This window comes from Macaca fascicularis, chromosome 1, assembly GCF_037993035.2.
Source record: "Macaca fascicularis isolate 582-1 chromosome 1, T2T-MFA8v1.1".
NCBI classification, from domain to species: domain Eukaryota; kingdom Metazoa; phylum Chordata; class Mammalia; order Primates; family Cercopithecidae; genus Macaca; species Macaca fascicularis.
The window spans coordinates 112,935,989-113,079,483 of NC_088375.1; the positions used below are offsets into that span (position 1 = coordinate 112,935,989).

At 41.2% G+C, this 143,495-nt stretch overlaps 5 protein-coding genes and 1 long non-coding RNA gene across 36 annotated transcripts in view; 3 read left to right on the forward strand and 3 right to left on the reverse strand.

The window, feature by feature from the left end:
- Positions 1–5,020: 5,020 nt before the first annotated feature.
- Positions 5,021–60,187, reverse strand: CHD1L (chromodomain helicase DNA binding protein 1 like). 15 transcript variants are annotated; one of them, XM_045380149.2, is made up of 23 exons: positions 60,088–60,187; positions 48,177–48,289; positions 45,942–46,048; positions 44,996–45,110; positions 44,356–44,387; positions 40,658–40,739; positions 36,556–36,718; positions 35,044–35,199; positions 33,591–33,683; positions 32,220–32,316; positions 29,789–29,862; positions 28,497–28,607; positions 25,373–25,487; positions 24,597–24,750; positions 20,658–20,823; positions 16,280–16,428; positions 15,282–15,445; positions 14,260–14,465; positions 13,020–13,118; positions 9,225–9,295; positions 7,045–7,159; positions 6,277–6,385; positions 5,021–5,351 (listed from the first exon to the last, which is right to left on the reverse strand). In XM_045380149.2, the coding sequence occupies exons 2-23, from the start codon at positions 48,198–48,200 to the stop codon at positions 5,273–5,275; spliced, it is 2,481 nt and encodes an 826-aa protein (XP_045236084.2). In that variant the 5' UTR covers positions 48,201–48,289; positions 60,088–60,187; the 3' UTR covers positions 5,021–5,272. The 15 variants fall into 15 exon arrangements, 13 of the variants coding, with proteins under 13 accessions (XP_045236084.2, XP_045236033.2, XP_073853170.1 ...); XM_045380098.2 differs by lacking the exon at positions 60,088–60,187 and adding an exon at positions 59,860–60,010; XM_073997069.1 differs by lacking the exon at positions 60,088–60,187 and adding an exon at positions 59,860–60,010 and having other exon boundaries at positions 29,681–29,862.
- On the forward strand, positions 59,641–116,222 carry FMO5 (flavin containing dimethylaniline monoxygenase 5). Of its 9 annotated transcripts, none has more exons than XR_012415646.1 (10): positions 79,679–79,873; positions 79,974–80,149; positions 90,128–90,316; positions 92,585–92,747; positions 93,507–93,649; positions 97,592–97,791; positions 100,257–100,340; positions 101,882–102,234; positions 109,583–109,655; positions 112,797–113,771. XR_012415646.1 is itself a non-coding variant. In XM_045380513.3 (9 exons), the coding sequence occupies exons 2-9, from the start codon at positions 80,015–80,017 to the stop codon at positions 113,140–113,142; spliced, it is 1,602 nt and encodes a 533-aa protein (XP_045236448.1). In that variant the 5' UTR covers positions 59,641–59,877; positions 79,974–80,014; the 3' UTR covers positions 113,143–113,771. The 9 variants fall into 9 exon arrangements, 6 of the variants coding, with proteins under 6 accessions (XP_045236448.1, XP_045236494.1, XP_045236336.1 ...); XR_012415647.1 differs by having other exon boundaries at positions 79,679–79,753; XM_045380513.3 differs by lacking the exons at positions 79,679–79,873; positions 100,257–100,340 and adding an exon at positions 59,641–59,877.
- LOC135971454 (endogenous retrovirus group K member 21 Gag polyprotein-like) lies at positions 69,887–74,066 on the reverse strand. Of its 5 annotated transcripts, none has more exons than XM_065546981.1 (3): positions 72,505–73,310; positions 70,989–71,150; positions 69,887–70,196 (listed from the first exon to the last, which is right to left on the reverse strand). In XM_065546981.1, exons 1-3 carry the CDS (start codon positions 73,251–73,253, stop codon positions 70,160–70,162), a joined length of 948 nt encoding a protein of 315 aa, XP_065403053.1. In that variant the 5' UTR covers positions 73,254–73,310; the 3' UTR covers positions 69,887–70,159. The 5 variants fall into 5 exon arrangements, with proteins under 5 accessions (XP_065403053.1, XP_065403051.1, XP_073853254.1 ...); XM_065546979.2 differs by having other exon boundaries at positions 70,152–70,340; positions 72,505–73,315; XM_073997153.1 differs by lacking the exons at positions 69,887–70,196; positions 72,505–73,310 and adding exons at positions 70,207–70,434; positions 73,924–74,066.
- On the reverse strand, positions 73,277–73,917 carry LOC135971458 (endogenous retrovirus group K member 8 Gag polyprotein-like). Its single transcript, XM_065546996.1, has one exon. It carries the CDS (start codon positions 73,886–73,888, stop codon positions 73,292–73,294), a length of 597 nt encoding a protein of 198 aa, XP_065403068.1. The 5' UTR covers positions 73,889–73,917; the 3' UTR covers positions 73,277–73,291.
- LOC141407272 (uncharacterized) lies at positions 80,857–82,998 on the forward strand. The gene is made up of 2 exons (XR_012415698.1): positions 80,857–81,831; positions 82,145–82,998. It is a non-coding gene; the product is annotated as an uncharacterized lncRNA (long non-coding RNA).
- An 11,451-nt stretch (positions 116,223–127,673) lies between the features above and the next one.
- PRKAB2 (protein kinase AMP-activated non-catalytic subunit beta 2) overlaps positions 127,674–143,495 on the forward strand; it is a 19,234-nt gene continuing 3,412 nt past the window's right edge. Inside the window, exons 1-9 of one of the 5 annotated variants that reach the window (XM_005542080.4) lie at positions 127,674–127,719; positions 127,980–128,158; positions 132,871–133,037; positions 133,853–133,946; positions 134,172–134,292; positions 139,147–139,280; positions 139,929–139,997; positions 140,896–140,932; positions 142,073–143,495. The exon at positions 142,073–143,495 is cut by the window's right edge and continues 3,412 nt beyond it. In XM_005542080.4, coding sequence (XP_005542137.1) covers positions 128,003–128,158; positions 132,871–133,037; positions 133,853–133,946; positions 134,172–134,292; positions 139,147–139,280; positions 139,929–139,997; positions 140,896–140,932; positions 142,073–142,077 — 783 coding nt within the window. In that variant the 5' untranslated portion in view covers positions 127,674–127,719; positions 127,980–128,002 and the 3' untranslated portion in view covers positions 142,078–143,495. Of the gene's footprint in view, positions 128,159–132,870; positions 133,038–133,852; positions 133,947–134,171; positions 134,293–139,146; positions 139,281–139,928; positions 139,998–140,895; positions 140,974–142,072 lie in introns of those variants that run through there. The other 4 variants (XM_005542078.4, XM_073997157.1, XM_073997161.1 and 1 more) reach the window with 4 other exon arrangements.

Here is a 143,495-nt window from a genome sequence, read left to right on the forward strand (position 1 = left end):
TGTCTTGTTCCAGATCTTAGCATAAAGGGTTTCAACTTTTCCCCATTCGGTATGATGTTAGCTATGGGTTTGTCATATATGGTCTTTATTGTTTTGAGGTACAATCCTTCTACACATAATTTGTTTAGAGTTTTTATCATAAAGGAATTTTGAATTTTGTCAAATGCCTTTTCTACATCTATTGAAATGATTATAAGGCTTTTGTCATTCTGTTAACACTGTGTATCATTTATTGATTTGTGTGAATGGAACCACCCTCAAATTCCTGGGATGAATTGCACTTGATCATGATGGATGACCTTTTTCATGGGTTGTTGAATTTGGTTTGCTGAATTTTGTTGTTGTTGAAGAATTTTACGTCTATGTTCATCAGGGATACTGGCCTGTAGTTCTCTTTTTTTTTGTTATATCCTTGTTTGGTTTTGGTATGTTTGACTTTTGGTATTGGGATAATGCTGACCTTGTAGGATAAGTTTGGAAGTATTCCATTTTCTTAATTTTTTGGTACTAATTCTTTATAAATGTTTGTTAGAATTCAGGAGTGAAGCCATCTGTTCCTGGGCTTTTCTTTCCTGGGAGGCTTATTATTACTGGTTTAATCTCCTTGTTCTTTATTGGTCTGTTCAGTTTTTTTTGTTTTTGTTTTTTTTTTTTTTTTTTTGAGACAGTGTCTTGCTCTGTTGCCCAGGCTGGAGTGTTCTGGTGTGATCATAGCTCACTGCAGCCTCAAACTCCTGGGCTCAAGCAGTCCTCCCTCAGCCTCCTGAGTAGCTGGCACCACAGGTGCGAACCACCACACCCAACTAATTTTTCATTTTATTTTTAGTAGAAACAGGGTCTTACTCTGTTGTCCAGGCCAGTCTCTCACTTCTAGGCTCAAGTGATCCACCCACCTCAAAAATGCTCAGATTACAGGTGTGAACCACTACACCTGGCCTCTATTCAGATTTTTTGTTTCTTTATAATTCAGTTTTGGTAGATTGGATGTGTCCAAGAATTTGCCTATTTCTTCATTGGCATATAATTATTCATAATAGTTTATGATCTTTTTTTTTTTTTTTTGAGATTGAGTTTTGCTCTGTTGCCCAGGTTGGAGTACAGTGGTGCAATCTCGGCTCACTGCAACCTCTGCCTCCCAGGTTCAAGCAATTCTTCTGCCTCAGCCTCCCAAGTAGCTGGGATTACAGGCGCCGACCTCTATTTTTAGTGGAGATGGGGTTTCAGCATGTTGGCCAGGCTGTTCTTGAACTCATGACCTCAAGCGGATCTGCCTGCCTCAGCCTCCCAAAGGGTTGGGACTATAGGCATGAGCCACCACACCCAGCCTGATGCCTTATATTTCTGTAGAATCAGTTGCAACGTCTCCTTCATCTCTGATTTGGAGTCTTTTTTCTTAGTCCAGCTAAAGATTTATCTTTTCAAAAACCAACTCTTCATCTTGTTGATCTTTTGTAATTTTATTTTATTTTTTTGAGATGGAGTCTTGCTCTGTCACCCAGGCAATCTTGGCTCACTGCAAGCTCCACCTCCTGGGTTCAAGCCATTCTCCTGCCTCAGCCTCCCAAGTAGCTGAGACTACAGGCACCTGCCACCACGCCTGGCTAATTTTTTGTATTTTTAGTAGAGACAGGGTTTCACTGTGTTAGTCAGGATGGTCTCAATCTCCTGACCTCGTGATCCACCTGCCTTGGCCTCCCAAAGTGCTGGGATTACAGGCATGAGCCACCGCACCCAGCCAATCTTTTGTAATTTTTTAAGTCTCTATTCCATTTATTTCTGCTCTGATCTTTATTATTTCCTTTCTTCTACTAATTTTTTTTTAGTTTGTTCTTTTTTCTAGTTCCTTGAGTTATAATACATTGCTGGAGATCTTCCTTCTTTTGTGATTAGGCACTTACTGCTATAAACGTCCCACTAAGAACTGCTTTTGCTGTATTCCATGGGTTTTAGTGTGTGTTCTTCATTTGTCTCAAGAAATTCATTCCTCTTTATTTCATTCCAGCCTGGGAAACAGAGTGAGACTCTATCTCAAAAAAAAAGGTGGGGGAGGGGGCAGGCGTGGTGGCTCATGCCTGTAATCCCAGCAGTTTGGGAGGCCAAGGCGGGTGGATCACGAGGTCAAGATATAGAGACTATCCTGACCAACATGGTAAAACCCTGTCTATACTAAAAATACAGAAATTAGCTGGGGATGATGGCATGCGCCTGTAGTCCCAGCTACTTGGAAGGCTGAGGCAGGACAATTGCTGGAGCCTGGGAGGCAGAGGTTGCAGTGAGCCGAGATCGCACCACTGCACTCCAGCCTGGTGACAGAGTGAGACTCCATCTCAAAAAAATTAAGGGGGCAACTGCTAGTCTGACACCATGAAAATAACGTTTTTTTCCATATTCTCATTTTAAGATTTAAACTATAATTAAGATTAATTAGTTTATTATAGTCCCCAAATTGATAGCTAGTTATTTCCATAAAATTTCAACTCAACAAAGATTTGAGTGTCAGCTTACTGGTTTGAAATTTTTCTAAGTATAGGCTCATATTTTCTTGACTTTTAATACATTTTTCTTTACCTTGTAACAAGCCTACAACTTCTTTTATTTTTTTTGCCCCCAAAAAACTATTTCCTATTAAGTTAATTAACCCTTTAAAAATATAGCTTGAATCAGTCCTTTTTTCTCAAAGACCTCACTGTCTAGGCGAGGGTTAAGTAAATACACTGATGAGAACATAGGGAGCTATGTAAGTGCTATAAACCCAGCTATCATTGGTAGCCCTGTGAGATTACAATTTAGTGGGAATGTAGAAAATGCCTTTTTCTGGGTTATTAAAGACTAAATTTGATAGGGGATGATGGATGCTGGGAAAATAATTTAGAGGAGTAAGGCAGTCGAGGAAGAGGCATCAGCATAAGGAGACACACCAGCATGAGCCCAAGTGAGAAACTGCAGATGTCTTTTGGAAACAAGAAGGCAGACTGTGGTGAAAAGTAAGTAATGCTAGAGTGAGTTTACAGTCAGCCCTCTGTATCCGTGGCATCTACATCTATGGATTAAACCAACTGTGGATGAAAAATATTTTTTAAAAATTACATCTGTGTTGACCATTTACAGACTGTTTTCCTTGTCATTATTTCCTAAACAATATAGTATGACAACTATTTACATAGCATTTGCATCTTATTAGGTATTATAAGTAATCTAGAGATGATTTAAAGTATACAGGGGGATGTGAGGTTATATGCAAATACTATGCCATTTTGTATTTAGGATTTGAGCATCCCCAGATCTTGGTATCCATGGGAGGTCCTGGAACCAATCCGCCATGGATACTGAGGGACAACTGCTTCAGTTAGTCAATGGGAAAACAGAAAACACAGACGTAGAAATAGTTTAGGGCTCAAAAATGGCTGATCCAAGCTGTATTTTTAAAGGGTTAATTAATACAGTTTTTATGGGGCAAAAAATGAAGTTGTAGGCTTGTTATAAGACAAATGTATTAAAAGTCAAGAAAATACGAGCCTATACTTATAGAAGAATTTCAGCAGACTTAAGGTCCTCACTGTCTCAATAAGTGGGATTTTTATACTCATGGTTAGGATGCACAAAAGCTGATGTTTAGTCTACAAAAGCTCAACGGTGAATAAAATCTGGTATCATCCTCCTGGCTCCATCCTCAGAGGGGACAGTGAGATGGCATCAAGATATGGTGTGGAAGAAAGAGAACAAGCCCTTGGGGTAAATAGAATAGATAGCTGCTCTCATTCTACGTTCCCAGAGAATGATACCCCTTTGATAGAAAGAATGGATTATAAAAAATAGGGCAGATTTCTGAATATGTAGTAGGACAGTGTTTTTGACTCTGAAGAATTAAGAGAGGTGGGCAAGCAAATCAGGGCACTGCCACTGAGAAGTGACCCCATACTGAAGGGACAATGTGCTACTTGGGTTTTCTGATCTTCCTCCATATTGTTTATGCCCAGCTTACCAAAAGACCAAGGTTCATGGGTCAGGGACTACATCCAGAGAAAAATCCCACATGACTGGAGCATGGTAGACAGAATAGGGGGAGTTCTAATCTTGCTTCCAGTTGTAGGCAAGACTTAAGATAAAAATCTTAAAGATTTGTATCTTTGTAAAGATACAAATCTTAAGATAAAATCTTAAAGTTGTTATAATAATCTACATGTTAAGGATGGTGGAAAGAGTAGTGGATAGGAGGCAGTTAAAATCGATGCAAGTTTTGGGAGAAAAAAATTTAAGGAATGCTGAATTTTCGATGAAACAGGTCTTCAGCATGATGCTATATTACCTAAGGGTGAATATGTGAGAAGAGAGTCAGAATAGGAAAATGCAGGTACCACCTTCCTTAGAAGACCATGGTCCTGGCTCTGAGTCCAAAAGCCAGGGTTCCCCACATCAAAGCCCAGGACTGAGACTTCTCATCAGGTCTCCATAGCACTCTAGGTGTTGATGGCCTCAAGTCAGCAGAAATGATGCTGGGTGAGGATACTCAGCCAAGACTGAGACACACCCAAGTGTGAAAAGCCACGACTTAACAGTCTTCCCTCCATGACTCCTTCTCTGTTGGTTCTTGGGTCTCCTACCCTCCCCAGTATCATCAGTCATGCTGTGATGGGATTGCACCCTTTTCACAATTCCCTTATTCCTTGAAGCTGAATTGGATTTGGTGGCTAGGAGAAAAAAGATCCTATGGTTTTTCTGAAGTGACATTTGACAAGCTCTAGATCAATGTATTTTTTCCAGATCTTGATGTTGTGCAGTGCAAAAAGGAGAAAGAGGTACACTATTTGTCTGGATAAAGAATCTCACTTCTCAGTCTCTCTTCCTGGGTCCTTTCTTTTTGAAGGCATGAACTGGCTGAAGGTGCTTCCGGCTCCCAGAGTCACTCTGTTCTGTGACCTTTCATGTCTCCTTAATCCATAGGGCCTTTCCCTCTATAAAGTAATCATTCTGGTAGAGGAGAAGAAAACTAAATATAGGGGGAAAGAAAGCAATAAAACCATTAGGAATAGATAATTTATTATTATGCAACTAGCAAGCTGGGGTCAAAGGGCTTTCCCAAAAAAGTTGTGTTTCTCTATATTATAGGTGCCAAAATAGAACAAAACATCCAGGAGAACCACACTGAAACTCAGAAAAGAGACAATTTTTGAGGCCCACCAGATCCTGATTCCATTTTGAAATATTCTATTGCAGTAGCTCTGGGTAAATATTAGCTGGTTGCTAAAGACAGGATCTGAGGCTGGGCCAATTGTTAAGCCACCAGCTGTCTTGAGGAGGAAGATGAGGACTGTGAATGAAGGACACTAGACTTGCTTCTAGGAAAATAATATCTGATAAGGATGGTCAAGGAAGATACCTGTCATCACTTTAAAACTAACTTTACCAAAACGACTAGTTCTCTAGTAATCACTGAAATAACTGTTCTAGAAGTAGTATGCTTTAATTCTCTTTCACGATATCATAAATACTTTCAATATTGTTAGTACTTATTGCTACTATTGTTTTCGGGGTACTAAAACTCTTTACATACTGCTCGAATTGTGCAAGCACATAAAAGCTGGCTTCTCTACTAAGTTTTTATAGTGATTTAAGTATCTTGAAGACCATCACTGAGTGAATTTCAGTCAAATATCTAAGTAAAAAGATGGAGTTTCTGTGTGATTATAGCATTTGGGGGTCAATTCTGCTTTCTCTAGTAATTTTGGGACTCAGTAAAATAGTTCAAAATATGCTAACTTATATAGCAAGGAGGTTACTAGAAGAAAACACTAGTCTAACTAAAGTAGATCATGACTTCATGGTTAAAATAAATGTCATACTGCCTTTTAATAATACATCAAAAAAGTTCAGGAATACTATTGTATTCACTTATTTGTTTGCTTAACTGTTCATTAAAATGAACAGTGTGAAGTTCTTAGAATTACGCCTTGTTCCACAGACCTGAAGGATCTCTAGAGAAGTCATGTGACTCAATATGTTACCAAATTAACAATTGCTCAATTAATTCTCCCCTTCATGTATCTTTTAATTTATCTGCTAGCATCCAGCAATGCTTGGATGTGTTGATCTTGTTGGGTATACATATTTGATATACACAAGTTAGAAAGCGCTTCTTACTTTGTCTCACTGAAGAGGGGGAGAGTAAAGACTGTGGCAAGAAGAAACTTGGCCTTGGATTAAGTAGTGACACCAGAAAATGAACACATTTTCCCTCTTGGTTTGGGAGAACACACAATTAAGATCACAAAAGGATACATGTAAGTCGGGATGCCTCTTGCAGCCAGATGTTTCCGAATAAGTCGCTCAGTACCATACCAGTTAAAACCTTTCGTGGCATGTCCAATACGTGGAAGATGAACACTTGCTATTATGAAGAGAAGAACAGATGTCTTCACTCATCAAAAATTGATTGATGGGTATAAAATATACATGGGAGAAAATAATTATTGACTATCTCACTCAAAGCATGTAATTACAATGTCAAAAATATTCTGCGGGAAGAATTGTAATAAGAAAAATTAAATTATTCTGTTGAACACAAGGACCCACATGTTCTAGAAATACATACAATGGAAACAGATTATGATTGGTGGAGGCAAAATTAAAATAAGCAAAGATTCTCTAACAAGCCAATCAATTCAATAAGCTCTGAGACACACTAGGTTTGGAAACAAAACTAAACTCAATTTTTGTTGAAGAACTGTCTGTTACTGGGAACTGTGATTAAATAAATAGCATTTACCAACTACATATGACCAAGTTGCTTCATGTCTAGTCCTCTGCCTCCTCATCTGTAAAATCATGATAAAAATACCCAGGGAATGGAGATGGCCTACAGAGATAACCAACATTAAAAGTGTTTTGGAAAGGATGGCTATCTGACTACAAGATGGTGGGGTGATCACTTCTGTGGTTTGCCTTTACCATGCATATTAAGTGGGGTCTTGAAAAGTCCTATCAAAAGTCATATCACATGCCCAGAAACAAATTCATCTACTCTTGAGCACAGGAGGAAGAGCTTACCTTTCTTCTTCTTTGCTGCTAAAAATATCTTCTTCAGGCCCTCTTCTAGTGCTGCCATCTTAATGCCAGACAGGACATTGGAGCGATCACGATGCTGAGCCACAATCAAGGCCAACTGGAAAAAACCTCCATCAGATGACCAACCCGACATGAGACAGCCACACCATCAACCAAGTGACCGCCCCTGGAGGCGGCACAGCCCTTGATGGGTCACTGGGCCTTGGCTCCGTCTCTTTCAGATGCTGTGTCTGAACAGCAATGTCCTAACTGTGTGTGTGACTTCACATGCCATCATAATTCTCACTTGGTGGTCACTTTATACAGGCTTTTCTTCTTCTTTTTAAAGTATGTTAAAACCAGAGAATGAGTCCAAAACATATACTTTCCAAAAGTTCTCAAGGGTAAAAAAAAAAAAAAAAAAGAATTTTTCCGAATTGTAGGCATGGAAAAGATCTTAGAGGCTCCTGCATCCCAGCCCTTTGATGCCTGAGTCAGCTCTACAACCCCCAGGACAAGCAGTCATTCCATCTCTGTTTGAACAATTCCCATGAGGACAAAATGCCAAGTATCTCTCAACCATCCTAACCTAAGTGGGCAGAGCTGGAGAGTGTCAAGGGAGCTTCCGGGATAACATCATCACAGTCATATCATAGACATGGCACTCTACTCACTGTAAACAGTTTTCCTGAATCACTGGATTCTGAGTTTCTCATGCACAGACACTTTACTTTTCTCCTTTTTTAGCATTTTAGAAGTTACTGAAGGAATGACTCTACAGGAACCACTTTGCTGTTAGTTCACTGTGTAGTTTGGATGTGTGTCCCCCTCCAAATCTCATATTGGGATGTAATTCCCAGTGTTGGAGGTGGGGCCAAGTGGGAGGTATTGGATCATAGGGTGGATCCCTCATGGATGGCTTAGTGCCATACCCTTGGTGATGAGTTCCCACTCTGGTAGTTCACATGAGATCTAGTTATGTAAAGCAGTGTGGCACCTTCTCCCACTCTCTCTTGATCCTGCTCTTGCCGTGTGTGATACACTAGCTCCCCCTTTGCCTTCAACCATGACTGTGAGCTTCCTGAAGCCTCCACCAGGAGCAGATGTCAGTACCACGCTTCCTGTACAGCATCAGAACCATGAGCAAATGAATCTCTTTTCTTTATAAATTACCCAGTCTCAGGGAATTCTTTTATCACAATGCAAAAACAGCCTAACACAGTCACACAGACAGCAACTTCAAGAGGATGAGTCTCTCTTTTGGCCTGGTTTTGAAATCTCTTCTTAATTCTGGCTTAAAATTTGAATGTGAATTCAGGCCTTGGAGAAAGCCAGTTAGGTGGGGTAAATCAAACTCACTATAGGCATCCCAAGATGCCTAAGATGCAAAAGGATTCTGAGGTGGGCACAGGATACATGTATTAGTTCCTCTCCCCTGCTTTATTATGGCTGACTAGAAAACACAATCTTTCACAGAAATTTTCACATAATAAGAAATGAAACCCTCAGAGTTCTGAGTCATGCCTTCTTACTCACGCAGTAAATGTTTATGGAGCATTTCTTACGAGCTAGTACTATGTAGGGTACTGAAGATAAAAACACAAATAGAAACCCTGTACTTAGTTGGGGTCTACTGTCTGGACAGTGCTCCGGGGACGGATGGATGGAAGCCTGGGGACACGGAAAGTGCAGTGAAGGCTACAGCCCAATCTGCTTGTTATGGGCTGAACTGTGTCCCCACCAAATTCATACATTGAAGCCCTAACCTGTGGTACCTCATGTTGACTGTATTTAGAGACGGGGTCTTTAAAGGGGCAGTGAAGTTAAAACAAGGGTTTAGGGTGGGGCCTGATCCACTGTGAGTGCTATCCTTATAAGAAAGGAAATCTGGACACACAGACACCAGGGCTGTGCATGCACAGCAAGACAACCGCCATCTGCAACCCAAGGAGAGAATCCTTGGGAGAAACCAAACCTGCCGACACCTTGATCTTGGACTTTCAGCCTCCAGAATTGTGAGGAAATACATTTCTGCTGTTTAAGCTACCTAGTCTGTGGCTTTTTGTTATGGCAGCCCTAATAAACTAATACACTAGTAGAGAGGCCAATGGGGGCAGGGGACACTTCAAGAGAAGTTGATGTGAGTCCACTTTTAGTTCTGAAAAGAGATGAGTTTTACTTACCAAATCTTGCCCTTTGTTTCTTGATTCTTTATCATCAACAGGAAATAAAAGGACACCTCCCAAACTCAAGTCTGAGGTAAAACAGAAAGGAGAAACATAAAGAACACCAAGTTCACTAAGGAATGAATCCTCCTTGTATCTCGCCTTCTTCAAATTCAGTTGAGTTTCAGGACCCACCTTCCTACATAGCCCTTTCTCACTTTCCTGGCCTCAGTAAACCTCTTAGCTGGGTACTCACCTGCTTCACTCCTGAATTTTTATGATCTCCTAATTTAATGCTCCTCAAACGTTAACAACAAAGTACCCCTATAGACATCAGAAAGTGAATACAAAACCCAGAGGTAGCTGGGGGGCTTTGGGGAGGGAGCATTATGAGCTTGAAACTCCTTTGGTAGTTTTGTGCTTGTCTTAAATCATTCAAATTATTACATTCTACTTTATCTGTATCTGTTTGTATATTTTCCTACTCTATCCAAATCAAATAAAACTGATAGTGAAGAAAAATGCGCTAATTTAATTCTATGGCTTTACATAAGCTGATGTGAAAGCAGTTAGAATCAAAATAGAGATACTTGTGTTAAAAACTCTAACAAATATGGCTGGGCACAGTGACTCACGACTATAATCCCAGTGCTCTGGGAGGCTGAGGTGGGAGGACTGCTGGAAGCCAGGGGTTCCAGACTAACCTGGACAACAAGGCAAGACCCAGTCTCTACAAAAAATAAGAAAAAATTAGTTAGGTTTGGTGTTGTGAACCTGTAGTCTTAGCTACTTAAGAGGCTGAGGCGGGAGGATCTCTTGAGCAAAGGAGTTCAAGGCTGCGATGAGCTATGATCACGCCAATGCACTCCAGCTTGGGTGACAGGGTAAGACCTTATCTCAAAAAATAAAACAAAACTCTGACAAATACAGCCAGGGAAGGCCATGAAGGGAAGGTTGTAATGCACGAATGTCTGAATACAAGAACTATCACAACAGATTTTACAAAAACCACAACCTTGAACAAGGGCTTTGGCAACCTTACATAAAAATATACTTCTGCAAAGACATCTGCTCATCAACTTCCTGCCCAACCACGGCCTGGTGCCACCCTTGTTACTAATCCTTGTAGCCAAGGATAACTGATTCAAAAAAAGTATGTAATCTTCCTCATTTCTCCTTAAAAACCTCAGGCTGGGTGCAGTGGCTTATGTGCGTAATCCTAGCATTTGGAGAGGCTGAGAGAGGTGGATCACTTGAGCTCTGGAGTTCAAGGCCAGCCTGGGCAACATGGCAAAACCCTGTCTCTACCAAAAATTCAGAAGAGTGGCCAGGTGTGGTGGTGTGCGCCTGTGGGACAAGCTACTTGGGAGGCTGAAGCAGGAGGATCGCCTGAGCCTGGGAGGTGGAAATTGCAGTGAGCCAAGATCGTGCCACTGCACTCCAGACAGTGAGACTCCATCTCAAAAACAAAAACAAAACAAAACAACAAAAACCCTTTGTTCATTTTATTTTACAGACACTGTCTATTGGTTAGGTTGATAGCAGTTTGAACGTGTTGTTCAGTCATTCTAAAATACTGGTGGTGCTACGCCATCCTTTTGATCAAATCCCCCAAAAACGACCAGCCATTACCCATTCCATTAGATAAGGTTCTGCTCAGAATGGCATCTCCCTGGACAAATCATATAAGGTCTTCAGGCCCAAGCCTCCGGCGAAAACAAAACTCTCCTCTATTCTTCCGCCTCAACCCTCCACTCTGGCCTGCCTGGCCTGTACGCCATCCGCCACACAAAGGAACGGGGTAACTGCCGGGGTCCTTCAATATCCACACACGAGGAATACTAGGTGTGGTAATGAGCAGTTGGGAACCCTCTTGCCATTTCACTCCACCTACTCAAATTCGACCCACCTTTCCAGGCCCAGGACCTCCATGAAGCCTTCCCTGGGAATTCTAGTCTACAGTTTCATCTACTTTGCTGCACCCTGCTTCAATCCTTCTCCAGAGAAAACTGCACACTCCCATCTCCATTTCCTTACTGAGCACTCAGGCCTTAAGTCCGAGCTCCCCACTCAAAGTGCTCCAAGGTGAGCAACCTTGGGTCAAATCCATGGCCTTTTCCCAATTCATCCTCACTTCAGTGTCTGACACCATGAATTTATCTGCCTTCTTGACATACTTTCCTCCCTTGTACCTCAAAATACTGCACAAGTTCCCTAATTTTCTGACAATTCCTTCTGTCAGAAATTCCATCTTCTTGTCTCAAGTCCTAAGTGGAGGTGTTTTCCAGGTCTGTTCTACGCCTCTCATTTCTCCATCCTCTCTCCCACATGGTTTCAAACACAGACTCTAAACAGGGACTCCTCAATCTGCACCTCCAGGTCTGACCTTTCCTGGGTTTTGCTTTGCCAGCTGCCCAATTAGCATCTAGATCTGGATTGACTATTTCAACACACATTAACCCTTCTTTCAGTAACTTGTTTTACTAGAAAAAGTAGTCATACTAAGTTCTTATATCCCTTTCCACCATAGAGAACTGGCAAGAATTAGGAAAAAACAATCTCTAAGGAATCTGGAGGGCCCTTCTCTATCATACGAGGTCCTTCAATCTCCAGAAAATAACCACAACAATAATTTTATTCCTCTTGCCACTTTGTTATTTCTGGGTGTAAAAGGAGGTGCCTTTTTCCCTTCTCCATGCCAAGGGACAACATTGTTCAGGCTTCTAAGTTCCCCTGGCACCAAACAGCTTTATTTCTGTCTCCAGGGAGCGTTATACCTCAGGTTGTGCTGACTTCGTAAAACCTCTTCATTCCCCTCAGCACCAAACCAAAGCTCTTGTCAGTATTTTAATGGTATGTCTGATTTCTCTCCCACAGGTCTTTTTCTTGAGACAGTCTTGCTCAGTCACCCAGGCCGGAGTGCAATGGCATATCTCAGCTCATTGCAACCTCCACCTCCCAGGTTCAAGTGATTCTTCTGCCTCAGCCTACTCCTGAGTAGCCGGGATTACAGGCATGTGCCACCACGCCTGGCTAATTCTGTATTTTTTTGGTAGAGACAGGGTTTTGCCATGTTGGAGAGGCTGGTTTTGAATTCCTTGCCTCGTCTCAGCCTTCCAAAGGGCTGAGATTACAGGTGTGAGCCACCACACCCAGCTTCCCATAGATCTTTGATGTTTCCATGACATATTCCTTCATCTTTATTCCAATACTTTTTTTTTTATGAGACAGGGTCTCACTCTCACTCAGGCTGTAGTACAGTGGTGCAATCACAGTTCACTGCAACTTCAACCTCTTAGGCTCAAGTGATCCTCCCACCTTGGCCTCCCGAGTAGCTGCGACTACAGGTGTGCACCACCACATCCAGCCAATTTTTTAATTTTTGGTAGAGACAGGATCTCACTATGTTGCCCAAGCTGGTCTCAAACTCCTGGCCTCAAGCAATCCTCCTGCCTCAGCCTCCCAAAGTCTGGGATTACAGGCATGGGCCACTGTGTCCAGCCCATTCCAAGACTTTAACATGTATGCAGGGATTGACATTTTTCAGAATACACACATTCATTATGCTCACTACAGTTCCATGAAGTAAGCAGAACAAGTATTATTCACAAATCACAGATGAGGAAACAGGTACAGAAAAGGTAAGGGAAAGTCTTGAAGTCACAGAACAAGTAGCTAATTTATGACAGAATTCAGTTCCCAATCAGTTATTCTGATTCCTTATCCAGTGCTATGTAACCCTCACGATACAGTCTTAGGTGTCCTCTCCTCTCTTATTCCACCCGTAACCTTTCCCTCTGCTTTGCTTCTTACCTTTCATTTTCCCCGCCAGCTCATATATTTTTCTTGGCTCAGCAGATCGTTTTTCCAGAGCTGTAAATAAACCACCTCTGCCCCAGTGGCCAGAGTCATCTGATTGAAGAAAGAGAAGATTTTCATCTATGGGAGGTAAAGTCCAGTCCCCAATTTAGAAAAACAAAGGCACACAAAAGGGACTTGTGGAAGAATGATTTTTCAAAGGGAAGAAACAAAATATCTTATCTCTCCTAGGAATATCACAGGTTGGACTTTCCAAATATGTTTGTGTTTTCTGGAAGATATAGCTGGGGCCATCATAATAGGAAAGCATCTCAAAAATTAGTGTTCTCAATGAGCAAAATCTCTGTGGTGCATCTGTGATTCCTGGGAGATGACTGCGGAAGGACAGAGAGTAGACGGAACATTACAGAGAGAGTAGAAGCAATGGTTATGCAACAGCACACAGGCAAGGTTATAAAACAGCACACAGGAAAGGTTAAATGACTTATTCAAGCTGGTACTAACAAAGCTGCTTAGTATCTTAGCATTTATAGGCATTCATTCACACTACAAACGTTGGGTAGCATGTATTACATGTAAGGCATTGTTCTAGGCACCAGAGTCACAGCAGCAAACAAGAAAAAACCCCTGCTTCCATGAAGTGTATTTTTAATGCAATGCAACAGTCAAATAAACAAATATGTAGGTAATATGTCAGGTGGGACAGGTGTGATAAAGGAAAATATGGGAGAAGGGACAGAGAATAACAGAGGGAGGATGGGGCCTGTTTTATATGGGGTAATCACAGAAGACCGCTCTGAGAAACAGACATTTGAACAACATTTGATGTGGTTATTTGGGAAGAAACGGTTTTAGGCAGATGAAGTAAAAAGTACAAAGGTCAAGCAAGGGAACGAGCTTGAAGGTTTGCTTTTTCTCAAAGGATTTGTTTGTCTTGTCAATGCTGCTTCACTTCAGCCTCTTAAAAACCGTGTGCAGAGGATAAGGCAGATATGGTCCCATTCTATGGATAAGGAAGTGGAAGTTGAGAGACTGGGTAACTAAACCAGGTAAACGAGAGCGCCAAGAGTGAAATGATTCTGGAATGTCTCCTGACTTTAAAATTCACACTCTTTTGACCGCGCAATACTACACTGGGACCACCACCCCTGGGTCAGGGTTCTGCCCCATCCTCCCCAGCTCTTGGCACCATAAGGATTGAGGCCCCATCCTCAGCCCATACCACTTCTCGTACCTACGCAGTGCACGATGAGAGCATCCTCGGCCCCAGCCTGAGGGTGGGTCACATCACCACTAACATACTTGAGGGAGGTAGCATCTGGGTCTTGGTAATCCAGCTCAGCAGAGCTCTCATCTTCCCCATTCTCAAGGTCCTCTGGCTCGCTCTCCTCAGAGGGCAGGCAGAAGGACTGATAATGGTTGGATTCCCACCAGGCCATCCTTTAGTAGGCCAGAAAGAAAAGGAAATTAACCCAGACAATCACAATTTCCCTTGGAGCACATTTTATAGTGCTGTTCACAAACAATATCTGCCAAGTAGAAATGCAATTAGAAACTCACTCGGATTGAAGTTTTCTACTTATTTGTAAATAAACAAGTCTTACTGATTAGGCTAACTGCTTCCTGACTACAGTTCAATAATGAGCACTCACTGAATGTTCCTGTTTTTAAGAACATGACTAAAAGAGATTGTTCAAGTAAACTACTCGTTGTCAGACAGCTACAATAAAATCTTAAAATTTTCTGGTTTTGGCCAGGCAGAGGTAGCTCATGCCTGTAATCCCAGCACTTTGGAGGCCAAGGCAGAAAGATAGCTTGGGCCCAGGATCTTGAGACCAGCCTGGGCAACACAGTGAAACTCTGTCTCTACAAATAAAAAAAAAAAATTAGCCAGGCATGGTGGCACACACCTGTGTTCCCAGCTACTAGGGAGGTTATAGTGGGGAGATCACTGAGCATGGGAGATTGAGGCTGCAGTGAGCTGTGACCATACCACCGTACTCCAGGCTGGGTGACAGAGCAAGAACCCATCTCAAAAAAAAAAATTTCTGGTTTCAATGGAATGCATCTTCCCTGCCTTACGCACTGAGACTTTTCACTTACATAGAGGAAATGTTTTTAAAAAGTATTCTGTTACCAATAGGAACCAGCTTAAAAGAAATTTTCTGTATTTTTAAAGTGATGTTCAGCTATGGTCTCACTATACAATAGTGACTCCTTCAACTGTGGTCCCCAGCTTGGTTAATGCAGACATACTTTTTCTTATGTTCAGCCTCTTCCTTTTGCCTCTTCTTCTCCTCTACCAGTCTCCTTCTCTTGGCAGCAGCTTCTTGTCTTTTCTTCTGTCTGTCCTCCAGCTCTTCTGGACTCAGGACCTGCTTCCTTTTGGTGGATCCCTCCACAAGGCCTGGGATGAGAACCTAGAGGAGGAACAAGATCCATCACCAGGGTCAAGAAGATTCCTCCCTAAGTTTCATTATCTCTAATGCACACTGTACATTAGCAACATGCTTAATATTCCACAGAACACTGCATCTCCACCCACCCTGCATGGTGGGAACTGGAGCCAAAGCACTTGGAGGCACTGTTCATACTACACACTTCTCAGGCACAGTGGTCAGGATACCATGCTGTAAACTCAGCCACAGCATTGGCATGGTTGAAACAGTCATTTTGATTCATTTCATTAGGAATAAGGTACTTCAGAAAAGTAACTTTTTTCCTTGACTAAAAGCATACCCTGCAGGATGCCACTTCACCCATTTTTAATGGAAATCTTTCTGCAATGTATTATATAGCTTTTTTAAGACTATATTTCAACATCATGATTATCTTAGTGATAGCCAGCATTTAATGAACACATATGAACTGCCAAACACTGTGAACACTACATGTATCATTTATGATTGCCATCCTCTTATTGCCATAGGGTCATCATTACCAACAGCAGGATATGGTATTTTGGTATAATATAGGGATGCCTTTAGGGGTGACTTAGATGGACAATGCCGCTTTCCCCTGCATTAAATCGTACAATATATTCTCTCCTTCGTAATGTTTTTTATTCTGACTTTCTTACATAGTTTTTATACTGGGGTATAGTTATTATATTAACATTTCAACAAACACATACTTATTTCTTGACAAATCATCCTAAGAGAACAAAATAACGCCAGCATCATTTTTTGTTTTGTTTTGTTTTTTTAGAATGAGAGTTTGGAAGAACAACTTTTAAATAAATTAACAGTTCTTACACTGCCTTTATTTCGGAGTGATCGGCCCTCTTGACTAGTTTTCTCCAAAAGGGTTTTCTGAAGGTTTACCAGTTGTTCAAATGATTTTCTGTCTTCCTTACTGGGCTCTTTAGAATAATCTTTACCTTCAAATAAGTACATATGATTTTCTAACAACATAAAACACAAAGAGAGAAATGTTAGATACCAAGGAAAAATAGATTAATGCTATTCAAAACAATAACTAGAGTGGACAAGAGAACAGCCTATATTCTAAATGGGCTAAGTCTGGATGAAGGTTATTTCATTTCCCATCCCACTGACACTGAAGAATGTGGGTTCTACATGGGGATCCCATGTGTTTATTTTTCCAAGGGGAAAGCATGGCTTAAAGCCCTTTCGTTCATCCCTAGATGGTTTGTGAATCTCTGCTGGATTCCTCCGTTCATTGCTCGTTCATTCATTCCCAACTATTCCTCAGCACAAATCTCACTGACATTAAGATCATCTAATAAAATCTATACTTTTTTATTCCAAACACACTTTTAATATTCAACTTGGCAAATCTATGAGAGAATGAAGAATCACAAGAATAATCCCTTGGATTTACAATATTCTTTACAGATCTTGGCAAGCATCTTCATCCTGATCCTCACCACAATCCTGCTATAACTAATCCTACTTTTGAAAGGGAAAACTTTCTGCTCAGGCAGAAATTAAGGGACTCTGCAATTCTCACTAGAAAAGGTGGGATCTTCTGATTCTAAGGCCAGTGTGCTCTTTTCAGTATATAATTGTGTCTGTAGAAGGGTGGAGAGATAACAGGCTAGCAAATAATAATTGTGGTAATAACAATAGCAGTGAAGACAATAGTGTCATCTTGAATAGTACTTCATGCTGTCAGATCACTTTCACAACTATTATCGTGTCTGATTGTTCCAACTGTGTAAAAGAGTAAAGCAGGCATTAATAGGACCATTTTACAGATGAGAACACAAAGGCTCAATGAGGTGGAGTGATCTGCCAACATCATGAATCAAGTGATTAAGAAAAGTTAGGATCAGCCAAGACTAGCAACCACAGATAGGTAAGATAATGATTCAATAGGGAAGCATCTTTAGTAGCACATGTTACCAAATAATGTATTTTCACAACATTTGTGAAATCCGCTATAAGTATGTTTTCCCTAGAGAGTATGAAAGCAAAACATTTTCATTCTCAAGAGATCAATTGCTTCACACTTGTACCCAGATCTAACCAGCTGTAATTCTAATTGGCATTTGCTAATTAAATCAGCAGGGGGCTTTCAATGAGGCACTCTATCAACAAGTAGAAAAAAATAGAGCTGAGAAGTGTCAAATATGATCAACATATGTAGCTTCATACTGCATGTGAGTCTCAACTTCCAAACATGCTTTTTAAAAAAAAAAAACCCTGGCATTCAAGATAAAGCAACCCTGTTTTTTATTTAATTCTGACTGGGGCCACGTTAATTACCAGTCTTTCCTATCCACTTACATTCTTAGTAATCATGCTCCCTATCTTCACTCTGCCATCACAAGCCTAGACACGCATCTCTGTCCTACCAGGATAATCATTTACCACAGAGCAGACCCATACCCATTCATCAAAGAGAAAAATCCAAAGTTTAATACAACTGGGGATTTTTCCTGGCAGTTGGACTGTCTAAAAAAAGTAAAATTATTTTAGGCAGTTGGATTGACTGAGAAATATAATTATCTTTCTGGAAAAGAGTGTGACTTTATTTTGTTCTAGTAAACGTTAGGAAAATAAGCTGAAATTATCTGGATCAGTACAGAACTGAGTGTAAGTGTTGTTATTTAATATAATCAATTATGACTTAAAAATATGATCACATGCATCTATTTCTTCTCTCACTTGAAACCACCAAGTGACAGTTAAAGGAATTTTTAAAAAGATATATGAGGCAATGGTGGATGAAAAAGTTCAATAACCTTTTGGAAAATGCAAAGTAGCTGGAGGGATAATGACAGATTAAGAAGAGCCATGGAAACAAAACACAGGTGCCTAGCCAAGGGCTCATTAGGAGTCTAGAGACCCTCTCAATCTCCGAAGAGCTTAGGACTTATAAGTACAGAGTACTGCAAACGGGGGAGCTGAGAGAAGATGTACACCCCAAGGAGCAGGAGTGCTATGAGCCCTTGACTCACCCTGCCTTTTCAGTTTGAGCAACCAGATGAACTCCATTCTCACCTCTCCCAGGGAAAATACTAGAGGATTAGTCTCAGGAGAAAATGGGCTGCCCAGTGAAAAGATGTCAAATATGGATCAGGGAAGGTGCCCTCCACGTAAAAGCTGACTCGCCAACCAGGAATAAGCCCCAAGGCCCATGCCCCTGCCCATGCCAGAGCTGCCATCAGCTTTGTGGCACTTCATCAGCACATGTGATCAGACAGCCAGGGAATACCAGACAGTTGGGGAAACTATCAATGAGAACAAGAGACCCCCCAAACAAGTTTTCTTTTTTAGAAAAAGAGGTACCATGGTGACTATAGCTAATGATGACATACTGTATTCCTGAGAAATACTAGGAGGGTGGATGTTAAGTGTTCTCACCACAAACATATAACCATATGAAGTGATGTATGTTCATTAACTAGATTTAACTATTCCACAATGTACGTGTGCTTCAAGAAATCATGTTGTACATGATAAACACAATTTTATCTGCAAATTTCAATGAATAGATAAATAAGCAAATATATATATATGTGGTTTTTTTTTAAAAAAAAGAAGGAGAAGTAAAAGTCAATGCAGTGGGAAGAGAAATACTTTTTAAAAAGATATAATAAATATCCTCCCTGGAATACATATTAAAAAGCCATAATAAATGTCCCCAGAGAAGACAGTATGTCTTTGAAATGAGAACAGAGTACAATTAAAACAATAAGCAGAGAACAAGAAAGAGTTCTTGAAGAATACGAACAAGATATTTTTATAAAGAATTTTAAAGTAAAACATAAAAAAAGTCAAAAAGCAGTTTCCTGTAAAACAATGCCAGCTGCCCAAATTCCAACTTTTCCACCTATCCTACAAAAACTATACAGATCAACAAGGAGAACAAAGCCGCCCCAATCCATGCCTACTACACTAGGAGTCAGAAAATACTACACACTTCAACTTATGGAAGTAAGAGAAATGAATCCCCAAAACCAGCTGAGCCAGCTCCAAAGCCCACACTAAAGTAGACAGTCAGGCAGAGACTATGCAGAGGAGAGGGCAGGGGGGTTCCGGAAAGGTCAGAGATAAAATTTACCCGCAAAAGAGGATCACAATCCAAGTGGCAAGATAATGAGGATAGGTCTGAGACCTGGTGGATCAGAGAAGTGGCTACTAAGGAACTGAACGGAAGGGAAGGTATAAAAACACATGCAGCCAGGAATTTGGGGAGGCATTGCTTCTGGCAGGAAGAGAGAGACAACTTAGAAGTGGGGAGACATCCTTTGACAAGTTTGTGGCAAAAAGAAAGAGAAAGCAAGTGATGGAAATTCACAGTCCTATAGAAACAAAAGAGAACTGCAAAACCAGAAATCATGCCACTACCGCTACCCAACATGAAAAGGAGCTACCATCTAGTAAAGAAACAGCACTACTCTCTATTATTGAAAGAAAGCACCGGTGAATTAAGAAGCCTAGTAAGACTCCCAAACCTCTCACCCCAGTCCATATTGAATCTCTGCTGCAGCTGGTCCAGAAAAATAAGTCATTTCAAAATAACTACAAGATGCCAGGGAATGCCTTTACAAAGTTACCATGTGAAAAATTACTTCAAGTCAGAAATTTAAATCCTCAGAATAGAAAAGAAGAAAATGACAAATGCTGAGAAATCGAGAAAAGAAAATTTAAGAGAAAGGCAACCATCTCCTACATCTCATGGCGTATTGTGGAAATTAAATGGAGAAAGCACGTGACAAAGTCCACACTGTTGATGAACACAAAGTAAATGCTCAATGTTAGCTGCAATGTAACAAACAAGTAATTCTCTTGTTTAGAAGAGGAATGACTATGTGCAGAGCATCATACCAAGGATGGTAGAGGCTTCACTAATAAACAAAGAAGATGCTTGCAACCAAGGGAGGAAAGTGACAAATTCAAAGCCTTAAGATTGATACTATCACAAACATTAATACTATGATTTTGGTTCACAGTTCAGCTACAAGGGAAGAGCCACACATATTTACAGTTAGTCTGGATACAGTTCTTGTATCAAGCAAGTCTTAAACAGTGTGCCCAAGATGACAATAGGGTAGGGTAGAAAAAAGATGTCCCAGAGAGCAGCATCCAAAACTTTCCATGGGGACATGAGCTCTAGCTTGGGGTGGTTGTGCCATTTGCTCTGCTCTAATCTCCGACTTACTTCCTTCCTCTTGCTCTCTTATCCCTCCTTCTGCTGCAGGCAAGGCATCAGAGACCCACTGGCCATCTTTTGTTTCTCCCAGGATGGACTCCAGGTCTATTTCATCCATGGTATTCCCCTCAGAGGCAAGCAGTTTATCCAAACCGAATTTGAGTATCTCACTCAACTTGAATAGAGGAAACAAAAAAGTCCAGTAAGTTCTCATGAAAAGAAACATTAGGATATCAGTGATTGGCTAAGTGGATTAACGACACCAGGCACAGTCCTTCTCTAATGAACAGGCAGCCTTTCTGCTGTCCCCATCATAGATGGTAACAGCCAGGGACATTTCATAGTTGGGAGGATGGGTAAGCAGAGAGGTGATAAATGATTATCGGAGGTACTGACTTTGACAATTCTGCATAAAAACAAAAAAATATATATAAGCCTCCAATTTTTTTGAAGAATAACAGTAATTTCCTGCATTTTCTACAGCACCTCTCCCTGACTCTTTTTCATAAGCACTCCCAGCAGCCACCTGAGGTCAGAGACCCTGTTAGCTACTTTCCGACCTCTCCACTGCCAGACTCCTTAGAAAGGGAAGGTTACACTGGGAACTTTACCTCTACCATGAACTGACTCCTTTTCTTTGGCAATTCGTTTTCCTAACGCAGTGGTCTATGGAAAACACCTTGGCAAAGACCACTAACAACTTCTAACCACCAGACCCGAAGGCCTTTTCTCTGTTTGAATTTTTCTGGATGTTCCTCTGGCATTGCACTATCCTGTTGCTCTTCTCTCGTCCCTCTCTGGAGTACTGTCAGCCTATTGCCTATGGCTGTAGGAACCACACAGAAAGCATAGATCATTTTTCCTGGCTTTCACTTGCTACTTCCAACTTTGCACCTCCCTAAGTACTAACGCTGAGATCCTGACCCAAGGTGGATTCCAACCTTGGGCCCTTGTTCTCATCTTGCCCTTTTAGACTGGGTTAATTATCTCTAGATCGTCTATTTTGTGAGTAACTTGGAAATCTTAAGGTATTCTGTAATTGCTTGAAAAAACAATACACAGCTCACTTAAGTATGAATGTACCTAGATATATTTATATTTACCCTCCATATACATAACCAGGATGACTGGCTTTGGCAGCTGGTACCAAGAATAGTAGGAAATCAACTATTTATGATAAGAATTAGTCCATACTGGGACTCTTCCTTCAACCCCCTTGTACTTATGCTCACCTCCTGGCTCTCCCTTGTTATTGCTCACTTGCAATGTGTCTTAGTCATTAAGGAAATTACATGTGTTTTTATGAGAAGCTGTATATTACAGTAATTAAGGTCATGTGCTGGGAGGTTACAGAGTGCTTGGATAGGAATCCTAAATCTGAATAACCTTGGGCAAATTACTTAAGATGGGGATAAAGATAGTGTCTATCTCATCCTGCTATTATTATTTACTGAAACAACTGGAAAAGAGCACTTCAGACAACACTCAGCACACAGCATCCAGTAAGTGTTCACTATACCTGCATCTGCCTGCCTGTTTCTACTGTGTCCTCCCTGCAGGATAAAAAACCTGTTTCCTTCTTTCAGGCCTTCAGAACTCCATACCTGCTGCTTAGATTTACCAAATCAGAACCACATCTTTTACTTTTGGTTTTCTGGTATTTTTAAAAAAAAAAAATCCACCAGGCGCAGTGGCTCATGCCTGTAATCCCAGCACTTTGGGAGGCCAAGGCGGATGGATCACAAGGTCAGGAGATCAAGACCATTCTGGCCAACATGGTGAAACCCCGTCTCTACTAAAAATGCAAAAATTAGCTAGGTGTGGTGGTGCATGCCTGTAGTCCCAGCTACTCAGGAGGCTGAGGCAGAACTGCTTGAACCTGGGAGGCGGAGGTTGCAGTGAGCTGAGATCGTGCCACTGCACTCCAGCCTGGAGACAGAGCAAGACTCCACTACAAAAAAAAAAAAAAAAAAAAAATCCCCTGCTTTCCTTCTAGACAAGGGCATCGGGTTATCACCTTTGCTTCTGGCAACCACAAATAACTCATAGCATCTGCTTGGGGAAGAGATAAATCAGACATTAGAGTCAGAAAGTAACTTTCCGATACCCATGAGCTGGGCAGTAAGTCCAATAGAGTCCCTCTCAGCCAACAGTCCATGTTCCCACTAGTATGTGGCCCCATGGGGTGGAAGTATGTCTACACCTTTCACAGTGATGTGTCCACATCACAAGATACCCCGCACTGGACCTCTGGAGCTCCCTCCACTGGGAGAGTGCAAACAACCTAAGACATCCTTCCTCCTCTAACAAGAGAATGTGGGCCTTCTGAGGCTCTGTCAGTTATCCCTTCACCATGCCCAGCAGTGCCCTTCTCTCTCAAGGTTCTATGAAGAACTGTTCTGTGGAAAACTGCATTTAAGGGTATCTACAGCGTACCTCTACCTCTCTCTCAAGCTTTCATCTCACATTTGCAATTGTCTCTTAGACAATGTGAAAACAAAACGTACAGCCTGCCCTATCACCATTATGGTTAATTAAGCATGCATGTGACATAGAGTCAGCAACAAAAGGAAAGTCAGAAAAAGAAAAAAGCCACACTTACCCCCTAAGATAAAGAACAAACAAATAAATAAAACCCAGGGTTACTCTTTCTAGTTCTAGTCCCAAAATTAATAAAACCTTGAGCCTTTCCTGTAATTGCTGACTCCCTAACAAAAACAACAGGATCCCTGACTTTTGCAACACTGATATGTAGAGATATGCATTGGCCTTTGCAGATATGGTAACCATGTGAGAAAACTGCTGTTTTAAAACCCATGTTCAGACTAATTACAAACTTAGTAACTGCTTCTAATATTGTGTAATTTTTTCTCTCTTAAACACTTCTATTTTTTGATAGACTAGTCCTTTCCAAGCCTACTCTATCTTGCAAACTTTTGCAAATAAAATTCTTTCCTTTTGTCTGAGTCTGCCTCTAACAATGGTTTATGTTTATATTGTATTGTTACTGCACACTCTGACTAAAGCCTAAATTATCTTTATCTTCCTAAAACTCTGCCCTACCTCCTATTTTCCTTTCTACTCTCCTCATCATAGGGGCTTAAAACCTCACAGACATCTTTGAGTTTTCTATCTCCCTACTGTTGAGACCCACCTCTAAACAGTAGCCAGCTCCTGTCCTTCCTTCTTTTGCAATGTTTCTCACACCAGACTCTCCCACTGATGCTGCCCTTGACAGACATTTATTACTCCCTTCATACCTGCATCTTTCTAGTATCCTGGGAATTGGTCTCTTTGCATCCAGCCCCTCACCCTTAGGGCAAAAAAAAAGGATCCAGGAAATATTATGAGTTCTAATTTTAACCCAAGGGCTGCTACAGAATAACTCTAAGTCCTCTTCCAAAAGAGAGCTCTAAAATTTTCCAATCCAGTGTCTGTCTCCCATCCAGTATTCCCTTCTTTAAGCAAATTACCTCTAGTTCTTTCACCCATTTTTTTCTATGGCACAATTTTGAATTCCTGATCTCATTCGCCCTCTTGTGAGTATGAAGTAATGTAAGTCACTGATCAAAGGGTCTGGGATTAAGAAGGAAGTACAGAATTAATTGTTATTGACTACGCTGAGTTCTTTATTTTAACTAATTCTCTTAATAGCCCTCTGATGTAACCCGTGGTGTCTTTATTTTTAGAAATGCAAAAAGAGTAGATCTAAGAGGTTAAGAAAGCTGCTCAAACCCAAACAGCCAAGAAGTGATGAGGCTTGGATCTGAATTCTTAGTTCCTACAGACCCTGCACACAACCAGCACTGTGGCAGGTGTGAGGGAGGCCAAGAACAAATGTGTAGCTGGGGGAGAGTGGCTGGTGAGTGCTGGTTCTTTTCATTCACATGCTTCTCTACAAAGGGTACTGGCATATTCCAAAGTGAAGAACAATATATCATATCATACCTGGAGGTCAGCATCGGCAGACGGTTTCTGGGCTCCCAGAGTAAAATGGCCTCCTTCTATGATCATGTTGGTGAGCTGCAGTTTGGAGGCTGCTTTCCTAGACACTATTTCTTCCACAGTGTCTCGGCCAATCAGTCGAATAACTTTAACAGACCTGGACATAAGTCAAACGAGGGTATTGTGCTATAAAGGTCTGCAAAGCTGGGCAAAAGTATGCAAGGTAAATACATCTAAAAGCAAACAAAACCAAATACCATATTCAGGGTACAATGAAAGGGAGACTGGTTCATCTGGACCTGAGCACTTGTTAGAGGAACTTGCCCAAAATTCTCTCTGAACCATTTCAAGAGAGTCAAGGAAAGAATGATGGGGTAACCATGACTGAGATTCCTTATCTGTGGCCAAGCAAAATCTCTGGAAGATCAAATTATCCTCAAAGGGCAACATTTATTTTTTATTTTTTAGCTTTGCTCCATAGCCCCATAACCCCATTTTTTAACTGAGTTAGACCTGACTCAAGAAGGATGAATTAAATGACTTCTAAAGTTTCCTTCTAATCCTTTCACGGTTTGATTTTGCTCTTTCCAATAAAGTCAGTCTGGACTGATAATGTGACCCACCCAATACTACCCTAGGAGTCAGTAGCACAGACGGGCTAAAACCTGGTGGTCTCTCGGCTTCCAGTGTGGGACTGTCGCCAGGACTATATTCTTCACCTTTCTCACAACCCGGAACTGCTGCTGGGCAAGCCAAGGAAGCAGAAAAAAATCACTTACTTGTTTTGGCCAATTCGATGAGCCCTGGCAGCTGCTTGCAAGTCATTCTGAGGATTAAAGTCACTGTCAACAAAAATCACAGTATCTGCCGCTGTTAAGTTCATGCCAACTCCACCTGCAAACAATGCAAAAAGGAACATAGTCAGCAGCACACAGAAGAGGAGCTAGAAAATAAGCACAAGGCTAGAGTGGGTCAGACTGATAAACTGAAATCAGTCAAAACACTTGGCTTCGTCCTTCAAATGGACCCACACCCCCAACTCCAGAGCCTTGTTCTAGCAGTGAGAAGTGCTACCTGACCTCTTACTGCCTGAAGGGAAAATTTTTATGACTGAATGAAACAGAATGAGCAGAGCAGGGGCAAGTGGCAAAAGTGGATACTTAAGTCAGTGCCATGGAGCCACTTTTTCTCTTCTGCTTAAAAACCTTGATTGGGTTTTGATTAGAGTAGTCTGAGGAAAAGGACGCGTGCTCTTTCAGAAAACAGATCTAAATATGAGAGGTCTGCAGTGTGCACTGTCAAGAGAAGAGCGCCAAATGTCTCTTGCAAGTTACAACTAGGAAGAAAGATCTCTGATAAAAAGTTAATGAGAAGAGGGGATGATATTCTCCTCCTGAGCAGAGAGTCTTTTTTGTACTTGTTTCCACATGAATCAAAGAGAAAGTAACAAAACCAGCGGCAAGACAAGAACCCTCCACGGAACAACTCGCTGGTCTGTCTTCAGTGCTGCAGGAAGAGAGCTGAGGAGGTAAACTGAGTTACAGGAATTCATTAAGAGGACCATGAAGGTACATTGCAGCCTTCTCTTTGATTAATGTGAAAACAAGTACAAAACAGACTCCCTCTTGCCAGGGTCGTTAGAGCTTGTTGCTGAAACAAGCAAGTCTGAAAGGGCTTGTTCCATGAACCTGAATTAAGGACTAACTTTTGAGAAGGACTACTGACCATAAGCTGGATCTCCAGACAAATCAGGGAGGAATATTCTAATTGAAGTCTTCGTATCAAGTTGAAGTTGGAACAAGGAGGTAATCATGACCGATTACTGAGAGATGCTAAATTATACCTAATAATAATGATAATGTCACTTATGCTGTGCTTACTACTTGCCAGGCATTATTCTAAGCACTCTCTCTATATTAACTCCTTTAACCCTCACAACAACTCTGTCGGGAAGCTGAGTAGTTGCTACGATTATCCCCACTTTATAGATGTTGAAAGGGAGGGTAAGGGACTTCTCTGAAGTTGCAAGGCTAGAAGGTGAAAGAGCCAGGATTCATTCCCTTGCAGTCTGGGTCCAGAGCCCATGCTTTTATCCACTATACTGTAATACTTTTCAAGCGCTTATTTCATTTTAAACTGTGTTCCATAAAATTATCTTCTTGAATTCATGTTGTCTAAGTGCAGCTCTTCTTCACGGAGGGGTGAGATTTTTATAAATAAGCTACACCCACATCCATGAATAGGAGCATATTCATGAGCTATCACTGCCATCTGGTGGCAATATGATTCAATCGCAGAAATACTTCAAAGTTGGAAGGAAACCTGTTAAATACATGAAAATACCGCAAAACTACAGCAAAACTGTGATAGCAAACACAACAGTCAGTGTTTGGAAAAGGCTAATATCCAGGACAGCTTCAGCCCCCAGAAGATCTACTCTGAGTCCTCCGAGGAGATTAACTGAAAAGCAGAAATGTCTTTTTTCCTAATTTTAGACATTTCAGACATAATGCTGCTCTCTGATGATGACATCATTAAAGCATAAATAAAACTGTCTTCCTGACAGTGATGATGCACTGCCTGATTCTTTCAGTTTCTCCTGAGACTAACCCCGAGGCAACTGATCACATGAGAAAATGGCTGAGATTCTGCGTGCAGTCTATGACCTTGGAAGACTGAGGCCAAATGAATATGTTATTAATTTTATTAGTGAGATAAACACAGGTGAAATAATCTCCTTATAATCAAAAATTGTATCTAACACTTCTTTCACATACCCTTATAGTACTAGGCATTTATAAAGCTTTCTAAATAAGACTGAACTCTCTTTTTAGAAAAATATCAATCTGTCTTTAATAGTAGACACATACCCCTTTCATGTTCCTGCATGTACTCCATCCAGATTTATGTCTACAAAACTAAGATAATGAAACTAGGATCCTATGAGTTCAAAACTAAGGTCAGCTTGCTCCAGGACATGAGAATAATTTCTTATTTTATTTTTAAGATAGAGTCTCATTCTGTCACCCACGCTGGAGTGCAGTGGTGCAATCTTAGCTCGCTGCAACCTCCGCCTCCTGAATTCCAGTGATTCTCTTGCCTCAGCCTCCCTAGTGGTTAGGATTACAGGCACACACCACCACATCCAGCTAAGTTTTGTATTTTTTTTAGTAGAGACGGGGTTTCACCATGTTGGCCAGGCTGGTCTCAAACTCCCGACTTCCAGTGATCCACCCACCTCGGCCTCCCAAAGTGCTGGGATTACAGGCGTGGGCCACCGTGCTGGCCTCTTTTTTTTTCTCAGACACCACAATGACTTACAGAATCATTTCATCTCCAAGAACTGATTTCAAATTATGTAACATATTATGAAAGCACTCTGTAACTAGTAAAGCATTACATATGTCATAATATTCATGATTTAAGTCACATATGGACAATGTCATAAATAATTCTAAAAAGTTGGTAGTTTCAACATAATCACATTTTTAAACAACTAGATTTTTGTTAAGCTTTTCAACACTATTCCAGAGGAATAGTCCAGAGGAAGGACAACTAGCAGACAAATTCACGGCTGGGAAGAAGAGCTACTTCCACTGAATGTAAATGAAACATTCCACAAAATTACAGAAACCTTTCAGGACATTCCCAGGTCAATGGTCAAAGCAGATTAAAATTACTTTCCAATAACCCCAGGTTTCAGCCTTGCTTCTTTGATGAGATGACAGTTTGGACAGGCTGGATAGAAAAGAGCACCATGCTTGAAGTCCAGTACCTTGTTTTACATTCAATAATAACCTCACCTTTCACAGAATTAAGGAAAAAAGTATACTAACAGTTGGGATATAATAGTACTCTATTATCCCTCATTTGTCTGTTTCCATCAATGCCTTTGCAGCCTACCTGCCCTAGTACTCAGGAGAAAAACGAAAATGGGCTGCTGTCCAAAGTTCTTAATGGCCAAGTGTCTCTCTTCTCCTCTCACAGAACCGTCCACACGCTCATAGCTGTAGCCTTTACAGAGAGAAAGAAAAACAGAAATCTTAACCCTTTTCAAGTAGTCTTTGGGGAATAAAAAATTAAGCCCAAAACTAAAGGCCAATTTTGTCCCTTTGCATATACAGGCACGACCCTACTTTAAGCAAATCCCATGGGAAAAATTTAAACTAACAGGGACAATTATCATTTTACAAAAGAACTCACCATAACATACTCCTCTGGATTTTTTAAGTACATGCAGTTGAAGTCGTTGGCATTTACGGAATTAATACTCAGTTTTGACTATTCTCAAGCAACCCTGAGCATCTATCCTTATGGTAGTTACAATTTTGCTGAGACGTAATTCTTATGCAAACAGAAGACAAGTGCTTGGAGGCAGGTGAGTGAGCCCTTCTAACGGCCCAGCAATCTGCCTTTCAAAGACGCTTTAAGAGTTCACCACCTGTCTCTGTGCATCCATGTGTGGAAGGGGAGCTACAAGCTCAGGCTGTCTGTGCATCTGGGGGCCCCTCAATAGCCAGTGGCATGTGCCAGCATCATTTCTGCAAGTGTCCGCTGGACCAGGTATACTGCGGAACTCAAGACACCCGGTCTGAACTACTTTTCTAAATTGTAAGGTCTGGAGCTGATACTTATTCAACACTGGGCTCAAGATCAACTCATATTAGAGGCTTTTCTCATCATCTCACACAAATCTTATTACATATTACACAGACTTCCCAGGTAATAACCAAAATTCTTTATTGTCTATATAGAAAAAGTTGCTCTTACTTTTCCCCTGGCTTATCTGGTATCTCTATAATTTCAATATTCGCCTTTTCACTGATCATGTATAAGTGCCCAACTGTTGAGGTGAATGTTACAAGACACTAAAAGCTCTAGTCACCGAAACTTTATCATACATTTTCAAAAACACAACATTTCCACAACATTTGCTCTACAGTCCATAATTTTAAACCACGTGACAGACGGGAAAGTGGGTGTTTACTTCTGCCCACGTGCCTCTTCTCTGCTGTCCATCCTTGCCTTCACACATCACTCTCCTCTTGCCTTACTTTTGATTTTTTGGTTCTGAGTAATGTTCTCACCCTGCTTTCCTTTGTAATATTCTCATATCCCATATTCTTCTTCATGAACCTATCTGGACTGTTAAGTCTAACAGAGCCTTAGGTAATGTAGTGGCCAAAAGGTGTCACCTCTGTAATCCATATAGTCTTGGAGAATATCCAACATCTGGGTCATTTGGGAGAAAAGTAAAACCCGATGGCCCCTGGCAAGAAAAAGAAAAGGAAACACTGCCAAGTCTAGTGGTATTTAAGGTCAATTTCCTTCAGGCAAAATTTACCAAAGAATACAAGTTTATAAATAAATACCAAAGTAGAAATATAAATGGCATATGACTTATAGACTGCCTCAGAAACTCCAAATGTTTTCTATGAGAGTACACCTCCACAGGTAGCTGTATCCCTCAGAGCAGTCATCCTCAAACTAGAGTGGACATTATTCCCAGGGGACATGTCAATGCAACAGGGGATATAAGCCCTAGAATAAACAAGGTGCCTCTTTCTGGAATGTCACTTTGCTCAGTGGAAAGAAATATAAGCTTTCACTTTAGTAGCAAAATAAATACAGATATGTGAAGAGTAAAATGCAAAATTCAAATGCACAAAAAAAAAAAAAAAAAAAAAAAAGAAAGAAAAACTGGAGACTCTGTAGAAAGCTGTGGTTAGTCATCTACAACCCTTCCCTGTCGGGGGTGTAAAGTTACTATCCTCTCATCTACAGCTATATGGGTTGAAAAGTCTGAGAAGCATTACTTTAGAGAAGCAAGGGGTAAGTGACGTCTCATCTTCCGTAATACCTGAGAAAATTTTTATATAGTGAGAGGAGAGAAGAAAGGAGGAGGCAAAATGATGGAGTAAGTCAAGAACAAAGTCAGGCTTAGAGTCCCTTGTTACTTGCTGTTATTTTAAATGTGCATAAACAAAGAAGCACAGCACTGTCAAAACAACATTCTCATTATAAAAACTTATTTAATCTGAGCTTGCAACAAGTGTAAGAGGAACAATCATGGGAAACTCTTTCAAGATTCAAGCCCCAAACAGGTAGAGAAAGCATTGAACCTGAAAACCTCAATTCTTTTTTTTTTTTGAGACGGAGTCTCACGCTGTTGCCCAGGCTGGAGTGCTGGAGTGCAGTGGCGCGATCTCGGCTCACTGCAAGCTCCGCCTCCTGGGTTCACGCCATTCTCCTGCCTCAGCCTCCTGAGTAGCTAGGACTACAGGCGCCCGCCACTGCGCCCAGCTAATTTTTTGTATTTTTAGTAGAGACGGGGTTTCACTGTGGTCTCGATCTCCTGACCTTGTAATCCGCCCGCCTCGGCCTCCCAAAGTGCTGGGATTACAGGCTTGAGCCACCGCGCCCGGCCGAAAACCTCAATTCTAATCTCATTTCTGCCATTTGTTGGCTGTGTGACCTTGGGCAAGTCATATAACCTTTTTGGGTCTGTGAAATAAAAAACTGGCCAGAAGGCATTTATAGGTCCTTCTCCAACTCTAACATACTTATGGCAGATATATGAGAACCAATTAAATACAGTAAGACATTAAATTATTTAACTTGCACATTCCTAAAGTTGAGCAATTTTGCCAAATCCAAAGTTTTATAATTAGTTCAGCCCATACCTAAGACAGTCATCCCAAAGGGATAATTCTGAAACCCATGGGAATCTGGGCTTTTCCTAGACTCCTCTAGAAAGACAGAACTCTGGTGACTAGGAGGATTAGGCATAAGCTGAAGACATGGCTGCTGAACACTAACTAAACCTGGTCTTTTTTTTTTTTTTTGAGATGGTGTCTCACTCTGTCACCAGGCTGGAGTGCAGTGGCGTGATCTTGGCTCACTACAACCTCGGCCTCCCGGGTTTAAGCGATTCTCCTGCCTCAGCCTCCCAAGTAGCTGGGACTACAGGCACAAGCCACCATGCTCAGCTAGTTTTTATATTTTTAGTAGAGATGGGGTTTCACCATGTTGGCCGAGATGGTCTCAATCTCTTGACCTCATGATCCGCCCACCTAGGCCTCCCAAAGTGCTGGGATTACAGGTATGAGCCACAGCACCTGGCTCTAAACCTGGTCTTCTAATGCGCAACCCATGTCTCTGAGAAAGTCCTCCAAGTTCCTCTTGAGTTTAAATCAAACCCCACAGGTTAACAGAAATGAATGTTTACTGAGCCTTCATTATGTGTCAATTCAATGCAAGTTACTAGCAGGCAACTATAAAAGAAATGCTCAGTGTTGTCTCTGTCCTTGTGGAACCAAACAATATATAGTTGGAGTGATACGGTAAACATACGCCAATTAACCAGACAGCAGATTAAGGCAGCACATTGCCAAGTGCTGGATTAGGATCAAAGTGCTGTAGGAATTCAGGAAAGGAAAGAATGATTGTGGAAGGGGTAAGGTGGGGTGGTATAGAATGGGGTGGGAGTGTAGCCACAGAGAAGGCAGAACCTGATTCAGCGTTAAGGAAAAAAAAGAAAACTGGAATTGGCCTGAACAACTCAGTGAGTTCCTCAGTAGTCAGGTCTTAACAGTCGTTAGCTCAGAGCAGCAAATGTGAACCTACCCAGAATACAGGAATGCTAGTAGCTTATCCAGCAGGTGAAGCTTCCCACTGGCCTCAATCAGGTGGTCTCCAACTTCAAAAGGCTCCGGCTCCACACCTAGAAAAGAAAGAACCCACTCCCAGTAATGTGCCCTCAGTAAGGGCAGAAGCCAATAGCTAGGCTACAGGAAGAAAAGCCAAAAGCTCCTCATGTAAGTAGTTGTTTGCATGACGATCTCAGTCCTGTTTAACACCAATTACAGAGCCTGGCACATCCAACAAGCCTAATAAACATCTATCTAAGGAATAAAACCACTCTTCAGGAAACTGAGGCATAAGAAGATGCTAAAGGTCAAGGAGACCCAAAACTGAAATCTTGAGACTCACTGTATAAGTCAAAATGGCAGTCAGAATAATCTGGAGGGCTTCTTTCAAAACCTATGTGTTCCAACACCCCCTCCTCTTAAAAAAGTTCTCATATGCACCTACTTGAGATTTTGTACAATCTTTAAACAGTTCGTAGCACTACTTGGCAGAGATTCCCTTAAAATGACTGCAGCAAGCCCTCTGTACTGATCCTATCTAGAGTCTCAGCGGCCACAGGAGTGCCTGCTCCAAGGGCTACCAATCAGGGAATCAAAAAAGCCCCAGTCTGAAGAAAAACAAAAACACCACACATCAAAATTCCTAGGATGCAACTAAAGCAGTGCTCAGGGGAAAATGTACAGAGGTCTGTATGATGAAGTGGAAGCAACAAAGGAGACTGAGAAGGAGCAGATGGAAAAGATAAAGTATATCCCAGAAGCTGAGGGAGGAAAGTGCTTCAAGAAAGAAATGATCAACTGTGCCAAAGGCTTCTGAGAGGGTAACTGAAATGTGAACTGACAAATAACCATTGGTTGGGCAACAGGGAGATCATTAGTGAACCTGGAATAGTGGTGAGGAAAGGCTGACTGAGTCAGTTCAAGACAATGGGAAATCTAATCATGAAGAAATGATTTTTAAAAACCTAGATTATCACGCATTCCACAAAACCAATGGTCTTGACTCTTCATGTCATGAAAGAAAAAAAAGGGGGGAAAAAACACTGAAGAATGTTTCCAGACCATAGAAGAAAAAAGAGACATGGCAAATGCAATGCAGGGTCTGCAGGGTCTAGGACTGGATCATGGATTTAACCAAAAAAAGAAAAACATACCCAGAAGGGATATTACTGGGACAACTGAAGATATCTGAACATGAACAATATACGAGTTAACACCAATACAGAGAAATTGAGAATAAACAAAGTAGACAAAGAAAGTATATCCAATTATTTTGAAGAATTTTGGTATGATTTGGCCACAGAAACATTACCAAAGAATAATGTGGGAGGAAAAGGCAGTGCCTCACCATCAAACAAATATGGGTGATCCACACACTTTCGAAGCTGGGACAAGATGTTCTGTAGTTTAACTTTCTTTGCCGTCTCATTTTCAAATGCATCTGAAATTTAAAAAGAGAGAGAGAGAAAAGAGACGGATGGCCTACTGAACAAAAAAAAAAAAAAAACCAAAACCCTGAGTTTTTATAAATAACCTTAATCATTTCAATTATATCCCTTGAACCTATACTAACCTCCCAAATTTCACTGAATTGTATGGAGAATTAACAGCATGTTCACATAAACTTTTCTTAACCATTTTGTTTTAAGAAAGACCCTCCGCTATAAATTGAACTCAGGAGTACTCTGTTACTCTTTAGCAAATTCTAAACGTTCTTTAACTGTTGTTGTGGTGTCAAGGGACAAAAAAATGCAAATTGAGAAATTATTTCATTTCTATCTCTCCTTTGCCACTGCCAATTCCTCCCAGTGAGTTTGATTCAACAAAAAAGTTTTGCACTCTCTTAAATACAGCAGTTCCCCCTCATCCATGGGGAATATGTTCCAAAGCCGTCAGTGGATATTAGAAACCACGGATAGTACCAAACCCTGTATGTATTCTGTGTTTTTTCCCCATACATACATACCTATGAAAAAGTTTAATTTGGCACAGTAAAAGATTAACAATGACTCATAATCAAATACAATTATAACAATATACCACTATTCACAAGGTTACAAACAGAAGAGTTGTTCTTAGCAATCTCAGCATATAATTGTTTTTCATTTTTTTATTGAGAACTTTAACCGTTTTTGCTTAAAGGAAGCACTTTATGGCTTCTTTAGCATATCCAAAATGCAGGCATCACTACTCTTGTGCTTTGGGGCCATTTGTAAGTAAAATAAAGGTCACCTGAACAAAAGCACTGTGATACCATGACTATCAGACTGATGACAGAGCAGGCTACTAACGCTGACAGCACGGATCCGCAGAACAAAAGGAGGATTCGTGTCCTGGGTGGAACAGAATGAGATTTCCTCATGCTACTAGCAACAGAGTTTGATTTAAAATTTATGAATTATTTTTGGAATCTTCCATTTAATATTTTCAGACTGCAGTTCAGTGCAGAACTGAAACCTTGGAAAGCAAAACTAAAAATGAAGGCAGACTACCCTATCTCACAGGGTAGGAGGATGAAAGGCATGACTGGGACACCTGGAATGTTTGCTTAATTACAGGCACTAAGAAAAACTGAGTGAGGGGAGAAAAGGAAATTTCACAACTGCAACAACCGAGGCTGAGTTAACTAAATATTTAAGATGCTCCGCCACCGTCCCACTGTAGCTGACCATAATTATTCAGAATACAAAATTCCATCCCATATTCTTGGGATCATACAAATGAGTGTGATTATAAAATATTTTACTACATGAAATCACATCCTCATTTAGTTTCTAAATTGACAAGTGCCCTCTGATTACCTAGGTCTTTCATCAAAATGGCCTTGTAGTATTTCTTCTGCAATGCTGACATGCCATGGTATATCACTACTTCTGTCTTCTTGGGAAGCTCTGTAGCTACGTCAGCTTTCACTCGCCTCAGCAGAAACGGCTGCAAGAGTTTGTGCAGTTCACTTGCTATATAAGAAAAAAAAAATACAAGAAGTGTCGGACAAAAGTAGAACCAAGGCAATGAACTACTAGAGAACTTAAAGGAATTTATTTTTGTTTCTCATTTCACAATTATTCTGCATTCTAGGCCAGTATGGTCATTTTTTATAGTATTTCTTCCTTCATTAGGATCTTCTTTTTTCTGGAATCAGGACTGGTTCTTAGCCCAAGATCTAGAAACACTCAAAATAACTTGATTCTTACTTATCTCGTTTGCACAAAGCTCTTTTGTTTCCAGAGTATTTTTGCATTTAATCTCATTGATCAGCAAAACAGCTTAGAAATTTCAAGTGAGGAATACTGTCCCCATTTTTATAGCTAAGTGAGGCTCAGAAATTAGGCAGCGTATCCAAAGTCACACAGCTGGATGTGAATGTGGCCAGCATTCAAATTTGGTTGACTTAAAAATCCCTTATTCTTTCCCCAGGTGTCTTGAATTTCAAAAATTATTCTAAATTAGAATTACACTACCTTTAGGATTGCCAGATATGCAAATGGAAATACAGGTGTCCAGTTAAATCTGAATTTCAAATAAATAATGAACAACTTTTTAACACAAGTGTGTCCCATGTAATACAAGTATGCCATGCATTTGACTAGAAGTCTTATATTTTATCAAGTAACCCAAAACATGGGAGTAATCAGAGCAGGTTCACCAGGTAATCTTCAGTCTGTGGTCTGGGGATTTTTGCTGTGAGAAGCCCCCTCAAATTCACACTTACCTAGTACATACAAACTCACTAGTTGAGATACCTCCCATCTGTTTTCAAAAATCATCCCAGGATAGTATCACAGGGATATATAGATAATCCTCCAACACAGAGGGGCAAAGATACAAGAACAGAAGACTACAACTCTTGGCTGTATGAATGAGGAATGGTTCCCATCCCACAATTCTGGTTTTGGTGCAGCATTAAAAGAAATACCAGTGCTGTAGAATGCTGAACAGTAGTTTGGGACTACAGCACCCACATACTCTTTTCCCTCAGGAAGTGACATATAAAGTTAACAAAGTCTTTATAGAAATTACAAGTTGGGAAAAAAAAGTCTACAAATCAGCAGGCACTTTCTATTTCTTCCAAAAATGAACTAAAGAAGCTCTACTGCAAAATCACATAGCAAACAATTAAGAGAGTCATGAATAGCAGACAACTGGGAACAACATGTGTGATCTAACGTCTCCCTAATATCTGCAGCTCTCTGTCTCCCTGGAAGGTGTCCTCTGGTCATCAATTCTCCTTCTTTTCTACCTATAACCATTATGCATGAGGATGGTTTCTGTGCCAAGACTTCTTGGGGATGATTTGTTGGAAAGGAACTTGCCTGACTCAGACTCTTTCTCAATATCCTGGTAGCGTTGAACAAAATCTCCCACCTCTTCCTTGGAAAAGAGATCAGGCTCCACAAAACTGAGGAGGGAGTAGAGCTCTTGGAGGCTGTTCTGGATGGGAGTTCCGGTCAACAGGAGACTGAAAACCACTGAGAACTCAAATACACAAATAAATAAAATAAAAATTCCGTAACACTGGAATGCAAGGCTGAGTTACCCCATCACAACCTTTACCCACACAGAGAGAGGCATGATTTAATGGAATGACCAAGGGGACATGAAATCAGATGGCTCAGGTTCAAGCTGCATACTAGCTGTTTGATGCAGGAAATAATACCTCTTCAGTTTCAACTATAAGAAGGGGATAATAATCCTGTGAAGAAAATACTGTTATATGAGGAGGTAATAACACTTTGTGAATTCTGAAGTACTGCATGAGGATTTAATATGGCTGTTATTATTCAATTTATGTGGGGATTCAAACTATGTGTTACTACCTGTGTGGGGGAGTCTACTGAGCTATCTGAGACACAATGCACATGCTCATGCAGTTTGAAAACCCAACACTACAGCATCAGGCCCCGCCACTGAAAGCAAGAAGTAAGATTTATAATAGGAGGCTGTCCTTTTATAAAATTTAATGGTGTGTCAGATGCAAGATGTCAAGATTTCTGGATGTTTCTGGACATAGGACGACAGAGAATCTCAAATGGAGAAAAAATTTTCTTAAATTTTGAACAACAGAGAAGAACATCAAGAATAAGAGACAGATGAAGTAGGTTAGGAAAAAGAAGATATTCGATCAAGCAAAAGATATTCTCTAAGCTGACATTCACAAGAACTTACACCAGTAGAATTAAATAATACATCAAAAGGGGGAAGCCACATCTTGACATCTTGAGTATGTATATCATTTTTTTTCTTTTGTTGAGACAGGGTCTTGCTCTATCACCCAGGCTGGAGTACAGTGGCATGATCTTGGCTCACTGTAACCTCCTCCTCCCTGTTCAAGTGATCCTCCCACTTCAGTCTCTGCAGTAGCTGGAGCTAACAGGCACTTACCACCACACTCAGCTAATTTCTTAATTTTTTTGTAGAGACAAGGTCTCACTATGTTGCCCAGACTGCTCTTGAACTCCTGGGCTCAAGTGATCTTCCTGCCTCGGCCTCCCAAAGTGCTGGGATTACAGGTGTGAGCCATAACACCCAGTCTGTTTTAAATGTCAAAACGTAGTATGTAAATGTATATATATACACACATATATACACATATATACACACACACGTACATACACAAGTGTACTGTATTTTGATATTTAAAATAATATACATTTTGACTTCTTAAGTATTATATGCGTATATACACTACTTTTTGGGTGTATACACACAGCAAAGATTATGGCAGCATATACACCATTAAAGTGTTAATGTAGGAGTAGGATTACTGGAATATTTTCCTTTTCTTCTTGTCTTTCTATATTTTGATTTGGAGGGGGTCATAGAAGACACTGCTTTTATAATACAAAAAAATGATAAATGAATAACACAATCAATGAAAACATACGTAAACAATTTTTTTTTGGCCATATTCCTTTTTTGTTTGTTTCTTTTTAAATGTCTAATCAATGTCTACCCATTCATGCTTGTTCTGCTTGTTAGGTGATGTTTTTGTAGTATTTCAAGTATGGGAACTCGTCAAAAGAAATGTTTCCAAAAATCAATTCACATTCTTACAATATGTGTTCACCAAGTAAAGAGCTGAAGTAAATGAAGGCTGTGAGGTCACAAAGGAAACCAAGGCTGCTAGTCACTACAGGTAACTTAACCTATGACACAAATTAACATTTTGATTCAGTTAGGTCCATTTTGGGATCAAAATTATAACTGGGGTAAAGATTAAGAGACTATCTCTATTTGTAAATAGTATTTTGTAAGCTTTTTTCTGTGTGTATAAAATACTTTGCAAACATTTTCCATGTTATTAAATATTCTTCTACATAATTGTTCTTGGTAGCCTTACCTTTTGCAAATGCACTGTGTGAATGTGGCATACATTGTACAACCAATTCCCTATATTTCACATTTAGGTTGCTTCCAACTTTTATAAACTGAAAACAATATTAGGGGGAAAAAAAAAACAACCAACAGCAGTATCCCCCTCCCCATCTCTCAGTCCAATAAATAAATGTATTTTCTTTCCAACCAACTAGTTATCTGCAACCCAAGCCTCATCTAAAAAGGAATGCTTAGATGACCCAGAATCATTTCTTCACTTAATCCCTTTGAGCCTTAGTTTCCTTATGAATAACAAGAAAAGGCTCTGGGGCCAGCAACAGAGCTTAGCTTCCCCGCTCAATGTCCAGGTTCTTTTACTATGCGTGCTTCTCTCCTCCCATTGTAAATTAGTAAACTGGCACAGTAGTTTATGAAGTCATCTTTTATAAGGTTAGATGCCAGGATATGACAACTGCTATGGATTGAATGTGTTTCCTCCAAAATTCAGGTGTTGCCAATGTGATAGTATTAAGAGGTAGTGCCTTTAAGAGGTGGTTAGTTCATGAGAGCTTTTCCCTCGTGAATAAGATTCAGGCCTTTATTTAAAAAAAAAAAAAAGTGTCATGCAGCATTTGGATAGCCTGCTCTTCTGCTCCCTCTTGCCCGTTCACCTTCTGTCACGTGAGGATGCAGTTAAGAAGGTTCTTGCCAAATGTTGGCACCTTGATTTTGGACTTCCCAGCCTCTAGAACGGTGAGAAGTAAATTTCTGCTCATGTGAATTACCCACTCTGTGAAAAACAGACCAAGACAAGCTCTCAGAAGGAGATACTGTTAAAAGTCCCTACAAAGAAAGCAAAGGACACCAGGGATAGAGGGGGCCCCACCAGGGGACAGTAACCTTTGAGACTGGGCTAATAATACACAGTGATCATATCTACATTAAGACTCTAAAAACTGCAACTTTTAGGCCAGTAAATATAGAATTCGTATCTAAGACTTTCCTCCAAATGACCTTTAAATTTATCAATTGGTTTATTATAGGACAAGGAACAAACTTCAATTATCATCACAGAAATTAACATATAAGGTCTCATCAATGAACAAACCTTTACCAAGTCAGTAAGAAGAAGGGTATTTCACATTGCACTGACTCCTCAGAAAAAAAGGACCAATCTAGGCTACAATGATATTTCTCATCTACTTTGCCAGAATGATGCAAGAGATCCAGAGAAAGGAATGAAAGCAAGTGTATTATGCTCAAAAGTAAGACAAAGACAAGAAACTGGAGGTAATATTCAATAGCATGTAATTGGTCTCTTTATGACCCCAGGTGAACTATCAAATTTTTTCAACAGGTAAATTGGGGGGAGGGGTACATGTCTTGATATATCTACTATTGCGTAGAGAAGAATCATAAGATTTTTTAAAAGAAATTGTCCCTTTGAAGATGATCAAAACAGAGTTGAAACATTTCTGAAATAAAATGCATTTTATTGGGGTAGGGTTCTTATTCACCAGATATTAGTAAACCTATCTCCTATATAAAAGAAAGAAGAAGTTAGGCCATATTCAGTACTACTTCTGTCTTCCATAAAATGTTTATTTAGCTCTGCGGAAATCAAACTCGAAAAAAGGTTTCAATTTAATTGACTCTATATAGGCCTAAACTAGTATTTTTTTAAGGGAGTTATGAAGAAAAGATGAATATGTGGAGCACAGAGAATTTTTAGGGCAGTGAAACTACTCTGTATGATACTATAACAGTAGATATCATGGTATTGTACATTTGTCCAAACCTACAGAATGCACACCACCAAGAGTGAAACCGAATGTAAACTATGGACTTTGGGTGATAGTGATGTATCAATGTAGGTTCATCAGTTGCAACAACTGTGCCACTCTGGTGGGGTACGTTGATAACGGGGGAAGCAGTACATGTGTGGGGACAAGGGAGAGCTGTACATGTGTGGGGACATATGCATGGGAAACATCTGTAGTTTCTGTTCAATTTTGTTGTGAATCTAAAATTACTCTAAAATATAATGTCTATTTTAAAAGAAGGGGTTATATAAAAACTAAGGCTACACTGTAAGTTTACCTCTGACAAGGTCTTATGCAGCAGGGAGCTTTGGTTTTTCAACCTGTGAGCTTCATCCACAACAAGAACACTCCAAGGGAATCTGTGAGAGAAAACCCAAGCTTTCAGTTTTGTGTAATTTAAACACATATTTCACAATCAAAAGTCTTACTACAAAACTGTGCCTGTTATTAAAAAGACTAACAGTAAGCCCCTTCTATTACAAGTGCTACCAAATTACCTTCCTATCTGAGAGGCTACCATGTGCATAATACAGTATCTGGATAAGGTAGTAAAACTAAGGGATTTTTTTTAACAAAATGGGAAAGACCTATGAAGAAAGGAAGAAGCCAGAGACAGAAAGGAAAAGGAAACATTTATGATCTATTACTTTGTGCCAGACACTGACCTCAGGGCTTTATGTGTTATTTAGTCCAAAAGAACATAGCAGGCAGACAATTGTGCTCATTTTACTAACAAAGACACTAAAGCTCAGAAAGGTTAGGTGACTTGGTGGAGGTCATAAAGACAGAGCTGACGTTCAAACACAGAAGAAAAAAATCAAGAGACAGTGGTGCTGCAGGAACTTAAGAAATGTGACTTTAAAATGGGGAAGTGGTGAACAGAGTCAAATCTCACAGAGATGTCCAGGAAGATACATCCACTGAATTTGTTGACATGGAAGTCATTAGTGGCTGCTGCCAGAGCACATCTTATAGCATAGTGGGTCACATCAGCAATTTCTCAAGAAGTTTCAGTCATAAAAGCAAATACTTTGACAAACACTACTGGGAAGCTATTTTTAAAAAATTCAAAATACAGAAGAAGATTTATGTGGGAATTTTTCAAATTGTATTATTTAAAACAGCAAAAAATGGAAAAATAACCTAAATGTCCAATAATAGATGGTAAAATATTACACGGCATTTTAAATAATAAATATGATTATGTTGCAATTTAGAAGGCCTATAGAATAATAAAAAGATACAAATATCATATATTCTCTTTTATAAATGTAAAAGTCATGCAAAAGATAATAAAGTGGAAATTATAGGATGCTTACTTTTTATTTTATAAACATTCTGGAATCCCCCTACTTTATTTTCATATTTAAAAAACTAAATGTATATACCGGTAAAACAGAATATTAGAAAAACAGTAGGTATGGAAAGGAAAATTCCCCCAAAATTAGAGAAAGATCTTGAGCAGAGGTTCACCTTAAAAGGAGGAGGCCCTCTTCCTGAGGCTACAGAGAAACTCCAGAGGACAGGCGGAGGAACAGAGGTGCCTACTACACTACCATTCACCTACTGAGAGGAGTGAGTAGAGGGAGGACGGAAGGTCCAAAGAGAGTGCAGGAAGTCGAAGGAGAAGGCTGGGTGGCATGAGCAGAGGATGCATTTAAGGATGGTAAGAAACAACGGCCCAGATGAAGTTGCACAGTGGTCATGAGATAAGGTACAGAAGTTTCTCTAGGATGGTGCCTGGCTCTGTTTGAATTAGCTTTCAAAACAGATTAGGTTCTATTCCCTAGTGAAGAACTAGACATTTAGGTGTCCAAAAAATGCTTGTTCAGTGAAACAGGCTATAGAGAGGTGGATTTTGGCTCATGAAAGGAAGTGGGTCAAATCCCTCATCAAAGGATACTCTAAAGGATGCTCCCTGAAGAGGAAAAGATGGGGGGAATTCCAGCACTGAATGGAAAGTCTGATGAGGTAAATTCTAATCCTCTTGATCCAAAGAGTTTCACAAGTCTATTGTCCAAAACATTTCAAATTTTTCATATTTGTAACATGCACAGCCTTAACTCTTCATAATAAATCTTTTTAGGGCAGAGATGATATTACACTTCCCTGCTATTCTCAGAATGTACAATATGGTAATAAGCAATATAACCTTCCAAATATATTGAAAGAATATATCTATGTTGTTGGGATTCATACTACAAGACAGCATTATAAATATCCCTCTGTTACTTAGGTTCTTAAATCTACCTGAAAATGCATTGAAAACAAATGATCTGAAATAGAAAGATTCTATTTCTGCTGAATAATGTAGAACTCCAGTACAACTAGCTATTTTGAGAAGTTCTCTTAAAAAGAGGCTCCACAGCACCAAATGCTGGGTTTAAATGTCTGCTTTGCTATTTATCATCAGCAACGTAACCTTGGATGGGTTACCAAATCTCTTACTTTCCTCACCTGTAAAATGGATGATAATAGCTGCCTCATAGGGTTTTCATGAAGATTAAATAGGATAATTTATGTAAAGTACCCAACAACATTTATGTCCCAATTTTACTGTCTTTTGAGACTTCCCATATATTGCTATGTATTATGGATATCTGTACACTTCTTATCCCTCCACTGGAGTTTATGTCTTCTTAGGGTAGCTCTATGATTTACTTTCCCGAGAGTGCCAATAACTCTCAGAACAATGTCTTTCCAGTGAGTGACTTTCAACAAATATTAAGTTGAATATTAATAACAAAAAGAGAGGGAATGTATATCTTCTTAAGAAAAGTAAGATAATGGCCGGGCGCGGTGGCTCAAGCCTGTAATCCCAGCACTTTGGGAGGCCGAGACGGGCGGATCACGAGGTTAGGAGATCGAGACCATCCTGGCTAACACGGTGAAACCCCGTCTCTACTAAAAAAAAATACAAAAAACTAGCCGGGCGAGGTGGCGGGCGCCTGTAGTCCCAGCTACTCGGGAGGCTGAGGCAGGAGAATGGCGCAAACCCGGGAGGCGGAGCTTGCAGTGAGCTGAGATCCAGCCACTGCACTCCAGCCTGGGTGACAAAGCGAGACTCCGTCTCAACAACAACAACAACAACAAAAAAAAAAAAAAAGTAAGATAATATGCTCACTTAAATGAAATACTGGATAGAAGTCGTGAATCTATGACCTAGCCCCTAGTATTTCACAATAACACAAAAATAGAAATCCAACTCACAGGAACCTGGATGAGAAATAACATTTAAAATATTGATAAAATACTTTTAAAACAAAAATTTTTGAATATTAAAATACAGAATATCCACCTAACCATGTCATAACTACAGAGGTTACACAGAATGAAACCCTGTCAACATATCTTTCTTATCTAAACTCTAGCCCTTGTTTAATTTGCATTTTAACTGTTATCTTGACATGACCCTATCATTCCCATTATCAGGTGGTATTGAGAGTTAAATCTGAGTTTCCAATTTCATGGGCCAACATGAGGTCTAAAAGTTAACTAATTAGAGGTACATTTAAAACTCCCTTTCTAAAAGGTTAATTCCATAGCACTGATTGCTACTTTAGGTTATTTCCAGCAAACAGCTCAAATGAGTCTCCTATATTACAGTAAGATCTTCAAATGGTAGTACTGAAAGGGGTCTATGCAAGTTTCATGTAAAGAGCCTAATATCTATTAACCATACAAAGTATATTTAATCTCATTTAATTTTCATAACAGCTATTTGAGGTAAGAAACAATTATCCCCATTTTACAGATGAAGAAGCTGAAGTTCATGGAGATTAAATAACTAACCCAAGGACACACAGCTAATGAGTAGAGGACTGTAACATGGGGACTCCCGTCATGCTGCCTACCCATAAAGAGAACTAAGACATACCAGACATGCCAGGAGAGGCAAAGTACTAAAACGTGAAGGAAAGACATGACATTCACGATACATTCAACGCAAGTTCTTAAACAGTACAACCTACTCACGATTTTAGAAATGATGCATCTTTCAAGCAAATCTGAAAAATTAGGAAGACACATTATAAAGGCTGGAATTGATAAATTCTGATATTGATAAGCTAGTTTTCTGTGAACTCTCTTAAACTACAGGATTTATCTAAGTCTCATTTGTTCATTAAGCAAAAAATGTCCTGAAAATAAGTTCTAAGTAGCGCCGTCTTAAAAACAAAGAGAAAAAAAGCCTGATTAAGTGGAAGGTCAGCGGCACACACTGTCTTGGACTGAAGAACGAGGATTTAAAATAAGGCAGCCGAAGCTGTCTTCCATTCCTATCCTCCAGTAACAGACATGATTCCTCAGTCCACAAAACCCTTTCCCCTGCCTGCCTGCCTGCCTTCTGTTCATCAACCAAGAGGCAGCTCAATTGCCGCCTCCTTGAGAAGCCTTCCCCCTTGATCCACCAAGAAAGGAAAAGATTGAACTAATTTGAAGGGCAATGATCCTTCACTTCTTTTGGTCACAGCCCTCTTTTGAGACTCTGATGAAGGCAGACTCCCTGCCCAGAAAACTGTGTGCTCTCAACAAAACTTAAATATAATTTCAGCAGACTCTACAAATTCTAAGGTCATAGGTTAGGAGTTCTTGCTATAGAGAAACAAATGAATACCTCGTAGGTAGTCAGTAGCACATGAAAATGTGACTCCTGTTTCAGGTCTTGCTGAAGGCAGGCTCTTTCCTCCTTGTCGCCTGCGTATGTTACACAGGAAAGACTTGGAGCAAATCTGAAACCAAGAAAAGAAGTAGATGAACATAAACACTAGATCCATATGACAGCATGTACATATCTGGAAAATCACATTTCATGGGAGGATTGCAATGTGCCGACCTCATGAGGTCCTACAACCAGAGTCTTAGGGCTCTGAATCATATCTAAAGTAATGGTTGAACCTCAGAGCAAGTTCCTATGTGAACAGGTAAAGGGATCAGATCTAAAAAGGTCTTGTGCTGACTCTAAAAATAAAACGATCTCTTCCACATTAGTTACTTGCTACGTCACTATGAAAAATAGGCCGGGCACGGTGGCTCACACCTGTCATCCCAACACTTTGGGAAGCTGAGGCAGGTGGATCACATGAGGTCGGGAGTTCGAGACCAGCCTGACCAACATGGAGAAACCCCGTCTCTACTAAAAATACAAAATTAGCTGGGCGTGGTGGTGCATGCCTGTAATCTCAGCTACTTGGGAGGCTGAGGCAGGAGAATCATGTGAACGTAGGAGGTGGAGGTGGCAGTAAGCCAAGATCGTGCCGTTGCGCGCCAGCCTGGGCAACAAGAGTGAAACTCCATCTCAAAAGAAAAAAACAAACAAAAACAAAACAAAAAATGGCTTCTAAGTTCAATACTTACTATAAACGATTACTGACCTTTAAATTGCCAATTATTCTTCCCCTATTATATCCTCAGTGTCTACCTACACTGCGTAAGTGCAAAGTTTTCTGGAATAAACTTACTAATTCCAACAATAGGTTGTTTTATCATATTTTATACATCATCCAGAAAAAAAAATCTTAATGAAGATAAACAATAAAATTTCAGCTACATCTACTCTGTACCTTTGCATTTCTTCTTTCCAGTTGCTCAAAACAGACAAGGGACAAAGAATCAGAAATGGTCCTTCATCATTTAATCTTCCTGCCAAATAAATTAAGAGAGCAATAGTCTGGAACACAGAAAAAGAAGGCAGTTTTGATCACATTTCTCCATGAGAAACAACCATGAAGTACCCACAACCCTGTAGGGAACACACACTCTTGTGTAAGACTTGTTTTACAAAGAAATATCGTACAATCTTCCGCACATTAGAAGAGTAATCCATTCGTAGAGCGAAATCATGTAAGCCTCAATATACTTGCCACGGAAATTTATGGAACTCAATTACTTCAGTAGTTAACAAGCAATGAGGCTCAATGTTTAGGTAATTGAACCTCTACTGTAAAGAAAAAGTCAGGAAAGACAATAAAAATCAATGAAAATCCAACTGATGACCAAGATCTGCAATAACTGAAAATATTAAGCAAGAAGTGCCAAGATATGACTGTAAAAACCACCAATCGCATGGTGGCCCTCTGCTGCCTGCCAGGCTTTCCCGAGGGAGGATGCTTTCCTTCCTCTCTCACTTCCTCCCACCTTCCCCTACTGTTTTCCTTTCTTCCATATGTATTTACAGGGTGTCTTCTATTTGTTAGGCACTGTTCTATACGCCAGTGATACAACAGTGAACAAAACAGACAAACCCCCAGCCCTCCTGGAGGACAGATTCTAACGGGGAAAACAGATAATACATGATCCTCCTAAGCTTAAGGAAGGGCATAAAATGGAAATACTGGTAAAGGCAAATGAGCATACTTCAGAAGATTCTAGTACACCTTATGACTTGAATGTTGCTGTAATATACAGAGAAAATAACCTATTTTAAAACAAAAATGTGTCAACAGACTCCATCTTCAAATGCTGAGCTATTTCTGAGAAAAATCTGTCCTAAGGATATAATTCAAAATCCTGAGAAAGCTACAAGCACAAGGATGTTCCATCAAGATTAAACAGCACAAAAAGAGGAGGAATCATCGTTTCTCATCTGTAGAACATTTAAGTAAATTATAAATTCTCTTGATGGAATATTATGCAATGTTGATAATGATTGTGAAGAATATAACAAAGCAAAACATTATAGTGACACTGCTAGATTAACAAAATACAAACTATATATGCACTATAATTTCAACCACGGGCTGGGTGCAGTGGCTCACACCTGTAATCCCAGCACTTTGGGAGGCTGAGGCAGGAGGATCACTTGAGCCCGTAAGTTCAAGGCCAGCCTGGGCAACACAGTGAGACCTCATCTCTACAAAAAAAAAATTAAAAATAAGCTGTGCATGGTGGCCTGCGCCTGTAGTCCCAGCTACTCAGGAGACCAAGGATTCCTTGAGCCTGGGAGGCAGAGGTTGCAGTAAGCCAAGATCATGCCACTGAATTCCAGCCTGGGTGACAGAGCAAGACCTTGTCTCAAAAACAAAAGTTCAATCATGCAAAACATTCATTGCAATTCATGGTTATGGTTAGAGTGCTTACATTACAGGGTGGTAGGTAGTTTTTATAACAGAAATAATTTTCTTTTTAAATTATCTATGTTTTCTCAGCCCAAACTGTGCCTGGAACCATTCTTTAATAAGTGACTTAATGAATTAAAACCATTCAGTCTAGCTTTTCCTGAGGATGCAATTTCAAGAAAGTTTATCTTTTATTCTATAATCCAGGTATGTCTACAAAACAAGTGTGGAGTCACTAGTGAATTCTAGCAAGAATTTAAGGAAGAAATTACAGCAATTCTACATAAACTCTTCCAGAAAATGGAAGAGAAGGGCATACTTCTCAACTCATTCTACAAGGCCAGTTTTACCCCAATACTAAAATTAGATAATGACACTACAAGAAAATTACAGACCAATGTCTTTCATGAACATAGATGCAAAAAGTCTAAACAAAATTTGAGCAAAACAAATTTGGAGGTGGTATCTTTTTAGAGAGCTTAAAGCAGAGCTATGTGAACATCTGAGGAAAGGACAAGTAGCATTTGCTGGCCCTGAATAAAGTCAACAGGGCAACTGCAATGACTGAGGCAGAGAAGACCACAGGGAAGGCCCTTTCCCGGTGCAAGAGCCAGTTAGCCTGGATCCCAGGGACATCTGTGAAACTGAGCTTTGTTTTAGCTCCAGAGCTCTCAGCTCCAGAATGAGTTATAAGGAGGTACCGCAGTGGCGGTGTGCAGTACTCGTCTCATCGTAACACACCTGGCATGTCTTCCCCAGGCCCATCTCATCTCCCAGGATACAGCCATTCTGACAATGGAAGCGCTGGGCGAGCCAGTTTACTCCCTCCAGTTGATAAGAGCGTAGGTGAATCCCTAGAAACAAAAAATAAAGCAAATCCGAAGAGCAGACATTTCAGTACATGCACAGGCAATGTTCTAAGAGTTTGAATGAGGAACACAGCCTAAATTCACGTAACTCTAAACCTCACTGGCCATATCTTTTGCTGAGGAGTTATGGATATCTAAAAATCTGCTGACTTCCAAACTACTTTTTGAGCAGACTTATTCACCTTTATATTCAAAGCCCCAAAGTAGCCCGTCATTGTTACCTGATTCACTTGATAGATGAGAAAGTCAACTTGGGATCTGGCCTCTATACTGCCTGAGACTCACACCAGTGTCCATTCTGGGAAATGAGGCATTACTGATACAACTGAACAAAGAGCAACAACACATGGATTGTACATGTGTCTGCTTGCTTAATTGCACCCATTTAAATATGTCATCAATGCTAAAGGAAAAAACTTAGGACTACATTGAATAACGCTTCAACACAGAAGCGCTGTTTTTAAAAATGGAAATGATGTTTCACAAAGGGTGCTTAACTGTGTACAGGGATGGCAGAAAACGTGTGAAATTAATATGGAGCTTACTGACTCTCTTTTCTCTTTCCCTTGGTGAAAAAAATCCGATTTCAAAGAATAGCCATATCTTGGGAAGGTGAAAAACCCTAAACATACTTCATATAAGAACTATTAGCAAAAACATAACTTTCTGGTTGAACTTATACCTTTAAAAAATCTTCAAAATATATATTAATTGTACAAAATTTTAAAAATAAGTTATTTTTTCTTAGGCACTTACAAATACCAAAGGAGCAGTAAACACTTTACATAAATTACAGTATCTCAGGCCAGGTGCTGAGGCTCATGCCTGTGATCCCAGCATTTTGGGAGGCTGAGGCGGGCAGATCACCTGAGGTCAGGAGATTAAGACCAGCCTAGCCAACATGATGAAACCCTGTCTCTACTAAATAATACAAAAATTAGCTGGGCATGGTGGTGCACGCCTGTGATCCTAGCTACTTGGGAGGCTGGGGCAGGGGGAATTGCTTGAATCCAGGAGGCAGAGGTTGTAGTGAACTGAGATCGCGCCACTGCACTACAGCCTCGGCAACAGAGTGAGACTCTGTCTCAAAAAATAATAATAATAAATAAATTACAGTATCTCATTTAATGCTTATAATGGTTCTATGGAGTAGGTATTATCCCCGTTTTATAAATTAGAAAATTCACAGATTTCTATTTCTGATGGGAGTATACTTATTTTCCCTTATTCCTCTTGCTAACTACAAATAAAAACCCTAGACATGCTACAGAAAGCAAGCACAAAACTCTGAAAGCTGCCGGGCGCGGTGGCTCACGCCTGTAATCCCAGCACTTTGGGAGGTCGAGGCAGGCAGATCACGAGGTCAGGAGATCAAGACCATCCTGGCTAACACGGTGAAACCCCGTCTCTACTAAAAATACAAAAAAATTAGCCGGCGTGGTGGTGGGCGCCTGTAGTCCCAGCTATTCGGGAGGCTGAGGCAGGAGAATGGCGTGAATCCAGGAGGCGGAGCTTGCAGTGAGCCGAGATTGCGCCACTGCACTCAGCCTGGGCAACAGAGCAAGACTCCGTCTCAAAAAAAAAAAAAACTCTGAAAGCTGCAGTGAAGAAGCAGACTAGCTAGGGACCTTGAGACCTGAGGAAGGACAGGGTAGTAAGTTCCCTGGAATTTATTTTTGCTTTATATATCCCAGTCTGACAGGTCAAGAAATCAGCAAACCGGAAACACCAACTGATGTAGACCAAAACCAAAATCAGAACAACCCCCCACATATTAGTCTCTTCTCATGCTGCTAATAATACCTGAGATTGGCCGGGCGCGGTGGCTCAAGCCTGTAATCCCAGCACTTTGGGAGGCCGAGACGGGTGGATCACGAGGTCAGGAGATCGAGACCATCCTGGCTAACACAGTGAAACCCCGTCTCTACTAAAAAATACAAAAAACTAGCCCGGCGAGGTGGCGGGCGCCTGTAGTCCCAGCTACTCGGGAGGCTGAGGCAGGAGAATGGCAGCAAACCCGGGAGGCGGAGCTTGCAGTGAGCTGAGATCCGGCCACTGCACTCCAGCCTGGGCGACAGGGCCAGACTCCGTCTCAAAAAAAAAAAAAAAAAAAAAAAAAAAAATACCTGAGATTGGGTAATTTATAAAGGAAAGAGGTTTAATTGACTTACAGTTCCACTGGATGGAGAGGCCTCACAATCACGGTGGAAGGCAAATGAGGGGCAAAGCCACATCTTACATGGCAGCAGACAAGAGAGCTTGTGCAGGGAACTCCCATTTATAAAACCATCAGATCTTGTGAGATTTCTTCACTACCACGAGAATAATATGGGGGAACTGACCCCATGATTCAAATATCTCCACCTGGCACCACTTTTGACACGTGGAGATTATTACAATTCAAGGCGAGATTTAGTTGGGGACACAGCCAAACCATCCCACCCCCATCCCTCACAAGCCTGCTCCTGCTAGAAAATGGCAGCCTAGCAAGACAGGAAACTTTTAGATAATAACTGCTCTATTCTAGTAAACAGCACAGGAATAAACCTGTGGTCCCCACCAGCAAAGGCCAAGTGGAAAGCATAGACTTCTCACCTATAGCTATAACGAGTGCCCCAGCACCCCAGCCAGGATGGTATAAGAGAAGGCCAAGTAGGGAGCTGGGATTTTTATCCCCACCAACCAGTAACAAGGCCCTACCCCTTGGCCTTCACCTGCAGGATCAGTAGAGACTCGGGAGGGAGCCACAACTCCCACCCTCGCCCAGCAGGAAGGAGGAGCCCCTTCCCAATCCCCAGATGTGGACAGAGGCTGAAGGGGGAGCCTGGACTTCTATCCCCACCTGGCAATAACAAGGCAGCAGACCCTCTTCCCCTGCCAGAGCAGCATCAGACAAAGACAGTCAAACAGGAGGTTTGAACATGATTTTAAAAAAAAAAAAAAAAAAAAAAACACGCCTGGCTCTAATTATTATAAAAATCATTCATTATATCAAGAACTGGGAAGATTTTAAACTGAACGAAAAAAGATAATCAATAGGTGCCAACACCCAGATGACACAGACGGTAGAATTATCTGACAAAGACCTTAAAGCAGTAATGATAAAATGCTTCAACAAGTAGTTATGGATGCACTTGAGCAATTGAAAAAACAGAAAACCTCGGGTAAGAAACAGAAATCTCGGCAAAGAAATAAAAGATATAAAGAAAGACCAAGTGGAAGTTTTAAAACTGAAAAATACGCTAACCAAAATAAAAGGCTACTGATGCTGTTGATGGCATCAACAGCAGAATGGAAGGAAGTGAGGAAAGAATCAGTGAACTCTACAGAACAGAAGTTAGACAGAGATTACAATCAGAAGAGAGAGAAAGCAGACTGAAAACAAATGAACCTCAGGACCTTCAGGACTACCACAAAAGATCTTACATTTGTTCAATGGTGTCCAATAAAAAAAGGTGAAGGAGGATAGGGCTGAAAAAGTACTTAAATAAGTAACAGCTGAAAACTTCCTGAATCTGGCTAAAGACTTACAGTTTCAAGAAACTGAGTAAACTGCAAACATAACAAAATCCTGCCAGGCGTGGTGACTCACCCCTGTAATGCCAGCACTTCGGGAGGCCGAGGCAAGCAGATCATGAGGTCAAGAGATTGAGACCAGCCTGGCCAACATGGTGAAACCCCGTCTCTACTAAAAATACAAAAATTAGCTGGGTGTGGTGGTGGGTGCCTGTAATCCCAGCTACTCAGGAGGCTGAGGCAGGAAAATCGCTTGAACCCAGGAGGCAGAGGTTGCAGCGAGCCAAGATAGCGCCACTGCACTCCAGCATGGTGACAAGGAGAGTCTCTGTCTCAAAAAAAAAAAAAAAAACCAAAGAAATACACACCAAGGTATGTAATTATTAAAATGCTGCAAACAAAAGACAAAGAAAACATCTTAGATGCAGCCAAAACAAAAAACCAAACACTACCTTACTTAAAGAGGAAAAACTATTCAAATGCAAGCAGATTTCTTGTCAGAAATCTTAAAGGCCAGAAAGAAATGGCACAACATGTTTCAAATACTGAAAGAAAAGAACCGCCAATCCAGACTCCTGTAATCAAGAAAAATAGTATTCAGGAATGAAGAGGAAATTCTCAGATGAAGGAAAACAAAGAATTTATCATCAACAAACCTACCCTCAAAGAATGACTAAAGGAGGCCCTTGGAAAAAAAAGGAAATGATAAAAGATGGAACCTTGGAACATCAAGAAGAATGTGAGAATGCAGCATTCAAAAATATGTGTAAATACAACAGGTTTTCCTTTTCTTGAGTTTTTAAAATTATGTTTGACAGCTGAAGCAAAGATTATAACAGTGTCTGATGTGGTTCTAAAGGTATATAAAGGAAATATTTAAGACAATTATAAACAGAAGGTAAAGCTAAAAATATAAAGGGAAGATAAATATTTAGGGAAGTAATGTTTATATAAAGGGAAGTTATGTTTCCGTACTTTACTCAAATAGGTAAAATGACAGTAGTCTGTGATTTTATACACACACACATACATTTATATACAATACCTGTAACGACCACTAAAAAGCTATACAAAGAGATAAACTAAAAAACACTGTAAATAAAACTAAAATTCTAAAAAATGTTCAAATAATTCACAAGAAGGCAAGAAAAAGAAAACAAAAACAGATAAATTAAAAACAATAAAAATAAGATGGCAGAGTTAAGCTCACAGTAATAATTACATGAAACATAAATGGTATAAGTATACCAATTAAAAGACAAAGACTTGGCTGGGCACAGTGGCTCACACCTGTCATCCCAGCACTTTGGGAGGCTGACGCGAGAGGATCACCTGAGGTAGGGAGTTCAAGACCAGCCTGGCCAACATGAAGAAACCCTGTCTCTATACTAAAAATACAAAATTAGCCAGGTGTGCTGGCGCATGCCTGTAATCCCAGCTACTTAGGAAGCTGAGGCAGGAGAATCACTTGAACCTGGGAGGCAGGAGGTTACGGTGAGCCGAGATCACGCCATTGTAGTACAGCCTGGGCAACAAGAGCAAAACTCCATCTCAAAAAAAAAAACAAAAACAAAAAAAAGACAAAGACTTCCAGAGTGGATTTTAAACATAACCCAATTATAAATTGTCTACAAGAAATTCAACCCAAAAATAATCAAAAAAGTGAAAAGTAAAAGGATGAAGTGGTAGACAAAATAGTGGCCCTCACAAAGATGTCCAAGCCCTGACCCTGGCATCAGTGAGCATGTTACCTTACATGGCAAAAGGCATTCTGAACATATAATTAAGGCTAAGGGGCCTGAGATGGGAAGAGTATTCTGAATTATCCAGGTGGGCCTGGATAATGCAATGGACATACAATCTAATCACATGCATCATTCGGAGAATCTTTAACAGCTGTGGTTAGAGAGGAAGCTGGCTAGAGAAGGATCAAAGAGATGAAATGTTGCTGGCTTTGAAGTTGGAGGAAAGGGGCCAGGAGTCAAGTAATGTGGGCAGCCTCTGGATGCTGCGAAATATATTCTCCCCTAGAGCCTCCAGAAAGGAATGAAGCTCTGCTGATACCCAAACACAGGAGAATACACATTCTTTTCAAGTGCCATGGACCATACAACATATTCAGGGCCTGTCTTAGTCAATTTAGTGTTGCTATGGAATACTCAAGGTTGGATAATTTATAAATAAAAGAGATTTATTTGGCTCATGTCTCTACAGACTGTACAAGAAGCATGGCACCAACATCTGCTTCAGGTGAGGGCTTCAGACTGTTTCCACTAATGGCAGAAGGGGAAGTGGGGCTGGCATGTACAGAGATCACATGGTGAGAGAGGAAGAAAGGGGTGGGGAATGCCAGGCTCTTTTTAACAACCAGCTTTCTGGAAGCTAAAAAGTAAGAAGTTGCTCACTCTCTCTGCTCCCCGCTCAGGGACAGCATTAATCTATTCAGGGAGGATTTGCCCCCATGACTTAAACACCTTTCACTAGGCCCCACCTCCAACATTGGAGATCAAATTTCAACATGGTATTTGGTGGGAACAAGTAATCCATATCCAAACTAAAGGAGAGCCAGAAAACCTTAACACATTTAAAAGAACTGAAATTGTAGAGTGTATGTTCTCTGACCACAATGTAATAAAATTAGAATTCATGGACAGAAACATTAGAGGCAAATCTCTCAACACTTGGAACCTAGACAACACACTTCTTTCTAAACAGTCCATCAAAAGAGGAAGTCTCCAGGGAAATAAATACACTGAACTAAATAAAAATGGAAATACAACATATCAAAATTTGTGCAATAAAAATTAACTCAAAGTAGATCATGGACTTAAATAAGAAACTGTAAAGCTTTTAGGGAAGAACTCCTTAGGATCTAGGAGTAGGCAATGAGTTCTTATATTTGACACCAAACCACAAGAAAACTATCCGTAAGAGAAAAAAAATTGATAAATTGATAAATTTTAGCCAAAATTTAAAATTTTGTTGTTGTAGGAACTCAGGGACCCCAAATGGAGGGACCGGCTGAAGCCACGGCAGAAGAACATAAATTGTGAAGATTTCATGGACATTTATTAGTTCCCCAAATTAATACTTTTATAATTTCTTACACCTGTCTTTACTGCAATCTCTGAACATAAATTGTGAAGATTTCATGGACACTTATCACTTCCCCAGTCGATACCCTTGTGATTTCCTATGCCTATCTTTAATCTCTTAATCCCGTCATCTTCATAAGCTGAGAAGGATATATGTCGCCTCAGGACCCTGTGATGAGTGCGTTAATTGCACAAATTGTAGAGCATGTGTGTTTGAACAATATGAAATCTGGGCACCTTGAAAAAAGAACAGGATAACAGCAATGTTCAGGGAACAAGAGAGATAACCTTAAACTCTGACTGCCGGTGAGCTGGGCGGAACAGAGTCATATTTCTCTTCCTTCAAAAGCAAATAGGAGAAATATCGCTGAATTCTTTTTCTCAGCAAGGAACATCCCTGAGAAAGAGAATGGCCCCTGAGGGTAGGCCTCAGAAATGGCTGCTTTAGGGGTGGCTGCCTTTTACAGTCGGGGGCAAAGGGATGAAATAAGCCCCGGTCTCCTGTAGCGCTCCCAGGCTTATTAGGACAAGGAAATTCCCGCCTAATAAATTTTGGTCAGACAGGTTGTCTGCTCTCAAACCCTGTCACCTAATAAGATGTTATCAATGGCAATGCATGCCCAAAACTTCATTAGTAATTTTAATTTCACCCCATCCTGTGGTCCTATGATCTCGCCCTGCCTCCATTTGCTTTGTGATATTACCTTGTGAAGCACGTGATTTCTGTGACCCACACCCTATTTGTACACTCCCTCCCCTTTTGAAAATTGCTAATAAAAACTTGCTGGTTTTACGGCTCAGGGAGCATCACGCAACCTGCCGACATGTGATGTCTCCCCTGGTCACCCAGCTTTAAATTTTCTCCTTTTGTACTCTTTCCCTTTATTTCTCAGACCAGACAACGCTTAGGGAAATAGAAAAGAACACACGTTGAATATCAGGGGCGGGGTTTCCCCTGATATTTTGTAAGACATATATCTGAGAAAATACCAGTATCTAGAGTATATAAAGACTAGAGTGTGTCAAAACTCAACAGTGGAAAAAAAAACAACAACAAAGGATCCTATTTTAAAATGGGCAAAAGACAGAAGAAGACATTTTATCAAAAAGGTTACATATTTCATTAGCCAATAGGGAAATTCATATCTAAGCCACAATGAGATACCATTACACATACATTAGAATAGTCAATATAAAAAAGTGGCAATATCAAATGCTGGCAAGGATGCAGAGAATCTAAACTCAATCACTCATACATTGCTGGTGGGAATGTAAAATAGTACAGCTACTTTGGAAAAAGTCTGGCAATTTCTTTAAAACCTAAACATGCAACTACCATATGACCCACTCACAGAACTCCTAGGCATTTATTACAGAGAAATGAAGATTTATTTTCATACAAAATCTATCCACAAATGTTTACAGTATCTTTCTTTTCTTTTTTGGCAATAGTCACAAACTATAAACAACTCAGATATCCTTCAGTGGGTGAGTGGTAAAACAAACTGTGGTATACTGTGCTGTGGAGTACTACTCAGCAATAAAAAGAAACTATTGATACATGCAACGACCTGGATCAATCTCCAGAGAATTATGCTGAGTGAAAAAAGCCAGTCCCCCAAGGCTACATGTTGTATGATTTTACTCACATATCATTTTCAAAATGACAAAATTATAGAAATGGATAACAGATTAGCGGCTGCCAGGGGTTAAGTAAGTGGTGAGGTAGAAGGGAGGTGAGTATAGCTATCAAAGTGCAAGTTGAGGGATCCTTGTGGAGATGGAAAATGTTCTGGATTTGACTGTCCCAATGTCAATATCCTGTTGTGATAGCGTACCATCGGTGCAAGCATACACAATGTGATAGTGTACCACACTGCAAGATGTGACCATGAGGGGAAACTGGGTAAAGGTTACATGGGATCTTTCTGTATTATTTCTTACAACTGGTGACTCATGCCTGTAGTCCCAGCTACTCAGAAGGCTGAGGTGGGAGGATCACTTAAGCCCAGCAGGTCAAGGCTGCAGTGGGCCACGGCACTCCAGCCTAGGCGACAGAGTGAGACCCTGTCTCAAAAAAAAAAAAAGTTGAATTTTCAAAAATAATATGGAATTACATCCACAAAGATAACAATACTTAACACTTAGGAGTCAACAGCAAAAAAACAGAAATTTCCCTTGGTAGGTTAGGCAGAAAAGGATGTAATACAGGGAATTAGATAACCACAAAATTGTCGAAAGGGCTGGAGGAGTAACAGGCTGATCTTCTGGGTGCAACTGCTAAATCAAGCACCACAGAACAGGCACACCAAGGAAGTATCTACCTCCATGACCTGGAAGCCAGGAACCAACCAGGAGGCCACCATACCGTCAGCTCCAGGAACCTATCAACCGTGGTAACAAAATGAATGCTCTGTACCCACCCAGAGACCCATGAGGTAGTAGCCAAGAGGGAAGCAGAAAACCCAAACCCCTCTGAGTCCTTTCCCTCACTTTCCCCTTCCAAATCTCCCACAGTCATGTGCCTGGCTAAAGCCAAGTCACATTTACAACCAAACTACGGTGGGGTTTGGGAAAGGTAGTCTTTAGTTTTTTAACCTCCAGATGTAGATTCTTTTGCCCTTCTGTCAGGGAGATGACAAGTAGTGAAACAGCAAGCAAAAGAGCAAGAAGTAATAGGTCTGCATATTCCAGAAACAAAAAGGTCCTAAGGTAATTTCATGATCCAAAGATGAATATCCAAATGTCCATCAATATTGGTAACCAAATAAACATTAAATTAAACAATACAATAACATGTTAACTTCTGAAATTAGAAAATACTAGTGTTACTGAGAGTATGGAGAAATAAGCAAAAATTTTGCATATTCTTTATTCTAGAAATAGTACTTTTCAGGAATTAAACGTCCATAGCTATAATAAATACTTGGTTACAAGGATATTTATTAGTGTTACTTACAATAGCAAAAAAAAAAAAGAACTTAAATAAATACCAAGAAGAGGGACTGTCTAAACTATGGTACCTCCATATACTGAAACACTGTAACCATTAAAAATGACGTTGAAGAAGACTGAGTGATAAACAAAAAAAGTTATGATTTCCCAAAAGCATGTACATCAAACTCCATTTTTGCACCTTCCCCCTCCACCAGAAAGTAAAGGAAATTATACAGGATAGAGAACATGTTAACAGTAAGGAGATTATGGAGATTAATATTTATTTCTTTATGCATAGGCTATTTCCCTGAATGTTTTACTGAAAATATGTACTACTTCTGTAACCAAAAGAAAAAAAAAAGCAGTAAGAATTTTTTTAACCAACTCATGAAGAATAGTTTCTCATAATACTAGTTTATTCTGGTAAATAGAAATAGAAATTTCAGGTTATAATATTCAGTACCTATTCCTTTGACCCTGCTTTTTTGTTTTCCTTCTCTCCACTACCAATTTATCCAAGCTGCCACATTTGCCTACTTAATTCTGAATTTACTCACTCCATTCCATCCACTCAAACTTGCAACCTCTTGTCTCCTCATTTTCACTAAAACACTTGCCCATATGTACGTTTCTCCCGGCATATTATCCCCAGCTAAGTATCAACTGGCACACTTTTCTGAGCCCTCTCTCACACAAGTTCTTAAAGAACCATTCCCAACACTTGAAAGGAAATAGGCAAACACCACAAACATCAACTTAAGATAAAGTCAAACATAAAAAGACCAGTCGACAAGCTCGTACTTAAACTGCATACATACTCCTTACAGCCACAAATTCTTACAGACTCCGGGAATCAAGGAGAGGTCTTTCTCTTTCCCATCTGCATCCTCTCCATTCAACTTCATCCTTCTCTCTTCTAAGCTGAACACAGAACTGCACCTTTTGTTTCATTCCTAGAATGACAAATCTCACTCTTTCATGGTATTGAGCAATTAAGTTATTGTTTATACTTTTAAATGCACTCTCACTAGTCTAAAACTCTAGGTAGGAAGGGTCCATATTTGTTTAGCTCATCTCTGTAGCCAATGCCTAAGAATACGCTCCCAGTAGCATTTAATCAGTAATGAATAAACGACTGTATTCTTATTACTGATGCACGATTCTGTTAATACAAAGCACACACTACGTTCCCCACTTGTAAATAAGGAAAACGAGGCTGGGGGTTCAGCGGCGAGTCAGCGCAGACCCGGGAAGAGGGCGGGGTCTGGGGCTGCAGTAAGTACCGTCAGCAGTGCAGCTGCAGGGCTGCGGGGCCTGCAAGGTTCGCGCTTTGCAGACTCTCCGCAAGGGCTAGTGTCAATAAATCGAGTTACGTGCGGTAGTGAGCGGACAAGCTAAGTTGGCATATAGTGCGTGGTTCAGTCAGTATTTATGAACGACTCAAGACACAAAAATAGCTTCATAAAACAGTGCTTTGCTTGAGTCTGTCCGCTCACTACCGCACGTAACTCGATTGGGAGAATTAATCAGTGGCGAATTCTCCAATAACTGCGCGCACACAGTAAAAGGGGAAGCTGAAGCTGGGAGATGAGTTGATCGTTTTACAGAAACAACCAATAAACTCCCCAAGCCAGGACCCAAACCCACTGTAACAGCAACGGGAAGCCTAGCATCCTTGGTGCACCAGGCCGTCCAACTCTTCATCGGAGGCCTGCAGGTGGCGCTGATCTCACCATGTTTCCCCTCCACAGGCCGGGGGCCGGGCCTGGTTCCCGGGACTGCGACCTCATTCATCCCGCGTCCGCCGCCCCGCGCGCCGCGCAGGCGGGGGACGTGGCCAGCAGGCCCGGGCGCGGTTTCTCTCCGCCCACGGCAGGAGCGAAGGAAGGCCCTGGCGCCGGCGGGTAAACAGCCCACAGGGCGGCCCACCCGCTGCGCCTCCGGCCCGCAAGAGGCAGTCCCAACAGGTTGGCCCGCCTGGGCGAAGTCCGCCCGGAGCCCGCTCACCTGTCAGCCCCCATTGCCGTAAGTCCTGCTCCTGCACCCGCGCCCGCGCAGCCTCGGCTCGGCCCTCAGTATGAAGCCGCAGTAAGAAGCCAGGCGCTTGGCCCCCGCGGCTGGCAGCGCCCGCGCGCTCCATCAAGCCAGTAGAGGCCCCGCCCCGCGCGCCCCTGCGTGCAGTTCCCTCCCAACCTCCCAACGCGCGGGGGCGAGCGGCGGCGCGCTGGGGCCCACCTGCGAGCGAGGCGCCGCCAGAGGGCGCGTCCTGCCATGATTTCCGGAGAGGAGCTGGTGCAGTTACCCTCTGACTTAGGCAGTTTTTGCAGTGCGGAGTGGAAGGGCCGCCCAGTTCTCACTAGTTATGCTTCTGAAGCGCTAGGCGTCTGATCACGCGCAGGGCGTCTGGTTGCCTGAACTGCCCGTCAAGGAGGTGGCATATGCTCTTCATTCATTTATTATTTAATCAATATCGACTATCATGTGTCAGATACTCCGCTGGGCCCTGGGGGTTGTAGAAGTGAGAAGGACTTGTTCCATGCCCTCCAGTGATTCATGACAAGATCAAACTGTCCTTGATCGGTTTACGTTGTGATAAGTTGGTTTAGTCCCTGAAATCCATTTCTTACTGCCTGTGACCCGTAGGCCAAAACTGGGAACCTCTGAATAGTAGTAAATTAAAATCACCAAAGACGTCATTGTTGCAGTGGGTATCTCGAGTGCATTATGGCGAGCAGATTGGGGCCATGTGTTCAGTGACTCAACATCAGCTTTGAGTGGATTTATCATGTACTACATCACTAATATAAATATGATAATAACAAAATAGCTGCATCTATTGATGAAGTTCTAGGTGGTGTCCTAAGGGCATTAAGTATGTTTTCTTATTTAACCCTCACAATAACCAATAATTAGATGTTATAATTGTCCTCACATTGTAAATGAAGATATTGTGACTTGTAATGGTAATTGGCAGTACTGGTACAGGAATGATATTATTCTCTGGCTAATGTCATTAGAATAGTATTCTCATTTAGGTTAATCTTGGTGCTTCCTTCTTCAGTAAACTCATGTTAAAGTTGCACCCTCCATTATTTTCATCTTCCCCTAAAACAAAAGGGAGAAATTCGTTCTGAGCTACAAAAGGGATGACTTCAGTTTGGTTTATTCATAAAAACTCAAGCAAAGCACTGTTTTATGAAGCTATTTTTGTGTCTTGAGTCATTCATAAATACTGACTGAATCATGTACTATGTGCCAAGCACTCTTTATGGTACTGAAGATAGAGGCCACTAATCTCCTGGAGCTTATATTTTAAAAGGAGGAGAAGAGCAATGAATAAAAATCAGGTAGGATTAATGCTAAGAGAAAAGTAAAACAGAGTCACATAATGGGGCAACAGTAATTTTGTACAGCAGCTTTCCTGCTTGGGTGTTTTCTCAAAACAAACCTGAAGACAGATTTATATCCTTTGGTGGCTTCTCCAGAGGGACCTCTGTCCTATGTGGCTGCTCATGAGTGGTTTTTGCATCTTGGTCTCCATGTTTGACTTATTTCCTCCCCTCTAGATTCTACCAGTAGACTTATCTGCTAAAGCAGCCATATCAATCACTTGCCACTTAAATACAAGCCTGTTTATTATTTTTAACTTAAAGTACATTGGTTGTAACAGAATACCAGATGATACAGTCCTAGTTATAAGCTAAGTAGACTGTTGGTATACTGAGTCTGGTACCTAAAATACAGCTAAGAAAGGTAACTGAGAGACTCCAGGTCTGCCAGTGAGGTGACACATAGAAAGGTTTAGCTCTGAATACTGCATGAAGAGATCTGTAGATGATCAGGATGGAAGCAAGGAGGCAGTTTGGAAACTATTGCAGTACTCTGGGCAACAAGTTGATAGTTTTGGGGCCAGCATGGTGATAGTGGGGTGGTGAGTAGTGGTCTGATACTAGATATTGAAAAGATAGAGCCTATAGGATTCACTGATTGAGCGTCTGGTAGAAATGGAAAAGCAATGGTTGGTTTCAGGGATGTGGCCCAAGCAACTGGTGGCGTGTGTTGGATTTGTACCAACAGTGTTGGGCACATAGTATGCACTCAATAAATATTGTTGAATGTTTGAATGAGGTGCCTGTGGGACAATTTTAAAGTCTAGGGCATATGATTGTTATAACTTTGAGGTACAGAGAGTGCATTTCACAGATGGGCAAATCAAGGCACAGAAAGTTTAGGAAGTTGGTCCAGTGTTTTCTAATGAGTCATCATTAACTGCCAGAATAAAATTTAGTCTCAACTCATTTTTCATTCATTGTTCAGGTTATACAATCATGCTGTTTTTGTTAATTCTTTGTTTTATTCCTCCACAGAAAGGATATGTCCTTTGGCAACAGCAACTCCATGAGATTAATGCTAACTTAGCATGTGCAAACATTACCAAAACAAACATGGATTAAGCACAGATTAAGAAACAAGTGGCCGGGCGCGGTGGCTCAAGCCTGTAATCCCAGCACTTTGGGAGGCCGAGACGGGCGGATTACGAGGTCAGGAGATCAAGACCATCCTGGCTAACACGGTGAAACCCCGTCTCTACTAAAAAATACAAAAAACTAGCCGGGCAAGGTGGCAGGCGCCTGTAGTCCCAGCTACTTGGGAGGCTGAGGCAGGAGAACGGCGTAAACCCGGGAGGCGGAGCTTGCAGTGAGCTGAGATCCGGCCACTGCACTCCAGCCCGGGTGACAGAGCGAGACTCCATCTCAAAAAAAAAAAAAAAAAAAAAAAGAAACAAGTTATGTTTGCTGTTCGTTATGTCCTTGCTCTGTTAGGTAACATCAGGGCACCAGTTGGAAGCACCTAGTGAGTCAGATATGGAAATCGGACAAAAGCTGTGAGCAAAGTGAACGTTTATTCAGACCTCTTGAGTAAATGAACTTGGAACTTTGTACGTTAGAATTACGTCAGTGTGCCCACGGGTGGAAAATTTTTGTGCTGGGATGAAAAACACTTGGGTTTTCTTTCTTGCAAGAAATGAAAAACTGTATTTTGACTTTTAATGCCAGTATACCTCTTTGTCATGAAATAACATGTAATAAATTTAGAACCCAGAAAGCCAGGGAAAATATACCAGAGTATAGAAGTATAGAAAAAAAGTAAGTTGGTTTCATAGGACTCTTGCCCAGTCACCTCAGAGAATTGCTACTCCCTTTTACTATCAAAGGTAAGGTTGTAAAACAGGAATATTATCAAGTAAATCTTCGAGAACACTGTTTAGAAATTGTAGGCATCAAAATTTGCCCACAGTCTTTTTGTTTGAAAGGATGGTGTTTCCCTTTTTAACCAGATGCCTTTTGACTGTCGTGCCGTGCCATCACATTGGTCACATAGAATTTCATTCTTTATGTTCTCCAGCCAGCAGCACAACATTTATGCAATCTACCTGTCTAGTCCCTGAAAGCTTTTGAGTTTGCCAACTCTGGAAATTTCACTTTTGTGACATATTGATGGCAGTGATGGCCTGTCTAGAGCAGCTGCTCTCATGAAGCCAGCTGCAATGGGGGTGGCACACCAGGGCTGCCAGCTCCATGGAGCCAGGGGGAGCCAGGAGCAGGTGGAAGCCCTGCCTCCTTCTGAGCTGGCAGGGCAGGAGCTCCCTGCTCCCCAGGCACAGCTGTGGCTGCCCAGCTGCAGCTGCAGACCTGGGCATCCTTGTGCTCTTTGGGGCTGAGAGCAGGCAGGAGCCCTACCCTCTCAGGCACAGCTGCAGCTGCCCAAGTCATGTCCACCAACTGGGCCTCCCTGTGCTTTTGGGGGCCCGGAGCAGGCAGGAGCCCCACCCTCCTGGGTGCAGCTATAGCTCCTCAAGCCACAGCTGCAGACCTGGTCATCTCTGCACTCATGGGGGCCCTGGAAGGCCCCTCCTGTTCCTGCAGGCTAAGAGGTGTCTGCTCCCATTGCTGGCCTCTCCCTGCTCCCAGCACCCGCTCCATTCCCAGAGCAAGGTTGGAGCTGAGGCTGGGTGCTGTCGCAGCCTGGCTGGGTGTGCGCCCATCCAGGCAGCACTGACATGTGGCTTTGGCCCCCTCTGGACTTTGGGTGCCAGCATGGGAGGGAGGGCGAGGGGGTGCTGAGGGCAGCTCAGCCTCTGTGCTTGCCTGCAGGTGCCCCTTTGCACGAACAGTCTGGGTGCCATGAATGGCAGCAGGAGGCAGGAAGGGAGCAGGTCACTGGTGAAGACGTACCCTCAAGCTGGGTGGGGCCTGAAGCCTGGAGGCTGGGATGCTGGTCCCAAAGACAAGAGTGAGAACTTGTGGTGTTTTATCTGAGTGCCTATGGACCAGTAGGTGTGCACTTCCTCTCCTCTGAGGCCTGCAAAGGCCCCAGACTCAGTCAGACTTGAGACAATGGGATGACCGGCCACGGAGAGGAGCTACCCACCCCAGGGTCTCCTCTCTGCTGAGAGCTGAGGAGATGATGATGACCTACCAGCTGAGGAAAGCAGCTGCTTACTCCAGGGTCTCCTCTCTGTGAGAGCTGAGTAGACGCTGGGACTACCAGCTGCAGAGAGGAGCTATCCACTCCAGGGTCTTGTCTTTGCTGAGAACTGAACACTCAATGGGATAACCACCATGTGGAGAGGAGCTACCCAATGTGGGTCTCCTCTGAGCTGTTCTGTTGAAGGGGTGGCCTGCCCCTCCACACCTGTGGGTGTTTCTCGTTAGGTGGAACGAGAGACTTGAGAAAAGAAATGAGACATAGAGACAAAGTATAGAGAAAGAGAAAGTGGGCCCAGGGGACCGGCGCTCAGCTTACAGAGGACCCACACTGGCCCGGTCTCTGAGTTCCCTTAGTATTTATTGATAATTATCTTTACCATCTTAAAGATAAGGGAGTGGCAGGACAATAGGATCATTGTAGGGAGGAAATCGGCAGTAAGACATATGAACAAAAAAAACGTCTGGGACATGAATAAGTTTAAAGGAAAATGCTGTGCCTTGAGATGCATATGCAAACATCTCCATAAACCTTTTAGCAGCATTGTTTCAGCCTATCACATGGGGAGAAACCTTGGACAATACCTAGCTTTCCTAGGCAGAGGTCCCTGCGACCTTTGGCCGTGTACGTGTCCCTGGGTAGTTGAAATTAAGAGAATGGTGATGACTTTTAACCAGCAAGCTGCCCTCAGGCACTTGTTTAACAAAGACACATCCTGCACAGCCCAAAATCCATTAAACCTGGAGTCACTACAGCACATGTCTCTTGCAAGGACAAGGTTGGGGGTAGGGTCACAGATTAACAGCATCTCAAATACAGAACAAAATGGAGTCTCATGTCTACTTCTTTCTATATAGACACAGTAACAGGCTGATCTTTCTTTCTTTTCCCCACATTTCCCCCTTTTCTTTTCCTTTTTTTTTTTGAGACGGAGTCTCGCTCTGTCGCCCAGGCTGGAGTGCAGTGGCCGGATCTCAGCTCACTGCAAGCTCTGCCTCCCGGGTTCACGCCATTCTCCGGCCTCAGCCTCCCGAGTAGCTGGGACTACAGGCGCCTGCCACCTCGCCCGGCTAGTTTTTTGTATTTCTTAATAGAGACGGGGTTTCACCGTGTTAGCCAGGATGGTCTCGATCTCCTGACCTCGTGATCCGCCCGTCTCGGCCTCCCAAAGTGCTGGGATTACAGGCTTGAGCCACCGCGCCCGGCCCCCTCTTTTCTTTTCAACAAAACCACCATTGTCATCATGACACCGAGATTACGTACTTCACAAAGTAATAGAATATCACAAAGCAAGTGGAGGCAGGATGAGATCACAGGATGGTGTTACAATTAAAATTAAAAATAAAATTTTGAGCATGCATTGTCATTGATAACATCTTATCAGGAAACAGGGTTTGAGAGCAGACAACCTGTCTGACCAAAATTTATTAGGTGGGAATTTCCTCGTCCTAATAAGCCAGAGAGCACTACAGGAGGCCGGGGCTTATTCCCTTCGGCTTCAACCGTAAAAGGCGGCACGCTTCCAAGGGGGTCGTTTATAGGCCTACCCTTAGAACACATTCTCTTTCTCAGGGATGTTCCTTGCTGAGAAAAAGAATTCAGTGATATTTCTCCTATTTGCATAAGAAAAGAGAAGAAATATGGCTCTGTTCCGTCCGGCTCACTGGCGGCCAGTTCAAGGTTGCCTCCCTTGTTCCCTGAACATTGCTGTTATCTTATTCTTTCTTCAAGATGCCCAGATTTCATATTGTTCAAACACACATGCTCCACAAACAATTTGTGCAGTTAAGGCAATCATCACAGGGTCCTGAGGTGACATATATCCTCCTCAGTTTACAAAGAAGATGATGGGATTAAGAGATTAAAGTAAAGACAGACATAAGAAATTACAAAAGTATTAATTTTGGAGAACTAATAAATGTCCATGAAATCTTCACATTTTATGTTTTTCTGCCGTGGCTTCAGCTGGTCCCTGCGTTCAAGGTCCCTGACTTCCCGCAACATTCTTTCTCCCTTTTTCTCTATATAAATGTGCCATGGCGATGAAGGCTTGTTCATTCTCTCGATTTTGACGCAGGATTCTTCGACTGGTTCGGCACACTAAAAACAAGCCGATTAAACAGAGACACATAATTCCAAAATTTACTGCAGTAGAGTTCTCAATAGACTTAATCCAAGTCGTGGGGTTTAATCCATAAAGATTTTTTGCCACTTGATCTAACGCCTCAGCTCCAGGCACAATATTTAAGTGACTTTGAGAGGCTTCAAAAATTTGTTCTTGTAATTTAGAAATGTCTAAAGTGAGATCATCTTCTCTTCTTACCATGTGATAAGTAATCTACTGGTGGGACTGACAGTAGGTACTTCTACCAACCAATTTTGAATAGCAGGCATTAAACATCCTGGTGCTCTCCCTAGGCAAATAGGAGGATAACGATACCCAGTGGAAATATTTATCATCATTCCTTCTTCCTCCGGTTTGGCAGGGCAACGATCATCTGTGGGACCAGGTACCCACACACCATTATTAACATATACTTCAATAGGATTCTCCATCCATGTGACTGCCCGAATTAAGGGCGGGAAAGGCACATAGGCCCAGTAGGTATAATTAGCTGCAGCTGCTCCTGCAGGCGTGGGGAGACTTACCACCATTGATAGAATCATTAAAGCTGTAAGCAGCATTTTTTCTGGGGTTTGTGTCACCTTTGTGCTAGCTAGGCTTTTTCCAGCTAACAGTGTCAGTTTCTTTAACTGTGCCCAGGTCGGCAGCTCCGCCTTCTTGGTGCGTGGTGACTTCATCTGTTCTTCTGATATCATCACTTGGTTCATCATGCGAGTCAATGGTGCTTGATTGCAGTGTTTCCGTCTCCGTGGAGGTGCTTTTCTTTGCATCTCCGATGGGTTCATTGTAGAACTTCAAATGTTTAGTGGGTATCCAAACAGGAAGCTGATTTTCTCCTGGTGAAACACAAGCAAAACCTCTTCCCCAGATTATCACCTTCCCTATTTCCCATGTCTTATTTTTGTTGTCTTTCCACCAAATCAGTTTTCCTTCATGTGGACTGTTCTTTTTACCAGTAAGATGTTGTTCTGCAGAAGTAGTAGTCTGATTTCTATAAATGTTTAAAAAATTTAAAGTATAGAGTGCTAGATTAAGCTGCATCTGAGGAGTGGTATACTCCTTACTGTCTCCCCCTTCTTTTTGTTTAACTAAGTGGTTGAAGGACTTGACCTACGAAAGTTTGACAAATAGTTGGACTATTAAGCATTCCCTGAGGTAACACTTTCCACTGAAACCTGGTGGCTGGTTCTTTATTATTTATGGCTGGTATAGTAAAGGCAAATTTTTCACCATCTTGCTCTGCCAGAGGAATGGTAAAAAAGCAATCCTTAAGATCAATTATAATTAAAGGCCAGTCTTTTGGGATCATGGCCGGAGAGGGCAATCCGGGTTGAAGAGGCCCCATGGGTTGAATTACAGCATTTACTGCTCTTAAGTCCATTAACATATGCCATTTGCCTGATTTTTTTTGAATTACAAATACAGGAGAATTCCAGGGTGAGAATGAAGGCTCAGTGTGTCCCTTTTCTAATTGTTCTTTTGCTAATAAATGTAAAGCCTCCAGTTTTTGCTTCGGTAGCGGCCACTGATTTACCCATACCGGTTTTTCTGTTTTCCAAGTTAATGGAATGGGTTCAGGAGGCTCTACAGTGGCCGCCCTTAAAAAGGATACCCTATTCCTTTTCTTTCTTGATTTTTCTCAGTCTCAATTGGGACTTTAATGCCATTTTCATTTTTTCCTAATCCCTTTCCTGGTATATATCCCATCTTAATCATGATTTTTTGACTTGTGGGGCTGTATAATGGAGCGGGCATAATGATTTCCGCACCCCATTGTTGTAATAAATCTCGACCCCATAGATTAACAGGAATTGAAGTAATCATTGGCTGAACAGTACTTTCTTGATTACCTGGTCCTAAACAATGTAAAATCATAGTACTTTCATACACTTCTGAAGCTGTGCCTACACCGACAAGTCTTGTAACAGCCTTTTGTTTAGGCCAATTTTTTTGGCCACTGATTTAAAGCAATGACAGAGATATCTGCTCCAGTGTCTACCAACCCTTCAAACTGTTTTCCTTGAATAATGGCCTTACACACAGGTCTGCTCTTAGAGACCTGACTTGCCCAATATGCAACCTTCCCTGCCGGATCAGTGGTTCCAAACCCTCCTGTTCTTTTTATCTCACTGTTTCCAACTTTAATATAAGGCAGGAGTAATAGTTGAGCAATCTTGTCTCCTGGATTGGCACTCCAAGGAATTGAGGAAGTAATAACCAATTGAATTTCGCCTTTATAGTCTGAATCAACCACACCAGTATGAATTTGAACTCCCTTTAGATTTAAACTTGATCTTCCTAAGATTGGTCCTACAGTCCCCTCAGGCAGTGGGCCGTATACTCCTGTGGGGATTTTTTGTGGGGGCTCCCCTGGAAGCAGAGAGACTGCTTGTATGGTGCATAAATCTACTGCTGCACTGCCGCTTGTGAGAGGGGACAATTGCTGTACTGTGGTAAATGGCTTATTCCCTGAGGCACTTGTGACAGTAGGGGTTGTTGTCCCTGAAAACCCAGAGGAAAAAAGGGCTGAACTGGGAATGCCCCAGTTTGTTGGGGGGCCTGAGGCTGGCCCCTCCTCTCGTTTCCCGACAGTGGTTGCCCATTTTTATCAAATTTAGAACGACATTGATTACCCCAATGTTTTCCCTTTTTACATCTTGGACATAGGCCAGGTGGCTCTTTATCTGTTGTTGAAGTAGCTTGAGTTGTTACATTTTGTTCATTTGAGACTAGGCAATTCTTTTTTAGATGACCAATTTGACCACAATTATAACATCTTCCCCCAAATGTTCTAACTTGTCCTCCTAAAGCAACTCTTGTGATTGCTTGAGCCATAAGCATAGCTTTATGCATAGCTCCTCCAATTCCATCGCAGGCTTTAACGTACTCTGAGATTACATCTGATCCTGTGGGAACCCTTCCTTTTAATGGCTTAATGGCTGATTGACAATCAGGATTGGCGTTTTCATATGCCATCAACTCCACTATGACCTTACGGGCATTTTCATCGGTAATTGACTTTTGAGCAGCATCTTGAAGTCTTGCTACAAAATCAGGGTAGGGCTCTTTAGAGCCTTGTCTTATTATATTAAAGGAGGGGCAGGCGGTTCCTGGGTCTTGGATTTTCTCCCAGGCCCTAAGGCAGATAGCCCTGATTTGCTCAATGGCCTCATTTGGCATTATTACTTGTTGGTCAACAGTGCTCCAATTTTGACCTATTCCTAATAGTTGATCTGCATCTATGTTAATAGGAGGATTGGCAGTCCTATTTCTTCGGACCTGTACTTGTGCCCCATCAATCCACCAAGTCTTAAATTGTAAAAATTGAGAGGGTGAGAGTGATGATTTTGCCAGAATCTCCCTGTTTTGTTTAATTTAATTTAATTTAGGAGAGCTAAATAATTAAACATGAGGCCAAAGTACATAAGAAAGTGGCAGTCTTTTATTGCAAATATGCACACACTCTCGGGCGAAGTTCTCTGGTCCTCAGGTGTGGGGGGCCAGGGAAGTCGCACCGGCGCTCTCAGGTGAGGTTCCCCGGTCCACGAATGCGGGCGCCGAAGAAGTCACACCGGCGCTTACCGGCAGCGGACTTTTATGCCTGGGAGCTGGAGGGGGAGGAGTTTGGGGCGTGTGTGTAGGAGTGGCTTCTTGAATTTCGGTGTCCCCGGCTTGACGTCACTCTGCGCATGCTCAGTTGATTTGGTTCTTTTCCCGGGCGCGGGAAAATCTGTGATGAAGAACCCGGAAACAACAGGGACTGCTCCATCTTGTTCACCTTCCTCCATCTTGTCCCTTCTCCCTCACCCAAACAGTCCAACCTCTTATTGATTATAAGAATTTGGGTCGCCGTTGTCTGTCTGGCTGCTTCCTGCTGTTAAGTGGCGTAATTAGGGTCTGAGGTTGGCAGTTGGGTGTAGGGATGCAGGAGCATTTGGTTGAAGGTGACTCGGGTGATCTCTTGGACCCTGGCTCGGATAAATTTTATTAGAATGGGAGCAAGACATAACATAAGGCAGAGGATTAGTATGGGAATTAGGAAATCACAAAGGGCACCTTGCCAAGCTAGGTCTTCTATGAGAGTAAAAAGTTGGGAAACCTACTGGTTGGGGGATGGGTCGGGAAGGAGGGTGTCTATGGGGTTTATGAGGGAAAAGTCAGTTAAGTTAAGATGAAGAATGGTGAGGAAGCGGGAAAATTTGAGGAGGGTGTTGATCCTTGAGTAGAAACTGGTCACCTGGAGAAAGGGAAGGGGAATAGATGTTTTGAGTTAGGTTAAGATGTCTCGTCCCAAGAGGGGGGTGGGACAAGAGGGCATGATGAGGAAAGAGTGGGCAAAATATGCATAGTCCAGGCAGTAATTTAACATTGGGGTCTGGCGAGGGTTAGATGGTTTACCATCTACCCCAACTACTGAGATAGTGGATGGCTGGCTAGGACCTCCATAGGTTGGCAAAACAGAATAGGTAGGCTCCGTATTGATAAGAAAAGAAATTGGCTTACCCGCTATCTGTAGACTTACCCTAGGCTCGGCGAGGGTGACCGGGGTCTCCGAGTGTGGGCACCGTCAGTCGTCATCCAGGTGTAGGAGCTGGAAGGAACCTTCTGGCCTTTGAGGAGAGGCACCACGTTGAGGCGCAATGCCTGCCCTGCTGGCGGGGCAATCAGACTTCCAGTGTCCTTCCTGTTGGCAGGTTGGGCACGGCGTAGTAGGCAGGCGAGGATTTGGACACTGTTTTGCCTAATGCCCAGTTGTGCCACACTTAAAGCATGGGCCAGACGGAGTGGCCGGCTTGGTATGGGGACACTGGGTCTCTGCATTTATAGCAGGAGCCCTTGGGAGACTCGCCTTGTGTCTTCCCTGCCGGCAAAGTGGGCAACGCTGGTTGGAGGGCAGCCACTAGAGCTTGCGCCTGAAGCACAGCCCTTCTTTTCTGCTTGTCTAGCTCTGCAGCCTTAGCTGCTTCTTCTCTGGAGTTAAAAACTTTAAAGGCCGATTTTACTAAGTCCTGTATGGGGGTTTGAGGCCCATCTTCTGTGGGGAAAAGAAAGAGATCAGCCTGTTACTGTGTCTATATAGAAAGAAGTAGACATAAGAGACTCCATGTTGTTCTGTATTTGAGATGCTGTTAATCTGTGACCCTACCCCCAACCTTGTCCTTGCAAGAGACATGTGCTGTGGTAACTCAAGGTTTAATGGATTTTGGGCGTGCAGGGTGTGACTTTGTTCCTAGAAAAGCTAGGTATTGTCCAAGGTTTATCCCCATGTGATAGGATGAAACAATGTTGCTAAAAGGTTTATCTCAAGGCACAGGATTTTCCTTTAAACTTATTCATGTCACAGATCCTTGTTCTTATGTCTTACTGCTAATTTCCTCCCTAAAAATGATCCTATTGTCCTGCCACTCCCTTATCTTTAAGATGGTAAAGATAATTATCTATAAATACTAAGGGAATTCAGAGGCCGGTGCCGGCGTGGGTCCTCTGTAAGCTGAGCGCCGGTCCCCTGGGCCCCCGCTTTTCTTTCTCTATACTGTGTCTCTGTGTCTTATTTCTTTTCTCAAGTCTCTCGTTCCACCTAACGAGAAACACCCACAGGTGTGGAGGGGCAGGCCACCCCTTCAATCTTCAACCTTTTTTAGCTTTTTTCGAATATCTGAGGCTGACTGGGAGATAAAATAGGAGGCTAGGACAGCTGCTCCGGCTGGGGAGGTGGGGTCTGCCGAGTAAATTGGGCTAGTGCCTCTGTAAGGCGATTTAGGAAGGAAGCCGGGTTCTCATCTGGGTGTTGGATAATTTCCTTTAATTTATCAAAATTGTGTTTTGTTTAATTTAATTATTTTAGGAGAGGTAAATAATTAAACATGAGGCCAAAGTACATAAGAAAGTGGCAGTCTTTTATTGCAAATATGCACACACTCTTGGGCGAAGTTCTCTGGTCCTCAGGTGTGGGGGGCCAGGGAAGTCGCACCGGCGCTCTCGGGTGAGGTTCCCCAGTCCACGAATGCGGGGGCCAAAGAAGTCACACCGGCGCTTACCGGCAGCGGACTTTTATGCCTGGGAGCTGGAGGGGGAGGAGTTTGGGGCGTGTGTGTAGGAGTGGCTTCTTGAATTTCGGTGTCCCTGGCTTGACGTCACTCTGCGCATGCTCAGTTGATTTGGTTCTTTTCCCAGGCACGGGAATTTTTCCCAGGTATGGGAAAATCTGTGATGAAGAACCTGGAAACAACAGGGACTGCTCCATCTTGTTCACCTTCCTCCATCTTGTCCCTTCTCCATCACCCAAACACTCCCAATCATAAGGAATGAGTCTATGTCCATGAGCAATGGAATCTAATAATGTTCTCATGTAAGGAGAGTTGGGTTCATACTGTTTTACTCCCTCTTTCATTTCTTTTAGCATTTTTATAGAAAAAGACTTATATCTGGCTTCAGCTACGGGAAGCTCTCTCTCTTGGGCCCCTTCTCCAGGTGGTCTTGCTTCTAATATTACTGGGAATTGCCACGCCTCAATATCTCCTTGTTTTCTTGCCTCATCGATAATTTTATGTAACGCGCTACCCTGTGTACTAGGCGGTGCTGTAGGATTAAGTCTCATGGTGGGTGGCTGAGGATATGGCGCCCTGCCCTGTGGCACTGGAAATGTTCCTGGCTGTCCATACGGATTTTCTGGGGGCTGCCGATACTGCAGTTCGGCTGGCGGCCAGTATTGATAGGCTACTGGCGGCTGGGTCTTATCTTCTACCGGCTGATATTGTGGACACTGTATTTGGATTGGCATTGCCATGACAGACTATCTTTTTCTATTTGATCTTCTTTTGGAGTTTATACTTGTTTAACCTGCATTTGAGGTTGTAAAGTTACAGGCATCTGAGCTGCTGTAAAAGGAGTTGGCCATTGTGGTTTAGACTCTGATGGCTCTGCTAATTCTGGACCTTTTTCTTCTAATTTTAACGTTTCAGGATACACTACCTCCTGTAATTGATTATCGTCAACATTTTGCACTGACTGAGCCATTACCGGCTCTGCTACACATTTACAATGGGAACTTTCTTTTCCTTTTCGGGATTCTATCCCTGCCTCTTTTTCACAATCTACTGCACAGCTTTTAGGGACATCAGAAATTGGAACGCTATCTTCTTCTGTTTGAAATGGTTCTAAAGCTACTTTAATAATGACCCAATCATTCCATACTGTGAGCGGAATGATTTTACCTTCCCTACTTGCTTGTTTTAATTCTTTGCCAATTTTTTCCCAGTCTTTTAGATCTAAAGTTCCCTGTTCCGGAAACCATAGACAAAACTGTTCTATTGTTTGAAATAGCGTAATTAGATTTTTGGTAGAGACTTTAACTCCCCCTCTTTTTAAGAGAATTTTAATAAAGCTGCGATAAAAGGCATATTTACTTTTAGTTTGCCCCATTGTTAACCTAGGTTCTTCCGAGCGCACAAGCTTACCGCAAGGCTGACTGTAGACGTACTCGGGAGTCTCTCATTGACTTGTACTCAATGACCATGCTCCAGCGTACCTTCACCTTAGAGAAAGCTTCCACGTTGGGCACCAGATGAAGGGGTGGCCTGCCCCTCCACACCTGTGGGTGTTTCTCGTTAGGTGGAACGAGAGACTTGAGAAAAGAAATGAGACATAGAGACAAAGTATAGAGAAAGAGAAAGTGGGCCCAGGGGTCCCGCACTCAGCTTACAGAGGACCCACACTGGCCCGGTCTCTGAGTTCCCTTGGTATTTATTGATAATTATCTTTACCATCTTAAAGATAAGGGAGTGGCAGGACAATAGGATCATTGTAGGGAGGAAATCGGCAGTAAGACATATGAACAAAAAAAAGTCTGGGACATGAATAAGTTTAAAGGAAAATGCTGTGCCTTGAGATGCATATGCAAACATCTCCATAAACCTTTTAGCAGCATTGTTTCAGCCTATCACATGGGGAGAAACCTTGGACAATACCTAGCTTTCCTAGGCAGAGGTCCCTGCGACCTTTGGCCGTGTACGTGTCCCTGGGTAGTTGAAATTAAGAGAATGGTGATGACTTTTAACCAGCAAGCTGCCCTCAGGCACTTGTTTAACAAAGACACATCCTGCACAGCCCAAAATCCATTAAACCTGGAGTCACTACAGCACATGTCTCTTGCAAGGACAAGGTTGGGGGTAGGGTCACAGATTAACAGCATCTCAAATACAGAACAAAATGGAGTCTCTTATGTCTACTTCTTTCTATATAGACATAGTAACAGGCTGATCTTTCTTTCTTTTCCCCACATCTGTCACTCAATAAAGTTCTTCTTCACCTTGCTCACCCTCCACTTGTCCACTTACCTCATTCTACCTGGACGCAGGACAAGAACTCAGGACCCAAAAAGAGTTGTAACACAAACAGGGATGAAACATGCCCATTGTTTGCCACCTTGTGGGCAACAAGAAGGACAGAAGAGAGAAGGAGAGAGGAGCTGCAGCCCTTTGGGAAGCCCAGACCTAGGAGCTCACCAAGCCAGGGCTGTGACACCCTCTTTGGGGTTCTGTAGCTCCTGGCATCTCCAAGCTTCCAGGCACCACTGCATTCCCCAGTGCCAGCCATGAAAGCTGCTTGTGGTACATCTGGTCCAGCTGCAGCCTCACAGGGAGTCGGTGCCCATACTGGCACCTGGAGCTGCCCACCTTACCACAGCTGGCATGCCTGGCTGTGCACAGTAGCTGGACCCCACGTTTGCTCACATACCCCTCTCTGCTCTGCATCTGGCTGGCCCTTGGCAGGCATGGGATCCAGGCTGGTAGCACAAGCCAAGTACAGCCTGCCAGGCTGAATGGACCGAACAAGCCCAACAGGCTCGAGCAAAACTTGTGCCCCAATGGCCACAGAGGTTTCTGTCTGACAAGGCAACACCCCAAGAATCCCAGGACAATATTTCCATGTAGGGGACAGGTTGTCTCCATAATATAACCATGTCAAGCCGAAATGTTTCTCATGATTCAGCCTACTCTAAAATATTTTTAGGCAATGTAAAATTATGACCCTAAGAACTCTCTATGACCTTCTTCCTCCTCTGATTGACAAGAATCCAAAGCCATTTTTTTTGCCCTAATCCTACAAAGCCTGGGTTTTAGGTTTGAAAAATGAGCATACCTGTTCTGGGTTCTGTTGCACATGTATCTATCCCTGAGGCATAGTTATAACTTCGATGCAAGGAAGTTCCCCCACCTCTATCCCCTCAAACTGCTCAAAAATGGCATGTATAATTAGTCTTCCTAATTAGAGGATTTTAATAATCAGAGTGCTTCTGAAAGGTCCATAATGCGTAGTAAATTATAAGGATAATAGTAGCTATCCTATAATGCTGTTGTAAAAATTAAATGCAACTTTTTTTCACAAGAAACTAAATACAAATTTGAAAGTCCAAGGTATTATGAAGGATCAAAAACCTTTACTTGGGAATGAGCCTGGGGGTCACTCAAATATCCGCATCTCATCAGTGGAGACTTAAGAAATTGCAAGTTATCCCTCATTATTGAGGTTCCATGGTAATCTCATTTGCTTGGGGTGTCTACAGGCATAGTGTTTTCCCCATATGTGTGGCCCACAGATATGGGTCATATCATAAAGGTAAACAGAAACACACACACACACACACACACACACACACACACACACTGTGGGATATCTACTCCATGGTAGCCTCTAACCAGCTTTGATAGATTGTATTACTGTTCCTAACTATCCACTTTCTCTCCATAAGATGGTTATACATTTATGCCCTTAGTCATATGAGTTGCAGTGCTTCCTACTAGGAAGAACCCCTGTGATTTGCCTTGGCCAGTGGAATATGAGTGAATGTGATTTACCCTAGCATATGAGTTGAAGCTTTAAATGTGCTTGCCCAGATTGTTCCTACCCTCTGCCCTGGAAGCTATACAAATGAAATAAGGGCCATGCTGGTTAAAATCTTTCCTAATTTTTTCATGTCAGTATAAATTCATCTCATTAAATATGTAATATAGTCCTTCCCCATCTTGATGAACATTTATGAAGTCATTTTAAATTTTTCACTATTATTCCATAAATATAGACAATTGTTATTTGTCAATTCAAAATAAATTAGTGAAAACATTTTTAAGTTAGAAAATAAAATAATTCTTTACAATTAATGCCGACTAATACTTGAACTCCAACTACGTGCCAGGCCATGTGTGGGCACTTTACATGTATTATCTTATAACATCCATAGGTTCTGCAGCTTAGGACATGGGTATCTTTGGGGACCATGTTTTCAGCCTACCGTGATGTCTGTGATTTATCTCCTCATCCTTTTCAGATATGCACTTTCCCTTCCTCCTCTCTGAGTAACAAAGTACCTAGCACATAGCAGGCATAGAATGGATGATGTTGGGGAGATCAAATCCAACACCCCGTCGTAGGGGCGACGAAGTCTGGCAGAGTCAAAGGACTGAGAAAAGACAGTTTGAGAAGTAAAGTGAGACCAGGGGGCCATTGCGATTGTGGAGGCTGCGAAGGCCGCGAGCTCTGGGAGCCCACGCTATTTATTGGTAATCCAACAGAGAAACAGGTGGTGAGAATGTGGGGGTCAAAAGGGCAGGCTCATGATCTACAGCTGTGACGGTTTAGCATTTATATGGAACATATTCTGCTATTTGAGATAATGGGAATACAATCAATCTAGGAGCTTGGAGGGCTAGAAGCAAGGAGCCAGCAAGTCTACACACATTGCAGAGGACATTATGTCAGACATGCAAGCCCTGCCTCGGCTTTCTTCCCAACACTCAGCTGTTTCCCAACAGATGCTGTGCTAGAAATGACTCTTGCACTAGTCAGGATTGACTTATTAAGGGTTTACTACTGAACAAATAGCTCTCCACATTTTAACTCAGCAAAAGTATATTTCTCACTCATGTCACAGTCCAATGCTTGTCAGGTACCTTTCCTTGGCAGCTGTCCCTCAAAGAAGCTTCAAGCCTATTCTATCTTACAAAGATGCCATTTAAAAGTGGCCTCCATGGAGCTTGCAATGAGCCAAGATCACACCACTGCACTCCAGCCTGGGCGACAGAGTGAGACTCCATCTCAAAAAAAAAAAAAAAAAGTGGCCTCCAAAAGAGACTGTTTGCTGAATGAATATAGGCAAAATGCAAATGTAATAGAATTGGAAAACAGGATAGCATCTGAGTAGAAGTGAGACTGTATTGTTTGAAAGCTCTTCCTGGGATGGGCCTTTGCAGAAATTCTGCAAACCCAGTTCCACATGCATGTGCATCCATACCCATACACTCCTTCAAAAGCCTCATATGTTATCTTGGAATTAGTCATTGTTATTTCTCACTCATAATATTGCTCTTTTGTAATAGCATGAGTAATTGAGTTGAGTCTGTATATTAATTTGGGTGTATCAAGTTATTGGTCAATGAAGAAATTGACTCACTTGCAAATTGTCAGCTAGCTGAGAGAGAAAATTTGAGTCAAGGTTTAAAACATTATGTAAGTAATTTTTAAAACAACACAAAACATATTTGCTACATTCGAAAGCAATTGATTATAAGACACAATTGAAGTAGGGGGACATTAAAATAAAATTACATTGTTTACTAGATTTTAAAAGTAATTCTTGCATTATTTGTAAAACTGATTCAGTAGGAAGAAATTAATACTCAGTTTATAAAAGTATTCATGTTTTCCTTTAGGCATTTCTTCTAGTGCATTCAAAATTATCCAATTTACAAATAATTCATTTTAAGTTAACGTCCAGCATATAAAATGGTTGTGTTGAAACACTGTCTTCAGAATTTTACTTTTAAAAGATACTATTTTAGTATAAATTCACACTTATAGCTGAACGCTTTTGTGAAAGATAGTAGTCTTTAAAATATTTTACAGGCTGGCCTTGTTGGTCATGCCTGTTATCCTAGCACTTTGGGAGGCCAAGGCAGGTGGATCACTTGAGCCCAGGAGTTCAAGACCAGCTTAAGCAACATAGTGAAACCTCATTTCTACAAAAAATACGAAAATTACCAGATGTGGTGGCACACAGCTGCAGTCCCTACTCAGGAGGCTGAGGTGGGAGGATTGCTTGAACCCAGGAGATAGAGGCTGCAGTGAGCCATGATTTCACCATGCACTCCAGCCCAAGTGCCAGAGTGAGACCTTGTTTCAAAAAAAAAAAAAAAGTTTGACAGTTCCAAAACATATTCATGTTAATTAGAGTCCGCTAAATTGCTATAAATACAACAAAAAATTCAGTGGCACAAACAAAGTATCAGTTGCCTCATGTAAAAGTCCAAGATTAGCAGGTGCAGATTAGAAGAGCAAAACTGACTCAGGGAGTGGTAGAAGGTGAGCAAGGATCCAAGGCATGAGTCACAATCCATGCCTCTTACAACCCCTCACATCTGTCAAATAGAACCCTTGGCGGGATGGGCCCTTGTTCTAGGCCAGTGCCTGCAATCTTGTTTCTATTATATCGGTGGTTCTACATGACTTTATATTTGAAAAGTTACATTTTAGAAGTGGATATTTTGTATGTTTGGTTACTCATCTAACTGTAGGAAAGCACTATTAAAAATACTTTTATTTCATTAAAATTATCTGCTTATGTTTTGGTCTCCACTAAACTGTAAGCGCCTCTGAGTAGGAAACAATGCATTCCTCACTATGTTCCAGCACTCAGCTCAGTGCACGGGGTTTTAAAAGTAAATTTCTACCAGAAGTATAGATTCTTAGATCCAGATTGTGAGGAGGGGAGGAGAGAGGTATAGGCGAGGCGGGGACGGAAGCGGGGGCAGGGTCATCTGTTTGAACAGATCACCTGAGGGGTAGGTGTTCACTGAAGCATTTGGAGCAGAACTTGCTTTGGGGTTGTTGACAGTTTTCTTTTCACTAGGAAGTGTTTGTCAGTTAAAGGCAAAAACCAGGAAGTTAAAAGTGGATGCAGAGGCGAGCACAGATGGGACTAGGGGGCACTCTGTTTTCAGAGAAAGTAGTTGAGAGTCCTGGCAACAGCAGCTGAAATATAAAGAAGTTGTAGGATTAACTTTTTCGCCCAAAGCAGCTTCAGCCCACGTTTCATTCCCATCAAGGGAGGGAGAATGGGTGCCGCTGAGTGGGCGGGGGAGTAGTCTCTGAAAGGAGGTGGAGCGCTACAGCCCCTCCCCGTTGGCTCTCGCTGTTTGTATACTATTGGTTTATACTGATTTGACAACAGCAGGCTGTTGAGTCGCCTCCTGATCGCAGCTGAAGGGTCTGTTGAGGGCTTCGGGAAAGGCGGTGAGATCCGGTACCGCAGCAGAGCACTCCCGGCTCTGGGTTTCGCAGGCGCAGGGCTCCCGCGTGCCAGCAGAGGGATTTCCTCTAGTGAAGAGGACCGTCGAATCTGTCCTCCTCAAGGCAGCTCTTGTACACAATTTATTCGAATGCCATGGCCAAGGTCTTCCTTGAAAAATGTTGACCGATGTGTGCTTTTTGTCTTTTGTCATCTTTTCTTTAGGATAGGCGACATTGACCCACAGGTGAAGATCTCTGGAGATCATGACAAAGAAAAGAATTGCTGTGATTGGGGGAGGAGTGAGCGGGCTCTCTTCCATCAAGTGCTGCGTAGAAGAAGGCCTGGAACCTGTCTGCTTTGAAAGGACTGATGACATCGGAGGGCTCTGGAGGTTCCAGGTACATACATCTCCTACTCCCTTAATACTTGAAACCCTCCCTGCAACTAGGTGCATACTACAGTTTATCTTAACAGTGTCAGGTGGCCGGCCCGGTGGCTCACGCCTGTAATCCTAGCACTTTGGGAGGCCGAGACGGGCGGATCACGAGGTCAGGAGATCGAGACCATCCTGGCTAACACGTGAAACCCCATCTCTACTAAAAATACAAAAAAAATTAGCCAGGCGTAGTGGCGGGCGCCTGTAGTCCCAGCTACTAGAGAGGCTGAGGCAAGAGAATGGGGTGAACCCGGGAGGCGGAGCTTGCAGTGAGCCAAGATTGCACTCCAGCCTGGGTGACCGAGCGAGACTCCGTCTCGAGAAAAAAATAAAATAAAAAAGACAGTTAAACTTATTATATTCCAAAGAATACCAGCCATCTTTATTGATCTCCAAACTGACATGCGTTGGGTTTGCTGAGTTTGCTTTTATTTTATTTTATTTTATTTTTTATTTATTTTTTTTTTTTTGAGACGGAGTCTCGCTGTGTCTCCCAGGCTGGAGTGCAGTGGCGTGATCTCGGCTCACTGCAAGCTCCGCCTCCCGGGTTCACGCCATTCTCCCGCCTCAGCCTCCCAAGTAGCTGAGACTACAGGCGCCCGCCACCACGCCCGGCTAGTTTTTTGTATTTTTAGTAGAGACGGGGTTTCACCATGTTAGCCAGGATAGTCTCGATCTCCTGACCTCGTGATCCACCCGCCTCGGCCTCCCAAAGTGCTGGGATTACAGGCTTCAGCCACCGCGCCTGGCCTTATTTTTATTTTTTCACTTTTTGAAGGATAATTTTTATTATTTTTATTTACAGAAAATTCAGCAGTATACATTTAACCCAGTTTAGTGGCAACTTCTTTCACCTTTCCCTTTTCCAGCTTGGTGATTCAAGCGACAGATTTAGGACCCAGGACATTGCCTCCCCAGTGGCAGCGAATCTCATCATATCTGTCCATGTAATTGGTTCTGAAAACTGCCACCAACTTAGCCACATCTCCTTTGTCTTCCTAGTGAACCTGTGTGAAGGCAACGTCGTGCAGGTCTTCCCGTGGACTAGACATCTCAATCTTAACTTCCCCCTGATAATGCAGTAAGGGACCCCCATTTTGGGACACAGGGCAGGCAGGAAGACAACCAGCTCTATGGGATCCGCATCGTGTGCCATCACCACCAGCTGAGTCTTCTTGTTCTCCACCAAGGTGGTGATTGTGTTAACCCCTGCTGGAGAGACGGGGTGGTGTCTGGATGGGATATCCCCTTTGCCAGCAGCTTTCTTCACAGTCCAGGACAGTAGTCTCTACTTCTCTCGTTTTGTCTCTGGTCTGTGATTGTGGGCCCCCATAAGCAGTCAGTAGCTGTTTGGCAGTGCAAGACCTGGGTGAACTGGTTAATGGCAGGAAGTTCTTTCAGCAGCTTATAGAAGGATAGCTCTTTGCTGCTACAAACTGATACAGGGGAGCCATTTGACAAACAGAGTGAGGTCCCTTTGGGGCTGGATGTCCTGTCCAATGCCAAAATTCTTAGGCTTTTTCTCAAACAGAGGATTTGCAACATTTTTGGCTTCCTGCTTCTTCACGATAGCAGGGGTGGGGGCCGCCTTCTTTTCCTTAGCCTTCTTTCCTATTGGCATCTTGGGTGGCTAGAGGAGAACAGGTTTGCTTTTTTTTTTTTTTTTTTTTTGAGACGGAGTCTCGCTCTGTCACCCAGGCTGGAGTGCAGTGGCCGGATCTCAGCTCACTGCAAGCTCCGCCTCCCGGGTTCACGCCATTCTCCGGCCTCAGCCTCCCGAGTAGCTGGGACTACAGGCGCCCGCCACCTCGCCCGGCTAATTTTTTTTGTATTTCTTAATAGAGACGGGGTTTCACCGTGTTAGCCAGGATGGTCTCGATCTCCTGACCTCGTGATCCGCCCGTCTCGGCCTCCCAAAGTGCTGGGATTACAGGCTTGAGCCACCGCGCCCGGCCAGGTTTGCTTTTAAGCTAGCTTTCTGAACAGTGAATAGTATTGAGGTGCCCTAGATAAGTTTTACATTTCATATTTCATAAAAACTAACACAGTATTGGCCAGCTACATAAAAGTGGCTTTATAGCATTTCTTAGTTGAACAGAAATACAATCCTCTTGCACCCTGACTCTGTTTTGGGGACCAATTTTATGTGACAATGGTCCTTATTCAGATCTGGAGTGGATCCCCTTGGCTGACCTGCATACCTATATCATCATCAGTCTTGGACATGGGCAAAAAGCCCGTTGTTTTTAGTAAACAGCAGAAAATTCTGCTCTTAAAATCTGGCCACAATATGGTATGGAGGTTAAGAACGCAGTCTTAAACTCAAACGTTATTTCTGTCACCTACTAGCAGTGTGACCTTGGGCACATCATTAAGCCTCTCTGTACCTCTGTTTCTTCATCTTTAAGAAGTGGATAATGATAGTATCCACTTAATAGAGTTATTGTCAGGAGTAAATGAATGGATCATTATGCCAATCACTTACAACAGTACCAGGAACATAGTGCTACATGTTGGTTATTATTCAGTACGCCTAGGATGGGACTCACACATGTGGTGTCTTTACTAAGCATCTTAGCCAGGTTTGGCAGTTACTGAAAAGGCATGAAATCAATTAAGGATGGGAGGAGGTTGGGAGGGCATCCATCACCCTGTCTGATTATCAAGTTTCTGGTTTTTATCTCCAATGTGGTTTAAAATTATTATCTGCTAAAGACTTAATGTGGAGGTTTTTCTTCTGATTATCCACTTGGCAAAATTTTAACACTTTATAAACTGCTTCCTTGAAAATAAATAAGCTGTGTTTCATCATAATGCTCTGACCTCTGTTACGACAGACCACACCTGTGGTTCACCATTATATTTCTAGAGCCAAGCATGTATTCTACTGTCTCCGTTTTTTAAAGCTCCCCAGATGATTCCAATGTGCAGACCAGGTTAAGAATAACAGTTCAAAGAGAGTTTCTATTTCATGGGATTTTGAGAATCTGGCAGGAACAGTAGCCCCGAACTGTCCTCATTCCTCCCATTTAAATTTTTCTTCTTTCTTCTGTCCTTATTACTTCTTCCAATCCCATCAGTTCCAATTACCCCAACTTCCATCCCCTGCTCTCTCTCTCTTTTTTTTTTCTTTTTTAGACAGAGTCTCAATCTGTTACCCAGGCTGGAGTACAGTGGCGTCATCTCAGCTCACTGCAACCTCTGCCTCCTGGGTTCAAGCGATTCTCATGCCTCAGCCTCTCAAGTAGCTGGAATTATACACATACTAGCACGCCTTGCTAATTCTTGTATTTTTAGTAAACACGGGGTTTCATCATGTTGGCCAGGCTATTCTCGAACTCCTGACCTCAAGTGATCCACTCACCTCAGCCTCCCAAAGTGTGGGGATTACAGGCATGAGCCACCATGCCTGGCCTCTCTTTTCTTACACAGACTTCCTGATCAAATAAATGTGTGAGCCTTGTGCCTAGGTAGGAAATATAATCAGTGTATAGAATGTGTAGAGGGAAGATTTATTCATCAATGGTAGAAAATTGTAAAATCCAGGAGCAGAAGCTTCTTTTTCTTCTACTCACTAACCCAATACTGCTCTGTGCTCACTCTTTTTTAAAGCAGTGGATTGGCACAGTGATAAAACTTACGTAAGGTCCAGTCGGGTGGTTCGAAGGACTTGAAGGATTTTGTTGACACAGGATAACACTTTGTTGTGGTTAGTGATTTGAAAAAGAGTTGAAGTATGGGAGTACCTCAAAGAGGTGAGATCTGTCATTCATTTCACTCACTGATCCCAACAGACCTGCTGTGGAAAGCATGGCTCTACTCTTTGTAAACTTTGAACTTTTGGAATACAGGTACAGGCTTGCATTTATCAGTACCTCATAAAGTATTTTATTACAGAGGGACTTTATAAATCTCTCTTGAATGAATAAATGAAATAAAATTCAGAAGTTAGGAACGTGCCTCCCCTGTTCTCCTTACAAACATCTTAATTCCAAAATGACCCTGCCATTCATTAATTTACCTTAATTTAAAAAAGATATACTTGTGTACAAACATGTTTAAACAAACTTAATTTTAGAACAGTTTTAGACTTACAAAATTTATTAGGAAGATAGCACAGAGAATTATAGTACACCTCATGTCCAGTTACCCCATTATTAACATCTTATATTAGTATGATACATTTGTAAATAATTAATGAACCCATATTGATACATTATTATTAACTGAATTCCATAATTTATTCAGATTTACTTAGTTTTTCCTAGTGTCCTTTTTCTGTTCCAGGATCCCACCCAGGATACCGTATTACATTTACTAGTCATATCTCCTTAGGCTCTTTTTGGCTATGAAATTTCTTAGACTTTCCTTGTTTTTGATGCCCTTGATAGTTTTGATGATTACTTACTGGTCAGATATGTTGTAGAATATCCCTCAGTTGGGATTTATCTGATTTTTTTCTCATGGTTAAACTGCAGTTATGAATTTTGGTGAGGAATATTATAAAGGTAAAGTGCCATTCTCCTAACCTCCCATCAAGGGTACATACTATCAACATTATACCCACTGTTTTTTTTCTTTTTTTTGAAACTTAAAACTCATTTTATGTTATTGTAAGTAAGAAATTAGCATTCAATATATGCCAAAATATATCTTTGTTGAAGTGTAAGTTTGTTTCACTTTTCTATTTTTCGTTTTCCAACTTTTATCTTAGGTTCAGGAGGTACATATGAAAGTTTGTTACAAGGATAAATTGTATGGGGCTGGGATAACTGCTAGCCATACGCAGAAGATTGACACTAGATCCCTTCCTTTTGCCATATGTGAAAATCAACTCAACATGGATTAAAAAGTTAAATGTAAAACCTCAAAATATAAAAACCCTAGATAATATCACTATTGATGTTAACCTTGATGTCCTGGCTTGAAACAGTGTTTATTAGTTTTTGCCACAGTAAAGTTGCTCCTTGTTTTTCCCTTGCCATACTGTGTTCTTTGGAACAAAGCCACTATACACAGCCTACAACTAAGGACAAAGTCTTCTATTCTAGGCCTTCAGTCTTTCCATATGAACTTTAGAATCCATGTGTTAACTTGGATTCTAAAATAGCTTGCTGGGATGTTGATTGGGATTGCATTGTATCTGTAGGTCAAGTTGGAAAGAACTGACATCTTAACAATATTTAATCTTCCAGTCTACAAATCGGAATATCTCTCCATTTATTTAAATCTTAGACTTTCTTCATCTGTGTTTTATATCTGTGTTTTATAATTCATGCTTATAAATCCTATACTTTTTTTATATTTACACCTACTATGTAATTTCGGGGGCATTATTATAGATGGAGTTTTTAAAATTTCAAATTCCAGTTGTTCATTCTGGTATATAAAAAAGCAAATGGCCAGGCACAGTGGTTCATGCCTGTAATCCCAGCACTTTGGGATGCCAAGGCAGGTGAATCACGAGGTCAGGAGATAGAGACCAGCCTGGCCAACATAGTGAAACCCCATCTCTACTAAAAATGCAAAAATTAGCCGGGCATGGTGTCATGCGCCTGTAGTCCCAGCTACTCAGGAGGCTGAGGCAGGAGAATTGCTTGCATCCAGGGGGCGGGGATTGTGGTGAGCCAAGATTTCGCCACTGCACTCCAGCCTAGGCAATAGAGCCAGACTCTGTCTCAAAAACAAAGCAACTAACTTTTGTATGTTAACCATGTATCCTGCAACCCCGCTGTACTCACTTGTTGGCTCTAGGAGTTTTTTTTCTTTCTTTCTCTCTTTCTTTCTTTTTTTCTTTTCTTTTTTTTTTTTTAATTCTTTGGGATTTTCTTTTTTTTTTTTTTTTTTGAGACGGAGTCTCGCTGTGTCTCGTGATCTCGGCTCACTGCAAGCTCCGCCTCCCGGGTTCACGCCATTCTCACACCTCAGCCTCCCAAGTAGCTGAGACTACAGGCGCCCGCCACCACGCCCGGCTAGTTTTTTGTATTTTTAGTAGAGACGGGGTTTCACCATGTTAGCCAGGATAGTCTCGATCTCCTGACCTCGTGATCCACCCGCCTCGGCCTCCCAAAGTGCTGGGATTACAGGCTTGAGCCACCGCGCCCGGCCATTCTTTGGGATTTTCTATGTAGACAGTTAGGTCATCTGCAAATAAAAAGTTATCTTTATTCCTTCCCAATCAGTATATCCTTTACTTTTCTTTCTTGTATTATTGTACTAGCTAAGACTTCTAGTACAATGTTCCACAGGAGTGGTGAGAGAGGACATCCTTACCTTGTTCCCAGTCTTAGGGGAAAAGTGTCTAGTTTCTCACTGTGAAGTATGATGTTAATTGTAGGTATTTTATAGATGTTCTTTATCAAATTGAGGAAGTTTCTCTCCATTTCTAGTTTGCTGAGAGTTTTTATCATGAATGGGTGTTGTACAAACAACATTTTAACAAAAATAAAAGAAAAAGAAAGAAATCCTACTGCCTTAATAAATCAACTGGTTTTCTCTATTTTCACATTTTTTTCTATTTAAAATAAATAAAGTATACTCAAAAGAGACATGTTTAACAGGGAGAGATTATACAATTATAATTATATACCCACAGGTAGACATAATATTACATATTTGGTGAATAGAATGTAAATTTAATTTTACAATTACTTTTTTACTTCAAGTTATATCATAGGCCGTTTTTAATGTTCCTGCACAGACTTCAAAATCATAGTTTTTGGTGTCCCCAAATTCACTTTCCATAATTCATTAACTAATTCATTTCAAAGCATTTATTGCATGTCCAGTACATACCAGGTCCATGATAATAGAGATTTAAAGAAGGATATGGCTACTCTCGGGTTTCTCACAGTCATGGAAACAAATGCTTGATAATATAGTGTGTTTAAGTTATCTTTATAGAAATATGAACAGAGAGTTTTGGGAGCTTGGAGGATGAATAGGGGAATCTAATTCCCTGGAGAAATTAGAAAAGTCTTCTTGAAGGAAGTGACATTTGATATAACTCTTGAAGGACAGGAAATTTTTCAGGTGAAGAAATAGTAATATGTACAGAGGTTTGAAAGTTGGGCAAGAGCTTAGAGTGTTTCAGGAACAATTTAATGACTTAGAAATTTGAGATTAAATAAGGACAACACTGGATGAAGATTAAAAGATAAACCGGGCTAGATTGTGAAATGTGCTAAATTTCAAAATAAGGAATTTTGTTTTCCAGATGGAATCAAGAGAAACTATTAAGCAGTGGAGTGGCAGGATCTACTTCGTATTTATCAGGATACCCATAGAGTGGTGTGGAAGATAAATTCTGCAGGTTGAGGCTGGGCGCGGTGGCTCACGCCTGTAATCCCAGCACTTTGGGAGGCTGAGACAGGTGGATCACGAGGTCAGGAGATAGAAACCAGCCTGGCTAACCTGGTGAAACCCCGTCTCTACTAAAAATAAAAATAAAAAAAATAGCCAGGTGTAGTGGCGCACGCCTGTAGTCCCGGCTACTGGGAAGGCTGAGGCAGGAAAATTGCTTGAACCGAGGAGGCAGAGGTTGCAGGGAGCTGAGATCGTGCTACTGCACTCCAGCCTGGCAACAGAGCGAGACTCTGTCTCAAAGAAAAACTTAAAAAAATTCTGCATGTTGAGATACTGTAACTTACTAAACCATCTATTTTGGGAACATTTAACATTGTTACTAATTAATTGCTATTTAAGTTATACAAAAATATGTCTTTCTGCATTTGACTTTATATTATTTTGCAGTTTTTCTTAGGACAAAATTTTGGGAGATATATGTGTCTTATTGAACTCTTTTTGAGATAAATGTTGATGTATATTATTAGTTTTGTTATGCATTTTGCGAAACTTACATCTTATTCTGTATATCCCTTTCTCAATACAATTTGATATGCATCCATTAAACATTTATTGAGTGCTATGTATCATTGTGGATGCTGGGGGAAAAACCATGAGTACAATTCAAGGGGCTTACAATCTAGTTGGGGAGATAAGGAATACACTACAAAACATTACGGAGGTCTTTGAATCCTAAGCTGAGAAATAGGAACTTTATTCTACAGGAAATGGGGCAACATCTAAAATTTTAATTAGGGCAGAGATATAGTCCAGCCACACCTCAGAGAGAACACTTTGGCTGAAATAGGTAGGATAGGTTAGAAGAAGAGACTTCAAAGGAGACTTGTGACAATGTTATTAGCAGTTAAAGAAATGAGATTTTGGATTATGGGTCAGAGAAATGGGAATGATCAATTTAGGATTCCTAGACTGAATAATTATGCAATAAAAATGGGAGAAAATCAATCCTAAAGGAGGACAAAGCCAACAAACACTCTCCTTTGTGGCTATTTAATGTTTCATAATACTCAATATTTCAATATCTGTTCATTTCTAGAATAAAAAGGGAGGAGGATATGCAAATTGATTAAGGTGATTTTCCATAGTCAAAACAATTTTTGAAAATCTAAAAATTTGAAAACTCCTCATTTGTGAAATCTCTGTGACAGAATAATAGTTTGGGTAGATTGCATCATTGCATTACTTTATGTGGTCACCACAACAATGCTATAAGGTAGTTAACAGGAAGGTTTTTTTTTATTTTTTTATTTTTTCTTGAGATGGAGTTTTGCTCTTGTTGCCCGGGCTGGAGTGCAATGGCGCAATCTCAGCTTGCAGCAACCTCCGCCTCCCGGGTTCAAGCAATTCTCCTGCCTCAGCCACCTGAGTAGCTGGGATTACAGGCATGTGCCACCACGCCCAGCTAATTTTGTATTTTTAGTAGAGACGGGGTTTCTCCATGTTGGTCAGGCTGGTCTTGAACTCCCGACCTCAGGTGATTCGCCCGCCTCGGCCTCCCAAAGTGCTGGGATTACAGGCATGAGCCACCACGCCCAGCCTCAATAGGAAGTTTTTGAGGATGCAAAGAAGTTTGTTGTAGGGGAAAGAACACTGAATTGGGGATTAATGTCATCTAATGCAGTGCATCTCAGTTTGCATACACATCTGAATCACGTGAAGATTTTGCTAAGATGCAGGTTCTGATTCAGTAGGTCTGAGGTGGGGCCTGAGAGTCTGCATTTCTAACACCATCTCTCAAGTGAAGCCCCTGCTGCTAGTCTATAGGCCACACTTTGGTAGTAAGGATCTAGACCAGTGGTTCTCAAATTTCAGTTGTTTTGTTGGGCATTTAGCTTGTTTCATTTTTATATTATGAATAATGCTGGTATTAACATCCTTTAACATAAAGCTTCCTCAGCAATGCTGAATATTTTTTTAAAAGGCTAGGTAAATTGCAAGGAGTTTCATATACATTTTGACACTGCTCTCCAGAAAACAGTGGAGATGTTATACTGTTTCCAGTACATGGAAACTGTTACACTCTTTCCTGTATATGTTCCCATTTTGCCTCACTGTTACTCATTTAAAAGACTATTACTCAGTGTTAGTAACACTGTCTTCACATGTTTAGAACTTCAGCTGGGATAGAATAGAATAGGTAGAATTTCTGGGGGCTGACCACATATCTTCTGTCCCAGACATTCTCTTCATGTGGTGAGGCTGGACTTCCTCATGGTATGGTGGTCTCATGGTAGTTGGATTTCTCATATGGCTGCTAGCTTCTACCAGAGCGAGCTTTCTGAGACCCAGGCAGAATCTGCAAGGCTACTTATGACTTGGTCTTAGAAGTCATTCAGTGTCATTTCAACTGTATGCTGTTGGTCAAAAGCAAGTCATAAAGATAACTGAGATTCAAAGGGAAGGGACTAGATAAGGGCACAAATACTGAAAGGTAGGGGGGTGTGTGTGTGTGTGTGTGTGTGTGTGTGTGTGTGACTGACACTTCCTTCAGAAAACTTTTTCAGATGTTTATTGACTATTTATAAAACATGAAGATGATTCTCAAGTTGCTATGAATATTTTCTATTTATTGCAGGAAAATCCTGAAGAAGGAAGAGCCAGTATTTACAAATCAGTGATCATCAATACTTCTAAAGAGATGATGTGCTTCAGTGACTATCCAATCCCAGATCATTATCCTAACTTCATGCATAACGCCCAGGTCCTGGAGTATTTCAAGATGTATGCCAAAGAATTTGACCTTCTAAAGTATATTCGATTTAAGGTAGAAAATTGTGTGGATATCTTTGTGTTTGATGTTGTTTGCTAAGTAAATGAATAATGTGATTTCAATTACCAATGTTTACTTCTAAAGATTGGCTTGATTTGCACATGTATTTATCCTACTCAGGGAAAAACTCCATTCTTTGCCCTCCTTGCTCCTCAAAAATATTCAAGGGATGGTCTCGCTTTCATATATTTGGCTGCAGATACAGGGAGCCCCCTGGCAGAGTGTTTTCATCACCTTCATTTCACATTATTTGCACATAACTGCAATAAACAGGTGAAGGGAATTGCTTTCCCCATTACAGAAGGGAACTGAGAGGTATGGGAACTTTAAAACTTTCTGGTTCCACAGTCCTTTACTGCTTTGCCCTTTTGTACTTTCTGAAGTACTTTCCAATACATTTGTTTACATAAACATCATAAAACCCAGTGAAGTATAGTTGTTGGATAGTTAACTTTGGTGTAGAGGGAAGAACATGGAATTGAAGAACAAAAACCTGAATTCTGGTGCTTGCCCTACGACTAACTAACTTAGATGTTAGACAAGCAATTTCCTCAATTTCAATTTTTCAAAATTTTCTTGTTCGTAAAACAAGATAACTGTACTAGATCACTTCCGTGGTTCCTTCCTGCTCTAAAGTATTCTAGGACTTTTCTATAATTTATGATCATGACCATAAAAGAACAGATATTTCTGACAGCTGGCAAAAAGCCCAAAGCTTCTGCCTTCTGATTATCCTGCTAACTCATGCCTTTTTCTGCTTAACGACAATAAGAAAATGAAAACATCTAGTGAACTTCTAAAGTAAGTCATTTACATTCCATTAATGCTTCTCTCCATTTGTTTAAACAATACTTATTGAACAAGTTTGTTATCATACTAAGCATTGAATATGCAAAGACAGAAAAGAAAAATCAGTAACTTCATAGTCTACTTAAGGGATAACAAATGAAGAAAAATTTTATTATAAATATAATTAATAAAAATAAAGAGTTACGTGGGGACAAATGCTAGAGATCTATACGTTGCAGTTTGGAGGAGAGATGTTGAACCCAACAGGACAGGTTCCAAGGAAGTTTTCTTAAAGGAGATAAAGTTTTCTTAAAGCTGAGTCTTGAAGGGTGAGTAGGAATCGACCAAATAAGGAATAAAAGGGTGATCTAGGCAGAGGCACCAGCCTGTGTAAAAAAGAACATGATAGAGGAACTATAAATAGTGCTGGATGGCCAGGGCATGCAGGGGTGGTCTCTCTCTCCCTCTCTCTCTCTTTTTTTTTTTTTTTTTTTTTTTTTGAGACAGAATCTTGCTCTGTTGCTCAGGCTGGAGTACAGTGATACAATCTCGGCTCACTGCAACCTCCACCTCCCAAGTTCAAGCAATTCTCCTGCCTGAGCCTCCCAACTAGCTGGGAGTACAGGCACGTGCCACCACACCCGGCTAATTTTTGTATTTGTAGTAGAGACGGGGTTTCGTCATGTTGGCCAGGTGAGTTTTGAACTCCTGACCTCAGGTGATTCACCTGGCTCAGCTTCCCAAAATGCTGGGATTACAGGCGTGAGCCACCGCACCTGGCCAGGGGTGGTGTCTCTAATAGTCCATGAAGACATTATGGTCATAGGCCCTTAGAAGCACATACTGTTTCCTTAACCTAAGTAGGGTAACCCATATTTATTATTTTTATAAAGTTAAAAGTCGTAACACTATCCTATTTCACAGCCTCTTTCTTTATAGTTCCTTGTAAAATGGGTATTTATGGGAGCTAAAGGGAGATTCACTTCTATAAAGTGAGAGCCACTGAGGTGTTTTTCTACCCTGCCAGGAAAAGGCAGTCACTTGTTTAAAGGTGGCCAGGAGAAGAGAACCTGGGGTAAGAAGACATCAGAAGATCTCAGGACATATAGGGATCAGCAGAAGAATAGGCATTTAGTGCATGGAGTATCATAAAAACACAGGAGAAGCCCAGGCTTTAATCAGGTGTTACAGTGCCTTAGGACATGGACCGAGAGACCTAGTGACTTGCACTTTTCTAGAAGAGGAGGGTACATTAGCCTGCCAACACTATGTTATTTTTTTTCTGTCTTGGGGAAGTTTTCTCATTCTGACCACAGCCCAACACGAAACAGTTCTTATTTGTGGAATATGAAAATCAGATATCCCGCGTGGGTCCTATTATGTGATAGTGCCTGTGATGCCAGCCCTTTGTGTGACACTGTGCAAGGAGAGCCATGTCAGGGATGTCCCTGTGGTTATCACTTTTCTTTTCAGACCACTGTGTGCAGTGTGAAGAAGCAGCCTGATTTTTCAACTTCAGGCCAATGGGAAGTGGTCACTGAGTCTGAAGGGAAAAAGGAGATGAATGTCTTTGATGGAGTCATGGTTTGCACTGGCCATCACACCGATGCTCATCTACCTCTGGAAAGCTTCCCTGGTGAGCACCTTACCAGGAAGGAAGACCTTTGACCCATGCCTGTGACCTGACCCCTGAGGAATGGGAGGATTGTAGTCTGAGTAATTCCTACTTTGGAATGAAGTAAGACTTACCCTAATTCTTCTTGTTCCCCAGAAAGATGTTGAGGTAACTTGTATTATTGTCATTTTTGTAATTTTGGAGATTAGAGCAAAATGTGAGGTCTCTTTAGTTTTACAATGACTTTAGTTTTTCTAAGTATCAAAAGGAAGAATGTGGAGTTCTTGAGGAGCATTAGGCTAAATGAGGAATTTTTCAGCAATAAACAGGAATATTGAGTTTCTAAGGAAGGAATGAAAGCTTGAAGAACTTCAGTCTTTGGCCTGGATTTTCATTTTTTTAAAAAGTACTCTATACTCTAAAGTATATAAGAATATATGTGCTATAAGCGAAATGGGAGTAGGTATTTAAGGGGATGAAAGGACAAAAGAGAATGGAGGTTTTCTGAGGCAGTTTTTATTTATAGTCTCTAAATCCAAAATACAAACACATCCTGAGTTAAGCAAAGTACCTATGACAAGGAAATCACAAGGTACTACTCTGAGGTTACGGGGAAAAAAAAAAGGCAAAAATACTGAGAAAGGCAAGAAAGTAGCTGAGTAAAGAGAACACTTGGAGAATATATGCTTAAACTTAAGTCTGCAAAAAGACCAAGTGACTTGACAAATGATATCCATCATATAAACCATTACCCAATAATTATTTTCCCTTCTCTTGCAGGAATTGAGAAGTTCAAAGGGCAGTACTTCCACAGTCGAGACTATAAGAACCCAGAGGGATTCACTGGAAAGAGAGTCATTATAATTGGCATTGGGAATTCTGGAGGGGATCTGGCTGTAGAGATTAGCCACACAGCCAAGCAGGTTTGAATCACTCCATTATTTACTTTGCTTAACTCTAGCTTCAGTTTCTCCAAGGAAGCTGCAGGTGGGCCCAACAGAGAGTAGGGATACCTGCACATAGCCCATCAGTGCCAGTGGCAAATGTAGGGCTTGGTTTCATTACCTCAGTTGGCAACATTGTGATTGATGCTAATAGAGGAGTTAAGGCTACCAGTTAGAGTTCCATTATGCAGCTGGCCTCATACCAAGGAACTGGATCAGCTAAAGTCTGGGCTCATTATCCTAATCAGGCATCTTCTTAGAGTGTGCCTCTGGCTTTGATAAAGACCAAGTAATTGCTAGAGGTTGTTAGAGAGCAGTATTGAGAGTGAGGATCTTCTGTTGGCCAGCAGAAGTGCTATGTTCTTGTATAAAGGAAAACACACTGTGATCATTAGAAACTTTTCACTCATAGGATAGTGGGTGAATTTTCCTTTACACTCCCCAAAAAGAAGCAATCTTATCTTCCCAAAGACAATGTAGGTATCCGTATAGCGTCCAAACCGTAGCACATGCAAGCAGCTTGCCCCTGCCTTTTTGCATACAGTTAGGTAACTCAGAATAACATTCATTCTAAAGCAATTATATCTCCTTGGCTTTTTGTTTTGTTCGTTTTGGTTTTTGTATAGCAGATTTTGAACTGAGAAGCAAGTGTCTTCACTATGAATTCCTGGAAAAAGACATGCCAATATTGTATTTTCTTATTAATGTCTTTATTGAATTAAACTCTATTGGCAATAGGTAAACATCTTGGTTGTTCTTTAGTAACTTTAATTAAGCCATGCTTCTCTACAAAGATGTTTTAACTTGTTTTATTTTAATGAGAAGCTTAGTGCTACAATTCTGTTAAAGGACTCTTACTCAGCAACTTTGTTTGAAAAACACTTCTTCTCATTACTATCCTCATCTACAACCACAAAAATTATTTCATATGTTACTTCATGAATTAATTCAACAGACATTTATCAGGAAATAACAATATAAAAACAAGGATTAAAAATAATTAAAGTAATTATATAAACAAGGGTTAAAACATGTGTGGGTGTTATGGTAGAAGAATGTGCAAAAAAGGAAGAGTGGGGACCCATGGCAAGAGCTTTCTTTAATATCATTGGCTTGTCAAATGGGCAGTTCTAAGGGATCTTGGCCTTACTTGCCCTGGGGAACTGCAGGTTGCCAAATAACAAAGCATTTCTGCATAAGGTGGCTGTGTCTGTGAGAAAGCCTGGGAAAATGCAAAGGAAAACTATGTCTGCATAGCAGAGGCAATACTGTCACACCACTAATGCAAGCTGAAGAAACTCAATTGCTGAGTTCTAACTTTTTGCTTTACTTGTAAATTGTATTCATGAAGATTTGTTTATAAATCAAACATTTTAAATGGACCTATATGTTTCAGTATATCATGGAAGTTTTTCATATAATTCTTGTGGATGCTTTTGTAAAGAGAAAACATTCGGCCGGGCGCGGTGGCTCAAGCCTGTAATCCCAGCACTTTGGGAGGCCGAGACGGGCGGATCACGAGGTCGGGAGATCGAGACCATCCTGGGTAACACGGTGAAACCCCGTCTCTACTAAAAATACAAAAACTTAGCCGGGTGAGGTGGCGGGCGCCTGTAGTCCCAGCTACTCGGGAGGCTGAGGCAGGAGAATGGCGTGAACCTGGGAGGCAGAGCTTGCAGTGAGCTGAGATCCGGCCACTGCACTCCAGCCTGGGTGACAGAGCGAGACTCCGTCTCAAAAAAAAAAAAAAAAAAAAGAAAACATTCCTTTCTTTCAATATTAATTTCATATAAGATTACATTGATTAAACAATTTTCCTTATATATCTGATTTGTAAATGGTATTTGCTTAAAACAAGGTATAAATGGAAAACTGAATTAAGAAATATGACAGCAGTTAAGCACTTATCAAGTGTTTACTATATACCACAACTTTTACAAAAACACTTCTTAATTATCACAACAGCCTTGTGATCTATGTATTATTGTTACTATTTCATAAATATGAAACCTTTTAATTAGGGCTCTAAGTGTTTTCGTTACTCATCAGAAATTATATAGCCGGCACACAAAACTGTTCAATTTCTTTTTTTTTTTTTTTTTTTTTTGAGACGGAGTCTCGCTCTGTCACCCAGGCTGGAGTGCGGTGGCCGGATCTCAGCTCACTGCAAGCTCCGCCTCGCGGGTTCATGCCATTCTCCTGCCTCAGCCTCCCGAGTAGCTGGGACTATAGGCGCCCGCCACCTCACCCGGCTAGTTTTTTGTATTTTTTAGTAGAGACGGGGTTTCACCATGTTAGCCAGGATGGTCTCGATCTCCTGACCTCGTGATCCGCCCGTCTCGGCCTCCCAAAGTGCTGGGATTACAGGCGTGAGCCACCGTGCCCGGCCAAAACTGTTCAATTTCTAAGACCATATATGCCCTTTCAACTGTGACTGTGGAAGTACATAATTATCACAGCGCTTACAGTCACCACAGGGAAGATAAGATTTGTGAAGTAAACAATTATCCCTCTGTAGACAGGTCATCTTAGACAAAAAGACTATGAAGCAATGTACTTACATAACTTACCATCTGGAAGCCATCTCCAGACAGTTTCATAATGTAGGAAAAGTGATTCTTTTGCCAGGTAACTGAATATCAAATCTTTATCAGCTCTGAACATGGACTTTAGCCAGCGGAGGACACAGAAAGACTGACTAGCTTCCTGTTGTTCTACTAGCAATATTATTTTTCTCCATTAAATAATCAGTCAAACATTTCTTAAGCACAGGCTTTGGAGTTAGTCAGACCTGGGTTGGAAATTCAGCTCTGCCACTTACTAGCTCTGTGATCTCAGGCAAGTTATTCATCCTTTCCATACCCCTCATCATAACATGGGTGTAATAATACTTTCCTCAAGAGGTGGTTGTAATATAGATGAAGGACCTAGCACAATGACGTAAAGGTCACAATTCCCAATAAACGGAAGTGATGATAATCTGCTGTGGATGTGTAGGCTTTATCTCCTACCCTTGAGAAAACACATTTGAAGAGACAGAAATCTCAAGAGTGTAGAAAGTTTAATATCAACAAAAAATCGGCCGGGCGCGGTGGCTCAAGCCTATAATCCCAGCACTTTGGGAGGCTGAGACGGGCGGATCACGAGGTCAGGAGATCGAGACCATCCTGGCTAACACGGTGAAACCCCCGTCTCTACTAAAAATTACAAAAAACTAGCCGGGCGAGGTGGCAGGCGCCTGTAGTCCCAGCTACTCGGGAGGCTGAGGCAGGAGAATGACGTAAACCCGGGAGGCAGAGCTTGCAGTGAGCTGAGATCCGGCCACTGCACCCCAGCCTGGGCAGCAGAGTGAGACCCCGTCTCAAAAAAAAAAAAAAATCAACAAAAATGATAAATAGCAGGAGTTTTTGTAATAATGCAAACAATGTCAATGGCAAAAGAATGAGGGTTTTAGATTAAATGGTCTCCAGCTGCTTTCAACTTTACCAGTACATGATTTTTAATGAGTTCTACAGGTGATAAGTGCTAGAGAAGTTCAGAGGATGGGGAGAAAATTGTCAGCCTGAATGGTCACTGGTGTCTTCATGGAGGAGGCAGTCTTGATCCGGGTCTTTAAAATGAACAGGATTTGGAGAGTTAAGAAGAGAGAAGGCATTTCAGGCAGGCATAATGGCACTAAACAGAAATACAATGGTGGATTAGAGCAAGACATATTCTTGGACAGTAGATACACCAATTTAATTGTAAGTTTAGTGTTTGGGAAGGAAAATGGCAGGAAACAAACACAAAAACCCACAAAGATTATGCAGGGGTTAAAAAGCCAGACTAATGAGTTTGAACTGATTCTTGAAGAAAATGGGGGTGCTTTTGAAAGTTTATGAATCTGAGTGACAAAAGCAAACAATTTCTTCCATGCCCCAGGTTTTCCTCAGCACCAGGAGAGGGGCTTGGATCCTGAATCGTGTAGGGAACTATGGATATCCTTTTGATGTGTTGTTCTCTTCTCGACTTACACATTTTATGTGGAAGATCTGTGGCCAATCATTAGCAAACAAATATTTGGAAACAAAGATAAACCAAAGGTTTGACCATGAAATGTTTGGCCTGAAGCCTAAACACAGGTATGTTCCCAGGATGGGAGTACAGGGATAATGGCCAAAGCACAAGAATAAGGACTCTTCACACTGGCTAATAGTAGAGCTACCTCTACCCACACATTAAGAAAACCCATAGTGGCTGGGTGTGGTGGCTCACGCCTGTAATCCCAGCACTTTGGGAGGCAGAGGCGGGTGGATCACCTGAGGTCAGGAGTTCAAGACCATCCTGGCCAACATGGTGAAATCCCATCTCTACTAAAAATACAAAACTAGCCAGGCATGGTGGCACCTGTCTGTAGTACCAGCTATTCAGGAGGCTGAGGCAGGGGGAATCGCCTGAGCCCTGGAGGCAGAGGTTGCAGTGAGCTGAGATTGTGCCACTGCACTCCAGCCTGGGTGACAGAGTGAGACTCCGTCTCAAAAAAAAAAAAGAAAGAAAAGAAAGCCTATAGACTCATAGAATCTGAAATAAGATTTCTAACTTGTACCCACAGATGTCCAAGATCTATTGCTCTGTGGGTTTTTAGTCTAGAATTCTCTTTGGCAGTAATGCTTTTCTCATTCCCCCAGGTATCAGTTCTTTTTGCATGATGCCCAACAACAAAATGGGAGCTGAGGGCAGCACATCATTTACTCATTGAGCACTTGTTATGAGCCAGGCATCATACATGGGCATGAAATACAGAGAGAAAAGACGTAATAGTAATAGTAATAGAAATAACACTCACCTTTCTGAGGACTTCCTATAAGATAAGCACGGTGCTAAATGAGTTACATGCAGTATCTCACTTAATCCTTACAAGAGCCCTATAAGTTGGGACTATTTTTGTTTCACAGTGAGGAGGTCAATGCAGACCTACTCCAAAGGCTGAGGAGGCTGAGAGACTGAAGAAAAAGCTGACAGATTCAGTTTCTTAGAAACATTTTATAGGGACTTACAAACAGAAGCCATGTCTGTCTCAGGCAGTGGTGAGACAAGATGGTAGATCCCCACACCATTACCTCCCGACCCAGGGATTATATACATTAGGGGAGGGGCACACATACTTCAGAGCGAATGGGTAGGAGTTTGCCCTAAGAGTGGGATTTACGGTAAGTACATGCTATTAAACAACAGATTAACTGGAAATCTCAGAGGTATTCCTGGAACCAGGGTTGATCAGAAGTCAATATGGTAGATTAGCTTCTAAGATGGAGTTGCTTTGGCTTCCACAATTTTTTATCTACATTTTACAGATATAAAAACTGAGATGTAGAAAAAGTAAGCAATTTTCCCGAGGGCAACAGAAATAATAAATGGCAGACTCAAGAAATAGATCTTACCTTAAATACTCTAATGAGAAGAAAGAGGACAGAGTATAATGAAGAAATACATAGAGCGCTATGAAAGTACAAAGGATGGGGTCCTCACAGAACCAGGGAGGGAAAACATTTCTAGAGGCTGATTCCAAATTTATTTTCCCTCCAACTTTTTATTTTTGAAAATGTTCAGATCTACAGAAAAGTTGCAAAATGATAAGTACAATGAGCACCCATATACCCTTCACCTGGATTTACCTGTTAAGTTTGCTATATTTGCTTCCTCTCTTTCCCCCTCTCTGTAGATACATCCACAAATATAGGGCATACATACACAAGTACATTTTTTTTTTCTGAAACCATTTGAGTACGTTACAGTCATTAAGACAGTTTAAATACTTCAGTGTGTATCAAATAAGAAAAAGGGCATTCTCCTACATAACCATCATATAATTATCACACCTGAGAAATTTAACGTTGATAAAATACATTATCTACTACATTGGCAATATCCCCAATTGCCCCAGTAATATTTTTTATAGCTTTAAAAAATCTTTTTAAATCTAGTGTCCTGTCAGGTCATCAATCACCCCATTACATTTAGTTGTCATGTCTCTTTAATCTCTCTTAATCTGAAATAATTCTCTCTTTGACATGGGCTTTCTTTTTAAGAACCCAAGGCATTGTTTTGTAGAGAGTCTCTAAATTTAGACTTGCATAGTTTTCTTCCTTTTTCATATTCAGGTGAAATGTTTTTTACACATATACTACATAGGGGATGCTGGTCTTAGGGGGTCATATCAAGAGTTACATGATGTCAGCGTCTCTCACAGTAATTATGCTAAATTTGACCACTTAGATAAGGTGGTATAGATACCACCGAGTTTCTCCACTATAAAGATATTTTTTCCCTTTGAAGTTAATCAGTGTGGTGACATTTGGAGACTGTGTTTCCTAAAAACCTTTCACCTAATTATTTTAGCATGCATGTTTTTGGTGGTTGCAAAATAAATTGAGGCTTTGTTGAATAATAGGAGATAGCCAAACAAATAGAACAAGGGAATAGCATTCTAATTATAAAAACAAAGTCTCAGAACAGCAAAAAATACATAATGCTCCAGGACCTGCATGTAGTCTGGAATGGCTGGACTATATAGCAAAGATGGAAGAGTGACTGAATGTATCTCTAGGTTCATCAGGCATGACAACCTTTGCTCTACTACATAAAAAGTATGGAATGAAGACAGTCCAAAGCCATTCAAAGATTTAGGCAAGTGAGTAACATAATAATACATACATTTTAGAAAGACCATTTTGAAAATGGTGTGGGAGTGGGATAGGACAGAAGGTCCTAAAGACAATTGTATCATCTGGTTGAGATAAAGAGTAGATAAAACTATTCTGGGGATGTTAAGAGGAGAAAGGGAAAAGGCTTGGTGACCAGATATAAGACTCATGGTTTTGTGGGTTCGGCAACTATATGGATGGATGGTGGTATTGCTGGTGAAAAGGAGTAGGTTTGGAGAAAATGATGAAATCATTAGGTTGGAATGCAGAACACAATCGACCTAGTGTCAAAGCATAACTAAATGCAATAAACCAGTAGTGGTAATTTAAACATATAAAGTTCCTGAGGCCAGGATAGCTCCGTCTGAAGATGAGTTAATTTAGTATTCAGGCATTAAGACTGCTTTTTAGGCCAGGTGCTGTGGCTCATGCCTGCAATCTCAGCACTTTGGGAGGCCAAAGTGGGAGGATCATGAGGTGAGGAGTTCGAGGCCAGCCTGGCCAACATGGTGAAACCCCGTCTCTACTAAAAATACAAAAATTAGCCAGGCATGGTGGCAGGTGCCTGTAGTCCAAGCTACTCAGGAGGCTGAGGCGGGAGAATCACTTGAACCTGGGAGGTGGAGGTTGCAGTGAGCCAAGATCGTGCCACCGCACTCCAGCTTGGGCAACAGAGTGAGACTCTATCTCAAAAAAAAAAAAAAAAAAAAAAAAAAGACTGCTTTTTAGAAAGATCCATGATACTAGGAACCAGCCTTATTATTATTAAAAGTAATGGCAAAAAAAAGCAATTACTTTTGCACCAGCCCAATGTTTCCAGTATCCATATCCTACGCTGTCCCTAGGAAACAATAACAGGCCCAAAGTATACCAAGATAATTCATTGAAAACAACTTTGAGATAAATTCTAAAATCCCAGGCTGTGTATCATTGGACAAGTCACGTAACTTTTCTAGGCCTCAATTTCCTCATTTATAAAACCGGGATAATGACACCTGTTCTGCTTCCTTCATAGAGTTTTGTGAGAGTCAAATAAGTTAATGCATGTAAAAGCCACTTACAAACTGTAAATTGCTACATACATGTAATTTATTATACAGTTTGGAACACAGTGGCCTAAACCTAGCTCTTGAGCCTTTGAAACTGGAAATGAGACTGAACAGAATGTTGACAGCTTAGTTGTGTCAGACTTCTTGATATGAGGATACAAACTATTGACCTGTGGCCTTATCATATCACACACAGAATATTACTGTTACTTGAGAAATCATATATCCACTCCTCAAACAACACTCTTCCTTCACCCCTCCAACACTGTCCCTTTCAGTGCATCCAGGGTCCAACTTCAGCTCTGATCTTCATCTGTGCCAACCTAGTGTAAATTAGACCTTTCCCAAACTTCATGCATAGACCAAGGGGAAGATTATTGGCATACTGTTTACCTCCACCAAAGCAAAATTTTACTTATATGGTACTGATTTCTCTTTCTCTCATTTCTCCTTCACTTGATCTTTGTCACCACTCACAGAGCTCTGAGTCAGCATCCAACCGTAAATGATGACCTGCCAAATCGTATCATTTCTGGCTTGGTGAAAGTGAAAGGAAATGTGAAGGAATTCACGGAGACAGCTGCCATATTTGAGGATGGCTCCAGGGAGGATGACATTGATGCTGTTATCTTTGCCACAGGCTATAGCTTTGCCTTTCCATTTCTGGAAGATTCCGTCAAAGTGGTCAAAAACAAGATATCCTTGTATAAAAGGGTCTTCCCTCCTAACCTGGAAAGGCCAACTCTTGCAATCATAGGCTTGATTCAGCCCTTAGGAGCCATTATGCCCATTTCAGAGCTCCAAGGACGCTGGGCCACTCAGGTATTTAAAGGTAAGTGACCATGCAAATAGACTACTTAATTACTTGGTGATATGTTTACCTCTGTTTAGATAGTTGTTTCTAAATAGCTAGAGATAGCATGTATGATTACAACAGTGCCTAGCACAAAGTTAGTACAGAAAAATTTATTTTTGAGTGTATCTAAAGTAGCAATTTATAACCATGGACATACATCATACCTGGGAAATTTTTCCAAGCTATGCATGCTTTGAAACCATCCTTGCTGATGCTTATTTACTTAGCCTGGGGTGAGGCAGTCATAACATCTTTGAGAAAAATATTCCCCAGTGATTCCAATGTGTACTCCAAATTAGAATTTACTCATCTAGATTTTAGGCAACTGGCATATATTTATGAAGTAAAATAGTTTTATCTTCTTTCATTATAGATAAAATAAAATATAGAAATAGTATGACTTGCTTTCGGCAAAAAATTAAGACCTGATTGGAGACTAGTCAATAATGTAGGATATTCAATCTCCCAAATTCTCACTTTTCTCCTTTTATATCCCCTCTTTCAGTTTTGGCTAGGAATATATGAAAAAAATAATGGGGAATAGGTTTCATATGAGTCAGTAGAATGCTATAGCTTCCAAATAAATAATTAAATCTAGCATCATTAAAAAACTATAATGTCCTAGAACATTACAACTGTTGTTCTCTAAACTGGCCAGACCACACCTAATGATACATTTTAAAAGTGAAGCTGGAGTGCGTTAAATAAGGAGAGCTGGAGTGCGTTAAATAAGTGCGTTAAATAAATGGTTTAAGGGATTTGAAAACATGCCATCTGAAGTACATGTGAAACAGTTGGAGAGAGATTTAGCCTGGAGAAGATAAACTTCAGGAGAGATATGAGAATTTCCTTCAAATATCTGAAGGGAAGGCCCATAAAAGCAGGATTAGATTTACTCAGTATAGCTTTAAAGGCTCAAACCAGAATCAAGGAGTCAAATCTTGAGGGTTACACATCAGCTTACCATTAAGAAGAAAATCCAAAACCTTTTTCCTATCAGCCAATGCCATTTCATGATGGAACCGGCTGCCTCTGAAATTCTAAGCAGAATAGGAAAAGGATGCCAAATGACTGAACACTCACTGGGCCGGGGCGGGATGGGGGAAGGTATGGAGTAGATTCAAGCCTCAGGATAAAGAGAAACAAGGTGATGTTTAAGGGTCCTTCTAAAGAAGAAATTCACTGATTCTATGGTTGTTATAACAAAATTTGCTATTGTTACTAGCATTTCATTAAAACTCAGAGTTCCTGTTGGAATTACACCTTTTCTGTTTCCCCTAGTGAAAATCTTCACAGTTGCAGAGAGAAAAAGAACCAATGTTATTAGAGTTGATAATTCAACAACCTTTCTAAATTTCCCCAAATTTCTATTACTTCCAGTCCTATCCAGCAGATTATGTACTACCTGAGAGCACTATACAAGTAGTCAAACGCAAATAGCCCATTAGGTTGGCCTAATTCTAGTCATATTAAAGTGATCTTTTAATTGGGTCAATTATATAAGGGGAGAACAGTTCATTAAAACAGGCCACAGCATCTTAGTATACTTTAAGCAACTGGGACTCTTTTCTAAGACCAAGTGAATTATTGAGAGGAAATAGAGAAAATGAGTATTTGCAAGAGTCTACATTATGGCTATGAGATTAGGGGATCTTAGGGAAAATGTACAAAAAGCCCAGCTTCCTATGGTAGCAGAAGCCTAGTGCTAATTCCTCTAGCTTTTTTCTAACACCTGGAAGGAAGAAATCTTCAGAATTCTATAACTTTACCAGACTTCCAACAGGAACCCTGGGTTTTTTATTCTGTCCACGACCAATCTGTCTGCCTCCCACATTCTTGCCTTTCTCTTCCCTGAATTATCCCTTCACTATGCCAATTTTAGACCCTTTGGATTAGCTTGGTTTTCCCATTTTTTCATGTCTGCCCAACAAAGCCTGCATCCTTCCTTGTCTGTCCCCTACCAAGCCCCATTTTCCTTCTTCTTCTGTTCTCTGGAATTATTGTTCTCTTGTCAAGAAAATGTTCTACTCTTTTCTAGAACACTGAATTTACTTCCTTGCCTTGACTGAAATGAAACGTAGTTTTTTTCATTGCTTCTTTTGCAGCCCTTGCAAGTGTTTTATTTTCACTCAGCAACTTTCTTTCCTAGAAAACTATATCAAGTTACACCAAATCTCTGGATCACAAGAAGGCATTATGTCATAACCTGGCATTCAAGATCCTCCACAAATTGGATACAACCTCCAATTTCAGGCCCATCTTTTTTTTTTTTTTTTTTTTTTTTTTTTGAGACGAAGTCTCGCTCTGTCACCCAGGCTGGAGTGCAGTGGCGCTATCTTGGCTCACTGCAAGCTCCGCCTCCTGGGTTCACGCCATTCTCCTGCCTCAGCTCCCAAGTAGCTGGGACTACAGGCGCCCGCCACCACACCCAGCTAGTTTTTTTGTATTTTTTTAGTAGAGATGGGATTTCACCGTGTTAGCCAGGATGGTCTCAATCTCCTGACCTCATGATCCACCCATCTCAGCCTCCCAAAGTGCTGGGATTACAGGCGTGAGCCACCACGCCTGGCCTCAGGCCCATCTTTCACTAGTCTTTACCATACTTCCTATAATACTCTAGATGCATTGGATGACGTACCCACTAAGCAGCAAACACAGCAGGTACCCTTGTACCCTGTGCTTTTGCTTCCACTGTCCTTTCTCCTTGATATGCCTCCCTTTACTTTTTATATGTATAGGAAAAGCCTATGCATATTTCTTCCCTCCCTTCATAGTATAGTGATAGCTCTTTAAGTAAAGGACTCATGTTTATTTGCCTTTGTATTGCAAGTCTAGACCAGTGCCTAGCACATAAGAGGTATCTAATAAACATCTATTCTAATAAATGCCAGTTTAGCCTTGAGGTAAATGAAATTCTAAATTCTGATGTAGAAATTTCTTACCTGAGGATCTCAGCTTCTGGGCTACCTTAGCCAATTTCCAGTTATGTTAAAAGCCTGAAAAGCCTGAACTGGACTGAAATTGCAGAATGGGAGCCAGATCTCTTTTGTCTCGTAATATCAGCTATACATTGAAATATGCAGGGGCAAGTCAGGAGTACACAGATACAACCTGCTTTAGGCTGACAGCAAACTGAAGGCCTGCTACCACAGAACTATAATTCAAGCTCTCTTCCTTCCCACCTTGTCTTGGAACCCTTGGAAGATCTCTGAACTTCAGTTCCTCACTGTTCTTCAACATTCTTCAGATAACATATACTGACCTCTTAGTATGTACCAGGCCCTCTGCTAGGGGCTGGAGATGCAAATATGACCAAACAGAAAATCCCTAACTTTCTAGAATGCAGAGTCAAGCAAGGAAGACTGTGTTAGTCCATTCTCATGCTGCTATAAAGAACTGCCTGAGTCTGAGAAGTTTCTACTACTCAGAGGTTTAATTCTACTACTCAGGAAAGAGGTTTAATTCACTCACAGTTCTGCATGGCTGGGGAGGCCTCAGGAAACTTACAATCACGGCAGACAGCACCTCTTCACAGGGTGGCAGGAGAGAGAATGAGTGCTGAGTGAAAGGGGAAGCCCTTATAAAACCATCAGATCTTGTGAGAACTTACTCACTATCATGAGAACAGCATGAGCAGCCTGAGGGTAACCACCCCATGATTAAATCACCTCCCACCAGGTCCCTCCCATGACACATGGGGATTATGGGACCTGCCATTCAAGATAAGATTTGGGTGGGGACACAGCCAAACCATATCAAACACAGACAAGTAAACAGACACTTAATGATTTGTTCATTCAGCAGATATTTAACTAGACCCTAAACAAGTGCTCCAGTAGCAATGCAGAAGAGCTGCCATGGGAGCAATAAGTACCCAATTCTCCCTACAACTACATAGGAATTTACTAAAAGAACAGGGAAGGCCGGGCACGGTGGCTCAAGCCTGTAATCCCAGCACTTTGGGAGGCCGAGACGGGTGGATCACGAGGTCAGGAGATCGAGACCATCCTGGTGAACACAGTGAAACCCCGTCTCTACTAAAACTACAAAAAAAAAAAACCTAGCTGGGCGAGGTGGCGGGCGCCTGTAGTCCCAGCTGCTCGGGAGGCTGAGGCAGGAGAATGGCGTGAACCTGGGAGGCGGAGCTTGCAGTGAGCTGAGATCAGGCCACTGCACTCCAGCCTGGGCGACAGAGCGAGACTCCGTCTCAAAAAAAAAAAAAAAAAAAAAAAAAAAAAAAGAACAGGGAAATATTGACCATGGAGGGGATATAATCACTACTGTTTATGCAAAGTTAGATAAAAGTGACAGAACAAATAGAGTTCTGGGAACTGCAAGTAGTTCAGAATGCTAGTAAATAAAGTGTTATAGGAATGAAGGAAAATGAAACTAGGCATATTCACAGGCAATATCAAGAAGTTCGTATTTAAGGTACACAGTGGAGAACCACTGAAGGATTTTAAGTGGAAGAGGAGTCAAATCAGATGTGCAGTTTAGAAGATATGTTAGAGAGGAGTGAAATGGGAAATAGGTCAGTAAGAGCCTGTGGTAAAAGTCTCAGTAAGACATCATGAGGGCTTTAAACCAAGGCAATGACAATCTAAAGGAATTGGAGAAGCCAGACTTAAACGAAATTTCACAGGCAAATCTGAAGAATTTGGTGACAGAAAGCATATTGGAGAAGAGAGACAGAAAAGAATCTGTTCAGGTGTTGAGGCCATTCATTTGAATTGGGAATCTAAGATGGGGAGGAAAGACCTGGAGGGAGATAAGAAATATGGTAAAGCTAATATGTCTAAACAAGGAAACACTGCAAAAACAAAATTTATGAATTAAGACATAACTGTACCACAGGGTATATAGGTAAAAAGATGTATATATCTTTTTAAAATTTTTTAATTTGTAAAAATTTTTTCACCCCATGAGATCTAGACTAAGATGTATATACATCTTTATCTATCTATAGACAGACAGAGAAATACAGGGTTTTTTGTTGTTTTTTTTCTCTCATTTATGAATTGGGTGTCTCCCACAATCAAGAAATACACCTCCTCCTTCATGTTTCTAGCTAATAGAAGTAAAACTTGTGGTTGTGGAGAAGTAATTTGGAAATTGACTCTCAAAAGGCATTTCTTGAATATCCAAAGAGACCTATGATTAATCTTCAATGAAGCATTTCAGTGTTTCCTAATTGATTTGTGAAGATAAGTAATAATTCCCATGGCTAAAATGTAAAAACATATGGAAAACCACAGAAGGCTATTTGAGAGTGATGAACTTCTGAGTTCCATATTTTAAGAGGGATACACCAGGATAGTTATTAGAGTATGCTTAGTGAAGGGCAAGCAAGATGGCAGAGAATGTGAAACCCGTTATATGGGAAACATGTATTTTTAGCTTGATAATTAGAAGACTTAAAGGAGTTACTACAATCATTTCCAAATATTTCGAGAGCTGTCATGTATTAGCATTAAACTCTGTGGCTCCAGAAGGCAGAGCTTGGTCAATGGTACAAATGCAGAGTCGGATCTTGGGGTCAATAAAAATAATAATGTTTCAGCAGCTAGAGCAGTCAAATAATTGTATAATCACCTCAGATATAATTATTATAGATACCCATCACCAGAGATGTTCTTTTTTTTTTTTGAGACGGAGTCTCGCTCTGTCGCCTGGGCTGGAGTGCAGTGGCCGGATCTCAGCTCACTGCAAGCTCCGCCTCCCGGGTTTACGCCATTCTCCTGCCTCAGCCTCCCGAGTAGCTGGGACTACAGGCGCCCGCCACCACGCCCGGCTAGTTTTTTGTATTTTTTAGTAGAGACGGGATTTCACCGTGTTAGCCAGGATGGTCTTGATCTCCTGACCTCGTGATCCGCCCACCTCAGCCTCCCAAAGTGCTGGGATTACAGGCTTGAGCCACCGCGCCCGGCCTTACCAGAGATGTTTAAAGAGGAATGAGATAACCACAAGGTTAGAGTACTTGTAGAAAGAACACTTGTATCAGGTAAAATATATTGCCATTCTGAAATTCTATATTCCACAATTTTATGGAGTGACACCTTAGGACTGGATGTGGCCAAAATCTTCTACATGGCATAGTCCCTAGTTATAGGGGCATACAACTAATTGTTTAAGCTTAGCATTATTCATACTGATTTAAATACTATTTAGCCTTTGTCTAGCCCTGTCCTTGGTATATAATTCCTACAAATGGAACTGTGTCTGCATCATACTTAAATTTATCAGTCAAGATTAGGTATTACTGGCTAACATGGTGAAACCCCGTCTCTACTAAAAATACAAAAAACTAGCCGGGCGTGGTGGCGGGCGCCTGTAGTCCCAGCTACTCGGAGGCTGAGGCAGGAGAATGGCGTAAACCCGGGAGGCGGAGCTTGCAGTGAGCCGAGATCGTGCCACTGCACTCCAGCCTGGGTGACACAGCGAGACTCCGTCTCAAAAAAAAAAAAAAAAAAAAAAAAAAAAGATTAGGTATTACAAGTTCCCCTTGGCCTTAACCCCTACTCTTATCAAAGAAACATGTTTAAAGATGAGGCTTATCTTCCACAGGACTTTAGGCATTACAAAGTGATTTTTTATTTTGGCCGGGCGCGGTGGCTCATGCCTGTAATCCCAGCACCTTGGGAGGCAGAGGCGGATGGATCACCTGAGGTCAGGAGTTCGAGACCAGCCTGACCAATATGATAAAACCTCCTCTCTACTAAAATTACAAAAAAAAAATTAGCTGGGTTTGGTGGCATGCACCTGTAGTCCCAGCTACTCAGGAGGCTGAGGCAAAAGAATTGCTTGAACCTGGGAGGCAGAGGTTGCAGTGAGATCACACCACTGCACTCCAGCCTGGATGACACAGCAAGAGTCCGTCTAAAAAAAAAAAAAAATTATTTTTACTCCTTCTCTTTCTGTTGATATAAAGCCCCTTTGTTACGAAGAATACAGGTGCAGGTGTGTTTCCCCACTCCCCTGCCCTTTAACTTTGTAACTGATTTTCCATATACTTTTAAGGTCATTTTCTCATGTCTATATTTCATTTCCCAATTGAAAGACTACATCAGGGAGGAGGCAGGTATTGGTTGGAAGTCAGAGTAGGGGAAATCTCTTCCAAAGACAAAGGAGAATAAGTAGAGTAAGCTACAGACGTTAATATTATATTGTGGTGGTGGTAGAGTAATGATCAAGGGAATTGTAACCTCCTTGAGTACAGGAAACGATCCTGTATTTCTTTGAATTCTCCATAGCATAGTAATTGTTTATAGGATTAGTGTTCCTACTGAGGTAATTTTACAGTTAAAATTTTAATTTTTATCTTTAGGGCTAAAGACATTGCCCTCACAGAGTGAAATGATGGCAGAAATATCTAAAACTCAAGAGAAAATTGAAAAAAGGTAAGAAGATCTCCCAGGAAGATATACGGTTACATTTCTACTTATTTCTTAATAAGAGAAATATTGTACTATATTTAACTTCCTCATGTTAGCTTGAGGATTTAGATTCTATTATGAAGAAAAAAGGAAAAATAGTCTGTGACAATAGAATGGAGAAATAGCACTAGTAGTCTAAATATGGATAAGAAAGGAGAGAAAAGTTTTAGGTGTCTAAAATCCCATGTTTAATGCCTTAAAAAAGTCACATCGGAAAACACATTTGGAAATAAAATCAGAAGGCAGAAGGTGTATTATTTTTGTGAGGATTACTTGACGTGCTAGTAGACTTGCCAGAGGAAGGAAGAGTGACAGTGGATGAATGAGAGGCAGCTATGGGTGAATTACAAATCTGTAGGTAGATTTACAAGTCTGCAGTGGCCGCTTTGCTGGCTATGCTCATGTGACAGCATGCTCAAGTCACAGTGGCTCATGGTATGAAGAGTCCATGTGAGCTGGGAACATGGTAACAGCCAGCTGCTTAGTGTTTTGGTGAACACAGTCATTTAGCAGTCTGAATTTCACAACTTAAGCTCAATCGCTGGGTGTTTTTTATTTGGACAAAGTGAAAATTGATGGTAAGTCTCCAAATTTCTGTGGAAAACTGACAGACAATCGTTCCAGGCCTAAAGAGGTGGTTATCTTCAACTGATTATACTAGCATGACTTTCCTTCATGTAGGAGGAGAAGAAAGTTTTTATTTAATTCCATTACCACTTCCAGGCGCTCTCCTATTTTCCTCCTTCCTTTCACTGCCAAACTTCTGCACTAAATTTTCTTTTCTTTTTTTTTTTTTTTTTTTTTTTTTTTTTGAGGCGGAGTCTAGCTCTGTCGCCCAGGCTGGAGTACAGTGCCGCGATCTCGGCTCACTGCAAGCTCCGCCTCCCGGGTTCCCGCCATTCTCCTGCCTCAGCCTCCCGAGTAGCTGGGACTACAGGTGCCGCCACCACGCCCGGCTAATTTTTTTGTATTTTTAGTAGAGACGGGGTTTCATTGTGTTAGCCAGGATGGTCTCGATCTCCTGACCTCGTGATCCGCCCGTCTCGGCCTCCCAAAGTGCTGGGATTACAGGCTTGAGCCACTGCGCCCGGCCTGCACTAAATTTTCTAAATTCTCACCTTTTGCTCCCTCCTAAGCCTTCTGCATTGTTAACTTCCATCCTTACTCCTTAAACTGCCCTTTTTATTTTTATTTATTTATTTATTTATTTATTTATTGAGACGGAGCCTCACTCTGTTACCCAGGCTGGAGTCAGTGGCATGATCTTGGCTCACTGCAACCTCTGCCTCTTGGATTCAAGCGATTCTCCTGCCTCAGCCTCCTAAGTAGCTGGGACTACAGGTGCACACCACCAAACCCAGCTAATTTTTGTATTTTTAGTAGAGACAGGTTTCTCCATGTTGACCAGGCTGGTCTCAAACTCCTGACCTCATGATCCACCCGCCTCAGCCTCCCTAAGTGATGGCATTACAGGCGGAAGCCACCATACCGGTCGGAAACTGCTCTCTTAAAGGTCACCTGTGACCAGCTTCATTTTCCTTCTCACTACTGAGTTTGGTGCTTTTAAACATTTCTTCCTTCTTGGAGTGCTTTCTTTTCTGGCTCTAAAGTATCTTATTTTAACTTTCCTCCTCTCTTTCCTTTGACTTATTTTTGTCTAACCACCTTCTGACCCTGAGTAGTCAGTAACCCAAGGATATAATATAACCTTTATTAAAGGCTATGTATATACATTGTTTTATATGAGTTTATTTAATCTGCATAATTAAAGTAGAAAATAGTGAACCTCTTTTGTGAAACCTTCATGAATACTTTAGCTTTTTTTTTTTGAGATGGGGTCTCACTCTGTTACCTAGGCTGGAGTGAAGTGGTGTGATCTTGGCTCACTGCAACCTCCACTTCCTGGGGTCAACCAATTCTCCTGCCTCAGCCTCCCAAGTAGCTGGGACTGCAGGCGCGCTAACAATGCCCGGCTAATTTTTGTGTTTTCTGTAGAGATGGGGTTTCGCCATGTTGCCCAGGCTGATCTCGAACTCCTGAGCTCAAAGTGATCTGCCTGCCTCAGCCTCCCAAACTGCTAGGATTACAGGCATGAAACACCACGCCCAACCTCATGAATAGTATAGATCTTGACCTACTATTATAGGATAAATAAATGTATGCCTACAAACCCTTAAGCCAACATATGGTTCATAACGGAAAGCTCTCAAATTTTTTACAGTTTTACCTTTTTCTCTCCTAAACTTAGTCCCATTTCAATAAATTCCTACTTGACCCTCTATCAGGTCCTCTGAAATTCCATCTCACCAGTTCTACCTCAAATTTATTTTCTATCATTTTTTTCCTGTCCCTATCCCTGGATTCTTCAATCTCAACTGGCTTGATTTGGCTTTTCTCTTCTTCTCTGTCCTACAGTTCTTTCTTTTCATTACAGAAAGTAAAAAGTGAAAGTCACTCATTAGGTCACCAAATCCCACTCCACCACACAGATATCACTGTTAATCAAACACATTTTCCCCCTAAAAAGTTGTTTTAAGTCTTTAAATCTGTGCTTGGTATAATCATTTCATTTGTCTCCATTTGGAGGGCTACTTCCTCTTGTGGAGTAAGTCACTCTCCCTCATCCTTTCAGGATTCCAAATTAACATTGGCCCTGGGAAGTCCTGCCCTGTGGACCCTGTCACCATTCCCTCATAAAATAATTGAGGATGCCATACTTGAGAATTTTTGTAATGGGTTTTCTCTTTCTCCTAACATCAGAGTCCTTTGTATCTGAATGTGCTATACTTGTCCCTCATCTTATCTGTATCTTTCACATCCTTCAAGAACCTAACGATTACAGCTCTCTTTTAACTATCCCCTCTCCACATTCCTATTTAGCAGTCTGAAACCACTCAGAAGTCTCTGCTTCATGTTTATCTCTTTTATCTCCTTTTGTAGATCCTAAGATCCTTAAGGACAGTGACAAATGTTTTATCTTTCTTCTCTATATTCCACAGCTCCTAGTCCGATATTAAGCCAATAGCAGGCACTCAGAAGGCTGTAATTGATTGACTGACTGATTGAATTATTGCTAGGCCACGGTTTCTGTCTTTTCTACTTTAGGTATGTGGAGAGCCAACGCCATACCATTCAGGGAGACTACATAGATACCATGGAAGAGCTTGCTGATTTGGTGGGGGTCAGGCCCAATCTGCTGTCTCTGGCCTTCACTGACCCCAAGCTGGCATTACACTTATTACTGGGACCCTGCACCCCAATCCACTATCGTCTACAGGGCCCTGGAAAGTGGGATGGGGCCCGAAAAGCTATCCTCACCACAGATGATCGCATCAGGAAGCCTCTGATGACAAGAGTAGTTGAAAGGAGTAGTTCTATGACTTCAACAATGACAATGGGCAGGTTTATGCTAGCTCTTGCCTTCTTTGCTATAATTATAGCTTATTTCTAGTTATCCTATTATCACTGCCCTGTTTTTCATTGGGCAGCTTATCTACAGATGCCTTCAGAATCTGACAAGATTGACTCTCAGTTTCATATTGCCCAGAAATCTACTTTAATGTCTCTTTCAAAAGCATTAATTCACTTTCCTTTTTCCTACAATGAAACCTGTTTTTCATTTGTAGTAACTCATCTCCCTTCCACTCGTGATCCATCACTCTTCCTTGTGGTAATCCCTAGACTGTGAGCTCAGGTACCTTTTAGTCATCTTTGTATGTCTTTAGCAGAGTTCTTGACATGTGGTAGATGCTTCATAAATGTTTGTTGTTTATCAAATTTTATGGTAGGGAGAGTAAGTCAGCATCTGTGTAAAATCGCTTACTCCACGTAACTCTTCTTCTGATAGGATTTGATTTTCTATTAGAAGCTCAATTTTTTTTTCATATTATAACTAAATGTTTCCTGAGAGATAAGAGAAATAATGTTCTTACAATAGTTGTATGTTTCTAAGATAAGACATAGATGCTTAAGACATTTTGTTTCACTTGCTGTTCACTAGTGTACTTGATACATGGTCATTTTTAGCCCTTTTCCTTAGGGACCATGTCTTTATTTTCTCAATAAAGAAATTACTTTCAACTTTCTAGGCTCACAGTCATTCAGATAATCTACCATCTGCCAATGAGATCAACTTGGTTGAGAATTTGGGGATTTTAAATTAGCTGTCCTACCTTCTTAAATCTCTTTGTTCCCATATTAGGATCCAACACAACTTTATCTTAGGAAATATGATAAGTAGCTTCCAACTGTTGTAGTGTGGTCTACAAATGTGATTTGATTCATCTTCCCCCACTCTAATTTTCTCCCCTTTTCTCCTCCCTTACATGGAGTCTAAGTAATAAGTATTTGAACAAGTCATTTATGTATTAAATTAGAATTGATATTAACTAAATGTACGAACATTCTGCTTATACCAGTTTTTCTTTTTTTTTTTTTTTTTTTTTTTGAGACAGAGTCTGGCTCTGCCGCCCAGGCTGGAGTGCAGTGGCCGGATCTCAGCTCACTGCAAGCTCCGCCTCCCGGGTTCACGCCATTCTCCTGCCTCAGCCTCCCGAGTAGTTGGGACTACAGGCGCCCGCCACCTTGCCCGGCTAGTTTTTTGTATTTTTTAGCAGAGACGGGGTTTCACCGTGTTAGCCAGGATGGTCTCGATCTCCTGACCTCGTGATCCACCCGTCTCGGCCTCCCAAAGTGCTGGGATTACAGGCCTGAGCCACCGCGCCCGGCCCAGTTTTTCTTATGTCATAAAGTGTAGTTCTGAAAAACAGAGCAAATGAAATGCAAAGCAGGGACTTAGGTTTACATCCCAGTGCCACTGATGATTCTGTTTTCTCATCTGTGGAAGTTTCACTGTTCTTGTTTCATGGAGAAATTCACTAAGTGTCAGGCACATTGAACTCAGGTGATGTTCATAAATAGCTCTTGTACAATATGTTTGTATTTGGATTGCTGCTTATTACTTAACAACAGGATAAATCTGAACAATGGAAAAGAACAACATTAGAGATTATTGTCTTTCCAAATACAAACACATGTAAGAGAACCAGAAATGTGAGAACTACAACGTCTTCTTGTTTAAACATTTAGACAATTGCCTACCCTTTCACCGAATTTACCTGTGGAATGCCTTTTGAGAGTTAGAACTGAGAATTGGTATTACTTTTCAGGTCTTTTGCTTTCCATAATCCTTGTGATACTGGAGATTTATCATCTATTAAAATGGACCTAGTATTTTTAAATCTGCAGATCAAAAGCAAATTGAATGTCTCTTGCTTCCTTTTAATTTCTTTTAACATATAAATTTGTTTCTCTTTTAGCATATAAATTTGTTGAATTAACAGCCCTTTCATAATATAATTCCTAGTTATCGGCAATAAGTACACCGGTTTCTTTTTAAAATTAGGAGTATGTAATTCTAAATTAATTGATTCTCTCATTGTACATATTATATGTAAGGTTATAAAAAAAATCATTGGTCAATGATTTTTTAGCTCAACCGAGCTAAAAGTAAGATGTGAACAGGAAATTGAACTAAAAACAACTTAAGATACAAAGCTCTTGTTACTGATAATGTCTAATAATATTCATCAATTTACTATATCTTGCTCTTACATTAAAATGTTCTATCATTTTCCTAATTATTTTAAAGCCGATTACAAATATATATATATATATATATATATTCTTGTAGTGCCAGAAAATAAGGAAGTGCTCAAAAAGCAAACTCAATGGCATATGTCAAAGGGACACAAGAGCCATCTCAAAGTGGTCCCAATGGCCAAAGCTAGAATAATTTGAGCAATAAAATAACCTAGTATTGAATTATAACATAAAATATGAAAAATGCCCATGAGTTCATGCTGATATAAATAAATGATTGAATAAATTAATAAATGGGGTACAATAGATGAATCTCCCATGAAGAAGAATTCCAAATAACTTATGAACTCTGCCCTCAAGGATATGGAGCAGAACTTCCTACTTCTCCAGTGTGAGCTGAATAGTGACTTCCTTCCAAAAATTACGTATGAAAAGGGGGAAAATAACTTTATAGTGGAGAAATCTGATAAACACTATCTCAGTTAGGTGATCAAGATTAACACTAACAGTAATAAGTCACATTGATAGTATGTACCTTTGAGATGAAGTGATAAGAAGGCCACTTTACCTCTCTGTGATATTCCTCCCAAAAACCATAATCCAGTCTAACCATGAGAAAAATATCAGACAAACCCAAGTTGAAGAATATTCTACAAATACCTGACTACCTCAAAACCATCAAGATCATCAACAAAGAAAGTCTGAGAAATTGTCCCAGAATAAAGGGGCCTAAGGGGACATGACATCTAAATGTAATGTAGTATCCTGGATGGGCTCCTGCAACAGAAAAAGAACTTTAAGTAAAAATTAAGGGAATATTAATAAAGTATGCATTTTGGTTAATAATGTATCAATATTGGTTTATTAGTTGTGACAAGTGTACCACAGGAATGTAAAATGTCAACAATAAAGGAAATTGGATGTGGGGTATATGAGAATGCTGTACTATTTTTGCAACTTTTCTTAAATCTAAAACTCATATAAAATTAAAAAATAAAAAGAAGAAATGTGGAGTTATTATTATTATTTTTTGGCTCAGGATTTGACCCAGAGCTATGGTCTGGCAGAATTTTCTCAGAGGAGGAAAACTGGCTAGTATCAGTCATTCAAATTACTATGTTTTTCTATGATTTCTCCATAAATTAAGTTGTTTTAATAATGCATAAGATAACTTAATGCAGCAGTTTTGCTTCCTTTGCTGAGTAAGTATGGACTATAATTATAGAGAATGTAAAATGGTGATATAAAGTCAAAATATACAACTTCTTAAAATCACTTAGATATGTTCTTTCTTGAAGCTGCGCACATTAAGCCAGCAGACCCCACTAGCAAATTTATGGTATGTTGATGTCATGTACATTCATAAATAAGATTATTTTACTTAATACTGGGCCCGTTACTTTTGTTAGGAATAATACAGCATTTAAACAACCTCCAGACTGCCTAATGGAATTTCTCAGAGCGCCAAGTTTTTCCATATTTTTATACACATTCTTGTGCTGTACTTTCCTCTTGATAAATTCTTCACTGGCCCAGCTGGCTAACACCTATACCATTGTCCAGATTCACGTCATCTGTTATCTCTTCAGGGAATATCTTTCTGACCCTCAGTATGAAATAGGTCACCTTCCTCTATGGTGTCCTTCTCAATTACATTTTATGAATAGCCTTATCATACTATATAACAATAGTTGGTTCTCTCACCTGTTTCCTCCTTGAACTAGTAAACTACTTGATGGAATACATTTTGTACTTAATCTGTGTGTTCCTAGTGCCTGATGTAGTGGCTGGAACATAGTAAGACCTCAGTAAGTTAAGAATTAATTAGTTAAATGAATACATTCAATATGGGAGGTAGATGACTTTTGAAGGATTAAATCAAACAGTGAATAATTTTAAAAAGTGATGAAGGAGATTAAAGGGTGATTAACATTTTGAAATGTCTGCAGGACAAGCATGCTCTTCCAAAACATATTCTGAGTCATTGATCTAAATCAGTTTGTTATCTTTAATGTTCAGTTGTGGTTTAAAACAAAAGTGTTATGTCCTTGTCTATAATTCATTTCCTCAATCAAACACAAGACATAAAAAGCCAAGATCTTAGTACAAGAAAGAAGGTAGGGTATATATATGTCATCCTTGACCCTCATGCTGCCCTAATTTCACTGCTGTTCTGTGGGGAAAAGAGAGAGAGAGATCAGCCTGTTACTGTGTCTATATAGAAAGAAGTAGACATAAGAGACTCCATTTTGTTCTGTATTTGAGATGCTGTTAATCTGTGACCCTACCCCCAACCTTGTCCTTGCAAGAGAAATGTGCTGTGGTGACTCAAGGCTTAATGGATTTTGGGCTGTGCAGGATGTGCTTTGTTAAACAAGTGCCTGAAGGCAGCTTGCTGGTTAAAGGTCATCACCATTCTCTTAATCTCAAGTACCCAGGGACATGTACACGGCCAAAGGTCGCAGGGACCTCTGCCTAGGAAAGCTAGGTATTGTCAAAGGTTTCTCCCCATGTGATAGTCTAAAATAGGGCCTCGTGGGAAGAGAAGGACCTGATCGTCCCCCAGCCCGACACCCATGAAGGGTCTGTGCTGAGGAGGACTAGTACAACAGGAAAGAAGGCCTTTTGGCAGTTGTTGGCAGTTAAGATAGAGAAAAGCATCTGTCTCCTGCCCGTCCCTGGGCAATGGAACATCTCGGTGTGAGACCCGATTGTATGCTCTGTTTACTGAGATAGGAGAAAACCGCCTTACGGCAAAAGGTGGGACTTGCTGGAGCAATGCTTCTAAAAGGTTTATGGAGATGTCTGCATATGCATATCAAGGCACAGCATTTTCCTTTGAACTTATTCATGTCACAGAGATCTTTATCCATATGTCTTACTGCTGATTTTCTCCCTACAATGATCCTATTGTCCTGCCACTCCCTTATCTTTAAGATGGTAAAGAAAGGGAACTCAGAGACCGGTGCCAGCGTGGGTCCTCTGTATGCTGAGTGCCGGTCCCCTGGGCCCACTTTTTCTTTCTCAATACTTTGTCTCTGTGTCTCATTTCTTTTCTCAAGTCTCTCGTTCCACCTAACGAGAAACGCCCACGGGTGTGGAGGGGCAGGCCACCCCTTCACTGTTCTGCCTTGCTTTCCCAAATTCCCCAGCTCCTTTGAAGCACCCATAACTTCTGATTGAAGTTATTTACAGAATTGTTGACTCCCCTTCATTCAGTAAAGATTTTAGCACCAAGCGCTCTGCCTCTCCATAATATAAAACTACTCCTTAACACTGAGGTAGGTAATACTTTCACCAATCCAATGTCTTAGGATTAGCTTCAGTTACATTTAACAGAAAAACCCCAAATAACAATAACTTAAATAAGATTTTATTTTCCTTTTATATTAAAAAAGTCTGGAAGTAGATAGTCCTGAGATGATATAACAGTTCTTCAGCTTCTCTTTCTGCTCCACTATCTTCAGCATGTACCTTATACTTCATGGTCCAAGATGGCCACTGTAGCTATAGCCATTATATGGACATTCTACACAGAAGGAAGGAGAAATGTAACAAGGGCACGCCCCTTTTCTTTTAAGGAGACTTTACAAAAGTTCCACATAACATTTTCACTTAGTCTTATTGGAAGAACTTAGTTACATATCTAGCTACTGGGGAGGCTACAAAACGTGTCTTTATACAGAGAGGCAATATGCTCAGGAAAAAAATCAAGGTTCTGTTATTAAGGAGGAAGAGAGAATAAATGTTGAGGTAGATCTCTAACACTCTCTGCTATCTGGTCCTTTAGTTATGTGATCTTCTTACTCTAGTGATTTTATAATCTACCTCATCTCAACTACCTATACCAACATGGACATATCTAAGACATTGTCATGAATAACTGCAACACCACTAAAGTCTCAATTCCAAGCATCCCGCTCTCTAAAACTCCTGCCTTTTCAGTTCATTCACTCTGGTACTCCAACTCCAGCAGTTCTTTGACTCCACTGAGCTGCCCATCAACCTGCTGTCTTCATTTCCCAGCCCACCTCATTTAAAATGCACGGTCCAACATTATAATCACACCCTACCATGCACTCTCAATTCCTTTGTTGCTCTCCTCCATACTTGCTTAGCTAAAAACTTCATCTTTGGTTACATGCCTGCATCAAAGCAGCTAAACATGACAAGAGAAAAATACCAGTATGGTGACTTGCCTTATCTTAAATTCATAACCACTGAACATAGGTAGGCCTTCAGTGCTACTGCCAATCACACTTCATTTTTCTAGACAATTCTCTGTCCCACCCTTCTAGTTGATTATTGCATATCTCCTATCTCCTCAAACCTCACATATGTTGTCTCCTTTCCTCACAGTCAGCTGATCATCTTACTTCTTTTTTTCCTCTAGGAAAATGGAAACAATCAAAAGACTTTCACATATCTTCACTCTGTGATGAGGCTTTCAGTGGGGGCTAGTCACATAGGCACTGTTTGCTTAGCACATACCAGAATTCCAGGCTGCCAGAAGAAAAGCAAGTGTTCAGCATAAATCACATTGTTTGTACAAACAGTATAGAAAAAGTGAGCCACTCTTATCAGTTAAGGTGGTAAGAAACCTCCCAAAATCCAACTTCCCAGATCCCACCCATGGGCCAAACTTACAAGCTAAGCAGTTGAAGGAAATCAGGCACATTCCTCAGCCCCGGGCTCAACACAAACAGGCCCAGTACAAACACATCCCACCATATATCTCTCAACTTCCTGAGCCCAGTACAAACACATCCCACCATGTATCTCTCAACTTCCTGAGCCCAGTACAAACACATCCCACCATATATCTCTCAACTTCCTGAGCCCAGTACAAACACCACCTGGAAAATCCCCGATAAGGACACAGCCATTTGTGGTTTTACTGAAAGCACGGGAACCAATAGAAAAACTACTAACTGTATAACTTAAAATGTAAACCAATTGTAATGCTGTAACCAAAAGAATTCCCTTGTTCCTCTGTAACTTTACGTAACCTATTTACATCGGGCTATAAAAAGCAAGCACTTGCATTGTTCGGGGCCCTCTTGTATGCTGTAGAATGGAGGGACCAAGTTCGAACTTGCAGTAAAAGATCCTTGCCGCTTGGCTTTGACTCTGGACTCTGGTGGTCTTCTTTGGGGAACAAATGGTCTGGGTATAACACAGTCACAAGCATGCAGTTGTGCTCTAATTCCCTGAGGGGGCAGTAGCTACACAAATTATTTGGAATTCTGTGTGAGAGATTTGTTCCCCCACATCCTAGTTGCTTTTAATTGTTTATTTTTTAGGTATGGGAAGTATTATTATGGTTCTAAGAGTCAGCTAACTCCTTTCTGCACAATGCCTTTTACTCGGGATCTTGAATACTGGTCTCTAGACTCTTGCCTAGCCCGCATTTCTCAAAATGTGGTCCTTGAGGCAGAAAATCAGCCTTGCACTTGATAAAAGTCCTCAGGCCCCACTCCAGACTTACAGAATCAGAAACTCTGGGCACAAAGACCAGCAATCTGTATATTTGACCCTCTAGGTAATTTTGATGTATGGTAAAAGTTTCAGAACCACTGATTTTGTCAAAAGGAGAGGTGAACCCGTATCTGTTCTGTCAGGCCTCTCACTGATCCTTAGGCCTTTATTGTACTCTATTATCTGCTAGTACCAATAGCTTCTGACTTGTGGAAATTGGGTGGGTAGGGGTAGAAATGGCATGGAGCTGGGGTGTGTTCAAACTGGCATCTTCCTTTCTCTGAGAATTTTAAATAAACTTATTTTAAGGCTCTTTTCAGGCCGGACATGGTGGCTCATGCCTGTAGTCCCAGCACTTTGGGAGGCCAAGGCGGGTGGATCACGAGGTCAAGAGATCGAGACCATCCTGGCCAGAATGGTGAAACCCCATCTCTACTAAAAAGTACAAAGATTGACTGGGCGTTTTGGCATGCAACTGTGGTCCCAGCTACTTGGGAGGCTGAGGCAGGAGAACTGCTTGAACCCGGGAGGTGGAAGTTGCAGTGAGCCAAGTTCACGCCACTGCACTCCAGCCTGGCAACAGAGCAAGACTCCATCTCAAACAAAACAAAACAAAAAAACAAAAACAAAAACCAACCAAACAAAAAAAAGCTCTTTTCAGAGTCTTTTCTGTCTATATTCAAATGCACATTCTCTCATTTGAAGAATCTTCTGACTATAGAACATGACACCGGACTTCCTCACTGGTATAATTCCTATTTTATACTAATAAAAAAAATATTTTTATTACGTTAGTGATTTTTAATACTTTTTATTTAGAAATGATTTCAGTCTTCCACAAAAGTTACAAAAATAATAGAGTTCTTATATATTCTTTACCAGGCTCCCTAAAGAGAATATTTCATACAACATTATGACAATTATCAAAATAAAAAAATGAACACTGATATTATACTATTAAGTAAATCATGGACTGCATGCCTATTTTACCACTTTTCTACTAATTTAGTTTTTGTGTTCCAGGATCAGATTCAGGGTCCCATTTTGCATTTAGTTGTTAAGTCTCCTTAGTGTCCTCTAATCTTTGTCAGTTCCTCAGTCTTTTGTTGTCATTCAGGACTTAGGCACTTAAAAAAAAAGGAAGTTTCATACTCAAGTTGGATTTAGTTTAACCTAATGTTCTTTTTCCGTCCTGGGATTCCAATCCAGGATACCACATTACATTTAGTCATCACCAGGCTCTTCTAGACTGTGACAGTTTCTTATACTTTGCTTGTTTTCGGTGGCCTTGATAGTTCTGAAGAGTACTGGTTAAGTATTTTGTACTTAATTTGAGATTGTCTGATATTTCTTCATGATTAGGCTGGGGCAATGAGTTTCAGGGAGGAAACAGAGATCAAAGATCAAATGCTATTCTCATCATATCATATCAAGGTTACATGCCACTAATGACATTACTAGAGATGTCAGCCTTGATGAGCTGGTTGAGGTAGTGTTCTTCCTCCTTTCCATACTGTGCTCTTTGAAAAAAATTTACTAAGCTCGACTTATGCTTATGGGGTAGAGAATTATGTTCCATCTTCTCAAGGGTAGAGAACATAAATTTTTGGAATTTTTCAATATGATAATTATCTCCCAATTATTTGTTTCTTCAATCATTTACTTGTATCAGTATGAACTCATGGATCTTATTTTATAATTTGGGTTATAATCCAATGCTAAATTACTTATTTTTTGTATTATTCTAGCTTTAGCCATTGGGAACTCTTTTAGTTGGCTCCAATGTCACTTTGATATACCATCAGTTTTTTGTGTCTTTTTAAAGCACTTGTTTACTTTCTGACACTGTAAGATGTTTCAGACTCATCTTGTATATCCCCTGCCCCAGTCCTAGAATTAGGCATTTCTCTCAAGGGTTCTGGTTCCTTTTGTTGGAGAACAGTATTAGAAACCAAGAACTGTATGCTGGGTGTGCTCCTTGCTTCTGCTTGTCATTGCTTCTAGGCCTTTGGAGGACAGAACTTGGAAATATATGTGTGTATAGTAATGTATTACACATGAATCCACATGTATTTTTAAGTATTTCAATATTTACTGATCTGTATCTATATTAAGCTAAACATTTCATATTGATGTCTCCTACCCTAACCCAGGATTTAATGATCACATGCGTAATCCTCTCATTTTACAGATGAGAAAATTTATGGCTAGAAAGATAAAAGTACTTGTCCTACATCAAATAATTTTAGAGTTGGCAGCCTCTTTGCACCAAATTAATATACTCATATGGTGATGATATATACATAGTAGATACATAGTTAATGAAGATGCTAATTGAGTTACTAATTATTCCAATAATGTATGTCTATAATTTTAGAGGAAATTTTCAGTGAATATTTAGTCACAGTATCACTATAAACCATATCTATCTAGAGTTGTAGTAGTTTCCTTAGAGATTTCAAGAGGGTGTGCGCCTCTAGAGCAGGGGTGGCTCAGCAAAAGCTCAACAAGTATTGGGGCCCTCAATCAAGGTTTGTTGAAATAAATGGACTATACTTATCACTTCAAGAAATACTGGCTAAATATTTAACCTGCACCTCATTTATAAAATGGAGTATCATTGATCATATCTCTTCTGCTAACCCTCATAGGGTGGTTCTGAGGATCACATGATAGAATTTACATGCAAATCCTTTGGAATCGGAAAGGAAAAAGTATGATACTATTTGGGGAAAATTCTGTACCTTTGAATTGGGTCTATCTTCCTTTAGGTGAGCAGAATCACTACTATTTCTCTGCCTGTATAAAAACTATAAAAAGATTAAAATCAATGGTATTTGTTTTAAAAATAATTAGTTTACCCAATGGTTGAGAAGTCACTTGTGTATAAACTCGTATCTTTTGCTAACGCTGATTTTAGTGATAGTTTTTTAAATTTAGGCATAGTTTTCATACAATAAAAACTTACTTTTTTATTGTACAGTTTGGTGAGTATAAATAACTCCACTATAATCAAGATCTAGACCTGTTCCATAACTCCCCTTCAAAATTTCTTCATGCCATATTGTAGTCAGTCACTCCCCACCCCCATCCCCAAGTCCTGGCAAACACTGATCTGTTTTCTGACTATATAGTCTTCCTTTTTCCAGAATGTCATATAAGTGGAGCCTGGCTTCTTTTACTTTGCATAATGCACTTGAGATTCATCAATATTATTGTATGTATTGAGTTATACCTTTTTATTACTCAGTAGTATTCCATTTATAGCTATGCTACATTTTAATTATTGATTCACCAGATGTATTAGCCTATTTTCACACTGCTATAAAGACATACCTGAGACTAGGTAATTTATAAAGAAAAGAGGTTTAATTGACTTATAGTTCTGCATGGCTGGGGAGGCCTTCGGAAACTTAGTTATGGTAGAAGGGGAAGCAAGCTCGTCTTATGTGGCAGCAGGTGGGAGTCAGTGAGTGTGTGTGAATGAAGGAGGAACTGCCAAACACTTTTAAAACCATCAGCTCTGGTGAGAATTCATGCACTATTCCAAGAACAGCATGGGGAAAACCGCCCCCATGCTCCAATCACTTCCCTCCCTTGACATGTGGAGGTTATAGGTCCCTCCTGCAACACATGGGGATTACAATTTGAGATGAGATTTGGGTGGGGACACAGAACCAAACCATATCACCAGGTGAAGGACATTAATGTTTTTTTTTTTTTCCATTTTAGGGTTTGTGTTTTTCTATTATATGAATAAAGACATATATGTGCTTACAGGTTTTGTGTGAACTTGTTTTTATATCACTTGGATAAATATCCAGGAGTGGGAATTACTATGCTACATGATTAAGTAAATGCTTAACTTTAAAAAAAAGACCAGATTGTTTTTTGAAACAGTAACCATCAAGATCAGATGTTATACCTATCCTTGGTCATAAATGGAGGATGAAACTTGGTGAGTGGAGATGGGAATATAAGCCTCCAGATGCCCAATTTAACCTGTCATCCAGTTCTGTAAAATCAATATACTCTTCCCTCATTCTCACATCCTCACCTCTCAGAGGAAGCGAGATCTCTTTAGCAGTGTGTGTAAACGCTTGCATGTGAGGTTGCCCATGTTATTTTCCTGTTTATTAGGCAGAATGGTCGATCTGAGGAGACCAGTGGCAATGATGTCCTAGACACAGTAACATCAGGACAACCCCCACCAATTACTTTTCCTATTAGCCCCTTCTTTTCCTTCCCTTTAGAAAGAAGAGCATTGGGGCCGGGCGCGGTGGCTCACGCCTGTAATCCCAGCACTTTGGGAGGCCGAGGCGGGCGGATCACAAGATCAGGAGATCGAGACCACGGTGAAACCCCGTCTCTACTAAAAATACAAAAAATTAGCCGGGCGCGGTTGTGGGCGCCTGTAGTCCCAGCTACTCGGGAGGCTGAGGCAGGAGAATGGCGTGAACCCGGGAGGCGGAGCTTGCAGTGAGCCGAGATCGCGCCACTGCACTCCAGCCTGGGCTGGGCGACAGAGCGAGACTCCGTCTCAAAAAAAAAAAAAGAAAGAAGAGCATTGGGGTGACAGCAATAAATCTAAAGGGAACAATTATACTGATACTGGTTAAGAAGATCTTGTATCTTTACCTACTTATTCCTGAATCTAAGAAAAAAAAAGGAATTTGGGACTAAGGAGAATTCATTCTTCCTACAGTGTCATATTACATTTGTTCTGTGTCTAAAACATGCAATATTCAAAATTGACTTTTATTATTAACTGTTGAGTAACTTACAAATGTTGTTAGAGCAGAGCAGGGCAGAACAGTGTCATGGATAATCTTCCAAAGGAGATAATACAAAAGTCATTTCCATTTAGCTGTGTAAAAACAGTTTATTTCTCTCCTTCAGTTTTCCATTGGCTAACATACTTAGTTTGTTTCTGCTAAGCTGATTTCACTACTGCAAGGAAATACATACCAAGGACATATTATTTGGCATGGTGAAACCACCTTGGGGTCAGAAAACTGAATACTACACAAGTCAAGGTTTAATGTATCACACCTTGAAGGGCCTTGCTTCAGTGTCCTATGGTAAGGAATTGAGGGGTGGAGGGAGAAAGGTAGGGATAACCAAAAAGGATGTACTCAGACAGTAAAGATTTCAGAGGGGTGAGCAAGAAGTTGCAGTAAAATCGTACCTTTTTTTTTTTCCTTCCTGTAAACTGTCTTCGGTTTATGAGCCAAAGAATGAGTTTATAAGGGGCAGAGCAAAGAATGGGGGAGTAGTGAATTTGTTGTACTTAAGTGGGCTGTCAACTTCATAATATAAAAATGAACTTTTCAACAAATAGAGCTGCTCACTCAGAAAGGGTGGCCTATGTAACTTGGGGTTCTCCATCATTGGCCGTGTTTAAGCCTAAGTGGCATATCTTGATAGAAATGGATTACAGTAAACAGTATTCCTGTATCCTTCATTCCGCAAATGCAAAAGCCTGCTCTGTACAAGGTACATGCAGAATATGAAAAGGTATCAAATCTGGATCTGCTCTCTGCCAGCTGTCAAAGCATTGCTTCTCACACACGTTAATGTGATCTTGTTAAAATGCAGATTCTGAACCCTGGGGATGGGGCCTGATTCTACATTTCTAACAGGCTCCCAGGTGATGCCAACGCTGCTGGTCTGTGTAACACAGATAAACGTTTCTAGTAGAGAAGGCGACATGCAAATACTTCTAATACAAAGGTAAGTACCTTAGGGATTCCACTAATTTTCATAAAAAACCTGGATCCCTCCCAACCCTACGACTGTCTTTGCCTTTTTTATACCTTTAGGGTTCCTTCTGATGTTTTCGTTGTCGCCATCTTCCTTGAATTTTATTTCTTCTGAGGTTTCTCACTGCGTATGCTGTTTCTTAGACTAGGAAAGCCTTTTCGTTATTCTCCTAAGACTAACATTTTACTAATTTGTCAAGGTCTAGCTCCTAAATACGCCATCTTGAATTTTCCCTGCGACCCCAGTCGGGCTGACAGCTCCTTCCTTGTCGCTCCCTATTGAGCAGGTTTTTCTTGTGGGGGGGGGGGGCGGGGAGGCGGAGGGACGGAGTGTCGCTCGGTCGACAGGCTGGAGTGCAGTGGCGCGATCTCGGCTCACTGCAACCTCCACCTCCCGGGTTCAAGCGATTCTCCTGCCTCATCCTCCCCACTAGCTGAGACTTCCGGCGCGCGCCACCACGCCCAGCTAATTTTTGTATTTTTAGTAGAGACCAGGTTTCAACTTGTTGGCCAGGATGGTCTTGATCTCCTGATCTCGTGATCCGCTCGCCTAGGCCTCCCAAAGTGTCGGGATTACAGGCGTGAGCCACCGCGCCCGGCCAGAACAGTTTTAACCTCCAGCAATGGCCATTGCTTCCTTCTGCCTGCAGTTGGAAGTCAGTTTCGGTTTTCTTATTCCCTGTAAGGAACCCCCCTCTCCCGTCGCCTAACACACAGATGCTGCCCAGAAAACGTGCTGGCGCACCTAAGGCGGGGTGGAAAGCCGCGTCGCTTCTCCCGGCACCGAGCGCCGGAGCCCAGGGAGGCGGCCTCCGAGTGTCCTGTTGGAACGTCCCTTCCGCCGGGTAGTCTCAGAGGCCCAGCGCTCCAATGATCCCGGGTGCAGTCTCCCCAGGCGGCACAAGCCCTGCCTGGCGCCCCCTCCTGGCGCTGGAGGCTGCGTGCGACTGCCCACCATCGAGGCGGCGGCGGCTAGAGAGGCCGGCGGGCCCGGGACGCCGAGGCTGCAGGCCGCAGGGAACGCGCACGGGGCCGACTCCGCGCCGCCGGCCTTGTAGCCATTTTAGGAGGAATCGCTGATCGCCAGCGAGGGGTGCGGCTTCAATTTCAATAACTTTATTGGTGGCCTGATCTGCAGAACAGTCATCACTTCAGTGGTCCCTGGAGGAGGGAGCGCATCGCCCGAGGTGACTGGCGTGGGGGCGCCCCTGGCAGTGAGCGCGGGGACGCGGGGGAGTCCCGATAGCGGGTTTCCTGACTAGGGGCAGCGAGGGCACCGGGGTATTTGCAGGCATTCCCGCAGGCCAGGAGGGAGAAGGCTCCGGGGCTTGGCTTCCCTGGGGCGGGGAAATCTCTTGCCCTGTCCCAAGGCGTATGGGCGGGGCCGGGGGGCGCCCCTGACGCGGCTACTGAGGTGTTCCCAGCCCGGTGTGGTTCTCCGCGGTAGGTGGTCCCCGACGAGCTGCAGCCATGGGAAACACCACCAGCGACCGGGTGTCCGGGGAGCGCCACGGTGCCAAGGCTGCACGCTCCGAGGGCGCAGGCGGTCATGCCCCGGGGAAGGAGCACAAGATCATGGTGGGCAGTACGGACGACCCCAGCGTGTTCAGCCTCCCCGACTCCAAGGTAAGCGTCCCACGCCCGCAGTTGGTGGCAGTACTGCAGCGGGTTGATTTCCGGGCTCCTCTTCCCTTTCTTGGTTCTTTTCTGCCGCGCGGAACCGGGCTATGGTTTTTTGAATTAAAAGGATTTTTCGGGGACAGAGGTGTTGGATGGTAATCCCTCTTGCAGTGCCGCCTCAAAATAGGATAAAGAGGCGGAGTTCTTGTTTTCCTGGTGTTCTGACTAATCTGTTGGCCACATTTTTAGGATGGGGACAATAGACATCCCCGATCCTTGGTTCTTCCTAACATGCACGAGTGGCTCTCCTCTATAGCGTTGCTGAATTTGTAGTTTGTTAGCCCTGGTGGACAACTTCAGAGGGTAGGTTGCACGAGTTGCTGACCATAGGTGGTAGTTTCTCACCTTTGCCCTGAGGTGGCTACATGAAATTCTTTTTCTGAAAATTTCTATGTATCAGTATCATTTTTGCCCTCCTAGCAGCTCTGCACTTGTGATCTTCTTCCCTTTTGGCACGGCTGTAAGCAGCAACTACTTGCTTATTGAATAATTTCCCCTAGTCTTGGGGATCAATTAAGGACATCATTTGGTTGACTGCTTAATTTTTGTCCCATACTTTATAGTTGTGGTGGCTGAGGCTGTGCCTCTTTCACGCCCCGCTGCTGCTCCGCAGGTGGAAGAGCCAATGATTCCACGACTTGTTTACTCTCCAGTAGTACTTCAAAATGTTGCGTGGCTAAAAAGCGACAATCCATAGCTGCCTTGAAGACCTTGCTCTCAATTCCAAGGACTTTCAGGAAGAGCCAACTTGTTTTTTCACTCTGTAAGAAAGGACAGATGGAGCTGATAGCAGCGATTACCATTCTAATGTTTCTAATCGCTTTTAGAGCTGTCAGCATGAAATACATGTAGTTTCTCCAGGTAGACTGACTGGATGAGATAGAAAAATGGAGGGCTTGAGGAGATTGGGGTGTGTTTGATGTTTCCTATCATTTCGTCACTTCCCAGGGAACTGGGGCTTTAGAGAGTGAATAGAGTATTATTTGTCATATTGGTAGCACGTGGAATTTGGATTCCATGATTTATTTCCTTGGATCTCAATTGATAACATCGTCACAGCCGGGCGCGGTGGATCACGCCTGTAATCCCAGCACTTTGGGAGGCCGAGGCCGTTGGATCATTTGAGGTCAGGAGTTCGAGACCAGCCTGACCAACATGGTGAAACCCCGTCTCTACTAAAAATACAAAAAAATTAGCTGGGCGTGGTGGTGCATGCCTGTAGTCCCAGCTACTCGGGAGGCTGAGGCAGGAGAATCGCTTGAACCTGGGAGGTGGTGGCTGCAGTGAGTGGAGATCCAGTCACTGCACTCCAGCCTGGGCCACAGAGTGAGACTCTCAAAAGAAAAAAAAAAAAAAAAACAAACCATAATCACAGAGAAGTGAGAAGTGAGAGTGATTAAAAGGAGCACTTATTGGTGTTTATTCTCCATTCTTATTTGGGCTATCTACAAGCCATCTGAATTTACGTATTCAAAGCTTTCGAAAGATGATCTGCCTCATTATATTTTTACCCTTTTCCTACGCTGATGACTCAGGATTTAAATACAGTGTATTTGTTGAACTGTGACTGCAGTAATTGGTGTCCTGATTAAAAGCCAGGTTGCTCTGTCTGAACTGGGGCCTATTTTGTATTATTCTTATCTCTCACATCAGTCTTGGCATTTGTGAATTAAGAAAATTATTCATATAATTTTCAGATTGTCTGAAAATTAGTTCAGATAATTCCTAAGGTCTCATTTAAATCTAATATTTTATAGTTCTCAATCTACCCTCTTTACTTCTAACCTCAACATTTTACTTAAACATCAAACTGTAGTTCTAATTGTTGTTTTGCCTCTTTTCTTGGTAGTTTTGCTGAGTAACTTGGAGTAAATAATCTTTCTGCTCGTCAGCCGCATTCATTCCTACTACAGAAATGTCATGTCATAAGTGGAAGGGCTTTCCTCCAAGGCTAGGCATATTAATAGTTTGTAGCTTTCAAATTCTAAACTGAAAATCCTGTCATAAAAGTAACTGATAGAAACAGTGGTAGGGGGGCCTACTTTGCTTGAATGCCTGCCTTTTTCAGTGGACTAGCTCAGTGGTTCTCAATCCTGTTTGCACATTAGAATCACCTCAGATTTCTTTACATACTTTTTGGAAATTTTTAAACATTGTCAAAGTAGGGGGAAACAATATAATGACATCTATATACGTGCCACCCAGTTTGAACAATGATCAGATCTTGAATGAACATATAACATCTATACCCCAGTCCACTATTCCCCCACTAGTTATTTTGAAGCAGATTCCCAGACGTTATATCAAATATTATTTTATCTGTAACATTTTAGGATGTACCTCTAAAGATGAGGGTTGTTTATTTTAACATAATCACGGTATATCTGGGAAGCTTTTTTTCTTTATTTTAACATAATCCCAGTATTATCTAGAAAGCTTTTTAAAAATAGATTCCCAGATCTCATATCAGAATCTGAGGGTTATTCTTAGGCATATGTCAAATTCTTGATTCTAACGCAGCCAGTTAGGCAAGGGTGCATCGTTCTGATAATATGTAGTTTTCTCTGAAGTCAATTCCTTATGTGAAAGTCCTTTCAATTCTCTTTCTCTATTTACTTTGGATTATCCTGCTGCTGATGTCTTATACTGTAGTTTTGAGGAATATCAAGAGAATGTATGGAGGGGAAACTATGTCAACCATTTTGAAAAGAAAGCCCATATGAATAAGCTAGTCCTTTAAAAAAAAGAAAAAGAAAAAGAAAAACCCCACATTATTCTATTTAGTAATACTTAGGCTTAATACTATACAGTCTTCTTCACCAAAGTCACTTAAACCAGTCTAAAACAGGGGTCAGCAATCTTTCTGTAAAGGGCCAGATAGTAAACAGTTTAGACTTTGTAGACCATACAGTCTCTGCTATAGCTACACAATTCTGCCACTCTAGCATGTAAGCAACTATAGGCAATATAGGTAAGCAAGGCAGGTATTTTGGTTCATACCTCTAGTCTCAGCTTCTCTGGAAACTGAGGTGGGAAGATGGCTTGAGCCCAGGAGTTCAAGGCTGCAGTGAGCTATGATCACACCACTCACTGCATTCCAGCCTGGGTGATAGAGCAAGGTCCTTTCTCAGTCAATCAGTAAATAAAATAATAGGTAAACAAACGGGCAGAGCTATTTTCAAATAAAACTTGATAAAAGCATCTAGCTCACTGGCTGGCTGCCAACTCTTGGTCCAAAGGATAGTAATGAAAAGAAACTGGAGTTACTGTTTTTACAATCCCACAAACCTCATTTAATAAGAGAGCTACTTTTGACAAAGGAAATTGTTTTTTTGATCTCTTGCTCCTTGAGGTTCTAGAATTTTTATTCCTACTCCTGAAATAATTAGTGTAAACCTGGGATAGGGGAGTAAGTAAGATTTCATAGCCACTTCTCAAGTTTTAAGAAATCAGTGATCTGGTTTTTGAATTTTTAATGTTTCTTCTTTTTGTAACTTGTTAGCTGAAATAGAGTTTATGAATTACTTATAAACTAGAATTTTGATATCTCTAACTTCCATTACAACTGGTAATTGAGAACTATTCATATTTGCCTATAAAAGTATATGGCTGACTTAATTATTTTTTACAGAACCATACTTTGTTTTCATTTTTTTTCTCTCTCTTAAAAAAGACTCGGCCGGGCGCAGTGGCTCAAGCCTGTAATCCCAGCACTTTGGGAGGCCGAGGCGGGTGGATCAGGAGGTCAGGAGATCGAGACTATCCTGGCTAACATGGTGAAACCCCGTCTCTACTAAAAATACAAAAAACTAGCCGGGCGAGGTGGCGGGCGCCTGTAGTTCCAGCTACTTGGGAGGCTGAGGCGGGAGAATGGCGTGAACCCGGGAGGCGGAGCTTGCAGTGAGCCGAGATCACGCCACTGCACTCCAGCCTGGGAGACACAGCGAGACTCCGTCTCAAAAAAAAAAAAAGACTCAGTAACAGGCTGGGCACGGTGGCTCACACCTGTAATCTCAGCACTTAGGGAGGCCAAGGTGGGCTGGTCACGAGGTCAGGAGATCGAGACCATCCTGGCTAACACGGTGAAACCCCGTCTCTACTAAAAAATACAAAAAAATTAGCCAGGCGTGGTGGCGGGTGCCTGTAGTCCCAGCTACTCGGGAGGCTGAGGCCTGAGAATGGCGTGAACCCGGGAGGTGGAGCTTGCAGTGAGCTGAGATCACGCCACTGCACTCCAGCCTGGGTGACAGAGCAAGACTCTGTCTCAAAAAATAAAAAATAAAAAAAATAAAAAATAAGAAAGACTCAGAAGCATATCATAATTGCCTGCCTATGAGTTAAACTAGTGGTAGGGAGTTAGTTTTTTTTCTTTTTTTTTTTAAAGGGAGAGTCTAAGGCTGTGAAAGGGTGAGTGATATAGGTAGACTCAAAAGTTAAGCTGTGATTTAGGCAGTGCTTGAGCATAGGCCATTTGACCATTTTTGGTCCTAGATGAGTTCTTTTTCTATAATTTGTTCAAACTCTGATTTAGTTGCTAATTTTGGGGTTTATATCCTTAGCCAAAGCCTAGCACCCTTCTCTACTCTAGGAAGGAGAGTGACCTTTTTAGAATTCTTGGGTCACAGTTTATTCTAGGGATGACCTACTCCTTCTTACAGCTCCCTGGGGACAAAGAGTTTGTATCATGGCAGCAGGATTTGGAGGACTCCGTAAAGCCCACACAGCAGGCCCGGCCCACTGTTATCCGCTGGTCTGAAGGAGGCAAGGAGGTCTTCATCTCTGGGTCCTTCAACAATTGGAGCACCAAGATTCCACTGATTAAGAGGTGACAAGTATCTTGGTTGAATCTAAGGGTCCAGGAATAGAGACCTGATTTCTTTTCTCAGAAGAGAGACCCAGCTGGACTACTTTTCTCCACCTGCTAAGGACTCTCTCTAGAACATATCTCTGTGGCCACTTAGTATATCTGTGGGATTTTTTTTAACCTCATAGTGAGTCAGAGGTCTTTTATCCCTTAGAATTTCATTGCCTCAGAGGGATTCATAATAGCTTTGTGACTACATTCTTTAGGACTGTGTCATACAAGTCCTGTCTCTGCTTGTGGGAAGTCTTCTGTAACTGGCTGAGTCTTGTTGCTCTGACTTCCGCACTAAAGCAAAACATATTTTGAAGTTCTAGGTAGTCATGTTATTCGTTGCTTCCAAAGCAATAATGAATGATTTAACTGGTTGTCAGAATGAGCCTTTGTATGGTAGTTCATTTTCCAGAAAAGGTTCACCAAAACAAAGTACCTTGAGGCACTTCTGTATCCTGAACCTACCTATCTCATTTGCACTGCTGAGGAACTTGTTCTACTGAAGCAAAATAGTTATACTAGGTGAACCATTTGAGGGGATTAATGTTTTTATTATTCTTTTCCAGATATTGGTTAAGAACTAACGTTGTTGGGAGGAGCTGGTAAATACATGTCCAAGATGATACAGAAAAGGAGAATGGGTTTATATGTTGTTTTTTACACCAGGGATACAAGGCTTAGGAATCTGGGAAGTTATTCATATGATACTATGATTGCCATTTGTTTTTTACATTCAGTCTTCTAAAAGAAACTTGGCCTGTCTGCCTTTCTTTTTTCTTCTGTAGCCATAATGACTTTGTTGCCATCCTGGACCTCCCTGAGGGAGAGCACCAATACAAGTTCTTTGTGGATGGACAGTGGGTTCATGATCCATCAGAGGTAAGGCCTTGATCTCCAAGGGTAACCATTGACTTAGCAGTCTCATTTTAGCTGTCATTTCTGTCAAGACTGATGGGCAACTGCCCCTCTACACTGGAGGATTTCTCTCTTGATAAAATGTGGAGGTGCTGAGTACAATCATGTGTAAATTTTAGTAAAAAAGGAAGGTTGGATGGGAGAGAGAGATTTGAAAGATTCAATAATTTTTTGTATTCACTGTTTCAGCCTGTGGTTACCAGTCAGCTCGGCACTATTAACAATTTGATCCATGTCAAGAAATCTGATTTTGAGGTGTTCGATGCTTTAAAGCTAGATTCTATGGAAAGTTCTGAGACATCTTGTAGAGGTAATTTTGTAGTATTTACTCTCTCTTGCTGTGTCTTTCTTGTAATGTATGTTCCTTCCTAAAAGTTGTTTGTGTGTGTGTATATATATATATATATATAGAGAGAGAGAGAGAGAGAGAGAAAGGGAGAGAAAGTGGAGGGCGGGGGGAGGCAATAGAGAGACAAAGATAATTCTCCTATAAACATTTAAGTGTTTTCTTTGCAGCAAACATACACACACACACACACACACATTATAACCACTAATGGGCTACAGCCTATAGTTTGAAAAGCTGTTTCTAGTAATATTTCAAGTTTTCCACTGACCTTTGATGATATTACCCAGCAGAGGAGATACATGTATGTAGTTTGTTCGGTATGCCCCATCTTAATCCTGCCAGTTTGAGAGCTCAGTTAGCAGTTTCATGATTTTATGAGGCCCAAAAAGTGTGGGGAAAAAAAAAAAAGAAAACCAACAGCCTAGGCAATATGGCAAGACTCATCTCTACAAAAAATTTTTAAAAATTAGCCGAGTGTAATGGCACAAGTCTATGGGCCCAACAACTTGGGAGGCTGAGGCATGAGGATTACTTGAGCCCAGGAGGTTGAGGCTGCTGTGAACTATGTTTGAACCTCCGCACTCCAGCCTGGATAATAGAGTGAGATCCTGCCTCAAAAACAAGACAACCACTGCCCCCACCACCCCCCGACAATTCTGTTGTAGGTAATTGAAATTTTGTAAGTTTTTGGTTTAAAAAAAAAAAAAAAAGTCTTTGGTAGCGGAAAAGATCTTTACACTTTTATTTCCTATAATATTACTTGATCCAAGGCCTTCATCTCTACTTACAATTGCTATAGTATCAGAGAATGTTTTGCTAACCACACTTGTAGTTACCATTTTGTTACTTTACAATAAGAGCTAAGACTATCTAAAGAATTGTGCACTGTATTCCCAGTGAGCACATTTCTATCTAATGAGTTCAAAGCCTACCTCTGCTACTAACTAGTTTTGCCATCATGAACAAATGTCTCAACCTTTTTCATTCTGAGTTTCTTCACAGTAAAACCAGGGACTTACACTTTCAGTGATTCTCAGCTGAGGAGGCACAATACCTTAAGTGGAACATATTTGAATTTCAGGGGAGAAGGGTGGCTTTGCTGTTTCTAAAGGAAATTATTGCCTGGGCACAGTGGCTCAGGCCTGTAATCCCAGCACTTTGGGAGGCCTAGGCATGTGGATCACCTGAGGTCAGGAGCTCGAGACCAATATGGCTACCATGGTGAAACCCTGTCTCTACTAAAAATACAAATTAGCCAAGCGTGGTGATACACGCCTCTAGTCCCAGCTACTCAGGAGGTTGAGGTGGAAGAATCGCTTGAACGTGGAAGAGGGAGGTTGCAGTGAGCTGAGAAGGCGCCACTATACTCCAGCCTGGATGACAGAGTGAGACTTCATCTCAAAAAAAAAGAAAAAAGCCTGGCGCGGTGGCTCACGCCTGTAATCCCAGCACTTTGGGAGGCCGAGGCGGGTGGATCACGAGGTCAGAAGATCAAGACCATCCTGGCTAACACGGTGAAACCCCGTCTCTGCTAAAAAAAATACAAAAAATTAGCCAGGCGTGGTGGCGGGCACCTGTAGTCCCAGCTACTCAGGAGGCTGAGGCAGGAGAATGGTGTGAACCCAGGAGGCGGAGATTGCAGTGAGCCAAGATCGCGCCCCTGCACTCCAGCCCGGGAGACAGAGCGAGACTCCATCTCATAAAAAAAAAAAAAAAAAAGATTTATCAATAGTGTAGTAATCTGTTGAGGAAAATTTTGAAAATGTTGTTTTCATCATATAAACTCAGAAGGTTAAACTGGACATTATTTTTGACTGGTAGGACAATAATTTAAAAGGGTTTAAAAATGCTGAATTAGGCCGGGCGCGGTGGCTCACGCCTGTAATCCCAGCACTTTGGGAGGCCGAGGCGGGCGGATCACAAGGTCAGGAGATCGAGACCACGGTGAAACCCCGTCTCTACTAAAAATACAAAAACTTAGCCAGGCGCGGTGGCGGGCGCCTGTAGTCCCAGCTACTCAGGAGGCTGAGGCAGGAGAATGGCATAAACCCAGGAGGCGGAGCTTGCAGTGAGCCGAGATCGCGCCACGGCACTCCAGCCTGGGCGACAGAGCGAGACTCTGTCTCAAAAAAAAAAAAAAAAAAAAAAAAAAATGCTGAATTAGATTATGAGGATACTTATAACTAATTTTTGTATTATATGATTCTGGCTAAGTAACCAATAAATAATAGACATGTAATCATAATTATATAGAGAGAAGACTAACATACTTTTGATATTTCCCTCTTTCCCCTAATTTCCCAATCTATTGAGGTAACGCTTATAATCCATTTTTTACTAGGAATCTACAGATAATGGATTTTAGTCTGCCCTCATTTACTATCTAGTCATGTATGTAACTTTAGGCAAATAACCAATTTGTATTTTTTTTTTCTGGTGAAAAGGCAATAAGAACTATTTTGTGCATTTCTCAAGGGTATTTTGTGGATCATGTAATGAAATAACAAAGCATAATACTTTGTAAAGTTTCAAGTTCCATATGTTTTAAAGATAGTATTTAATATCAGAGTATTTTACTTTTTTCCTTTTGCCTTATATGTATTTTTTGGTCTTTAATTGACACATAACAATTGTACATATTTGTGAGATACAATGTGATGTTTCAATACATTTCATATGTGTAATGATCAAGTCAGGACAATTAGCATATTCATCATCTCAAACATTTGTCATTTCTTTTTTTTTTTTTTTTTTTTTTTTGAGACGGAGTCTCGCTGTGTCTCCCAGGCTGGAGTGCAGTGGCGTGATCTCGGCTCACTGCAAGCTCCGCCTCCCGGGTTCACGCCATTCTCCCGCCTCAGCCTCCCAAGTAGCTGAGACTACAGGCGCCCGCCACCACGCCCGGCTAGTTTTTTGTATTTTTAGTAGAGACGGGGTTTCACCATGTTAGCCAGGATAGTCTCGATCTCCTGACCTCGTGATCCACCCGCCTCGGCCTCCCAAAGTGCTGGGATTACAGGCTTGAGCCACCGCGCCCGGCCCATTTGTCATTTCTTTGTGGTGATAACATTCAAAATCCTTTCTTCTAGCTATTTTATTTTGTTACATTATTGTTACCTATATTCACTCTACTGTGCAATAGAACACTGGAACTTAGTTCTTACAATGAATTTGGTGGCTCACACCTGTAATCCTAGCACTTTGGGAGGCTGAAGTGGGAGGATCACTTGAGCCCAGGAGTTTGAGACCAGCCTGGGCAACATAGTGAGACTCTGTCTCTACAAAAAAATCAAAAAATTAGCTGGGCATGGTGGCATGTGCCTTTAGTACCAACTACTGTGAAGGCTGAGGTAGGAGGATTGTTTGAGCCCAGGAGGTCAAGGCTGTAGTGAGCCGTGATCAAGCCATTGCACTCCAGCCTAGGTGACAGGGCAAGACCCTGTCTCAAAAAAGAAACAATAACATTTAAATAAAAGATATTATCATAATATATTTCTCTTCATTTTAGTATATTTCATTCTATTCTTGTCTGCATACTTTTTTCATTTTTTTTGGAGATGTAATTTATACATCATAAAATTAACTCTTAAATTGTACAACTCAGTAATTTTTAGTATACTCAGAGTTGTGTGATTATCACAATTATCTAATTCCAGAGTATTTTTATCACCTGCAGAATAAACCCTGTACCCATGAGCAGTCACATCCCATTCCCTCCTCCCCTCCGCCTCTGGCAACCACAAATCTTGCTGTCTTAAGGATTTGCCTCTTCTGGACATTTCATATCAGTAGAATCCTACAAATTGTGGTCTTTTGTGACTTGCTTCTTAGCATCATGTTTTCAGGATTCATCCATCTTGTAACCATGTATCAGTACTTTGCTCCTTTTTATGGCTGAATAAGAGCCCATTGTATGGACATACTGTTTGTTTATCTTTTCATTAGTTGATAGACATCTTGATTGTTTCCACTTTTTGGCTATTATAAATAATGCTATTATGAGCATACAAGTTTTTGTGTAGACATATGTTTTCATTTCTTTTGGGTATATACCCAGTGTATAATTGCTGGGTCATGTAGTAACTTTATGTTTAACTGTCTGAGGAACTGCCAAACTGTTTTCCAAAGTGGCGGGACTACTTTACATTCCCTCTAGCAGTGGGAATAGTGTGAGCATTCCAATTTCTTCATTCCTTTGTTGACACTTGTTGCTGTCTATCTGTTTGATTTTAGCTGTCCTAGTGAGTATGAAATGGTAGCTTATTATGGTTTTGATTTGCATTTCCCTAATGACAGTTACATACATTTTGTCCTTATTGTTGTAATCATTATTGTATTGGTAGTGTTAGGGGTTTATAAACTTGTTGTTTGGCTGGAAAAAAAAATCTAATCTTTTCCCATTGTTTGAAAGTTACAAGACATCTTCACATCCATTATCTAATTTGATTTCCTCAAAAACATCATGAAATAGGGCAAAGATTATTTTTATTTTATGAAGAAACTGACCATTATGGAGGGATTCTTCCAAGGTCCTACAACTGATAAATGTAATAGCTCTTCCTTGAGCCTGGGTCTTTGAGTCTTTATCTCTTTGTCTCCCAAATCATGTTGCCATGTTGAGGAGCTTCATGGTTTATGTCCAGGGGACTCGGATTTTTTCTCTGGTTACCTTACAGCTGTAGATCCCACAGGTCACAAGTTTGTGATCCAGGACTTCTACTATATTTAATGTTAGCTGCCATGTATTGATAACTTTTTCCATGCATTCTTGCTAATTCTCCAACTCTTTCTCATATTTGTATAAATATCTTTCAGACCTTTCCAGCTCACCCCCAGGGCCTTATGGTCAAGAAATGTATGTGTTTCGATCTGAGGAAAGATTCAAATCCCCACCCATCCTTCCTCCTCATCTACTTCAAGTTATTCTTAACAAAGACACTAATATTTCTGTGAGTATCCTCAGTATTACTGGGGCATCTGGGAGTGTCTAGGACCATTTGGACCAAAGTTCAGTGATCCTGGAGGTTAGGATGATTACAGAGGTGTGTTGAGATTACAAGTCATACACATATCAGTAACATTACAGATTGCCTTTTTCCAGTGCTGAGTCACAGCTGCTTCAGCCATTCATATAAAAAATCGTAGTTGTCTCCTCATCGTAATAAAATCAGGATCAGAGCTATGGACTTCTGTTTGAGCACAGCATGAAGTAGTAGTTATCATTTGGGGATGTACGAAAGAATTATAAAAGTTTTTTTGTATATAATTTATGTCTGTATTCAATCTACTTGATTCCTACTATGATTATTTTTACCTTGTAACACAACTCTTCCTTGTGTGTTGTGGGCAAGATTTTTGTTCTAACTCTCTTAAGGAAGATTAGTAGATGCTGAGGCGTAAGATTTCTGCCCTGGACTGATAATTTTTCTAATTTTCTGTAATAGGATTTTATTATTGATACATACTGGAGTGGGTACATTATTGAAAAGAGAGAGCGCATTCTAGTTTAAATTTCTCAAAGAGCTCTGAGGAAGAGTAAGCTGTTTGGTTTGTCTGTGCCTTAATTTCATTTAGTAATTTTTTTCTCTCTCTCTTAGTGTGACCCAGCCTTACTCCCTGAGCCCAACCATGTTATGCTGAACCATCTCTATGCATTGTCCATTAAGGTGAGTGGTGGCCCTGGCTCTTCACAGAGCTCCCTGGAATGAGAGGTCAAGGGTAACATATGTTCTCAGTGGTTACTTTCTCTGCTATTTCATTGAAGCTGAAACTGGCAGTAATGATCAAATTATAGAAGAACTCTCTTTTTTTAACTAATAGGTTGTTTGTTTTAAAATCTCAGTCTCTGTGTTCTGGCTGGCTGAATTGCCCTCTGATAGGACTTTTTTGCTGCCCAGTTGTTTTTTGGGTGGCTAGAATCTTTCCACCAGCTATTTACTTAAGTTTCAGTTCATAGCATAGGATTTATTCTGCAGAAAAAGCAGGTTTAGCTTCCAGTTCAAATTTAGCTTCCAGTTCAAAGAATGCTTTAATGTGATATTAAGGCTTTCACTTTTTTGAAGGTGGAATTGAGCTACTTTCAGGTGCCTCATTCATATATACTCAGGTGCTTGCATCTCTCCTATACACGAGTTAAAGGAGAGATGTGACCAGATTTGCCCGTCTCTTCAACTCCAGAGTCCTCCTTGGTTTTTCTGCTGCTTTAGAGTCTGGGTTGAAAATAGCCATTCTGTTCTGTCTTGTTGTGTCTTTGTGGTTTGGCTATTGGAATAAAGTTATATAGCTCTGTGATTATCAAACCAGGCTGATTATCATCAGAGTCTTCTGGGGGAGATTGTAAAAATACAGATTCAGCAGCTCCATTCCTAGAGATTCTGAATAAGTGCATCTAGGATGGGCCCTATAGTTTTTTTAAGCTGCTTTTACTTGGCTATATAGCTGGATTCGGGAAATCACTGATACAGCTAACAAATTATGTGGTACAATATAACACTTAAAAATATATTATTGAATTTAATTTTTATAATAACCTTGTAAGTATTATTTTTAAACCCTGTTTTATAGATAAAGAAACTAAGGCTCAGAGAAGGTCAAATTGCCAGTAAGTACCAGAGACAGGACTGCTGAGGTCCAATCCGCCTATGCTAACTTCATATTCTTTCCTATATTATCATTATGCCAGGTCTTTCCAAGTAGGTTTTTCTCACCTATTCCTCATTTCCACAAAACCTGTGGAAGTGTAAAAGTGAATTTTTTACCTGCCTTCTGTCGTATTTAGGCTTTGTGTCAACTCTGGAGTGTTAACGCGAGAAGCATTCATGGTAGATAATACAGTATGGGGGAAAGTAGAAGGATACACTTGTTCTTAATGGGATTTGCTTAGGTTCTTTGGGATCTGATGGATTTTGCCTCCTGTAACTGCTTGTTGGGTGTCATTTAATTTACCTAGGCTTGCCATCTCCTCCTGTGGTACATCTGTAGTCTGCAGCACAGCCTGGGAAATGGTGCCTCTTGCTCTCTTCTTACTGGTTCTGACTCAGGTGAAGGTGTTGGTTATTGTGGCTCAGCTTGGTTCAGACCCATTCCTGATTCTCTCAGATTGTTTAGGCGGTTTGGAATTGATCCATTGGATTGGGTGTCTTTCTGAAGAGGATTTTGGCATGTATTTTGTTCGAGGATGGAGAGAGATTCCTAGGTTCCCTCTAAATCAGAGAGATCTTTTTGAATTCATCCCTGGCATTAAATGGAACTTAGACCTGCTTTGGGACTTGGAGATAGTTTTTCAGAAGGATTGTTTCTTTTTTTCTCATTGTCTTTAAGACTTTCTTCTGGAAATGGATGCCAGAATATTTCTTTCTTTTTTTTTTCCTTGCTAGTTTTAGGCCCAATATTAGAATTTAAAGTAGGGAAGGGAGCAGGGTAGGAGACTAATATTTCTTCAGCGCTTTTATGTGTCAGAAACTATGTCAGATATTCTCATGTAATCATCAGAGCCACCTTAATGGTAGGTGTTATCTTTTGTAATGATGAGATAAAAAGACTTGGACACACTAAGTAGATTACCCAAGGCCACAAGTAGAATGATGACAGGAGTCAGAATTGGAACTAAAACTTATCTGACCTCCTTCTCTTACATCAAACTATCTCTGTTAAAAGTGAGTGACTGAAGGACTGATGGCTGGGAAGAGCTACCTACTGTCTGAACTAATGAATTAGCTGCGTATGTTTCTTTTCCTTGCAGGATAGTGTGATGGTCCTTAGCGCAACCCATCGCTACAAGAAGAAGTATGTTACTACTCTGCTATACAAGCCCATCTGAAGGAATCCCTTCTTGCCTCCAAGGATTCAAGAGAAGCATCTCCCTTGCCTTTCTGGACTGAACCAGTCTTACCTGAGACTGGAAGGCTGATTTGCTTTGAGGCCGATATGTGTGTTTCAGAGCCTCTGAGTAGGACGCTCTGCTTTTGCATTTGATTGCAGATGAGAGCTTTATGAGTTCACGGAATTTATTTTAAGAAAAAAATATATACATATGAGAAGAAGGTAAATGAAAGCCTCCTAGCCCCAGCTAGAAGTATTATTTCTGCCTATGGGTTTTCACCAAGACCTGTTTGGGGGCGCTGCAGGAATAACTATATAGGAAGCTTTTTTCCTAAAATGAAAGAACAGCAAACTCTTAGGATCCTTGTTGGGCGGAGATTCTATCACTGCTACCTTGGCTCTCCAAGGAATGGGCTTGTGCTAGACTGCTGCCCTACTTAACAGCTGCCTAATTGCAAGGGCAGCTTTTCTTGCATGGGTTCTCTATATTCCCAGAGTATGTGGCACAATGTGTGTTGTTTATATGATACCAGATGCCCCACAAGAACCCTTTTTCCTCTCATTTCACATTCTTCCTTTAGTAGCCTCCTTCAGATCCCATACCTGACCCCTCTCTAACACAAAACTCACTGGGTAAGTGACTGAAAAGTTTTGTGGCACCTGATCCACCCCAGACACTAGGGCTGTCAGAAGGTCCCTTTTTAGCCCAGCACAGGCGCAGGCCACTTTGACGTGTTTGTTTTAACTTCTAAAGGAAATATGTCTCCTCATTATAAGAAAAGCAGAATGCAGAACATCTACTTTTTTGTTTTAGTTTGGTGCCACGGCTCAGGCTGTATTGGCAAATTCCCGAAAGTTTTCACACTTTGCCTGGCCCTGCTTCTGTCTTTTCTCTCTCAGCAAACAGTTCTGAAGGTAGGAGTGGAACCGGGGAGTACTTTCGTGTCTTTCATCCTTGAAAGATTTTTATGTGCCTGCATTTTTTTTTTAATTAAAAAAATGCCTTTTCATTGGTCTTAAGAGACTGCGTTGGAGAATTTCAGGCTTTTGATAAATGCTTCTTCAGATTTTCTTCTCTAGTCTAGCCTTCCACATTCTTAGATCAATATGGCCAACCCTGTACACATCACTGCACTAAACACTGCTCTAGATAAACTGCTCAAGTTCATTTAATTCATTTGATGCACCTAAAGAGTTCCCTCATTTTAAAGATTGTTAGGCCAAGAAGCAAGAAAGTATTCCTAGTATTCCCAACCATGAAAAGTATCGTTCTTTGCACCAAGTGTTAACAAAATCATTTTGATCTCCTGCCTCTTCTTTTTAAAGGGTTTGATGATTAATTG

What these genes read in the sequence shown, in the direction of transcription:
- LOC135971454 (XM_065546978.2), bottom strand. Translation starts at nt 73,253, where the DNA reads ATGGCAATGCCAATCCAAATACAGTGTCCACAATATCAGCCGGTAGAA. An exon ending in GGCATAAAAGTCCGCTGCCG is followed by an intron (nt 71,151 to 72,504) that starts GTAAGCGCCGGT and finishes ACCTGCCAACAG; the next exon opens with GAAGGACACTGGAAGTCTGA. An exon ending in TCACCCTCGCCGAGCCTAGG is followed by an intron (nt 70,435 to 70,988) that starts GTAAGTCTACAG and finishes TATCCGAGCCAG; the next exon opens with GGTCCAAGAGATCACCCGAG.
- FMO5 (XM_045380513.3), top strand. Translation starts at nt 80,015, where the DNA reads ATGACAAAGAAAAGAATTGCTGTGATTGGGGGAGGAGTGAGCGGGCTC. An exon ending in TAAAGTATATTCGATTTAAG is followed by an intron (nt 90,317 to 92,584) that starts GTAGAAAATTGT and finishes TTTTCTTTTCAG; the next exon opens with ACCACTGTGTGCAGTGTGAA. An exon ending in GGCCTGAAGCCTAAACACAG is followed by an intron (nt 97,792 to 101,881) that starts GTATGTTCCCAG and finishes CACCACTCACAG; the next exon opens with AGCTCTGAGTCAGCATCCAA.
- LOC135971458 (XM_065546996.1), bottom strand. Translation starts at nt 73,888, where the DNA reads ATGGGGCAAACTAAAAGTAAATATGCCTTTTATCGCAGCTTTATTAAA.
- CHD1L (XM_045380098.2), bottom strand. Translation starts at nt 59,992, where the DNA reads ATGGAGCGCGCGGGCGCTGCCAGCCGCGGGGGCCAAGCGCCTGGCTTC. An exon ending in CATCGAATTGGCCAAAACAA is followed by an intron (nt 24,751 to 25,372) that starts GTAAGTGATTTT and finishes ACTTATGTCCAG; the next exon opens with GTCTGTTAAAGTTATTCGAC. An exon ending in GAAACAAAGGGCAAGATTTG is followed by an intron (nt 7,160 to 9,224) that starts GTAAGTAAAACT and finishes GGTTTTTTCCAG; the next exon opens with TTGGCCTTGATTGTGGCTCA.